This window comes from Salmo salar, chromosome ssa06 (assembly GCF_905237065.1).
Source record: "Salmo salar chromosome ssa06, Ssal_v3.1, whole genome shotgun sequence".
Classification (NCBI taxonomy): domain Eukaryota; kingdom Metazoa; phylum Chordata; class Actinopteri; order Salmoniformes; family Salmonidae; genus Salmo; species Salmo salar.
Window position 1 is genome coordinate 37532391 of NC_059447.1, and position 117392 is coordinate 37649782.

General features: G+C 42.4%; 19 protein-coding genes, 1 long non-coding RNA gene and 1 pseudogene across 20 annotated transcripts in view; 11 read left to right on the top strand and 10 right to left on the bottom strand.

The window, feature by feature from the left end:
* Positions 1-13213, top strand: part of LOC106607385 (KN motif and ankyrin repeat domain-containing protein 2) — a 27067-nt gene extending 13854 nt beyond the window's left edge. Inside the window, exons 3-13 of the mRNA XM_014204301.2 lie at positions 5012-5081; positions 5533-6978; positions 7283-7495; positions 7590-7704; positions 7815-8573; positions 8701-8788; positions 9062-9281; positions 9541-9683; positions 10066-10266; positions 10579-10677; positions 10795-13213. Of these exons, the coding sequence (XP_014059776.2) occupies positions 5042-5081; positions 5533-6978; positions 7283-7495; positions 7590-7704; positions 7815-8573; positions 8701-8788; positions 9062-9281; positions 9541-9683; positions 10066-10266; positions 10579-10677; positions 10795-10851 (3381 nt within the window). The 5' untranslated portion in view covers positions 5012-5041 and the 3' untranslated portion in view covers positions 10852-13213. The remainder of the gene's footprint in view (positions 1-5011; positions 5082-5532; positions 6979-7282; positions 7496-7589; positions 7705-7814; positions 8574-8700; positions 8789-9061; positions 9282-9540; positions 9684-10065; positions 10267-10578; positions 10678-10794) is intronic.
* A 7469-nt stretch (positions 13214-20682) lies between these two features.
* LOC106607382 (hemoglobin embryonic subunit alpha-like) lies at positions 20683-21717 on the top strand (annotated as a pseudogene).
* Positions 21718-22941: 1224 nt separating this feature from the next.
* On the top strand, positions 22942-23775 carry LOC106607377 (hemoglobin subunit beta). Its single transcript, XM_014204294.2, has 3 exons — positions 22942-23101; positions 23211-23433; positions 23536-23775. The coding sequence occupies exons 1-3, from the start codon at positions 23010-23012 to the stop codon at positions 23662-23664; spliced, it is 444 nt and encodes a 147-aa protein (XP_014059769.1). The 5' UTR covers positions 22942-23009; the 3' UTR covers positions 23665-23775.
* Positions 23776-25739: 1964 nt separating this feature from the next.
* On the bottom strand, positions 25740-26572 carry hbae (Hemoglobin embryonic subunit alpha). Its single transcript, NM_001140924.1, is given in 3 exon segments — positions 25740-25934; positions 26132-26339; positions 26444-26572. Coding segments are annotated over 3 exon segments (432 nt in total). The 5' UTR covers positions 26539-26572; the 3' UTR covers positions 25740-25805.
* A 3285-nt stretch (positions 26573-29857) lies between these two features.
* LOC123743439 (uncharacterized) lies at positions 29858-32259 on the bottom strand. The gene is made up of 3 exons (XR_006770228.1): positions 31091-32259; positions 30225-30447; positions 29858-30069 (listed from the first exon to the last, which is right to left on the bottom strand). It is a non-coding gene; the product is annotated as an uncharacterized lncRNA (long non-coding RNA).
* A 93-nt stretch (positions 32260-32352) lies between these two features.
* LOC106607384 (hemoglobin embryonic subunit alpha-like) lies at positions 32353-33099 on the top strand (the record flags this gene model as incomplete). Its single annotated transcript, XM_045719505.1, is given in 4 exon segments — positions 32353-32447; positions 32545-32752; positions 32880-32922; positions 32925-33099. Coding segments are annotated over 4 exon segments (429 nt in total), but the record flags the coding sequence as incomplete, so codon positions are not given.
* A 1961-nt stretch (positions 33100-35060) lies between these two features.
* Positions 35061-36043, bottom strand: LOC106607378 (hemoglobin subunit beta). Its single transcript, XM_014204295.2, has 3 exons — positions 35883-36043; positions 35471-35693; positions 35061-35367 (listed from the first exon to the last, which is right to left on the bottom strand). Exons 1-3 carry the CDS (start codon positions 35972-35974, stop codon positions 35239-35241), a joined length of 444 nt encoding a protein of 147 aa, XP_014059770.1. The 5' UTR covers positions 35975-36043; the 3' UTR covers positions 35061-35238.
* Positions 36044-37212: 1169 nt separating this feature from the next.
* LOC106607381 (hemoglobin subunit alpha-2) lies at positions 37213-38106 on the top strand. The gene is made up of 3 exons (XM_014204299.2): positions 37213-37371; positions 37480-37687; positions 37874-38106. The coding sequence occupies exons 1-3, from the start codon at positions 37277-37279 to the stop codon at positions 38000-38002; spliced, it is 432 nt and encodes a 143-aa protein (XP_014059774.1). The 5' UTR covers positions 37213-37276; the 3' UTR covers positions 38003-38106.
* A 1379-nt stretch (positions 38107-39485) lies between these two features.
* LOC106607238 (hemoglobin subunit beta-like) lies at positions 39486-40343 on the bottom strand. The gene is made up of 3 exons (XM_014203989.2): positions 40221-40343; positions 39853-40079; positions 39486-39748 (listed from the first exon to the last, which is right to left on the bottom strand). The coding sequence occupies exons 1-3, from the start codon at positions 40309-40311 to the stop codon at positions 39620-39622; spliced, it is 447 nt and encodes a 148-aa protein (XP_014059464.1). The 5' UTR covers positions 40312-40343; the 3' UTR covers positions 39486-39619.
* Positions 40344-50157: 9814 nt separating this feature from the next.
* On the bottom strand, positions 50158-51358 carry LOC123743438 (hemoglobin subunit alpha-4). The gene is made up of 3 exons (XM_045720506.1): positions 51139-51358; positions 50461-50668; positions 50158-50371 (listed from the first exon to the last, which is right to left on the bottom strand). Exons 1-3 carry the CDS (start codon positions 51231-51233, stop codon positions 50243-50245), a joined length of 432 nt encoding a protein of 143 aa, XP_045576462.1. The 5' UTR covers positions 51234-51358; the 3' UTR covers positions 50158-50242.
* A 977-nt stretch (positions 51359-52335) lies between these two features.
* On the top strand, positions 52336-53445 carry LOC106600318 (hemoglobin subunit beta-like). Its single transcript, XM_045720507.1, has 3 exons — positions 52336-52614; positions 52791-53013; positions 53198-53445. Exons 1-3 carry the CDS (start codon positions 52523-52525, stop codon positions 53327-53329), a joined length of 447 nt encoding a protein of 148 aa, XP_045576463.1. The 5' UTR covers positions 52336-52522; the 3' UTR covers positions 53330-53445.
* Positions 53446-55440: 1995 nt separating this feature from the next.
* LOC106607383 (hemoglobin subunit alpha-like) lies at positions 55441-56340 on the bottom strand. The gene is made up of 3 exons (XM_014204300.2): positions 56166-56340; positions 55734-55941; positions 55441-55624 (listed from the first exon to the last, which is right to left on the bottom strand). The coding sequence occupies exons 1-3, from the start codon at positions 56258-56260 to the stop codon at positions 55496-55498; spliced, it is 432 nt and encodes a 143-aa protein (XP_014059775.1). The 5' UTR covers positions 56261-56340; the 3' UTR covers positions 55441-55495.
* Positions 56341-58091: 1751 nt separating this feature from the next.
* Positions 58092-59147, top strand: LOC106607380 (hemoglobin subunit beta-1). Its single transcript, XM_014204298.2, has 3 exons — positions 58092-58354; positions 58581-58803; positions 58957-59147. The coding sequence occupies exons 1-3, from the start codon at positions 58263-58265 to the stop codon at positions 59083-59085; spliced, it is 444 nt and encodes a 147-aa protein (XP_014059773.2). The 5' UTR covers positions 58092-58262; the 3' UTR covers positions 59086-59147.
* Positions 59148-76182: 17035 nt separating this feature from the next.
* LOC123743441 (hemoglobin subunit alpha-4-like) lies at positions 76183-77390 on the bottom strand. Its single transcript, XM_045720511.1, has 3 exons — positions 77162-77390; positions 76484-76691; positions 76183-76396 (listed from the first exon to the last, which is right to left on the bottom strand). Exons 1-3 carry the CDS (start codon positions 77254-77256, stop codon positions 76268-76270), a joined length of 432 nt encoding a protein of 143 aa, XP_045576467.1. The 5' UTR covers positions 77257-77390; the 3' UTR covers positions 76183-76267.
* Positions 77391-78367: 977 nt separating this feature from the next.
* LOC106595268 (hemoglobin subunit beta-like) lies at positions 78368-79472 on the top strand. Its single transcript, XM_045720508.1, has 3 exons — positions 78368-78641; positions 78818-79040; positions 79225-79472. Exons 1-3 carry the CDS (start codon positions 78550-78552, stop codon positions 79354-79356), a joined length of 447 nt encoding a protein of 148 aa, XP_045576464.1. The 5' UTR covers positions 78368-78549; the 3' UTR covers positions 79357-79472.
* A 1994-nt stretch (positions 79473-81466) lies between these two features.
* LOC123743440 (hemoglobin subunit alpha-like) lies at positions 81467-82366 on the bottom strand. Its single transcript, XM_045720510.1, has 3 exons — positions 82192-82366; positions 81760-81967; positions 81467-81650 (listed from the first exon to the last, which is right to left on the bottom strand). Exons 1-3 carry the CDS (start codon positions 82284-82286, stop codon positions 81522-81524), a joined length of 432 nt encoding a protein of 143 aa, XP_045576466.1. The 5' UTR covers positions 82287-82366; the 3' UTR covers positions 81467-81521.
* Positions 82367-84101: 1735 nt separating this feature from the next.
* On the top strand, positions 84102-85171 carry LOC106607112 (hemoglobin subunit beta-1). Its single transcript, XM_045720509.1, has 3 exons — positions 84102-84378; positions 84605-84827; positions 84981-85171. The coding sequence occupies exons 1-3, from the start codon at positions 84287-84289 to the stop codon at positions 85107-85109; spliced, it is 444 nt and encodes a 147-aa protein (XP_045576465.1). The 5' UTR covers positions 84102-84286; the 3' UTR covers positions 85110-85171.
* A 15469-nt stretch (positions 85172-100640) lies between these two features.
* LOC106594777 (hemoglobin subunit alpha-4) lies at positions 100641-101813 on the bottom strand. Its single transcript, XM_014186163.2, has 3 exons — positions 101621-101813; positions 100943-101150; positions 100641-100854 (listed from the first exon to the last, which is right to left on the bottom strand). Exons 1-3 carry the CDS (start codon positions 101713-101715, stop codon positions 100726-100728), a joined length of 432 nt encoding a protein of 143 aa, XP_014041638.1. The 5' UTR covers positions 101716-101813; the 3' UTR covers positions 100641-100725.
* Positions 101814-102807: 994 nt separating this feature from the next.
* On the top strand, positions 102808-103923 carry LOC123724067 (hemoglobin subunit beta-like). Its single transcript, XM_045720512.1, has 3 exons — positions 102808-103096; positions 103273-103495; positions 103676-103923. Exons 1-3 carry the CDS (start codon positions 103005-103007, stop codon positions 103805-103807), a joined length of 447 nt encoding a protein of 148 aa, XP_045576468.1. The 5' UTR covers positions 102808-103004; the 3' UTR covers positions 103808-103923.
* A 2159-nt stretch (positions 103924-106082) lies between these two features.
* hba (hemoglobin subunit alpha) lies at positions 106083-106971 on the bottom strand. The gene is given in 3 exon segments (NM_001123662.1): positions 106083-106284; positions 106394-106601; positions 106826-106971. Coding segments are annotated over 3 exon segments (432 nt in total). The 5' UTR covers positions 106921-106971; the 3' UTR covers positions 106083-106155.
* A 1759-nt stretch (positions 106972-108730) lies between these two features.
* LOC106607236 (hemoglobin subunit beta-1) lies at positions 108731-109807 on the top strand. The gene is made up of 3 exons (XM_045720513.1): positions 108731-109007; positions 109234-109456; positions 109610-109807. Exons 1-3 carry the CDS (start codon positions 108916-108918, stop codon positions 109736-109738), a joined length of 444 nt encoding a protein of 147 aa, XP_045576469.1. The 5' UTR covers positions 108731-108915; the 3' UTR covers positions 109739-109807.
* Positions 109808-117392: the final 7585 nt, after the last annotated feature.

The window sequence follows — 117392 nt, forward strand, 5'->3', positions numbered from 1 at the left end:
CATGAAATAACCCCAGGAATCGATAGAACATCGCTCAGAGATACACAAAAACGATTTAACATTCAAAATGGGTGAATATTTCCTTTAAACGTGATTAATACATCTACTCTGAAAGTGACTGGTAAGTGCTTGTTAAAATCCAAGCTGTAGCATTTTGAACTAACTGTAGACGATGGAGTGATTTCTGACTGAGACATTTATACAAAGAGTTACTGTAATCTAGGCATGTGGAAATTAAATCATGTATAACTTTCTCCAGATCAGTGACTGAAATAAAAGAGTTGACTTTAGCTATATTTCTTAGATGATAAAGGCAGGACTGGACAACTTTCTTTACATGCAGCTCGAGGTTTAGGTCAGGGTCAAAGAAGACACCAAGGTTTCTGGCCGTAGGCTTTACTTTGGTCGACAAATTACCAAGGTTATTTACAATCTGGGATCTAGCAAGGTGGGCACCAAATAAAACAACCTCTGATATCGTATCATTGAGCTGGAGAAAATTGTCACACATCAAACATTTGATGTCAGCAAGACACTTGTGAAGGGTAGCTACGCAAGCTTGGTCACTGGGTCTGATTGGTAAATAAAGCTTTGGGTCACCTACATAGCAGTGAAACTGAATGTTATTATTTCGGATGACGTCACCAAGGGGAAGCATGTACAGGGAAAAAAGGATGGCGCCCAGAATTGACCCTTGAGGGACACCATAGTGAATAGGTGCTAGGGATGATACTGAAGCACCCATGCTCACTGAGAAGCATCTACCACATAGATATGACCTGAACCAGTCGAGGGCAACGCCAGAGATTCCCCCAACCTATCCAGCTGGTCAACAAGGATGTTATGATCAATGGTATCAAACTCAGCACTGAGATCCAAAATAACTTTACCCAGTACCAGGACATTTTGGCCCAAAAACTGGTTGCCTCTGCCAGGAAGCTGAAACTTGGTCACAAGTTGATCTTCCAGCAAAACAGTAATCCCAAGCACACACCAGAAGCCACAAAGAAATAGTTAATTGACCACAAAATCAACATTTTGCAATGGCCATCTCTGTCTCCAGACTTGGACCCCATTGAAAACTTGTGGTTTGAATTGTAGAGGGCAGTCCATAAGAGCAGATGAAGGATCTGTAAAAATGTGTTATGGAAGAATGGTCTAAGATCCCTCCCAATGTGTTCTCTGAACTCATAAAACGTTTTAGAAAAAGACTCAGTGACATTATCCTCACAAGGTGAGGTATTGAAAGCAATTGAAAACAGGGGTGTCAATAATTTTGCCCCCTCTCTTTCTCTGAGCAATTGTATTAGTATAAAATAAAAAAATTCCCCAAAAACAGCTGCATACAATATAGCTCAGTATTTGTATTATTTATTTGATAGTCTTTTTTGCTCATCATTATCAAGGATGCCAATAATTCTGGACCTGACTGAAGTACTAGCCCTGAGAGTTTTCTTCCAGAACTAAACCTACTGTATCTTACCTACTAACCATGGTGGTCACCCTCCTCTGATCACAAAGATATGTGCATTGTGTTTGTGTGGTAAGAAATGTGGTATGTCATTTTGATACAGGTGAGGGACATCTGTACCTTTTATTGAGGGACTGTGTAATAACAATGTAGCGGTATATTAGCACATTCTGAAACAGCTTCGGTGTATCAATGTTGCAACAAGTCACAATGATTAAAAGTAGCACACTCTGGCATCCAACAGGACATCAGCAGTCTCAGAGACAGATCCTATTTTGTGCTTGAAGGATCTGAGTTTTTCTCCCCTTGATTTCTAATCTTAATAGTCAGAGTGGGGGACCCTGGAGGCGGGCAATGTTAACTTCCTCTGGTCTGGAACGAGGGGAGGGGGGCATCAGTCTGTGGCAACTCATTCCTCCTGGAGGAAGGTAGAGAATGGCTGGAGGAGGAGAGGAGGAGGTTAAGGTCTGGGTCTGGGAGTGTATCACTGAAGAATGGTTGGCTGGCTGTGCTGGTGCTGCTGAGGAGGAGCGGGGGGTACACTGGACTCTGTTCACTGTCATCTCAATGGAACACTGTTTACAGCCCAGAGAGAGAGGGAGTAAGGTCACCCACATACATGGTGGAGCACACAGACACAGCAGACACACACTTACGGGTGGACACGCACGTACAAACACATCACGGACACACACTCACTCACACACTCACACTCACACTCACACACACACACACACACACACACACACACACTGTCGTAGAGGCAGATGCAGAAGGTTTGGGGGAGGGGAGGAATTGGAGCACCAGGCAAAGCGTTAAATAGAGAGAGGGGAGAGAGAAGAAAGCGGCCCATAACAGAGTACGTGTTCACTTGACGTGAGTAGGAAAGGAAAGGAATATTCAACTAAAGTGAGAGTTAGTATGAGAAGGAGAAAGCGAGAGAGAAGGAGCGTGTAGAGAGGAGAGTTTTGGCCGTGGTCATTGCTGAGGGCCGGGATGTTTGTCACGCTGTGTAGCTGAACTGAACACTCTAATTATATCTCATCAACTGTGCCCCTGTCAACCAGACCTCCACCTTCCTGTACTCTCTCAATGACACACACACGCCACCTTCCTGTTCTTTCTCATAGACACACACACACACACACACACACACACATCTGACACACTCACATTCCACATTCCAGATACGCTCACATAAGCATTTATACTGTACTCATACCAGGAAATACACATTAAACAATAAATCTCATTTGATTTGTTGCGACTACTTTGATACTAACACTACATGTCCTGTCATCATTTTGCAGAGGTCACATTTGATCTCACCAACGTTTTTTTTATCATATCAAATTGTTTGCCTTCTTTGTTTGTGTGTGTGTGTGGGGGGGGGGCACGTGCGTGTGTGTGCGTATCTGTGTGTGTGTGTGTGTTTGCATGGGCGTGCATGTCTGTGTGTGTTGCCGTATCAGTGTGAGAAAGACAGAGATAGGGAGAGCTACAGTATACAGAGAAATTCAGGCTTCAAAAATACCAAGTCAATTTAGTCAATGTTTCCAAGTGCCCTACTTTCCCTGAAACGGGCAAGAGCATAAACAGGCGCTGACGAGAGTCATGAGATTAGAGGGAGGGAGAGGACGAGCGAGGGGAGAGACAGAAATTGAAATGAGCAGAGAGAGACTCCTTTCTTGCTGATGGAACAGAACAGAAAACTGGGCATGAACTAAGTATGCCCTGAGAACAAAATCAATTCAGGTCAAACTTTTGATGTTTGTTTTTACAGATTCAGCTGGTGAGGCTCCAGTGGCTAATGCAAGAGATTTAATGCTGAAAAAGTTCATCCCCAGTTCCCACAAATGAATGACCTAGAAAGTAAAGATTTAGCAGACGGGGAGACACACGGAATCAGAGACCCCTCATTGTGGGCAGTATGTCATCGCTGGCAGCATGTCACTTTCCTCTTACCACAAGCAAACAGAAACTGCAAAGGGTGTCAGAAAAATAGCTCGGCCATCACTATTAACTTCCAAACAGAAATGTTAGTACACCAATAGCAAGACGTCTTGTAGGCGAATAGAAAGAAAGTTCACAACAACATGAAATATGCATTGGTTTTCTCAGTGTCGATCCCAGTGTGCATTTGGTCATTGCTTTGATTGTGTTTAATGTGGTGAATGTACTATCCTGGGTTGAGTGTATGGGAGCAAGAGGAGGGGGAAGGGGGATGAGGGGAGACAGTGGTCAGCTGAAATCTCTTTATCGTCAGCTGACGAGTAGAGGGGGAGAGAAAGAATGAAAGAGGAGGGAGGGAGAGACAGAGAGAGGGAACAGAGAGGGGAAAATAAATGGAAAAAGAGTGGGAGAGAAAGAAAGGGCGAGAGTGTCTGTAAACCCTAAATCGAGAACCTCTGTGAGTGTTCACAAACGATTCCTAATAAGGCTGTAACTGGCAGCCTCCAAACTTTCTCTCCTGGAATAAGCTGCCTGGAAACTTTCCCCTTCTAACTCTTCTCCTCCTCAGAATATTAGAACCAGAAACAAACAAAAGATGTACTATCGAGCAGGAAGATGTACTATCGAGCAGGAAGATGTACTATCGAGCAGGAAGATGTACTATCGAGCAGGAAGATGTACTATCGAGCAGGAAGATGTACTATCGAGCAGGAAGATGTACTATCGAGCAGGAAGATGTACTATCGAGCAGGAAGATGTACTATCGAGCAGAAAGATGTACTATCGAGCAGAAAGATGTACTATCGAGCAGGAAGATGTACTATCGAGCAGGAAGATGTACTATCGAGCAGGAAGATGTACTATCGAGCAGGAAGATGTACTATCGAGCAGAAAGATGTACTATCGAGCAGAAAGATGTACTATCGAGCAGAAAGATGTACTATCGAGCAGGAAGAACATAAGCAGGCAGAAAAGCAGAGAAATGGCTAATTGAGGCTAAATATATTACACAGAGAGATTCTTAGGGACATACACAAGATGTTAGATATAGCCAACCCACCATATGACCATCCTACAATATGACCAATTAAACTCTCAGGCCATCCCAACAAAGAAGCAGTATATTGACCAATACAAACCCAGCTTATGCTACTCTGCCCTCGTCAGAAAGAGAGACTCTTCAACTACAAGGGTTGTCATTGTGACCCTACACTCTTAGAAACAAGGGTTCCAAAGGGGTTCTTCGGCTGTCCACATAGGAGAACCCTTTTGGGTTCCAGGTATAACCCTTTTGGGTTCCATGTAGAACCCTCTGTGGAAAGGGTTCTGCCTGGAATGACCTTCTGTAGCCAAAAATGGTTCTTCAACGGGTTTCCCTATGGGGACAACCGAAGAACCCTTTAAGGTTCTAGATTTCACCTTTGTTTCACTGGCCTTTCCCCTGCTGGTGTATCTATGGTATCCCCCTTTGTGTACAATGTATTGTCAAATATCTTACAGTGGGTTGCTCCATTAGGAGTAGTTCTTCTGACTGTGTAGTGGAAGTGTTTGATAGGTTTGTATGACTGTGTCTTTCTCTCTCCCCAGGTGAGGTTTTGTGGGTAAACGTGTGACATCATGGCTCAGGTGCTGCACATGGACCCCAGCTTCCCAGGAGGTATGGTCCTAACTCCACTCTTTCTATTTCTTAACATCATAATACTGAATCATCTCCCACAAACTATCATGTGAGTGAAAAATCTATTTCTCATGTAGGGACTGTTTCCCAGACAAAGATTAAGACTAAAAAGTCATTTCACTGGAGTTTCTCCATTGGGCATGCTTGTCAGTCCAGGATTTAACCTAATCTGCCTTGGCCTAAAGTGTTTAACATCCAAAATAACTTAGATCAACCTAAGGTCTTTAGATATCTTAAACCAATCAAGGTCTGGCTATAACCTACTACTTTATTTATCAAACTTTGTTTCTACCTAATTTGTGTAGCTACTATTAGAGTGCATACCCAAGCATTCAGTATCCCCGAGAGATAATGCTATTTTCTGAAGTCTGAGTCCGAGATTAGATGGTAGATTTCCGCTTGTTTTAACTCTATTTCCTGTTCCCTGCAGGGAAGCTTACCCCGGCCGCTCCCCCTTCCCTGCACGGGAAGGAGCAGGAGGCGCCCTACTCTGTGGAGACCCCCTACGGCTACCGTCTGGACCTAGACTTCCTCAAGTATGTCAACGACATTGAGAAGGGCAACACCATCAAGAAGGTGCCCGGTCAGCGCCGGCCCCGCTACGGGTCTCTCCCCCGGGGGTACGGCTACACAGGCTCCTGGTGGACCTCCACAGAGTCCCTGTGCTCCAACACCAGCCAGGACAGCCGCCAATCATCCTTCTCCTACTGCGCCCCGGGCTACCACCCACACAGCTCCCACTCCCAGAGGCCCAGCTTCAGTATGGCCCGGGTGGAGAAGACCCTGCTGGACGCCCGCAGGAAGTTGGAGGAAGAGAAAGAAGGGGCCCCCAGGAGGTTCTCTAGCACACTGGGTAGCATGCACAACAGCATGGCCGGATCCACCACCTCCCTGAGCAGCGCCCATAGCTACAACCGCACCCATGGAGGAGGAACGGGCTCCTTCACCCCCATGAGTTCCGGCCTGTCCACGCCCGTGTCGCCCACCCCGGCCCACCTGCAGCATGTGAGAGAGCAGATGGCGGTGGCTCTCAGGAAGATCCGGGAGCTGGAGGAGCAGGTGAAGACCATCCCCGTGCTCCAGGTGAAGATCTCTGTGCTACAGGAGGAGAAGAGGCAGCTAAGCGTACAGCTGAAGAGCCAGAAGTTTCTGGGACACACCCTTGGCTTCGGCAGAGTGGGCCGGCCCCGAGGGGAGCTCTACATCGACATCCCAGAAGAGGAGGTGAGCTCTGGAGCTGGAGCCACCACCAGGGTTGCAGCAGGGCCTCTGTCTCCCACCACCCCCACCAGTCCTGAGGACTCCAGGCCGCAGGCAGACTCAGGCTGTGAGATTGAGGACACGGTGATTGTGGGTGGAGCGCGGCCGGCTGGGCAGAGGGAAGTGCGTACCATTGGGGTGGGACCAGAGGAGGCGAGGGGCAGCCAGCAGGTGGATGTGGGCATTGGGGTGAAGGAGCAGGACCTGGGGCTGGTGCCGGAGACAGAGGCCCTGAAGAGCCAGGTGGGCCAGCTGGAGGGCCAGCTGAAGAGGATGATGCAGGAGCTGCAGGCTGCCCAGCAGCAGGGGCAGGCAGCTCAGAGGGAGAGGCAGGCTCTGGCCCCCCAGGCAAACCCCTCGGTCAGGGCCACCAGTCTGAGCTGGCAGGAGCAGCAGGGACGCAGCCTGCAAACGGTAGTCAGCTTTACCCAGCAGCCCCATCTCCGGGCGCAGAGAACTGTGGGAATCCAGGTGTACACGCTGGAGCAACCAGCCACTGTGGTGGGGGTGGGCACGTTGCTCCGAGCAGAGGGGTGCAGCTCCCCCTCCCTCCCTCCAGGTGGTACAGTCCTGGAGGGAACCCAAAGAGGACATGCACAGGCCCTGGGCCCAGAGGGTAGGTCTGACTTCAGTGATAAGTTACAAGTGATATTAAATTAAGTAGGTTTAAATGGGGCGGCAGGTAATCTAGTGGTCAAGAGCGTTGGGTCAGTAACCTAAAGGTCACTGGTTCAAATCCCCAAGCCCACTAGGTGAAAGATGATGTCGATGTGCCCCTGAGCAAGGCACTTACCCTTATATGCTCCTGTAAAATGTACCAATGTTTTCTATAACAATTAGTTGTTAGGTTGAAAAACCATGTGTTTTCTTTGATTGTTGATCCCTTCCATTTTTTGTCCTCTTCCTTTCCATTCCTGCAGATGCAGCTGTTGAGCTGCCCATCGCCATCTCCTCCAAACAGGTCCGAGACGTGCTAAGAAGTGAGCTGTCCACCTCTGTGCCTGTCACTAATCCTGCCATCGCCATTGATACCATTGGAAATCAGATGGCTTTGCTGTATTTGAAGGAAGGAGAGACACCCCAGCACACTGCCATAAACACCATCCATTATCAAGAACACCCATCAAAGCCAGGTAGCTATGGATCGTACGACTCCTTACCTTAACCCTCCCACTAACTGTCCCTGACGTAACATAACATTGTGGCAACATTGGGTGTTCTCTCCAGCTGCAGCAGCCTCTCCCCAGACTGCCCTGAGGTCCATTATGAAACATAAGGCAGAAGGAGAACCTGGCTCTCCATCCACCAAGAAGAACCTGCAGTTCACTGGAGTCAATGGAGGGTACGTGTGTTATTGATAGTGTATGACATTGCTTATGTGTAACAGTGTATTCATGTTACACTACAGAGATGGTGAGTTGACGTGTGTGATAGATCAGTCCTGTCCTGCAGGTATGAGTCCACCTCCTCAGACGACAGTAGCAGTGAGAGTTCAGAGGAGAGTGATGCCAGTGAATATCATGAGACCACAGAGAAACTCCCAGAAGCACCAGAGTCTGCAGCGGGACAGCACCAGCGAGCAGCAGCAGTCCCAGTCTCTTCCACAAGGCTAGAGCATGCCACCCCGCTCCCAGCCACTACCGTCCAACCACCAGCCTGCGAACCTGCCTCTGAGCGGAGCACCAGCCAGTCAGCAACCATCAGCATAGGACTGCAGCATGCAGCCACCTCATCACCAGCCGTGAACACTGCCGTGCAGCAATGTGCCTCTGACTCTGCCCCCACTGAGACTACCTACCCGTCTCCAGCCAATGACTGTGTCCGTCAGGGGAGTATTGTCCAATCATCGGTCCCAGACCCCATCCCTCAGGAGTGTACCTCCATAAATACTAGCACTGAACCCACTACACCTGAGCAGTGCCCCATCCAATCAGCAGCTACCTGTTCTGCACCCCCCAAGCCACCCAGATGCCAACCAGAAGCCACTAACCCGGAAGTAAAGCAGGGTGTCACCCAATCAAATACCACTGGTGTCACCGTTCAGCTAGATGCCATCAAATCACAAACTTCTGACCTCGCCCCTCAGCATTGGGCCACCCAATCGTCAGCTACTGAACAAAGCTCCCAGCAGAGGATAGTCCAATCATCAGCCTCGACACCAGCACCTGGAAACGCCCCAAGTGCTACTGGAGCAGCCAATCAAGAAACCAGGTAAACCAGCACAACCATTTAAAAACTCAAATCAGTAGATCTGTCATTCCATGAATGATCTCAAGTGCAGTATGATATTGTGTATGTATGTGTTTGAATTTGCTGTGTTTTCTATCATCTCTGTCAGACTGGAGTTCAGTGAGAGCCTGATGTCATCTCTCCATGCCCTGCAGAAAGCCCTGGGTGAACCCAATGCTTTCAGCCAGCAAGCAGCGGTATGCTATTCTCTTTTACTCTGCCCACCATGCCAGTTTACATGACTTCATCTGTGACTTGTCATTTCATATAGTCACTTTCTACATGATTGTGTTCATGTAACCGACGGGGATTTGAACTCGGGTCTCCTGCACTTTACAATACTGGGTTATCCCATTAAGCTAAGGCTGTTAGGCCTACATTCATCTGTATATCATAAACAGTGTGAGTTACTTTGACCAGTCCTGTCTGGTTGTTAGTCTGAGACCGGTGTCTGTGTTTTCCCTCCCCAGAGGACAGCCTACACCACGGTGCTCCAGGAGTGGCTTCGGGTGTCCTGTCACAAGGCAGCTGACACTGCCATGGTCAGGGCCTATATGGATACCTTCTCCTCCGTCTCCCCACAGCTGCTGAAGTTTGTGGTCAATATGGCCGACGGCAACGGCAACACGGCCCTGCACTACACCGTCTCCCACTCCAACTTCCCTGTGGTCAAGCTGCTGCTGGACACTGGTGAGTGACTGGGGGATGTGTGTGTTTACAGACAAGAGAATAGTGGTTTACTTTTATGGTGGACAAGTAAGTGTTTGGTTTGTTTGTACAGTACATGGATTAGCACTGTATGAATGTGTATATCTAACACAGACTTGTGGTCTGACATGGATACAATTGACTGTCTGTATAACCTTTATGTACTGCATGACTGTTAGTGGAATGGCTTAGGAATATAATTCCCATAATAAACGTGTCCTGGTCTCTCTCTCCCTGTCAGGCCTGTGCAACGCTGACAAGCAGAACAAGGCCGGGTACACAGCCATCATGCTGACAGCTCTGGCTGCCTTCCACTCTGACAGTGACCTTCACACCGTCCTGCAGCTGCTGCGCACAGGGGACGTGAACGCCAAAGCCAGCCAGGTACACTATGCCCCCTACTGGACAGCAGGCCTCCCTGCACAGAGCCAAGCTCAGGCAGACCAATGACGTCCCTCCCAAACCCCTGACATAATGGCTATTTCAGCTACTTCAGTTAGATGGCTCCTTTGCGTGTATGTTGCTGATAGCTCCACATTGTATCTATGTTCTGATGGAATTAAAATTCTCAAGTGGTTATGTTGGGCCAGGACATGTCTTTCTTGCCTCCAATGGTTTTGTAATTTTGAGAAAGAAAAGCTGACTGTTGGTGTTAGGCCAGCTCTTATAACTACTGCCTGGAGTTTTTCCAGGTCAGAAGGTCACACGGTCAGGAGACTGGTAAAACTCGTGGCCTTCCTAACGGGTAATTGTTGTATGTTGTTAGGCGGGTCAGACGGCGTTGATGCTGGCAGTGAGTCACGGGCGAGGGGACATGGTCCGGGCGCTGCTCTCCTGCGGGGCACAGGTCAACATCCGCGACGACGACGGCTCCACGGCGCTCATGTGTGCCTGCGAGCACGGCCACGTCGACATCGTGCGTCAGCTGCTGTCTGTGCCAGGCTGTGATGTCACCCTCACTGATAACGTGAGTCAACAAACCTACTCCCAAACTTCTAGGATTTTACATAGCATTTTACTTAGTCGTTTTCCCACCCCGTTTTCTCTACTCTCTGTCTAACAGCATCTGTGAGTTTGTCTCCCACGTCAATGCAGTGTCTTTGACTGTTTGTTTTTGACTTTCTCTTCTGTCTCTCTAATTTGCTCTCGGCGGTGCAGCTCTGTGAACCAGCTCCCAACCCTGTCTCTCATCCTTCCCTCAGCCTGACCTACTTTGTCTTGTCTTTCTCACCCTGTCTCTCTTTGGCAACCAACCTATGGTTATCTCTCTCTCCACTAGGATGGCAGTTCAGCCCTGTCCATAGCCCTGGAGGCCAGTCAGAATGACATCGCTGTGCTTCTCTACGCTCACCTCAACTTCGCCAAGCCTCCTTCCCCTGTAAGTGTTGTCAAACAGAGAATTTCCGTTAACATTTGAACAAAAACAAACACACAACACACACACTCACTTGTGGGTGCATCAGGTGGTGATTTACAATATTGTTTTACCCTCAAGGTATCACCAAAGTCTCCTCTTTTGGGATCCTCTCCACCCTCTGGTGAAACAAAGTGACCACACAGTTAGATACCTTTTGGCGAATTTAGCAGCACCGCTTCAACCAGCTCCTCAACCATTCCACCACAAGTGTTGATATCTGTGTATATATGTGTGTGTGTGTTCGTGTATGTGTGTGTCAGTCTGTCTGTGTGTATTTGTGTGTGAGAGAGTGATTGTAATGGTATTTTCCTCTTCTCTCTGTCTGTTCTCTCTGTATGTACTGTATGTGCACGTCGGCATGAAACCCAGCACTTGACACAATCCTAACGCGTCTTTTCTTTAAACAAAAAGGAATTCATTGTGATGCTATACTCACATATAGTTCTTCACGCACAAGCGTCTGTTTTTTTGTTACAGTGTTGGTTGAAATCAATCTCAGAAAATATTCACATGACAGAATAAGCAGTTCCCATTGTAACAGCTCGACACACAATCTCAAATCAGCAATAATCCCACTTGCATTCATTTTGTGTTTTTTATTGCCACTAGATAAGCAATATTGTATTACTTTACTGTAGTTCATTATTGTAGCTTATTTTTTGTTCATATGCATTTGTTACTTATTACTGTACAAGCAATATATGTCATTCTATATGTCATTCTATATGTCATTGATAATCGATTAGTTGCAATGACACAGTAGGAATATGTTGTCTCATCCCAATCATTTATGAAACGTATAAAGTCACCCATATCACTGTAGAATTATGAATTCACCCATATCATTCGAAAACTACCAAATCACCCATTTCATTCTGAAATACACATATCTCTCTGAAGTGTCCTTTATCGATTGTATCAGTCAGCTGATTGGTGCTAAAACAATTCTGATACAGGACTCCAGTTTAATTCTGCACAATAGGTCGAGATTTCTACACAACCTTTATTTACCCTAGAGTATTTTTGATAGTGTCTTTTTATTCAATCCACATTTCGCAGAGGTAACGGTATGGATCTCCAACACTGTTAACAGATGACAGACTTTACACACAGCATTGCTACTTTAGATGTCAGACAGCTAGCTGTGACGAGGCCTACAGCACCCTTACCAGGATGCTGTTGTTTGAAATGATGGTCTTAGTGGCTAACTTCCAACCACATTTTAGTCATGGTAACAGTTAACCATTTTTTCTGAATTTTTATCCAAAGATCTTCCCCTCATAACAACTATTTTGTTACACTGTATGTTGTGGTGACTCAGTTTGAGTGTAAAGATAATATGTATTGACCAGACAGATCATTCTCAACAAAAGATTTGGTAACAGCAACAATTATCGTTGAGGTCAATAACAGTTGTAATGTTCATGAGAAGGCAACTAGAAACGATAGCTTCTCTAACTCTCCGATAAAGGTACTACATTTCTGAAATGAAAGATTGTTTATTTTCTTGAATAAAGGTTTTATGAGTGGTTTTACTGAGGGAAGGAGAGACGTGGGGTGTTTGGGTACTGTCTAGGGTGTGTAAGGTGGTAGGCAAGGTTAAACTTCCTGTTCAGTGGTCACCCTTTTTGGATTGGTTGGTAACTAGAAAGTGACAGAATGGACTATGGATCTAATGAAGAATTTGCATTGTAATATAGGTATACCAAAATTATAATAATATATGACATGATTCTACAGTAGTAGTGATGCATAAAATTATAATTTAAAAAAGATTGAAGTCCAGAATACAAAAATACACTGAGCATACCAAACATTAAGGACACCTTCCTAATGTGGAGTTGCCTCACCCTCTGAACGGCACACATACACAATCCACGTCTCTATTGTCTCAAGGCCTAAAAATCCTTCCTTAACCTGTCTCCTCCCCTTCATCTACATTGATTGAAGTGGTTTTACAAGTGATGTCAATAAGGGATCATAGCTTTCAGCAGGATTCACCTGGTCAGTCTATCATGGAAAGAGCAGGTGTTCTTAATCTTTTGTATGCTCATTGGTGTCTCAATCTGGAATACCTGGGATAGAATAAAGTAATCCTTCTAACCCCCCCCTTAAAAGATTTAGATGCACTATTGTAAAGTGATTGTTCCACTGGATATTATAAGGTGAATGCACCAATTTGTAAGTCGCTCTGGATAAGAGCGTCTGCTAAATGACTTAAATGTAAATGTAAATTTGGATTTCTCTTTTTACATCAATTTTTTCCCCCCACCTTTAAAATAGGATTTCCTGAGCAATTGGATTTTATAACGTTTTATATTTGTTTTACTTTCTTTTTTATACATTTATATTTGTATTACTTGTTCACAACTATAGGTTTACCTACTCGCACATTTGTTTTTGTTTTTTGACTTCTGTAAAATGCTCCGTTTGTATTTTTCCCCATTTAGTTTTATGGGTTTTTGGAAGAAAATAATAAATCAGCCTTCATCGTAAATCGTCTCTGTGTGTGTTTCTAGTAACAGTAGAAACTGGACCAATCTCTCTGATTATGCTAAGGCCTTCTTGAATCTTCAATACATCGTGGATGATAATGTAAGTATAATAAATTCCAAGACAATGTTCCTCTGCCCTTACGTAGGCTATTAGACTAATCCGTGAAACTAATAATTATAATAATAAGAGCAGACTATTAGACTACTCTGCAGTGGGTATTGAACAGGACCTTGCACGCAATTAACGTTTGGCAAGGTGTTTGAATAGAGCGTTTCTCGAGCCAGCTGTAGCCTAATTGTGGATGATTTGACCAACAGAGCGCGCTGTTGCATTTAGTGTAGTCGTAGATTTCTTGGGCCCGCTGCGCACGCTGTCATGTCTGCAGCAGACCAGCAGAGGACACTTGTAGACTGAATTTGTGTTGGAGACCAAAATATTGTTGTCCCAATTTCCGTCAAAAACAACAAAAACAAAACCATCAAAAAAGCAGACTTCCACTTTGGCAAACAACCCAAATCCACTGCGCAATGCAATGCTTAGGCTGCCTATAAACCCCTTCTCAAAATCAAACTGCCTGCTGCCAATGCCATCAACATTCTAAACACTTGAATCTGGTCTATTAATCATTACCTCGTGCATTAAAAATGTTCCATTACGATTTCCAATTGTATGTGACACATAGACCAATTCTAAACTAAAGTTGTAAGTTGTTAACTTGTTCTTCTTACTTCAGCTATGTCACCGAAGAATATAGATTTTGCCTCAGAAGAATCAATCATATTTTACATTTTGACACAGTTGACCCCATTGAATGATTCGTTTTGATTGATTTTCTGGTCTATTGATATGTCGATTTTTAAAGAGTCATGTGAAATTACGAAATGTACCTTCATTGTGATACAAAAATGTTAAATAAATAAGTGAAACAGTAAAGCATTGATGAAATTCTAATTGTATGGCCCATGGTACGAACAGGATAATCACAATCAGCATGACTTTCTTACAAAAAGGTAAAATGTTCAAAATGTGCATATATATGCTATTAATAGCCAATTGACGTCAAACAAGGAAAGTGACTCTGATGTCTTAGGGCATACTATCACGGAAATATTATCTGAATCGAAGTACATACGTACAATGCCAGTGCCACGATAACTGAGCGACTAGGGTGGAACCAAAACACAGATAAAACCGACGCATGTTTCCTTTGAGATAAGCAGAGACAGAGATAGATGCCCTTATCAATGTGCACCCCACCTCTTGTTAGAGCACCAACTCGTCCAAATATGAGATCATTGCTAGACACGTTGAAATTCACATTCAATTCCTTTGTAATTGTGTGTTCGTTTTATAGGCCTATACACGTTACCAGTCAAACGTTTGGACACACCGACTCATTCAAGGGTTTTTCTTTATTTTTAATATTTTCAACATTGTAGAATACTAGTGAAGACATCAAAACTATGAAATAACTCACATGGAATCATCTAATAACCAAAAAAGTGTTAAACAAATCTACATATATTTTATATTTGAGATTCTTCATAGTAGCCACCCTTGGCCTTGATGACAGCTTTGCACACTCTTGGCATTCTCTCAACCAGCTTCATGTGGTAGTCACCCGGAATGCATGTCAATTAACAGGTGTGCCTTGTTAAAAGTGAATTTGTGGAATTCCTTTCCTTATTAATGTGTTTGAGCCAATCACTTGTGTTGTGGCAAGGTTGGGGTGATATACAGAAGATAGCCCTATTTGGTAAAAGATCAAGCCCATATTAAGGCAAGAACAACTCAAACTTTAAGACATGAAGCTCAGTCAATGTGGAAAATGTCAAGAACTTTGAAAGTTTCTTCAAGTGCAGTCGCAAAAACCATCAAGCGCTATGATGAAACTGGCTCTCATGAGGACCGCCACAGGAAAGGAACACCCAGAGTTACCTTTGCTGCAGAAAATAAGTTCATTAGAATTACTAGCCTCAGAAATTGCAGCCCAAATAAATGCTTCACAGAGTTCAAGTAACAGACACATCTCAACATTAACTGTTCAGAGGAGACTGCGTGAATCAGGCCTTCATGGTCGAATTGCTGCAAAGAAACCACTACTAAAGGACACCAAGAAGAAGAAGAGACTTGCTTGGGCCAAGAAGCATGAGCAATGGACATTAGACTGGTGGAAATCTGTCCGTTGGTCTTTGTGAGACGCAGACTAGGTGAACGGATGATCTCTGCATGTGTGGTTCCCACCATGAAGCATGGAGGAGGAGGTGCTTTGCTGGTGACACTGTTTGTGATTTATTTTGAAATTCAAGGCACACTTAACCAGCATGGCTACCACAGCATTCTGCAGCAATACGCCATCCCATATGGTTTGGGCTTAGTGGGACTATCATTTGTTTTTCAACAGGACGATGACCCAACACACCACCAGGCTGTGTAAAGGCTATTTTTCCAAGAAGGAGAGTGATGGAGTGCTGCATCAGATGACCTGGCCTCCAACAAATTGAGATGGATTGAGATGAGTTGGACCGCAGAGTGAAGGAAAAGCAGCCAACAAGTGCTCAGCATGTATGAGAACTCCTTCCTACGGTCGTGTATTAGAAAACAAGGACTGTTTTGATATAATTACTATAATAGCATAATACTGATGAATATAATGATTATTCCTTTGTTTAGAATTTGTTGCTGCATGTGACGTTTTACCAAATATCTCTCTTGTGACCCCAGCGTCAAAGAGAGGTTTCTCAATCTCACTTAGGCCAACGGCATAAGGGCAAGTTAAAGTAGGCTTGGCTACATTTTGTAATGGCTCCTGTTTTACTGCCCATCAAACAGAATAAAGTGAAGAGCATGGACGTGTGCTTAACATTATATTTTATTATTCATACAAAATGTCTTCTATAATAATATTATATATATATATATATATATATATATATATATATATATATATATATATATATATATATGTTTATATATGTATGTGTATATATATATATATATGTGTGTATATATATATGTATATATATATATACACACACACACACATATATATATATATATATATATATATATATATATATATATATATATACATATACATACATTTATATATATATATATATATATATATATATATATATGTGTGTGTGTGTGTGTGTGTGTGTGTGTATATATATATGTGTGTGTGTGTTATATATATATATGTGTGTGTGTATATATATATATATATACTGCTCAAAAAAATAAAGGGAACACTTAAACAACACAATGTAACTCCAAGTCAATCACACTTCTGTGAAATCAAACTGTCCACTTAGGAAGCAACACTGATTGACAATAAATTTCACATGCTGTTGTGCAAATGGAATAGACAACAGGTGGAAATTATAGGCAATTAGAAAGACTCCCCAAATAAAGGAGTGGTTCTGCAGGTGGGGACCACAGACCACTTCTCAGTTCCTATGCTTCCTGGCTGATGTTTTGGTCACTTTTGAATGCTGGCGGTGCTTTCACTCTAGTGGTAGCATGAGACGGAGTCTACAACCCACACAAGTGGCTCAGGTAGTGCAGCTCATCCAGGATGGCACATCAATGCGAGCTGTGGCAAGAAGGTTTGCTGTGTCTGTCAGCGTAGTGTCCAGAGCATGGAGGCGCTACCAGGAGACAGGCCAGTACATCAGGAGACGTGGAGGAGGCCGTAGGAGGGCAACAACCCAGCAGCAGGACCGCTACCTCCGCCTTTGTGCAAGGAGGAGCAGGAGAAGCACTGCCAGAGCCCTGCAAAATGACCTCCAGCAGGCCACAAATGTGCATGTGTCTGCTCAAACGGTCAGAAACAGACTCCATGAGGGTGGTATGAGGGCCCGACGTCCACAGGTGGGGGTTGTGCTTACAGCCCAACACCGTGCAGGACGTTTGGCATTTGCCAGAGAACACCAAGATTGGCAAATTCGCCACTGGCGCCCTGTGCTCTTCACAGATGAAAGCAGGTTCACACTGAGCACATGTGACAGACGTGACAGAGTCTGGAGACGCCGTGGAGAATGTTCTGCTGCCTGCAACATCCTCCAGCATGACCGGTTTGGCGGTGGGTCAGTCATGGTGTGGGGTGGCATTTCTTTGGGGGGCCGCACAGCCCTCCATGTGCTTGCCAGAGGTAGCCTGACTGCCATTAGGTACCGAGATGAGATCCTCAGACCCCTTGTGAGACCATATGCTGGTGCGGTTGGCCCTGGGTTCCTCCTAATGCACGACAATGCTAGACCTCATGTGGCTGGAGTGTGCCAGCAGTTCCTGCAAGAGGAAGGCATTGATGCTATGGACTGGCCCGCCCGTTTCCCAGGCCTGAATCCAATTGAGCACATCTGGGACATCATGTCTCGCTCCATCCACCAACGCCATGTTGCACCACAGACTGTCCAGGAGTTGGCGGATGCTTTAGTCCAGGTCTGGGAGGAGATCCCTCAGGAGACCATCCGCCACCTCATCAGGAGCATGCCCAGGCGTTGTAGGGAGGTCATACAGGCACGTGGAGGCCACACACACTACTGAGCCTCATTTTGACTTGTTTTAAGGACGTTACATCAAAGTTGGATCAGCCTGTAGTGTGGTTTTCCACTTTAATTTTGAGTGTGACTCCAAATCCAGACCTCCATGGGTTGATAAATTGGATTTCCATTGATTATTTTTTTGTGATTTTGTTGTCAGCACATTCAACTATGTAAAGAAAAAAGTATTTAATAAGATCATTTATTTCATTCAGATCTAGGATGTGTTGTTTAAGTGTTCCCTTTATATATGTGTGTGTGTGTGTGTGTGTGTGTGTGTGTGTGTGTGTGTGTGTGTGTGTGTGTGTGTGTGTGTGTGTGTATTTCACTATAGAACATGTCTTTAGCAGTACTGTCTGTCTAGCACAGAGACGACCACGGTCAGGAACCCAGCACTTAGGAAACGATTGAAACGTTAGTCATTTATTTGCAAGAACAGTATTCTCTTGGATGTAAATCAATGAGTAAAAATGTATTGTTCATTTGTTTTAGGCATGTCCATTAGTACTCATATTTACACGTCTTTTCAACTCCAAAATCTTACCCTGAAGTTGTCGGGATCCACATTAAGTTTCTCGGAGTGCAGAACGCTCAGCTCGACGTAGGTGTTCTTGATGTCATCCATATTCTGCACAGCTCAATCCAGGCCGTTCAGCACAGTGATGCCATGTTTGGCAACTTTGTATTGCCCATGATAGCCGTTGCGCTGTTTAAGTCTCCAAAGGTTCCAAAGTACCTCTGAGTCCATGGATATACAATAAGACACCTGGAAAATACAAATTACATTATAAGATACATAATATAAACTAATCAATTTAATTCAATGAATCCATATAAATATAGCTATTAGGATGACAGTACAAAAAATATTACAGTAGCTAATGTTTAGTAGCTGCTGAGACAAAGTGTGCCCTCATCGTCAGTGAGATTTCTCTAACTGACGGAGCTGTTCTTCAGCACCACCAAGGTCACCCTGAGCATCGCTGTCTCTATGCTTCTACCTGACCGATTAGCGGAGCTGTCCTTTCAGCACCACATTTTCACAGTCTAAAGAGAATCCTTGTGTTGTCGTGGTATGGCCAAATGTTGACAAAGTACAAGCTTTAAATTGTGACACAGGCTTTGACCCTACTGACTATGCGTCCAGCTCTGAAGTTTTGTGGACTGCTGCTTTTCAATGGGAGTTCACCCATTTTCATTCAATATCCATATCTCCAGGAGCCAGGGGTCTTCAAAATGTTCTTGCCCAGGGACCCTGTCCCAGGTAAACCGGCGGCCGAAGGACCCCCACAGTAAGTTAGCGGGGGAAAAATCCACATCTTGTCTTATTATCAAGTGAATGATACACTATACTGTATATACAAAAGTACACTACATGGCCAAAAGTATGTGGACACTCCTTCAAATGAGTGGGTTCGGCTATTTCAGCCACACCCGTTGCTGACAGGTGTTTGAAATCGAGCACACAGCCATGCAACCTCCATAGACAAACATTTGCAGTAGAATGGTCTTACTGAAGAGCTCAGTGACTTTCAAAGTGGCACAGTCATAGGATGCCACCTTTTCAACAGGTCAGTTCGTCAAATTTCTGCTCTGGTAAAGCTGCCCTGGTCAACTGTAAGTGCTGTTTATTGTAAAGTGGAAAAGTCTAGGAGCAACAACGGCTCAGCCGCGAAGTGGTAGGCCACACAAGCTCACAGAACGGGACCACCTAGTGCTGAAGCGCATAACGCGTAAAAATCGTCTGTCCTTGGTTGCAACACTCACTCTGGAATTCCAAACTGCCTCTGGAAGCAACGTTAGCACAATAACTATTCGTCAGGAGTTTCATGAAATGGGTTTCCATGGCCGAGCAGCCGCACACAAGCCTAAGATCACCATGCGCAATGCCAAGCTTAGGCTGGAGTGGTGTAAAGCTTGCCGACTCTGGAGCAGTGGAAACGCGTTCTCTGGAGTGATGAATCACGCTTCACCATCTGGCAGTCCATCAGACTAATTTGGGTTTGGCAGATGCCAGGAAAACGCTACCTGTCCCAATGCATAAACTGTACAGTTTGGTGGAGGAGGAATAATGGTCTGGGGTTGTTTTTCATGGTTTGGGCTAGGCCCCTTAGTGACCTAGACAATTCTGTGCTTCCAACATTCGGGCAACAGTTTGGGGAAGGCCCTTTCCTGTTTCAGCATGATATTGCCCCCATGCACAAAGTGAGGTCCATACAGAAATGGTTTATTGAGATCGGTGTGGAAGAACTTGACTGGCCTGCACAGAGCCCTGACCTCAACCCCATTGAACACCTATGGGATGAATTGAAATGCCGAATGCGAGCCAGGCCTTATAGCCCAAATCAGTGCCCGACCTCACTAATGCTCTTGTGGCTGAATTGAAGCAAGTCCCCACAGCAATGTTCTAACATCTAGTGGAAAGCCTTCCCAGAAGAGTGGAGGCTGTTATTGCAGCAAAGGGGGAACAAACTCCATACTAATGCCCATGATCTGGGAATGAGGTGGAAGAGGAAGTGTAAACTCCAAACACATTTTCACTAAAAGCAGCTGTTTAGCTGGATAAACAAAGGTTGGCTATTAGCAGGTCCTTTTTCAAAGCATAGGTCAGATACTCCAGTAAGTGTTATTGGCTCAATATTAGGAGTTGAGAAATAAAGTTGACATCGTTAAAAAGAAGATATGCTCCTCTTTTCTACTGTCGTTATGTCATTCAACATTAGTTTATTCTGTTTTTGCCAGCGATATTCATAACATTCAAAATAAAATAATAACAAATATACCAAAAGAAAGAAGAAAATAATGGCTGAATAACTCTGCCATGCGCCCATGACTTATTTTATCTATACTTGGCTGTGTGCCATGAGTTGTAAACAACTAAGATGACACGCTATGACAAGAGATAACCAACGGGGTCTCTTTTGGAGGTGGTTTCTGGGCAGCAGCATTGTGCTTGGGCAGATCAGACAATACATTAAAAGGGACTCGAAACAGTGAGCTCTATTGAGTTGGTTGGCAGCAAGTCAAGAAGTTGAAGCAACAATGAATGAGTCTCTCCGCTAAGGACAAGGAAATTGTCCAGGCCTTTTTTGGCAAGGTTGCCGGCAGGGCAGAGGATGTTGGCAACGAGGCACTTTCCAGGTAATTACAATTATTGAATTATTTACTACAAGGAATTGATAAATACAAGTATTTAAGACCTTTGAATTACTTGTGAATGGTTGAGAATTCCTTAGCATACACGTGCGTAAAAATGGTACTCTCTTTTTCCAATTCATATCAAGTTAAAATAGTGGGGTCATATAGTACAACGATAAACATGCCCGCATAACCGACGTATGTTTTCAACCTCCCAGGACGCTGGTGGTGTACCCCCAGACCAAGACATATTTCTCCCACTGGAAGGACCTGAGCCTCGGCTCTGCCCCGGTCAGGAAGCACGGTGGGACCGTCATGGGAGGCGTCCTGGATGCCATTGAGAAGATTGACTACCTTAGTGCTGGTCTTCATACCCTCAGCGAGGTGCACCCCTTCGTGTTGTGAGTGGATCCTGCCAACTCCAAGGTTAGTAAATAGTAAAAATGCACTTGTTTTCTTTATCACTAGTAGCTTTTTTCCATTAGCATCCGTTGAAATTTGAATACTGTAATAGCTTAATGTATGGATTTCAATCTTCAGAAACATACTCGTGAAATATGCTTCTAATAATGTTTCTGCTCTCTCTTCACATCCCCAGATCTTCAACCACAACATGCTGGTGACGCTGGCCATGATGTTCCCTGATGACTTCACCCCTGAGGTGCACGTGGCCCACGGACAAGTTTGTGGCCCAGCTGGCCCTGGCTCTGTCTGAGAAGTACCGTTAAGCAATGAGCCAGACTTCCACTTGACAATCTTTGTAGAGTGCAAATTTAAATGAAAATATGCAATAAATGAATCCTGCCGATCGAATGTGAAACGTTGTTGTCCTGTTGTCCTGATTAATCGTAGGCTATATGTGTTTTAATGTTTAGTTACAATTGATAGACCTAGATTATTGATAATTACACAAATATATCCACTGTCCACAAAGTTGAAAACTTCCACTACTCCACTCTGGGTCCACATTGCTATTAATAGTAATAGCAATTATTATAGTAATAGGTAACCACCACCTTCATTATCATTATTATCATCATCATGATCATCATTATAATTATTAGGCTACCATTATTATATCACAATCATTATGACTGTACGTTTGTTTATGTGTAACTCTGTGTTGTTGTTTTTGTCGGCCTACCTGGTTAAATTAAGGTGAAATGAAAATAAAATAAAATAAATGATATGACCTTACATCCTGATATGATATAAGTCATTACTGGTTGTCTTCTGGATGCCTACATTACCAGTATTTAGACCAGGTTATTATTTCATGAAATAATCAATAAGCCAGAAGCACTGGTCTTGGATCAGATTTCTCACCCAAACTTTACATGAGAATGGCCCAGCTCTTATAGAGATGACTGCAGTAGGTCATGTATAAGTTAGTTTGCACCATTTAATATTATACGACTTCATACAGCAATCATTATTTAAATAATTGCTCAAACTTGCACTTGCTTGAAAAAACATAGGCACACACATCATGATATCGTAATTGTCATATTATTCAATAAAAGACTATAATAAAACAAATGTATTGTGAATGAAAACATTATTTATCATCATAAAATGTAGATTAATAAAAGGAAAATAAATTATTATAAAAAAATCATAATAATCAATGTTTTATTAGGCCTAAATAAAATAAAACAAAAGGCAGGCAACATATTTCCTTTTTCGGCTTTTGGCAGAACTTTTTTCTTAATTTGACTTATTGAAAACAAAAGTATGAATTATTTGTCTATACATCAGCAGTGACAGGGACATTAAACTGTCCACATTTCCACCAACGCCACTTAAATAATTTCAAATATGAATTGGTAATAAATAATGATGGTCATTAATGAATGAGCATAAAAGGCACATGAGAACTATCGTCACTGTCTTGGTGATTTGTTCCTTTCGGTCGTTGTAATTTACAGGAGACTATGAATGGGCTGGCGTGGTACTGCAATGAATTTCTACAAAACATTGTTAACCCAGCCCTCTCAAAACAGCTAAACCAATAGTTGGCTTTTGGTGTGGAGACAAAACGCGTATATAAGCTGTCCCTTCAGTAGCATGAACAGTACATGTCATATTGAGTGATACCTCACAAACGTCAATATGGTTCAGTGGACAGACTTCGAGCGCCAAACAATCCAGAGCATCTTCGGGAAGATGGACTACGATGACGTGGGCCCCGCGGCTCTTTCCAGGTCTTTTCTCTTTTTCATACCTCCTTAAAAATAGGGCTACATTTACATTGAACCTCGTGCATATTATATGATTAATGCAGTCACTCATAATCCCATTATTCACTTACAGGTGTCTGATCGTGTACCCCTGGACCCAGAGGTATTTTGGTAACTTCGGAAACCTGTCCAACGCCGCTGCCATCCAGGGAAACCCCAAGGTCGCCGCTCACGGAAAGACTGTCCTGCAAGGACTGGTCCGGGCTGTCAAGAACATGGATGACATCAAGGCCACCTTCACAGAGCTTAGCGTGCTGCACTCCGAGAAATTGCGCGTGGATCCCGACAATTTCCGGGTAAATTAGTTATCATTTTATACTTCACAAGGTCATATTCTACTCTCAATACTCTGCCAGAATGCATTTTTTTACATGTCCGTTTTCTTTTTTCTTTTGCAGCTGCTGGCTGACTGCTTGACTATTGTCGTTGCTGCAAGAATGGGTGCTGACTTCACCGCCGACGTCCAGGGGGCTTTCCAGAAGTTCCTTGCCATCGTGGTGTGCTCCCTGTGCAGACAGTACCACTAGAGCGTTCGTTGCCTGCGTCAAAATAAACAGAGCAACATCCGGCGCCCTTCATTGCATGTATCAAAACAGATGTATCAATTCTGAAGGAAAAATAAAGTGCTAAATCGAAAATATATTTTTCATCGCTTTCATTATGTGTATACGTCTGTCAACATGTATACCCTACATTAACATCTATTTTCAACAAACGAAAGGTCCACGTCAATAGGCCTACATATTTTTTGTGGTTTAATATAAGTCTAGAAGTTGTGCAACTTATTTCTACTGGTAGGCCTCCAAAGCACCCAATTCTCTGTCCAACCAAAAGCACACATATTGTCCTAAAATACATTTCACACATATGAACTGTGACAACATACATGAGGGGTAAATTCCATAAATAGCGTTAGAATGACAAACCAAATAAATATGTAGGTTACAGCAGCCAAGAGGGAGGTAAATGGATGTTTCTTCCCTGTCTTCTCTCTGGCTAATGATGAAGAACTGTAGGCTACATGTGTGCACTGGGGAGGCCGCTTGGAGGCTTGAGAAGTTAAGAGCATCAGAACGTATATAAAATAACATCTAAATTAACTGATGTTAATTAATGTTCATAAAACTCCACCGAACTGCTATTGCGCATTGGAACCCAGAACGATATGTGAACACTTGGTCACAGCAACGCCGAGGACACCCAAACCAGAGTGGCCACCGCAAAGCCCAGGAGCCTGACCCTCCCTGGAAGTTGCCGTAGCCCTGCTTAAGATATTTAGCCTGTATTGGCTATTGGTTTGGACGCAGGGCATAGGGTGGCGCACAATTGGCCCAGCGTCGTCCGGGTTAGGGGAGGGTTTGGCCGGGGTAGGCCGTCATTGTAAAATAATAATTTGTTATTAACTGACTTGCCTAGTTAAATAAAGGTTAAATGTTCTAGCTTGGTAGGTTATGTCGTGGTGGGGAAATTGAAATGTATATTGGGCCAAGTTGGAAGTAATAATGCATTTAGATTATAGTTTATTGAGATGCATAAATACACCACACCAAAAGCATGATTTTATGGCTGTTTTAAAACGAACTTCCTGCAATTCTACATAGTAATGATTTATGATCACTATTTGATCAATTGATTTATTGATTAAATCTTTGCAAATAAATTATATGAATTGATTATTTATCCCCTCTGTTTTATTTTATTCTGTAATAGGGTATATTGTAACCATGTGTTCTAGCTAATCAAATACAAAGTTTATTTAGCGCTGTCCTTTTGGAACCATGAAGGGCACTCCGATCGTTTACAATAACACTCATCAAGATCTATTGTCTAAGCCTAATAGTACTAATAATCACTTATTATTATTATTACAAATAGAACATCATCACCTCTCACAATGGTGCTCGTTTAGTAAAGTTAGATCGAAACTGAATCAATGTCTCGTAAGATCACATAACGATTCATTATTAGTTTACATAACAGAAGCGAATATAATAGCATAGCATAATAGGCCTATAGGCTAATGTTACTGTTCCACCAAAAACACCTCATCATTTCTAATGAGATGTTAGAATGGTTAATTTAAAAAAAAAGCATCGTGCGCCAAAAACTCAACAGCATATATGCTTTGATTGAAACAAAATACAAGGAAGGCTAATAATCTGTTAACACCATCTGCTCTAAACAGTCATTCAACAAGATCGAAATGCATAGACCATTCCCATGAAACTGCTTGAGATCTATCACATTATTGGAATACACACGCAGTTTCGCCGTTAAAACATGAATAACTATCATTCACGATTGACAGTGATGACGGCCTATTTTGAAATTAGGTATGCCTAACTTTGTGTTTGAGGGTATTACAAATATAAAATGTTCTTGAGACAATATGTGTGGGCATAAGCAGACGTTGCAATTGGAAGATGCGTGTTATAACAGGGCTCTCCAACCCTGTTCCTTTGCGTCATGTTTAATTAATGCACAGTGCTAAGGCTGGCTGTTTTCGTCACACGGTTGCTCACATTGCAAAACCCGCTGTCCCTTTAAATAAAAACGATCAAGATAAACAGTAGATGATGTCGGTATTTTTATTCCATGATTCATATCATACAACACGTGCACATTTATGATCAACACAGAAAACCGAGAGCATTTATCTTCTCGCCATTTAACGATACTTCTCGGAAAGCGCCAGGGCCAACTTGGCGAGGAACTTGTCCACAGACACGTGCACCTCAGGGGTAAAGTCGTCAGGGAACATCATGGCCAGCACCACCAGGATGTTGTGGTTGATGATCTGCAGATGTAGAGGGAATGGAGTTATTATTATCAAGCGTTTTAGGCCTAGTCCATATGCGAAAGATAGTGTTTCTGAAGATTCAATTGGAACCTTCACAAAATACATACATAGGACTCACATTTGGACACGGTTGCCGCTGTGATATTTTGAGAAAGGGTGAATCGTTTTATTGACTCGGTAAGTTATTTAGTCACCTTGAAGTTGGCGGGATCCACACGCAGCGTGAAGGCGTGCAGCTCGCTGAGGGCCAGAAGACCACCGGTCAGGTCGTCGATCTTGGTCACGGCATCAAGGACGCCTCCCATGACGGTCAGACCGTGCTTCTTGACGGGAGCAGAGCCGGGTCTCAGGTCCGTCCAGTGGGAGAAGTAGGTCTTGGTCTGGGGGTACACCACCAGGGTCCTAGAAATAAAAACATGTGATTATGTATTATGATTTAACGTGGGTAAATGCACCGCATAACTCTGTTACAAAACAATCCGTTCAATATATAAAGATGTCGTTACCTAGAGAGAGCCTCATTTCCGATGTCCTCTGCTTTGCCAGCCACCTTTCCAAAAAAGGCTTTCACGATCTTTTTGTCCTTGGCTGTGAGACTCATTCTAGCGGTTTCTATGACATAAGATACTGCTGGTGCCATAAGAGTGGACACTGGAAGTATTTATGTGGTCTCTAAAGATCTCTTTGGCTTAGCTCCGCCTTCAACTGGAAGTCATTGGATGTACACAAGATAGAGTTTGGTGATAACCATTAGTTATGTACCATCAATATATTGCTATTTGATTATGATCAATCACAAATGTTACCCTTTACGCACGGATATACTTGTTATGACGATAGTGCTGAAAAACGGAACAATCATGTTTCAAACTGTCATGAATCTAAAGGCTACATTATGCATGATGCAAGAATGTATTTTATTCTTCTTCTAATATAATGAATACTGTAAGCTGGACGTTTCATGCACAAGGAATGGTCTTTGGAATATGTCTGATTGCTATTCTTTTGGCTATTTAGGCGATCATTTGTTTTATTGACTCGTTCATTGATTCATTCGTTGATGTAATCATTAATGAATTAATTGGATAATACATTCATTCAGTAAATATGCCTACTACAATGACCGAAGTCATCCTAGAAGGTATTTCTCATTAATCTGACCATGTTTTGTCGAGGGTGGTACCAAACAAATGATGATGGACATCTCGTTGGCAAAGGTTGAGTGCCAAGATTGCTGTCTTATCTCTGCAACAGCAAGGCAAGAATGACACCGCACTCCCCTTCCGGTAAGGTGTGTTGAAGGTTGATTGATATACATTTTCTCCGTAGGTCAATAGTTATGGTTAGGGCCAGGTCTATTGTTTAAGTCACATTGACATTTACATTTTAGTCATTTAGCAGACGCTCTTATCCAGAGCGACTTACAGTAGTGAATGCATACATTTCATACATTTTTCACATGCTGCTGTCATGCTGCTGAACCTCTATAGTCCTTACCACGTCGTGCGATGTCACTCAGATTTCCCTAAAAAGAGGTAAATGCATATGTGTGTGCTTTGCATGAGGGTATATCCGGCATACGCTTTGTTCACCAATATCTAGTCTGATGTCGCAGTAGCAGCTTATAGAGAGCATGTCACCGTTTGTCAGGTGCGTGGACAAAATCGGAGTAATACGTTTTGTCAAGAAGAATGTTGATTGTTTGGGTAAGCTAATACACCCTGCATGATACATGTATAATTGAAGTATATCTCACTTGCTTTTCAAAGGGTGGCGCTGGTCAAGCTACTGTGTAGGCTACTCTGACCTCGGCACCTCCACTTCTCTCGACCAGAGAGATAGAGGAAAGCTGAGCCAATGATTATTATGTTCACAATATTTGTTTTAGCCTTTTTATTTCCTATCCCATAGCATAACGCGATTAGCCTATTTCGTCACCAAATGCAACCAGTAAAATAGCCTATATCTGCATTTTTATTGAAAACATAGGCCTACTTACAGGATTTGCATGAATCCAGCACCATGCCTAATGATAACGCTACACACTTCCTAATGTGTTGTAATGATATGTTATAATAATGTTAAAGTCCTCTTGGGTCGTTTTGTTTAAATAGTGCCATTGCGTAATTCAGGTGCTTTTTTCCGAACATTAAGCACGTTGCTCTTCAAAACCCATTTGGAATGCCAACGTTCAGCTACAGTACCAGTAAAAGGTTTGGACACACCTACTCATTCCAGGGTTTTTCTTTATTTTTTTTATGTTGTTATAAAGGGCACAAGGCGAGACCCAGATGCAGACACAGGAGGCAGATAGTTAGAGTCTTTGTAGTTTATTTATATCCAAAAGGAGTAGGCAACAGAATGGTCGTGGACAGGCCAAAGGTCAAAACCAGATTCTGAGTCCAAGAGGTAAAGAGTGGCAGACAGGCTCGATGTCAGGGCAAGCAGAAGGGTCAGGTAGGTGGGTATGGAGTCCAGAAAAAACAGGCAAGAATCAAAACCGGGAAGACTAGAAGAAGAGAATAGAAAACAGGAGCACGGGGAAAAACACGCTGGTTGACTTGAAAACATACAAGACGAACTGGCACAGAGAGACAGGAAACACAGGGATAAATACACTGGGGAAAATAAGCGACACCTGGAGGAGGTGGGGACAATCACAAGAACAGGTGAAACAAATCAGGGCGTGACAGTTGTAGAATAATAGTGGAGACATCAAAACTATGAAATAACACAAATGGAATCATGTAGTAACCAAAAACCTGTTAAACAAATCAACAGACATCTCAACATTAACTGTTCAGAAGACACTGCGTGAATCAGGCCTTCATGGTTGAATTGCTGCAAAGAAACCACTACTAAAGGACACCAATAAGAAGAAGAGACATGATTGGGCCAAGAAACACGAGCAATGGACATTAGACCGTGGAAATCTGTCCTTTGGTCTGATGAGTCAAAATGTGAGATTTTTGGTTCCAACCGCCATGTCTTTGTGAGACGCAGAGTAGGTGAACACATGATCTCTACATCTGTGGTTCCCACCGTGAAGCATGGAGGAGGAGGTGTGATGGTGTGGGGGTGCTTTGCTGGTGACACTGTCAGTGATTTATTTAGACTTCAAGGCACGCTTAACCAGCATGGCTACTACAGCATTCTGCAGCGATACTCCATCCCATCTGTTTTGCGCTTAGTGGGAGTACCATTTGTTTTTCAACAGTACAATGACCCAACACACCTCCAGGCTGTGTAAGGGCTATTTGACCAAGAAGGAGAGTGATGGAGTGCTGCGTCAGATGACCTGGCCTCCACAATCACCCGACCTCAACACAATTGAGATGGTTTGGGATGAGTTGGATCGCAGAGTGAATGAAAAGCAGCCAACAAGTGCTCAGCACATGTGGGAACTCCTTCAAGACTGTTGGAAAAGCATTCCAGGTGAAGCTGGTTGAGAGAATGCCAAGAGTGTTGAAACCTGTCATCAAGGCAAACGTGGCTCTTTGAAGAATCTAAAATCTAAAATATATTTTGATTTGATTAACACTTTTTTGTTACTACATGATTCCATGTGTGTTAATTCATAGTTTTGATGTAGAAAATAATTTCAAAAAAGTAAAACCCTTGAATGAGTAGGTGTGTCCAAACTTTTGACTGATACTGTATATGCAAATTCCGCCTACCTGAGGCAAGTAAAATTTAACCTGGGCAACAAATTTTATGATAGACTACCTTATAATTACAATAATAACATAATACTGAGGAATATATTGATTATTCCGTTGATAAGATCTCGTTGCTGCATGTGATGTTTTACCAAATCTCTCTCTCGTGACCTCAGGGCAAGTTAAAGTAGGCTTGCCTACATTTTGTAATGGCTCCTGTTTTACTGCCCATCAAACAGAATAAAGTGAAGAGCATGGACGTGTGCTTAACAATATATTTTATTATTCATACAAAATGTCTTCTATAATAAAATATATATGTGTATTCCACAATAGAACAGGTCTCTCATGGTACAGTCTGCCCAGCGCAGAGACGACCACGGTCAGGAACTTCTGCTGGGCGGCTTGGACGTCTGGCGTGAAGGCGCGCCCCATCTGGGAGGCCAGAACAATGGTGAGGCAGTCGCCCAGCACTTAGGAAAAGGAAACGATTGAAACGTTAGTCATTTATTTGCAGCAGCAATATTCTCTTGGATATAAATCAATGAGGAAAAACGTATTGTTCATTTGTTTTAGGCACGCCCATTAGTACTCATATTTACACGTCTTTTCAACTCAAAAATCTTACCCTGAAGTTGACGGGATCCACATGACGTTTCTCAGAGTGCAGAACGCTCAGCTCGACGTAGGTGTTCTTGATGTCATCCATATTCTGCACAGCTCAATCCAGGCCGTTCAGCACAGTGATGCCATGTTTGGCAACTTTTTTATTGCCCATGATAGCCGCTGCGCTGTTTAAGTCTCCAAAGGTTCCAAAGTACCTCTGAGTCCATGGATATACAATAAGACACCTGGAAAATACAAATTACATTATAAGATACATAATATAAATCAATCAATTTAATCCAATGAATCCATAGAATTGCGCACACATATAAAACAAGACTAGAAAAGTAAAATGATATATTATCAATATATTTTATTTCCTTTCATTATTATTAGCCGTCCTTCTCAAAGCATGGGGTCCGACCACTTTTGACGTTGATTTTGCCCCAGGTCTCTATGATGAGCTTCCGCTTTTCAACTGTCCATTCATCCATGTTGAAGGTGTTGTGTGTCTGATCTGTGAGAAGATCTGTCAGTGTCGGTCACTGGAGCTTTTTCATTTATATTGAATCCCTCCGACCCAGTGGACGAATACAATTTAGAGGATTCATTCCAAAAACGACATCAAAGGTCCGCAAAACGTTCATGGTAATCTATCATTCCTTGCCAGCCAGCTGGTCTTATCGACCAACACCATATATTCATAGTTCTGCCAAATGCCCAAACGGCAACGGAGGTCGACTTATGGAAAAGTTTCACACCGGCAATATGTGGCTGTTTTATTAGTACCTTATAAAAGCACCATGAAGACGTAAAGTGTAGTTAACAGTAGTTTTATAGTATTCAGTGCTAGCTTCGTGAATTACTATAACAAAGATTGGAAATTACCACCAGTCACTGCAAAATGTGGTAGACAGCAAGAATGTGGTAGAAAGAAAGATGTTGACTTTCTTGAAAGGGACCGATCTAAAGGGCTGCTTATCAGTGAACTATAGGCTCACGTTTTATCTTGCCGTTCTGAATGAGTTCCACCCTCTGCGTAAAAGCTCCATTTGGTTGCCTTGTTCTGATAAGCCATTAGAAACACCCTTTTCTTGGCAACAATCATCTCCTTACGTTGAATGTATTTGTCAACATGGTATTAACTGATAAGTAAATCATTTTTTTTACATTAATCAATTGCGGGGTCAGGATTAGAAATCAATTTATTGACTTCAGTCAATCTAAATCAGTCTCGCTCATATGGAGCTCAGTTGGTAGAGCATGGTGTTTGCAACGCCAGGGTTGTGCGTTCGATTCCCACGGGGGGCCAGCACAGAAAAAGAAATGTATGAAATGTATGCATTCACTACTGTAAGTCGCTCTGGATAAGAGCGTCTGCTAAATGACTAAAATGTAAATGTAAATGTCATATAAAATCATACAAAATTATTATTCCAATTATAACCCATTGTTCACGATAATTACGCATCAAATAAATAAGACATATACCAAACGAAACTGTCATATGTTGGCCCCATAAGCCTGTCCCCCAATATGGCCAAATAAATAACTACACCATCAGTAAAAAAAAAAGACAAAAAAATGAACACTAATTATACTTAATACGTCGCAAAGTATATTTTAAATTCAATTACGTTCTCTCCATTCGTGTAATTTTAAGCAAAAGCCATTCTATAGATAGTAGCTAAATGTAAGTTATTCAAGATCTGCAAAGTCATGAGCCTCCTATCCTCATCTCCACAACCTATGTATTACTTTATTTACGGCCTAACGACGAGGTTAGAAAAGTCATTTCATCATTTTGAAAACACATTCATAGATACTGTACAGTATATTTCCAGATATCGTTTTTAGATACTTCCTTTTATATTGGTTCACTTAGACTATTACTTTTGAGCAAAAAACCTGATGAACTCATATTCGATAACTATTATGTTATCCAAGTAAATGGGTAAAATTATAGTATTTTCTTTTTTTTTTCACCCAATCTGCCAATACCAAAATAAGATATTTTACTAAGCAGGGTCTTGTTTCATCTGTCTGACTGTGACTGCCGATAACTTCAGAACGAAGTCGACAAAAAATACGAAGTTGCCACAGTATTTGCAATTGTTACAAACAAGTGAAGGATAAAACCGAGATGACTGCATGGGCCTGTAGGCAAGGACAAGGCGGTGGTCAGGGCCTTCTGGGCCAAGGTGTCCGGCAAGGCTGAGGACGTCGGATGCGATGCTCTGTCTAGGTAATGGAATTATTCAACTGCTATATTGTTGTTTTAGAATATACCATTTGGTGTTAGCTAGCCTTAAATCTCGAGATGTATTTTTCCTCCCGTGCAGAATCCTTGTGGTGTACCCCCAGACCAAGACATACTTCTCTCACTGGCCGGACCTGAGCCCCGGTTCTTCCCTGGTCAGGAAGCATGGTAAGACCATCATGGGAGGCGTCGGTGAAGCCGTGGCCAAGATCGACGACCTCACCGCAGGTCTCCTCACCCTCAGCGAGCTGCACGCCTTCCAGCTGCGGATAGATCCAGCCAACTTCAAGGTGAGGACAGTATAATATTTTTTAACATTTCAATCGGCTACGTTTTACAGTAAAATAGACAACATAGGCTAAAATAGCCTACATTAAAGATGCATACGAACTCATTTCCATGTATTTCCTCTTGTAGATCCTGTCCCACAACATATTGGTGGTGCTGGCCATTTTGTTCGCCGCGACTTCACCCCAGAGGTTCATGTGTCCGTGGACAAGTTCCTGGCCGCCCTGGCCCTGGCTCTGGCCGAAAAGTACAGATAAACCATGGGGCATCATCAGACCAGACATATGGCAGCATGTGCTCGATGATCTGTCTTGTTCTAAATTATGAATAAATGTTCAAACGCACATAACCACGTTATCTGTTCTTTACTTTGCTTTTTAATGAGTCGTGTTGTAGCGTCTGAACTTGATATGATGAAATGCGTTGCTATTTTTAAGGCTGAAATAACTATTTCTCAAAATCGTGACGAAATGCTAAAACGCATTCTTAAAGAAAACTTAGGCAATGCAAAACAGTTTCGTAGGTAGTCTAAAAATATAAAAGGGGTAACGAGAAATTCAAAGTACAAATACCGGCAGTAGCCTATAGAATAATTAAATAGCCCTCTTCGAACTTGCTATTGAAAAACAAGATTGAACAAACAATTTGACATACAAACAAATCAAATGATATTTGTCACATACACATGTTTAGCAGATGTTATTTCGGGTGTAGCGAAATTCTTGTAAACACCATCGAAAAAGGATTTGATAGACTACCAACATATTATTTGTAAATATTATGAATAGATTATAAGCAGATATGATCTATAATACTAAAACGTAAAACATAGCCTAATGATTTTGATTGGCTGATCATGCTATATTTGTAACATATTATTCATTTATTTTTATGAACCAATGTGGTTCAGTTTCCATAAAATGTCAACAGTTAAATGTCGAATTTTACACTATTTTAAATGAAACACAAAGTATATCTTGTTTAAGTTCTTAGCAATATTGGTTGATTAATTAATTGATTCATCAGTCTATTATTCATGAGAAGTGAGCAGTAAAAGTTTAAAAAGTTAAAGTAAAAAATTCGAGAAGGGGAACGAAGTTTAAATAGTAGCCTATAGATTAATCAAACGGCTCGCTTAGAACTTGTTACTGATAAACAAGATTGAACAAACTATTTGACATAGGACCACATAAACAAAAACGATTTGATATACAAAAATAATATATATTAGATGATTAGGCTAATTAAGGACTCATAAATATATATATATATATTATGAATGGCTTGATATTATTTCTTAATTACATTTCCTATACACTTAATATTTCCTAAGAACATTTCCTATGCACATAAAAACGTATATAACGTGTAAAACATAACCTAGTGGTTTTGCTGATCATGCTAGAATTGTAACATATTGTTAATGCATTTTTATAAACAAATGTGGTTAAGTTTTCATAAAATGTGAAAAGTTACATGTTGCATTTATACATGATGTAAAATGAAATACACAGACAGTATTTCTTGTTGTATTTCTTAAGATTATTGGTTAATTAATCTATTGATTTAATAATCTATTATTAATGACTTTAATAGATTCCTATCTGAACACTTTTTGTACGGTTATCATGGTTCCAAAGCTGGCCATGACAGGAGGTGCCTCTCATAAATGTATTTAGTATTTTATAGGGTTCTATAGACCAATTGTCTTATTCTTATTCATACATGGGAGGCAGGGTAGCCTAGTGGTTAGAGCGTTGGACTAGTAACCAGAAGGTTGCAACTTCGAATCCCCGACCTGACAAAGTAAACCCACTGTTCCTAGGCCATCATTGAAAATAAGAATTTGTTCTTAACGGACTTGCGTAGTTAAATTAAAGTGAACGTTTATGTCATTTTGATCTGGTTAACCTCTCGACCATTCACACTAATACATCAACCAAACATTGAATAACATATATGTTCTGAAAAGTTATCTTGAACCTTTAGGAATGACGATTGTGTGTAATTGAAGAGGAATTTATCATTGCAGCTCTGCTCTTATTTGACTCAATGCATCATTGGACACACGTTTTTCTTCATTATATGGTTCGCTCATGCACAGCTAATGTAACATGTCAGTCTATTAATTGCAAAAAAAATGTTTTTATTTGCTAAATATTTGTATATATATTGCACATTATCCATATCTGGTTAACAAGGTTTTTGCGATATTCACACCCATAGCCTATCATATTACCATATTAGACCTATTAGTATGTGCCACCGTATTGATATTCATGTATGAAACAAAAGGCGCAGATAAAAATATTAATTTGCTGATTTTATTTGCTTTAGTAGAAGGAACAACATGTGCCTCTAAACAAATGATCAGCGCCTGTTGGTCCTCTGAGCTTGTTGGTCCTCTGAGCTTGTTGGTCCTCTGAGCTTGTTGGTCCTCTGAGCTTGTTGGTCCTCTGATGGTCGTCCGTCTCTGAGTGGAGGGGCTCTAGTGGTACTGTTTGCCCAGGGAGCTCACCACCACAGCCAGGAACTTCTGGAAAGCACCCTGGACATCAGCGGTGAAGTCAGCACCCATTCTCGCAGCAACAACAATAGTAAGGCAGTCAGCCAGCAGCTGCAAAAGAATGGAGCAAATGGACATGTAAGAAAACGCATTCTTCCACACTATTTTAATAGATAGGCAAGTACCTTGTGTGAAGTCGAACAATTAACTTTACCCGGAAGTTGTCGGGATCCACGTGTAGTTTCTCGGAGTGCAGCACGCTCAGCTCTGCGTAGGTGGCCTTGATGTCATCCATGTTCTTGACAGCCCGGTCCAGTCCGTGCAGGACAGTCTTTCCGTGAGCGGCGACCATTGGGTTTCCCTGGATGGCAGCGGCGTTGTACAGGTTTCCGAAGTTACCGAAATACCTCTGGGTCCAGGGGTACACGACCAGACACCTGTAGAAATAATAAACAGTCAAGAATGACAGAAACGTGATATCTGCATACACACATATCTTATGGAAATCAATGATGAAATACGAATTAATCTTGAAAATCATAATAACAAGCGCATACTAATATAATAACAATATAATAACATGAATAATTCCAATAATTTGTAGACCACAGTTTTAAACGCACTACCTGGAAAGAGCCGCGGGGCCTACGACATCGTAGTCCATCTTCTCGAAGACGCTCTGAATGGTGGCGCGCTCAAAGTCTGTCCACTGAACCATGTTGCGAGCTGTTGAACTATCTTTCACAGAGGCTAACGAATCGTATACACTTGGTCTTCGTTTGAGCAGCGTTTTTAAAAGGATCGGAACACTCCTCCCTAAAGACAGCGATGGGTGGGGTCATGGTAGTGGGCTGTATAAGCCAAGACTCACAGATTTTACTCAGATACTAACGTGAAGGTTGACTATTTACCATATATGTTTAAAAACAATTTGACAATAACATACTGCCCTAAAATCAATTATGAAATCATTCATTTAAGTATTAAGTTACATAGCAATTATTACATTAACATTATTAGAAATATTAACAAAAATAAGCCCAAAATAGTGGGGAAATATACAATTCTCAACACATGCAAATACATGTGTAATAGGCCTACTATCTGAAGTTATAGGTCTATTGCACATTAATTACACTTGGTGGGGATTCAATTACTTTGTCTGAGAAACATTTTTCAACTCTGTGTATGCCTATATTCAGATATTAGTAAGATATAACTACGATATTAATATATTACTAAGATATATTAGATAGTCTACCAAGATGTTTCTCAATTTTTATCCTTGTAATACATTTCTAATCAAATTAATTGATATTTTAGCTCTATGTTCATTCTGTGCTAGTAAGGTCGACCCACTTAATATTTATTTTTAGATTTGCACTATTCCAATCTATTTTGGAATAATGCATCTCTACGGTCAACTTTTCCATATTTCTGAATACAGGCTTCTATTTCTTACTTATGATACAGGCAATTTAGCTATTGACAATACAATTAGACTTTTCTATTTAATGGGTAAATACCATAAAGCCAGAGTGAGAAATAAATAAATAAACGAATATTGAATTATTTTGTATTGAAATAAAATATGGAAATGACTGAGTCCCTTGTGAAAACTACCAGCATTAAAAAAAACTCAACACATCTCTAATACTAAATAACTTTGTAGACTTCAATGGCTGTGATAATCATGTCTTTTTCATGTTTTTTTTTATCCATCTCTACCCTGTGTGTTTTATGTTTGATATTGTGGGTTGCTCAGAAGGGGCTAACAATGTCTTTGTAAGTCTTGTATGGAGGATTGTACCAACTTGTGTTTTTGTCCAGTACAATAAGCAAATAAATGAAATAACTTGTGAGGGATTGTGCCTATTGAACATTAACAAAAGGGATGTTGTGTCTTGTTTATCTTGGAGGTGGGTCTGCTTTGGGTGGGGCTCGCGGCTAATATAAAAAGCCTTGGTTTGTAAGAGCTCATCACTGAACTTCTACTCCAGCATCGTCTTTAACGACAACCATGAGTCTCACCACTAAGGACAAGAAAATGGTCAAGGCCTTCTGGGCCAAGGTGTCCGGCAAGGCTGAGGACATCGGCTGCGATGCTCTGTCTAGGTAATGGCTGTCGTGCTGCTAATCTTATAGCTGTTTTTGAAGTAAAAATGTAGACTGTTTGGTGTTAGCGTTTCATCTTTCTTGACGTGTCTTTTTCTTCCGGTGCAGGATGCTGGTTGTGTACCCCCAGACCAAGACCTACTTCTCCCACTGGAAGGACCTGAGCCCCGGCTCTGCCCCAGTCAGGAAGCACGGTGGGACCATCATGGGAGGCATCAGTTTAGCCGTGGCAAGCATCGACGACATCAGCGCAGGTCTCCTCGCCCTCAGCGAGCTGCACGCCTTCCAGCTGCGTGTCGATCCCGCCAACTTCAAGGTCAGGACAGTCACAGCATTATTTATAATCATTTGTTTATCGTTGACACCAAATCAAAATGTATAGTTAAAATGCATTTCAAATATGTCGGGTACGCTCTACAGTAAAATGGACAACGTAGATTATTAAATAAAATAGCCTATTAAAACATGTAGCGTACTAATTTCCATTCCTTTCGTCCTGTAGATCCTGTCCCACAACATCTTGGTGGTGCTGGCTGTCTTGTTCCCCAATGAATTCAACCCCGAAGCTCATGTGGCCATGGACAAGTTCCTGGCCGCGGTGGGCCGGGCTCTGTCTGAGAAGTACCGATAAGATGTGGACAGAAGGCATCAGACCAGACGGATTGCAGCATTGATCAGCACTGTGCTCAGCTCTGTATTGTTCTAAAATATTATTAAATATTCAAACGCGCATAATTACGTTTTTTGGTCTTTACTTGGGTTTTTAATGAGTTGTGTTGTAGAGCACATGACCTGATATGATTGAATATGTTGCTGTTTGCAAGTCTGAAAGACATCGAAACGCAAAAAGGTATAGAAAATGGAGACTACATGCAAAACATTTCCACTAAAAGCGGTCCTCAGAGAACTGAGCAGTAAAAGTTTAAAAAGTAAAAAAACTAAATCAGAGAAGGGGAACAAAGTTGAAATAGTAGCCTATAGATTAATCAAATGGCTCGCTTAGAACTTGCTATTCATAAACAAGATTGAACAAACTATTTGACATAGGACCACATAAACAAAATGGAAAAAACGATTTGATATAACTGAATAATATATATTATATAAGTAGGCTAATTATATATATATATATATATATATATATATATATATATATATATATATATATATATATATATATATATATATATATATATATATATATATATATATATATATATATATATATATATAGGGTATTATAGGGTTATTTTGACTAACTGATTTATTGTTATTAATAAATAAAAATGTATCTCATGTTGATCTGGTTAAAGCTAGAATCCTTAATTGAAACAATAACAAAGCATGGTATGTTTTTGTAAAAAGCTGAGAGATGGGCCTGGAGAAATGTGACCACTCTCAAAATCATAGACAGAGCTATGGATGCAAGGACTGACTATCCATGATATCAACAATTATAGTTTTAACCATGTTTTGAGGCTATACAGTGTCTGTTTACATTTAATTTGTTTGCAAACAGAGTAAAAGAGTAAAAGAAGCTTAGGCTTATATGTTGGGTTCTGATGGGGTACGACAGTTGAACTGAGCTCATGAGGCATTTACAAGTTATATTCTTTAAGAATCAATGGGTATATATTATTAATTCCCCAAATCGATGTAGCAACTAGGGAGTCTGTGTTTAAACTCTCGATCACTCAACAATTTCTTGCCACACTAATACATGAACCTAACATTGAATACCAGATCTGTTCTGAAAAGTTCTCTTCAACTTTTATGAATTAGATGATTGTGAGTTTAAACAGGAATTAATCATTGCAATTCTGATATCATTTAAACATATTGTATCAATTCTACACCATTAAACACAAGGTTGTATTTATTAGTTGCATTGGTTAGTTCATGCACGGCTAATGTAGCATGTCCGTGTGATTAATTGGACAATATTTGAGTTATTTGCTATATATTTGTATATATTGCACATTATCAATATCTGATTAACAAGGTGGAAATATTTACACACTGAGTTCATAATGGAGTAGTCTACCATATGTGCCACCATATTGATGTTCATGCAAGAAAAATAAGGCACAGAGAAAACATATTCATTTGCGGAAGATTTTATTTGCTTTAGTAGAAGGAACAACATGTGCCTCTAAACAAATGATCAGCGCGTGTTGGTCCTCTGAGCTTGTTGGTCCTCTGAGCTTGTTGGTCCTCTGATGGTCGTCCGTCTCTGAGTGGAGGGGCTCTAGTGGTACTGTTTGCCCAGGGAGCTCACCACCACAGCCAGGAACTTCTGGAAAGCACCCTGGACATCAGCGGTGAAGTCAGCACCCATTCTCGCAGCAACAACAATAGTAAGGCAGTCAGCCAGCAGCTGCAAAAGAAAGGAGCAAATGGACATGTAACACAACGCATTCTAGCACACTATTTTAATAGATAGGCAAGTACCTTGTGTGAAGTCGAACATTTTAACTTTACCCGGAAGTTGTCGGGATCCACGTGTCGTTTCTCGGAGTGCAGCACGCTCAGCTCTGCGTAGGTGGCCTTGATGTCATCCAAGTTCTTGACAGCCCGGTCCAGTCCGTGCAGGACGGTCTTTCCGTGAGCGGCGACCATTGGGTTTCCCTGAATGGCAGCGGCGTTGTGATATATGCATACACTCAACGCCCAGAAATAAATGATTTTGTCGTTTGGAGATGTGTATTACGCGTAAATTACGCGCTTATGTCAAATAATAACCCGTCTTGAAAACCGTTAACAACATGACTAATTCCAATAATTTGTAAGCAACCGTGTTTAAGGCACAATAACGCTGACATCAAATAGGGTATAAACGGTAGCCTAACTGGAAAGAGCCGCGGGGCCCACGTCATCGTAGTCCATCTTTGAGAAGATGCTTTGGATTGTGGCGCGTTCAAAGTCTGTCCACTCAACCATGTTGCTGGCTATGAGGTTCCTTTGACAGGGTTCTTAATGGAGGTTAAGGAATTCTGTGCACTTAGACTTTGTTTGAGCAGCGTTTTTAAAGTACACTCCTCCCTAAAGACAGCGATGGGTGGGGTCATGTTAGTAGGCTGTAAATCCAAGCGTCACAGATTTTACTGAGATAATATAATGTGAATGGAAAGGTTTACTTTTGACCAAATGATTGGCACCCATTTTTCTTACATTTTTCTTACATTTTCTTACATTTTTCTCTGCATTGTTGGGAAAGGGCTCGTAAGTAAGCATTTCTCGGTAAAGTTAACACCTGTTGTATTCTGCGCATGTGAGAAATACAATTTGATTTGATAAAGATGTGCACAAAATACTGTATAAAATAAATAATACAAATACTGAGCTACATTGTATGCTAAAAAATGGGACAATTATATTATTTTAATGGCCTACTAATATTCCAAGCTCTCGCACATCTGAGCGAGAGCACATTCCAGGCTCTCGCACATCTGAGCTATCTCTAGTTCACATCTGAGCTATCTCTAGTTCACATCTGAGCTATCTCTAGTTCACATCTGAGCTATCTCTAGTTCACATCTGAGCTATCTCTAGTTCACATCTGAGCTATCTCTAGTTCACATCTGAGCTATCTCTAGTTCACATCTGAGCTATCTCTAGTTCACATCTGAGCTATCTCTATTTCACATCTGAGCTATCTCTAGTTCACATCTGAGCTATCTCTAGTTCACATCTGAGCTATCTCTAGTTCACATCTGAGCTATCTCTAGTTCACATCTGAGCTATCTCTAGTTCACCAAGGCCTTGAGGCCGAGACGTAAGGCTTAATAAAGAGCAGTGATATTAGCAAGAGCAGTATGCGGGTTTCTTCTTTTTCCCCTCATCTTATAGAACTACTAATATAATTGCTCAGAGGAAGAGTATACAAGTAATAAAACATATACAAATCTAGGGGTCAAAATGATTGGCATCCCCGTTTTCAGTACCCCAGCACCCACCCCAGCACCCTCCCCTTCCGAGGATAGCGACAATTAGCCTTTTTCTCAAATGTTTCATGAGATTGGAAAACACACTGGGATGGATCTTAGACCGTTCCTCCATATAGAATATTTCCAGATCATTGATCTCCTTCATCTGCACATGCCCTCTTTAATTCAAACCACAGGTTTTCAATGGGGTTCAAGTCCCGAGACTGATATTGATCTGTTGATTTTGTGGTAAATTTACAATTTCTTTGTGGATTTTGATGTGTGCTTGGGGTTATTGTCTTGCTGTAAGATCCACTTGTGGCCAAATGCCAACCTCTTGGCAGAGGCAACCAGGGTTTTGGCTAAAATGTCTTGGTACTTGGTAAAGTCCATAGTGCCGATGACTTTAACAAGGGCCCCAAGTACCACACTCACTTGAATATGATTTAACTCATAGCAACATATCGTTATAGACCGGAAACGGGCAAGGAGGATTTGGAGTTAGGCATATTCTCTTCCTTTATTGATTGTGCCTATTGGGCCTGTAGGGTATAGGCCGATGGATATTTAAGAACACTCTAATTTCAATAAAGGACGAATTACAGGATACTAAAGTAAGTTCGTGGGCAAGTGCAAACTGACAATAATGATCCTCAATAGCCAATACGACACGTTTCATGTTTCTCATAGGCCTAATAAGTTCCATATTAGTAGAGTTGTTAATATGGTCAGAAATGTGTACAATACGGGAACTTTGTGGAGCTTTCTTTTTATTGGTAGCAGTTCCTGGATAATTTCCCCCTCAATCAAATCTCCAGCAGAGGGCACTCTCAACCTTTCATATAAGAGATACCTAAGCACACCATGGAGTAATCAAAGAGGCACACTCATAGATTTAGATAGAGGACTCTTTATATCTGTGCCATTTTAGCGTCTGTGACAGCAGCGCCATTGAGGCTACAGCCCATAGGAATCCCCACCCAGTTGCCTACTTTGACTAGGCCTACTTTAAAATGGCAGAAGCATGGTGGAAGCCCTCAACGGCGCTGCCCATACTTAAACGTCCTTTTGGCAACTAGAGGCCTCTATCATGGGCACACCAGAGAACTCAGAACGTACTGCATGAGAGCACACGTTCATGTCGCGGAGCTTCCGTAGGCCAGATATGGAACAGAGGATCAAGCCAAACCAGTGTGGTCCATGGAGGTACTGCGGGGGTCCGCAGACATATCTCCAAATCAGTATTTCTAACAACAGATTAAACAAATTTTGTCCAAGGGATCAGTGGAATAAGTTTAGAGTGTGTAATACAATACAATACAATGTAATACACTGCTCAAAAAAATAAAGGGAACACTTAAACAACACAATATAACTCCAAGTCAATCACACTTCTGTGAAATCAAACTGAAATTATAGGCAATTAGAAAGACTCCCCAAATAAAGGAGTGGTTCTGCAGGTGGGGACCACAGACCACTTCTCAGTTCCTATGCTTCCTGGCTGATGTTTTGGTCACTTTTGAATGCTGGCGGTGCTTTCACTCTAGTGGTAGCATGAGACGGAGTCTACAACCCACACAAGTGGCTCAGGTAGTGCAGCTCATCCAGGATGGCACATCAATGCGAGCTGTGGCAAGAAGGTTAGCTGTGTCTGTCAGCGTAGTGTCCAGAGCATGGAGGCGCTACCCGGAGACAGGCCAGTACATCAGGAGACGTGGAGTAGGCCGTAGGAGGGCAACAACCCAGCAGCAGGACCGCTACCTCCGCCTTTGTGCAAGGAGGAGCAGGAGGAGCACTGCCAGAGCCCTGCAAAATGACCTCAAGCAGGCCACAAATGTGCATGTGTCTGCTCAAATGGTCAGAAACAGACTCCATGAGGGTGGTATGAGGGCCCGACGTCCACAGGTGGGGGTTGTGCTTACAGCCCAACACCGTGCAGGACGTTTGGCATTTGCCAGAGAACACCAAGATTGGCAAATTCGCCACTGGCGCCCTGTGCTCTTCACAGATGAAAGCAGGTTCACACTGAGCACGTGACAGATGTGACAGAGTCTGGAGACGCCGTGGAGAACGTTCTGCTGCCTGCAACATCCTCCAGCCTGACCGGTTTGGCGGTGGGTCAGTCATGGTGTGGGGTGGCATTTCTTTGGGGGGCCGCACAACCCTCCGTGTGCTCGCCAGAGGTAGCCTGACTGCCATTAGGTACCGAGATGAGATCCTCAGACCCCTTGTGAGACCATATGCTGGTGCGGTTGGCCCTGGGTTCCTCCTAATGCAAGACAATGCTAGACCTCATGTGGCTGGAGTGTGTCAGCAGTTCCTGCAAGAGGAAGGCATTGATGCTATGGACTGGCCCGCCCGTTCCCCAGACCTGAATCCAATTGAGCACATCTGGGACATCATGTCTCGCTCCATCCACCAATGCCACGTTGCACCACAGACTGTCCAGGAGTTGGCGGATGCTTTAGTCCAGGTCTGGGAGGAGATCCCTCAGGAGACCATCTGCCACCTCATCAGGAGCATGCCCAGGCGTTCTAGGGAGGTCATACAGGCACGTGGAGGCCACACACACTACTGAGCCTCATTTTGACTTGTTTTAAGGACATTACATCAAAGTTGGATCAGCCTGTAGTGTGGTTTTTCACTTTAATTTTGAGTGTGACTCCAAATCCAGACCTCCATGGGTTGATAAATTGGATTTCCATTGATTATTTTTGTGTGATTTTGTTGTCAGCACATTCAACTATGTAAAGAAAAAAGTATTTCATTAGATTATTTCATTCATTCAGATCTAGGATGTGTTATTTTAGTGTTCCCTTTATTTTTTTGAGCAGTATATTATTAATCTATTGTGTTTGTTCTTAACCTGTTTGGGATAGGGGGCAGTATTTTCATGGCCGGATAAAAAAACGTATCCGATTTAATCTGGTTACTACTCCTGCCCAGAAACTAGAATATGCCTCTAATTAGTAGATGTGGATAGAAAACACTATAGTTTCTAAAACTGGCAGGCAAGTACCCTGTCTGACAATTTATTGTCCTTCTGTAGCCTCTGTATCAAAAATACAGCATCTGTGCTGTGATGTGACATTTTCTAAGGCTTCCATTGGCTCTCAGAAGGCGCCAGAAAGTGGAATGAGAGGTCTGCAGTCTCTGGGCTAAGTACAGCAGCTCTGTTTGTTACTGGCCTGCCTGGGGACAGTGACACTGGAGATGCGCGTCCACGAGACTACTCCATTTTTTCTTTCAGTCTTTGAATGAATACAACGTCCCCCGGTTTGAATATTATCGCTATTTTATGAGAGAAATAGCATAAAAATTTATTTTAAACAGCGTTTGACATGCTTCGAAGTACGGTAATGGAATATTTGGATTTCTTTTGTCACGAAATGCGCTCGCGCGTCACCCTTCGGATAGTGACCTCAACGCACAAACAAAACGGAGCTATTTCAATATAACTATGGATTATTTCGAACCAAAACAACATTTGTTGTTGAAGTAGAAGTCCTGGGAGTGCATTCTGACGAAGAACAGCAAAAGTTATCAAATTGTTCTTATAGTAATTCTGAGTTTAGTGACCACCAAACTTGATGGGTGTCAAATTAGCTAGCCTGTGATGGCCGAGCTATCTACTCAGAATATTGCCAAATGTGCTTTCGCTGAAAAGCTATTTTAAAATCTGACACCGCGATTGCATTAAGGAGTTCTGTATCTATAATTCTTAAAATAATTGTTATGTTTTTTGTGAACGTTTATCGTGAGTAATTTAGTAAATTCACCGGAAGTTTGCTGGTTCTGAATATCACATGCTAATGTAAAAAGCAGTTTTTTGATATAAATATGAACTTGATTGAACAAAACATGCATGTATTGTATATCATAATGTCCTAGGAGTGTCATCTGATGAAGATCATCAAAGGTTAGTGCTGCATTTAGCTGTGGTTTTGGTTTTTGTGACATATATGCTTGCTTTGAAAATGGCTGTGTGATTATTTTTGGCAGGGTACTCTCCTGACATAATCTAATGTTTTGCTTTCGCTGTAAAGCCTTTTTGAAATCGGACAATGTGGTTAGATTAACAAAAGTCTTATCTTTAAAATGGTGTAAAATAGTTGATTGTTTGAGAAAATTGAATTGTGGTATTTTAGTTGGTTTTGTATTTCGCGCCATGCAATGCCATTGGCTGTTGGCTAGGGATTCCGCAGGCGGAACAACAACTACATAATTAAGTATTTATTCCATTTTTGCACCTGGGAGAGTTCAACCAATGATGTCATTGGTTGTTTGAGCCTGCTGTCTGATCTAAAAATGAATGGAGCAATGTTTTGTAGCAATTATTGTGGCCTTTGTATTTAGCCGATTGCAGATCACACAATCACTCTAGTAGATATGGTTGTCCTTGTTCAATAGAGCCTTCGGACTTGTCTCAAAGATGTTCATATGCACAAGTTGCAATCAAGTGAAGGATCAATTCATCACACAAGCTACCGGCAACATGGTTACCTAGACTATTGAACAAAAACCGGCACCTCAACATTTAAAAAAAGGACATGAAAAGTGTTTTGTAAATACAATAAATTAACTAACCTCAAATTATCATATTGAAATCTAAGGGACGTAATTTTCCATTAGGTTGTTATTAGTTATGTGGACTTGGAATGATTAGCTCTAATATTAATCAAAAGTTTGGACACACGTACTCATTCAAGGATTTTTGTTATTTTTACTATTTTCTACATTGTAGGATAATAGTGAAGACATCAAAACTACCAAATAACACATATGGTATCATGTAGTAACCAAAAAAGTGTTAAACAAATCAAAATATATATTCATATTCTTCAAAGTAGCCACCCTTTGCCTTGATGATTGTTTGTTGGTGATGTGGACACCAAGGAACTTGAAGCTCTCAACCTGCTCCCCTACAGGCAATGGGGGCATGCACAGTCCACCTTTTCCTGTAGTCCACAATAATCTCCTTTGTCTTGATCACGTTGAGGGAGAGGTTGTTGTCCTTGCACCACACGGCTAAGTCTCTGATCTCCTCCCTATAGGCTGTCTCGTCGTTGTCGGTGATCAGGCCTACCACTGTTGTGTCATCAGCAAACTTAAGGATGGTGTTGGAGACGTGCCTGGCCGTGCAGTCATTAGTGAACAGGGAGTACAGGAGGGGACTGAGCACGCACCCCTGAGGGGCCCTTGTTTTGAGGATCAGCATGGCGGATGTGTTGTTACCTACCCTTACCACCTGGGGGCGGCCCATCAGGAAGTCCGGGATTCAGTTGCAGAGGGAGGTGTTTAGTCCCAGGGACCTTAGCTTAGTCATGAGCTTTGAGGGCACTATGGTGTTGAAGGCTGAGCTGTAGTCAATGAATAGCATTCTCACATAGGTGTTCCTTTTGTCCAGGTGTGAAAGGGCAGTGTGGAGAGCAATAGAGATTGCATCATCTGTGGATCTGTTGGTGCGGTATGCAAATTGGAGTGGGTCTAGGGTTTCTGGGATAATGGTGTTAATGTGAGCCATGACCAGCTTTTCAAAGCACTTCATGGCTACAGATGTGAGGACTATGGGTCGGTAGTCATTTAGGCAGGTTACCTTAGTGTTCTTGGGCACAGGGACTATGGTGGACTGCTTGAAATATGTTGGTAATACAGACTCAGACATAGAGGTTGAAAATGTCAGTGAAGACAGTTGCTAGTTGGTCAGCGCATGCTCGGAGTACACATCCTAGTAATACGTCTGGCCCTGCGGCCTTGTGAATGTTGTCTTGTTTATAGGTCTTACTCACATCGGCTGCGGAGAGCGTGATCACACAGACACCGGGACAGCTGATGCTCTCATGCATGTTTCAGTGTTACTTGCCTCGAAGCAAGCATAGAAGTTATTTAGCTCTTCTGGTAGGCTCGTGTCACTGGGCAGCTCTTGGCTGTGCTTCCCTTTGTTGTCTGTAATAGTTTGCAAGCCCTGCCACATCTGACGTGCGTCGGAGCCGGTGTATTACGATGTGATCTTAGTCCTGTATTGACTCTTTGCCTGTTTGATGGTTCGTCGCAGGTCAGAGCGGGATTTCTTATAAGCTTCTGGGTTAGAGTCCCGCTCCTTGAAAGCGGCATCTCTACCCTTTAGCTCAATGCGGATGTTGCCTGTAATCCATGACTTCTGGTTGGGGTATGTACGTACAGTCACTGTGGGGATGACATCATCAATACACTTACTGATGAAGCCAGTGACTGATGTGGTGTACTCCTCAATGCCATTGGAGGAATCCCGGAACATATTCCAGTCTGTGCTAGCAAAACAGTCCTGTAGTTTAGCATCTGCTTCATCTGACCACTTTATATTGACCGAGTCACTGGTATTCCTGCTTAATTGTTGCTTGTAAGCAGGAATCAGGAGGATAGAATTATGGTCAGATTTGCCAAATGGAGGGCAAGGGAGAGCTTTGTATGCATCTCTGTGTATGGTTTTGTTTCTATCATAACCTTTTTAGAATATTGACATTTGGAGTGTTGCAGTATTCTAATCGCCTATATATATACTGTCAAACTGGGACACACTATTACTGTAAAACTGGGAACCTCCTCTAGGCCATTTTATGCAGATTTTTTTTCTGGGGATTATGAAATACATAATTTCTTAACAGAAATCATTTTTTTAAAATAGGATCAAATGTACAACATAAATTTCCTCAAATCTGCTATCAGCTAGCTTGCTAGAAAAATATTGCATAGCTGCATTTTACTTAGAAAGATATTACCTCACCAACATAAAAAAATCCTAGCTATATTCGTATCCATAATAAAATATCCCCAAAAATGAATAAATAAATAAATAATCTTTTAATTTGTATGAATAATTGAAGTGTATCATTAAAATATTGAAATTACTCATACTCTTTAATTTATCCTTCTTTACAATAACGAATTAAGTGTCCCACTTTGCCAATCAAGGTGTCCCAATTTGCCAGTATCGACTTAAAAAATCTGGTCCCTTCACTTTTTATGTTGTATAGTGTAGAAGAGTTTGTAAGCTATTTAAAATGGTATCGTGTCAGGGGTTAAGACAATGAGAGGATTCTGTAAGGTGTTCTGCAAAAAACATTTTCAGAAAGTTTCACATTTTACAAATACTCAACCTAATTATATAATTTGGCAAATGTATTCAAATGTCTCTGCATCACTTCCAGTTTCCCTTTCTGTAGCGCTATGTTTTCCTCCATGCGCTGTGCTCTCCCCAAGGCCAAATCAATTCATCAACACTTCTTAATAATTCAATCGATTGTGGTCAGTAACGCCATATGAGGTTATTGTGTAGGTTGGCCTACTGTTACAATAATATTTTAAATAATCTATCAGAAAGTTGCCTCAGTAAATCAATGAAGCCAATAGGGGTTTCAGCTATATTGTTGTTGAAATGATGTAGGCCTTATGACATTTCCAAACAGTAAAAAATACGTCAAATGACTAACCTATGAGAAAAGTGTAAAAATGTGTAATCGCATCAGTAGGCTAAATGACTGAAATGCATCAGAAAGGTATTGAAAAGTTCAGGAAAACATCAGGGAAGCTCATCAGGTAGACTATACAGTAGGCCTAATGTATGTGCGTATAGAAGATCTGCGTTGCTTTCAATTACTAGACTAATGATCATGAGAACTTTTCCCAGACCAATTGTAACCAAATATCCAAACGGAGATCCAGTGAAAACAAAAATCGGACATTGATTGATTTCTTGATTTATCAAGCTGAGTTCCTTCTCTCAAAGCAGCGCAGTGATGCTGTCCAATCAAAACGCTGCTGGAATTATCAGTTGACCACACATACCATCAATGGATAAAATAATTCTAGAATGTATAGGCTACATACAACGCATCATCCAAACTGCATGATTAACTATGCCTACACATACTGTAAGTGGCTAAAGGAAAATGTTCTATTTTTAAAATACTAAAACACCAAATTAGGCCTACCTTATTATAAATTAGGCCATCATCACTGTCAATGATAATGATCATTCTTCACGTTGCACAGGTGAAATGTCCATGCTGCATGCATGCCAACCATTTGATCCAATCAGTATCATGGGAAAGTGCATTTCGATTTTCTTGAATGATGTAAGGGTGGCTAACCGGCCTAACTAATCACATTTTAGGACAGACGGAGTAAATCAACACAGCCACCACATGAGAATTAAAAAACAACAACATTTCAGCACAATCATCCTAAATTATCATAAGAAATGACATGGTGTTTTTGGTATAACAGTAGCCTGACATTATCATGCTATTATTGTCGGTTTGTTATGTAGAATACTAATTAATCATGAAGTGATCTTGCGAGACATATCACCATTTTAAGGAGTGGCAGAGCGTCGCTCCGCTGTACACCCGCAGCACTACACTCCTGATTATAACTGTTGGATGACTTCCAGGGTTTCGAGTAACCACAGCTCCATGAACTAAGTGGCGCATTCTGCTGACTACACTTTTTTTAAACCATTGCAGCAGCGCAAAAGATTCAATGCTGACCCAAATTCATAGCGGGCTAAAGCCCTGAAAGCCAGGTCCTGGTAATGTCCATGATGGACCGTAATGTCTGGCCACCACATATTGGTCTCAGGCACATTCATTTGGGACTTTTTAAGTTCAAGGTGTATGCAAAGGTGGAGTAAGAATATACATGTATTGTGAAGTGCATCATTTTTATGAGATGCCTTTGAAATACTGTGAAATAGGCTATTAACTTTATTTTATACTTGACTTGACAAATACATTCTACAAGATAATCCAAATATAGCCTACAGTATAAATCACAAGACAATGTAAGACAATTAAAATGACAAACAACAAACACCTCGGTATGAGTTTCAGTTAGGTTTATTGTCAGTGTGCCAATATTGGATGGACATTATTCCTCGGATGACAGCATGACAGCTGAACTCCGGTTTAGCGGTACTTCTCCGCCAGGGCCAGAGCCACTTGCTGCAGGAACTTGTCCACGGACAGGTGGATCTCGGGGGTAAATTCCGCAGGGAAGTAGGCGGCAAAGACCACAATCAGGTTGTGAGCCAGGATCTGCAAAGAAAAAGGGAAATAGATTATTTCACATTTACACAGGTAAAAACTCAGATATTTTTAGTGTTATTTTTTTTAAATGATCTTACCTTGAAGTTGTTGGGGTCCACCCTCAGCGTGGTGGCGTGCAGTTCACTGAGCTTGGTCAAGAAACCAAAAAGGTCGTCCAAGTGTCCAACACAGTCATCGATCTGATTCATGATGGTGATGCCGTGCTTCTTCACTGGATCGGAACCGGGGGCCACGGAAGTCCAGTGGGAGAAGTAGGTCTTGGTCTGGGGGTAGACGACAAGCATCCTGTCGTGGACATTAGAAATCGGGTGAGCCAAAATTAATCTTAAATAATCATTCGTTCAGTGCTCCCGCAACTTATTTTCGCCTACATACACTCATAGAAAAAGTGGATCCAAATGGGTTCTTCGGCTGTCCTATTGGATAACCCTTTTTGTTTCCAGTTAGAGCCTTTTTTGTTCCAAGTAGAACCCTTTGTGTTTCAGGTAGAAGCCTCTGGGAAAAGGGTTCCACATGGAACTAAAAGGGGTTCTACCTGGAACCAAAAGGGTTCTCTACTTGGAACCAAGAAGGGTTCTTCAAAGGGTTATCTTATGGAGACAGCTGAACAACCCTTCTAGGTTCCAGATAGCACCTTTTGTTCTAAGAGTGTAGGCTACGCGTTTATAGCTTCCAAATTGACTGAGTAATTTTGCGCTAATAATTTCAACAGCCTACATGTACTTAGTCTAGAATTTACATCGTTATGTAATTACCTGGAAAGAGCCTGTTCTCCAATCTCATCGGTTTTAGGGAGGATCTTGCCCCAGATGGCCTTCACGTTGGCTTTGTCCTTGGCTGAGAGACTCATAGCTGCGTCTTGTCCGTTTATCCACTTAAATGAAGATGCTGAGAAAATAAGCTTGTGAGCGTGGAAAACTCAGAGGCTGTTTTTATTGAGGCACAAGAAAAGGCACACCCCGATCTAATCTTGGCTCCGCCTCTGATTGGGAATTTGTCCAAGACATGATTCATGTTTTTTATACTTTATAATTATGCAACCGAGCCAATTCAGGTAATGTCCAACATATGACCTTAGCACATAATACTTTCGTTTGTAAAAATGTTGCCATAACAATGCATGCATTTATTTCATATAGATTGAATAACAATGGGTTTTTGAAACACTTAATTCCTCAATATTTTCTTTACAATTAAAGTTTAGTCTAATATTAAGGTCTAATATTAAGGTCTATTAAGGTCTAATATTGCAGCACTCATTGGTGAGTGAGTATAGGCTATGTGATTCTGTAACCTACAAAAGGTTCGATGGAAAAATCGATGGAAAGGTTTTGTTCTGGTAGCAAAACGTTGCCGATGCCTATCCAACACAGTCTCACAATCAATTGTAACAATATATAGGCTACATGCATTGTATTTCAGTGGAGTTAAACAAAAAGCTGTAGTTTCATTGAATGAAATAGGCTAATATCCACATTGAATAGTGTCCAGTTAGAACTTATTCCCCTGATGAAGGCCTAGAAAACGACTTGTCACCAACTGACATTTCCATTAATCATTCAAAAAGAAATATGGAACTTTCAAATGGGTGGGGCCGTCTGAATATGAAGATAAAACACATTTTGAGTCATGCTCTTTCTTCAATAGTTTACTCCAAATCTACGCTTTTCCCTAAATAAACACTTACATCATGAATTAGCATTCTATAAAGATAATATTACAATTCAATGTCAATATTACAACGATCAATTAAAAGAGCATTTATGGCTAAAGGAACCAAAATCCTTTAAAGGTCTGTACATTTTACTTTTTGAAATTATGTTCGATTGTATCATTAAGTATGCATATGTTATTGAAGGCTCATCATGACTTGTTTATTTCATCCGTACTAATTAGAATTTGGTAACGCCTAAATGACCAAGCATTATCTTTAAAGGTGGGATGAAGTTGGCGCAATGCCGATATGTGCCACACTCGAGGACCTTGCCCCCTCAAGACATTCATCCAATCATTTTCTGTGTCCTGTTCAGGGCGGAGATACTGAACATCAATAAATTGGACGTCCCGGGAGACAAAAAGCTCAGGGATCCCTTGTAACATTTTGCAAGTACCAACGGAAATCAACAAACAAACGTCAACATGGTCGACTGGACAGATGCTGAGCGCAGTGCCATCTTAGGGCTGTGGGGAAATATCAGCGTGGATGAGATCGGACCCCAGGCCCTGGCCAGGTACATTCTTATAATATTTACGTAGACATCATTAAATAATAACTTGATAATAGGCTACCTAGAATATTTAGCACTAATTGCGTTGTAGGAATTCGCGGTTTTCACCTTTGGTGCGATACAGACCATGTTGATTGTTAAGTATAATTGTAATGGAAGCCTGTTTTATTTCTTTTTAGACTTCTGATCGTGTTTCCATGGACTCAGAGACACTTCAGCACCTTCGGCAACCTGTCCACACCCGCTGCCATCATGGGTAACCCCGCCGTGGCCAAGCACGGAAAGGTCGTGATGCACGGACTGGACAGAGCTGTGCAGAACCTGGATGACATCAAGAACGCCTATTCAGCACTGAGCGTGAAGCACTCCGAGAAACTGCACGTGGATCCCGATAACTTCAGGGTGAGTACTAAACGTTATCAGAAAATACATATAGCCTAATATTATGTTCTTCATACAATTATTATATATATTTTTTAAAGATATGACCAATTAGCCTAGGAGACACATAGTCTTATGCATTAAATAGCGGTGTGAGCCGACGTAAAGTTTATGCCAATATTCTTTTACTGTCCCCTCTCCACAGCTCCTCGCTGAATGCATCACCGTGTGCGTGGCCGCCAAGCTCGGTCCCGCCGTTTTCAGTGCTGATATTCAGGAAGCCTTCCAGAAGTTCCTGGCTGTCGTTGTGTCCGCTCTTGGCAGACAGTACCACTAGAGCATCACTCGACAGCATCAATATGGAAGAGAGACGACACTGCAACTCCAGTCTGTTAGGCTGGAAGCTGTGCCATAGCTACACATATTGAAAATAATAAAATACATGTAAAAGCATTTATCTTTTTGAAGTATTGTTTTTTATGGAAAACGTTCTCCTGCAATTGTACTGATGGCACATGGTTTCTACACTCCAAAATGTGGGGAATGTGAATGAAAAAAACTGTTTTGATGATGGTTTTCATACACGTACTCTGTCCATAATGTAGCGGCCTATGGGATATTCATTGAGGTAAGGAAAGAGGATGGCACAAAATGTAATTGAGTTAATAAAGCCGCATACAAACATGTTTTTTAGCCCTTGGGTTCTGCCATGGAGTTATATTAGAAGTGCCCATCCAAGAAGGCTCAAGGTCATTGGCCACAGATAGAACGTCATCAAATCACGTTATATCTACAATAGCTTTGATTGGACTGATCATCAGTCATCATCAATTGTCATCAAGTTGACAATCTACTGACAAATCCTTTTTAATCCTTGTCATATGAAGATAAATAATGAAGAGAAATTATAGATAAAACGTATCGGTGCTTATCGGCCGTTGGACATAAACATTCCACAACAAGTTGGAAATCGCAAATTCAACAATGAGTCGTTTGGAAGGAATCAGTGGATAACTGCAAGCGTTGCAAAGAAACCACAAACGTTAGCCTGCTATTCAATGGAGTGGCTGTGTTTCCCGAGTTCCCACCATAAATCCAGAAAATGCCAGACTTTGATAACAAAGTTTGATGACAACATCTGCCAACCAAGGACCGCTGCGCCACCTTCACAAGGTGAGTCATAACATGTCTTCTATGCTGCTGCATAAATGATGTAACATGCAAGGGAGAAATGTATACTGTATCTAAGAAAGTAATACTTAGTGTATGCTGTGTAGAAAGCTGTTAGTAGCCCATGTGCCTCACCCTAATAATGTGGTCTATTTTCTCCAGAGCTGGATTGTAAACACATCGTTCGTGACGGGGTGTGTGGTGTTTGGCTACCTTGTTTGAACAGCTTTGACAGTGCTACTGATAGTGGTTGTGGTGCTTGGCTTGCGCGTTCAAATTCAGCACACACAACATTCTATAATATAATTGTGTTATTTGACGTGTCAATTTAAAAGCGTATTTAGTGCTTCAAATAGTGTTATATGACGTATCTTTTTTTGTCAGGTAAAGACCCAAACGGCATTCAATGTGCATCAATTCACGTAGTCCCATCAAACAAAGTTTGCGGTGCAAAACTGTAGATGAATTTAAATACTCATGTGTCATCTTTTTCCCCATATGTTAGGCTATGTCTGCGCCTAACCTGCGGGCAAAACCAAGCCCGCGGGTAAAAACAATCAGGAACAAGGGTGTGCAACAAAAACCCGAGAGATTATACTACTAGTAAGCCTACTAGACTAAATATCAACAAATGTATTAAACAATACACGTTTGTACGAAATAGTAAAACCATTTAACTTACAGACATTTAGGATCAGAGATGCGCAAGGATACTTTATTACAACATTTAAAAAATACTCATGTATCAAAATAAACTACAAAATGCCACGGTGCCGAAAGGTGTTTTGGTTGAAAGAAAGTCGAGGCATGGAACTTCTAGAATGAGTGTTTGTGTTCGTTTTTCAAAGTCGATTTCAGTTCCCCCACCAAATTCTCTGCGTTGAAAATACAAAATAGCCTATTCTAGTAAGTATCTTGCTGCAAATTAAGTATCTTGCTGCAAATTACATGGTCATTTTCCAAAGTTATTAAAATATTTAATTCATATAGGTCTAAAATACATTTGTTTATCTCTGAATAGGTTTTCATTGTGCCTCTACCGTCTTCATACAGTCCATTCAGTTTACCAAGCACTATCTGGAACTACTCCATATTCATCACATATTAAATGAGGTCAGCAAAATTCATGTTACACGTATTAGATAGGCTAACCAAAGTTATGGAGAACATAGAGAGCTAGTGGATGGTGCGCCTAAAGCAATATTTAGTACTATTTAGAAAGGGATCCTTTCTCAATGATGGTGAACTGTGGTGGAATAAGGACACAGAGGACATAACTTCATTCATTGCCTGTTTATTTTGTGATAACAACAGAGCAGGAACCATGATGGTCTTATCTGTATTTGTCAGCCAGGGCAGCGGACAAGGCTGCAAGGAATTTATCCACAGCAATGTGCACTTCGGGAGTGAAATCCGCAGGGAAGTGAATAGCCAGGGTCACAAGGATGTTGTGGGACAGAATCTGAAAAGTATATTTTAAAAGTTAATATTGAAGGATTAAGCGATAGCAACAAACAGAGTTGATGTCGAGAGTGATCAATAAACAGACAATAGGTTATCTGGGGGCAAACCTTGAAGTTTCCAGGGTCAACGCGCAGCTTGAAGGCGTGCAGATCGCTGAGAGCACTCAGTCCACCCACGAGGTTGTCCATCAGTCCGACAGCATTACCAATTGCACCCATGATGACGGCTCCATGCTTCTTGACTGGGGCAGAGCCGGGGCTCAGGTCAGCCCAGTGGGAGAAGTAGGTCTTAGTCTGGGGGTAAGCAGTCAGCATCCTGCAAAGGAAGGTACAGAATAGTTCGTACTATAGGCGTTTGTATTAGATGCTGAACTTATAAGCATTACGCGTATCAGATTTCTCCCATCGTCTGTCTACAATATAATGAAAGTAGTTGACTTATTGTATGTTAAAAGGCTTATTTGGGGTCGGCACATAGGCCGCTGTCAGTAGGTTAAACACAACCATTCTCATCAGTCTTTCATTAATAAGAAGACTTACCTTCCCAAAGCCTCAGCGCCGACGACATCTGCCTTTCCTTTAATCTTGCCCCAGAAGGCATTGACCACAGATTTGTCCCTTGCTGTCAGACTCATTTTGCTCCTTTGATTGACCTGTATTAAATCTACGAGAAATGAACTGAAGAAGATGACTGCCTATATATACAACTAGGACCCTTTATATTACAGTAGAGCGGCAGACACGCCCAGCTACTAGGGTACACCCCCCTTACACTGCAACCATCTTGGTCAAAATCCAATAGTAAGATCTGTTTTTTTAATCAAATATTCATATTTGATAAAAAAACCCCAAAAAGCTTAAGTTAGCGTTTTTATATTAAACTTCAATAACATGTCAGTGGTCAGTTTCTAATATCCATCATTCATTTTGTTATTTTGCGCAATGTAAATACATGAATTGTAGGCCTACCAGATGCAACAAATGTACAGTTTGATTGATAAAGATTATTTTGTTGCATAAAACGAATTATTTCAGTGTGATCAAGCATATTTCCAATAGGTTCATTCTAAAGTTGCAGCTGCTTTTGCCAAAATAGCCAAATATTTCATTTATAGTTATTTAGGATATAAAATGAAATTTAGCCAATTAACGTTAAATAATGAAAGAGTAAGAACCGTTATTTTGGCTTTTATGAAATATTAAGTTTGAATTTCCATATTAAACCCTTCAATAAGATGTCATATGGCTATGTTAATAATAATAATATCCATCATTAGGCCTAATTAACTTTGTTTCTTTTTGTAGTCTACAATTTAATGACTGTACTGTAACACAAAGCATTTAAATCAATTGCACCAGATGAAACAGATGTCAACAATTTTACAAATGTTTTTGATAAAGATAATTATTACCATTATTTTATTTTTTCGTTGCATAAAACGAAGTCTTTCAGAGTAGCCTAACCGAGCATATATTTCCAATAAGTTAATTCAAAAGATAAAGCTTCTTTTGCCAAAATAGACAAATATTTCATTAATAGTTCATTGGCTATTTGAAATTGTATAGGCCTAGATTATGACGCAAATGTCGTTCTATCCTACATAATGTTAAATAATTAAAGGTGGACTATATATATTTCATTGTAGAGTTCTATAATAGATCTTACATTGGTAAATGAAATTGCAAAATTCAAATCCACCTTCAAAGACCTGCATTCAATTGGAAAAATTGTATTCAAAGTGACGTGTTTCACATTTATTTCTTCTTTAACCTTTATTTAACTAGGCAAGTCAGTTAAGAACAAATTGTTATTTACAATGACGGCCTGTATGTATCTGTGATATGCCTACTCTGGGGTTGGAAGTTGGATATGATCCCCAATTATAAGGTTGATTGGACTTCGAATGATGATCGGAAGAAGAAAATGTCAGAGACAGACAGGTCAGGCGAGGACATGGGTACCCACCTATCTGCAAATAATACAGGACATTCCTGCGTATCATTTTTAATGTCTTGAAATTAATCACTTAAAATGGGCGGAACGGTCTGAATACCCCGATAAAAAAGGAAGCCATCATTTTGTCGTAGATAAGAAACTGTGCCAAATTGTAGGCCGGAATTGGCTGAAATTATCACATTTTCCAAATTCATACAAATGTTTAGTGATTGCATCACTTTCTATTTTTTCATTTGTGTAGCCTTATACACTGCAATGAAGGAAATGTAATCTACGGAAGATTTTTGCCATAACCTTGCTTTTAGTCTTGCATCAGTTGGATAAATTAAAACTGTTTTAGATAATGATCATGCGAATTTTGAAACGTTGGTAACCGAGATAAAACTATATAGGCCTATTTACATATGCTTCCAGGTTTTAGGATCTAACCTACAGACTTGATTCTGTAACAACTAATAAATTAACATTTACTGTTTAACAGATAAATGATTATAATTTGTCAAGTTCGAGAGCTGTAGCGCTCACTTGGCCAATACTAATCTTTACCAGAGCCAATCATATGCGCCGCCTGCAGTGGGCGGAGTGCACTCATAAATATAAGTTGCAGACAAAGTGTCTCCCTACACAATACATTGATTTGTTTTATCTTGTTGCAAAACCGGAGATCAAACACTGACAACATGGTTGACTGGACAGACGCTGAGAAGAGCACCATCAGTGCTGTCTGGGGCAAAGTAGATATCAATGAGGTCGGACCACTGGCTCTGGCAAGGTAGGTCATGGCTTCAGCCTCATTCAAATATATTATCTAAAATAGTTTATAGTGGAGATGTTCATGAGTAATTATAACACTATTATACTTGTCCTGTTATCTTATTACTATTAATATTGAGTTGATATTGTTAAGTTTGAATGGAGCATGTTAGAGTATTAACTAGGCATATCATTGAAATACATTTGAAAATAATCCACATATTTCGGTGTTCTTGCAATAACAGAGTCCTGATCGTCTACCCCTGGACTCAGCGTTATTTCGGCTCTTTCGGAGATGTGTCCACTCCCGCAGCAATCATGGGCAACCCCAAAGTTGCTGCTCACGGCAAGGTCGTGTGTGGAGCTCTGGACAAAGCTGTGAAGAACATGGGCAACATCTTGGCCACATACAAGTCACTGAGCGAGACGCACGCCAACAAACTCTTCGTCGACCCTGACAATTTCAGGGTATGCCTTCTGTCTTGAGAAATAGGCTTATATTTTAGGCTTTCCTGATGTAAGCCTACACATATAACAATCAGAGCAACACGTCTAATTACAAAGGTAAAACAAAAACGGCAGTCTTACTTAACATCGTCCTTCTTTGTCTTTTGTCCACAGGTGTTGGCTGACGTCCTCACAATTGTCATTGCCGCCAAGTTCGGAGCCTCTTTCACTCCTGAAATCCAAGCAACCTGGCAGAAGTTCATGAAAGTGGTTGTCGCAGCTATGGGCAGTCGGTACTTCTAAATGCCCTCCAGACAAGTGATTATGTTCTGACATCCCTGCCTGAGTGAAAATAAAGACATCGACACAAACCATTGTATTTGTATTTATACAAATTGTTTTTTTTTAAATAGATACTGTCCCTGGACAGTTCCACCACAAAATTGTTAACATCAATATTTTAGGCTATACCCTATTTGGAAGTGGAGTTTCCCAGAGTCTTCGTAGCCTTAAGATCATTACTAGAATCTACTTGTCTTTAGTAGCCGAGTCGTTTCCCAGAGGCCTCATTGGTAACGTGGCTCTTAAAAACGCTCTTAAAAACCTTTGCACATCTACGAGTGATCCAGACCCCTAATAGAGCAGCCAAGGTGCATGGTTAGATGCTTTTTTTGCCCATCCGCGTCCTTTCATTTACAGAAGATCTCTGCTAAACCTAGAATCAAGATGTTAAGTCTGTCTGTGACTGCAGATAACATCAGCACGAAGCCGACAACAAAAACAAAGTTGCCGAAGTATCTGCAATTGTTATAAACATGTGAAGGATAAAATTATTCTTCAAATGAAAACCGAGATGACTGTATTAAAACAGGCTTTATATGCCCATGTATGTAGGCTATTTCAATCATATTGAACTCAATTTAATGTTCAATCAATTGAGTTATATTTTGCCACTAGTACTTTTTGCCTCAATGTTTTCATGATGTGTGACATGTGCGCAATGATGTGCTCAATTTGTGATTTAGTCCATTATTATTGCCTAAAGCATAATAAGTCGCCTCAATAGGCTATTTGCAGACATAGTCAAAGTTATTGCCTACACAACCTAGGTTTACCTGTAGTCAAGTCTGACTTGGTCAAATAAGCAGTCAAATTGTATTCATTGAAAATCATGAACGAGCTCTTGATCATTGTCGATTGATAATTAATAAACCAGATGTTTGCTAAAGCAACAATGGTAATAACATCGTTGTTGGTTTTATAGGCCTATTGGAATACCAACAAGCTCCTGAGATCTGCATAGCAAACGTAGCCTTCTCTCACTGATAATGAATTTATTCAAATCTGAAATGTAAAATGTTACATTGTGTTGTTATCTTACATCTTGAAGACATCTTACATCCTATTCTCATGTTAAACATGGTTGTTTGAGTCCTGATTCTTTCAAATATTTAATACAATTATACGAAGATATGTGTGCAAACTATAGGCTATGATCTGAGTCTATCCCAAGATAGCAAATAAGGTTGGTATGCTGCAGTCAACTGGGGGGAAAGTTCCCAAGATGGCCCCATTTCACAATAGTTCCATAAATGGCCTTGTGTGGTTATCTGGCCAGTTACAGCAGGGACATCAATCACGTGATCCTGCGTGTAGGCCATATGACAATACAGAGTCATGTCTCCCCACAGCATACAATTCATTCGGAAAGTATTCAGACCCCTTGACTTTTTCCACATTGTGACATTAGAATTATTCTATTCTAAAATTGATTAAATTGTTTTTCCTCCAATCTACACACATTACCCCATAATGACAAAGTGAAAACGTTTTTTGGAAATGTTTGCAAATGTATAAAAACTAAAAACTGAAATACCTTATTTACATAAGAATTCAGACCCTTTGCTATGATACTCGAAATTGAGCTCAGGTGCGTCCTGTTTCCATTGATCATCCATTACCTGTGGTACATTCAATTGATAGGACATGATTTATGATCTATATAAGGTCCCACAGTTGACAGTGCATGTCAGAGCAAAAACCAAGCCACAAGGTCGAATTGTCCGTCGAGCTTCGAGACAGGATTGTGTCGAGGCACAGATCTTGGGAAGGTTACCAAAACATTTCTGCAGCATTGAAGGTCCCCAAGAACAAAGCGGCCTCCATCATTCTTAAATGGAAGAAGTTTGGAACCACCAAGACTCTTCCTAGAGCTGGCCACCCGGCCAAACTGAGCAATCGGGGGAGAAGGGCCTTGGTCGGAGAGTTGACCAAGAACCCGATGGTCACTTTGACAGAGCTCCAGAGTTCCTCTGGGGAGATGGGAGAACCTTCCAGAAGGACAACCACCTCTGCAGCACTCCACCAATCAGGCCTTTATGGTAGAGTGGCCAGACGAAAGCCACTCCTCAGTAAAAGGAACATTACAGCCCACTTGGAGTTGCAAAAGTCACCTAAAGGACTCTCAGACCATGAGAAACAATATTATGTGATCTGATGAAACCAAGATTGAATTCTTTGGCCTGAATGCCAAGCGTCACGTCGGAAGGAAACCTGGCACCATCCCTATGGTGAAGCATGGTGGTGGCAGCATCATGCTGTGGGGATGTTTTTCAGCAGCCGGATCTGGGAGACTAGTCAGGATTGAGGGAAAGATGAAAGGAGCAAAGTACAGAGAGATTATTGATGAAAACCTGCTCCAGAGAGCTCAGGACCTCAGACTGGGGCTAAGGTTCACCTTCCAACAGGAAAACGACCCTAAGCACACAGCCAAGACACAGCCAAAGTGGCGCAGCGGTCTTCAAGAGGCGTCACTACAGACACCCTTGTTCGAATCCAGGCTGTATCACAACCGGCCGTGATTGGGAGTCCCATAGGCCGGCACACAATTGGCCCAGCGTCGTCCGGGTTTGGCCGGTGTAAGCCGTCATTGTAAATAAGAATTTGTTCTTAACTGACTTGCATAGTTAAACAAAGGTTAAATAAAAATAATAAAAATGCAGGAGTGGCTTCGGGACAAGTCTCTGAATGTCCTTGAGCGGCCCAGACAGAGCCCGGACTTGAACCCGGTCGAACATCTCTGGAGAGACCTGAAAATAGCTGTGCAGCAATGCTCCCCATCGAACCTGAAAAGAGCTTGAGAGGATCTGCAGAGAAGAATTGGAGAAACTCCCCAAATACAGGTGTGCCAAGCTTGTAGCGACATTCCCAAGATGACTCAAGGCTGTAATCGCTGCCAAAGGTGCTTCAACAAAGTACTGAGTAAAGGGTCTGAACACTTATGTAAATGTGATATTTCCGGGGGGGGTTGTTGTTCTGTTTTCATTAAAGTTGTATTTATTGTTTCCTTTTTTCCACAAATAAACAAATAAAACAAAAATAAAACATTGTACAGCATAAAAACATTGAGCTTGACATCATAACATATCTTCCAATATAGCACATATACACAGTCAAATAGTATTTCACAGGTTACAATATAGAACTAAATGGGTTCACAAGCACAAGTAATCACCTCCCAGTCTTAGAAACATGACAAAAAAAACACGTCCAGGTTCTAGAATTTTCGTTTCTACCAGTGATCCTAGCAAGCATTTGTTCATAAGATGCTACCTCCAACATTGATTCTATCCACTGTTTTATAGTAGAAGTCAGCTGTTCTTTCGCCCAAGAGACATTATCTAAAATGGCACCGGAAGAAATGGCAGCACTTTTACGGGCACCTAACCAATTGTGCTATTACGTGTTTTTTATCACGTTATTTGTAACTTATTTTGTACATAATGTTTCTGCCACCGTATCTTACGGCAAAAAAGAGCTTCTGGATATCAGGACAGCGATCACTCACCTCGGATTAGACAAAGATTTTTTCTTCAACAAGCAGGACTCACAGGATGTACTTCAGACACCCAACAAGGCCACAATCCTCATCATTGGCAAGAGAAAGAGACACAGGTACAAAGGACAAAGAGCGGGGTGCCTTGTAAGGATCTGCCGACGGTCGAGTGGAAAACCTGCCTTTACCGTCCGTAGTACTTGCCAACGTACAATCATTGGACAATAAATTAGATGAGGTACGATCACGAATATCTTACCAACGGGACATCAAAAACTGTAACATCTTATGTTTCACTGAATCATGGCTGAATGACAACATGGATATTCAGCTTGCGGGATATACGCTGCACCGGCAAGATAGAACAGCACAAGGGGGGGGGGGGGGGGGGTCTGTGCATATTTGTAAACAACAGCTGGTGCACGAAATCTATGGAAGTGTCTAGGTTTTGCCCGCATGAAGTAGAGTATATCATGTATCTACGGCGGAGATACAATCTTCGGCAAAATCATTCGCAAGGAGATTCCTGCAAAAATATTATTTGAAGATGATCAAAAGAAGGATTACTTTATCCTATCCTAGGTATTCCTTAAAGAGGATATATATAATATATATATACACACATACGCAACCAGCAACCTTTCACTTAACCGCTAGGCTACCTGCCGCCTAGTAGTACTGTCATTTGTAATCACCTAGCCTGCCATTTTTAAGGAAAATCTAGACCCATGTCTAACACTGTATTTTTTTTTATTTGTTTGAGACGCTGGAATCATAGTTATCATTTCCATCTGAGATATATGATCGACAGTCTAGACTAAAAAGTAACAACGCGGTTCTCTTCGTAGAGCTTGAACGTCGTCAGCGACACTAGCTAGTAGCGTATTAATAACTTTATTTGCCAAGAGAGTTTTCATCAATACTTTTTTGTGGCTGTTTATTTACCACCACAGACAAATGCTGGCACTAAGACCGCACTCAGTCAGCTGTATAAGGAAATAAGCAAACAGGAAACTGCACACCCAGAGACGGCGCTCCTAGCGGCCGGGGACTTTATTGCAGGGAAACTTAAATCAGTTTTACCTAATTTCTATCAGTATGTTAAATGCGCAACCAGAGGGAAAATAAATTCTAGATCACCTGTACTCCACACACAGAGATGCATACAAAGCTCTCCCTCACCCTCCATTCGGCAAATCTGACCACAATTCTATCCTCCTGATTCCTGCTTACAAGCAAAAATTAAAGCCGGAAGCACCAGTGACTCGGTCTATAAAAAAGTGGTCAGATGAAGCAGATGCTAAACTACAGGACTGTTTTGCTAGCACAGACTGGAAAATGTTCCGGGATTCTTCCGATGGCATTGAGGAGTACACCACATCAGTCACTGGCTTCATCAATAAGTGTATCGATGACGTTGTCCCCACAGTGACTGTACCTACATACCCCAAACATAAGCCATGGATTACAGGCAACACTTGCACTGAGCTAAAGGGTCGAGCCGCCACTTTCAAGGTGCGGGACTCTAACCCAGAAGCTTATAAGAAATCCTGCTATGCCCTATGACGAACCATCAAACATGCAAAGCGTCAATACAGGACTAAGGCTGAATCGGACAACACCGGCTCCGACGCTCGTCTTATGTGGCAGGGCCTGCAAACTATTACAGATTACAAAGGGAAGCACAGCCGCGAGCTGCCCAGTGACACAAGCCTACCAGACGGGCTAAATCACTTTTTTGATTGCTTCGAGGCCAGCAACACTGAGACATGCATGAGAGCATCAGCTGTTCTGGACGACTGTAGCCTACTTGAGTAAGACCTTTAAACAGGTCAACATTCACAAGGCCGTGGGGCCAGACGGATTACCAGGATGTGTACTCCGAGCATGTGCTGACCAACTGGCAGGTGTCTTCACCAAGTCCCTGATTGAGTTTAAAATCCCAACATGTTAAAGCAGACCACCATAGTCCCTGTGCCCAAGAACACTAAAATAATCTGCCTAAATGACTACAGACCCGTAGCACTCACGTCCGTAGCCATGAAGTGCTTTGAAAGGCTGGTAACGGCTCACATTAATTTGCATACCGCCCAAACAGATCCACAGATGATGCAATCTCTATTGCACTCCACACTACCCTTTCCCACCTGGACGAAAGGAAAACCTACGTGAGAATGCTATTAATTGACTACAGCTCGGTGTTCAACACCATAGTGCCCTCAAAGCTCATCAATAAGCTAAGGATCCTGGGACTAAACACCTCCCTTTGCAACTGGATCCTGGACTTCCTGATGGGCCGCCCCCAGGTGGTGAGGGTAGGTAGGAACACATCCGCCACTCTGATCCTCAACACTGTAGCCCCACAGCGGTGCGTGGTCAGTCCCCTCCTGTACTCCCTGTTCACCCAAAACTGCGTGGCCAGGAACAACTCCAACACCATCATTAAGTTTGCCGATGACACAACAGTGGTAGGCCTGATCACTAACAAGACAGCCTATAAGGAGGAGGTCAGAGACCTGGCCGGGTGGTGCCAGAATAACAAACTATCCCTCAATATAAACATGACAAGGAAATGATAGTGGACTACAGGAAAAGGAGGACTGAGCACGGCCCCATTCTCATTGATGGGGCTGTAGTGGAGCAGGTTGAGAGCTTCAAGTTCCTTGGTGTCCACATCACCAACAAACTAGAATGGTCAAAACACACCACGACAGTCGTGAAGAGGGCATGACAAAGCCTATTCCCCCTCAGGAAACTAAACATATTTGCCATGGGTCCTCAGATCCTCAAAAGGTTCTACAACTGCAACATCAAGAGCATCCTGACTGGTTGCATCGCTGCCTGGTATGGCAACTGCTCGGCCTCCGAACGCAAGGCACTACAAAGGGTAGTGCGTACGGCCCAGTACATCACTGGGGCTAAGCTGCCTGCCATCCAGGACCTCTACACCAGGCGGTGTCAGAGGAAGGCCCTACAAATTGTCATAGACCCCAGCCACTCCAGTCATAGACTGTTCTCTACTACCGCATGGCATGGCAAGCGGTACTGGAGCGCCAAGTCTAAGACCAAAAGGCTTATCAACAGCTTTAACCCCCAAGCCATAAGACTCCTGAACAGGTAATCAAATGGCTACCCAGACTATTTCCATTGTGTGCCCCCCCCCCCTCCTCCCCGCTGCTACACTCTGTTTATTATCTATGCATAGTAACTTTAACTATACATTCATGTACAAAATTTCTCAAAAAGCCTGACTAACCAGGGCCCTCGTACTATCTGGATTGTGTCCCGCCACGCCCCACCCGCCAACCCCTCTTTTACGCTGCTGCTACTCTCTGTTTATCATACAGTTGTAGTCGGAACTTTACATACACTTAGGTTGGAGTCATTAAAACTCGTTTTTCAACCACTCCACAAATTTCTTGTTAACAAACTATAGTTTTGGAAAGTCGGTTAGGACATCTACTTTGTGCATGACACAAGTAATGTTTTCAACAATTGTTTACAGACAGATTATTTCACTTGTATCACAATTCCAGTGGGTCAGAAGTTTACATACACTAAGTTGACTGTGCCTTTAAACAACTTGGAAAATTCCAGAATTCCAGTACAAATCAATCCCAGAACAATCCCATCAATCCCAGAACGGTTTGCAAATGCACATGGGGACAAAGATCGTACTTTTTGGAGAAATGTCCTCTGATCTGATGAAACAAAAATAGAACTGTTTGGCCATAATGACCATCGTTATGTTTGGAGGAAAAGGGGGAGGTTTGCAAGCCGGAGAACACCATCCCAACCGTGAAGGACGGGGGTGGCATTATCATTTACATTTACATTACATTTAAGTCATTTAGCAGACGCTCTTATCCAGAGCGACTTACAAATTGGTGCATTCACCTTATGATATCCAGTGGAACAACCACTTTACAATAGTACATCTAAATCTTTTAAGGGGGGGGGGTTAGAAGGATTACTTTATCCTATCCTAGGTATTCCTTAAAGAGGTGGGGTTTCAGATGTCTCCGGAAGGTGGTGATTGACTCCGCTGTCCTGGCGTCGTGAGGGAGCTTGTTCCACCATTGGGGTGCCAGAGCAGCGAACAGTTTTGACTGGGCTGAGCGGGAACTGTGCTTCCTCAGAGGTAGGGGGGCCAGCAGGCCAGAGGTGGATGAACGCAGTGCCCTTGTTTGGGTGTAGGGCCTGATCAGAGCCTGAAGGTATGGAGGTGCCGTTCCCTTCACAGCTCCGTAGGCAATCACCATGGTCTTGTAGCGGATGCGAGCTTCAACTGGAAGCCAGTGGAGAGAGCGGAGGAGCGGGGTGACGTGAGAGAACTTGGGAAGGTTGAACACCAGACGGGCTGCGGCGTTCTGGATGAGTTGTAGGGGTTTAATGGCACAGGCAGGGAGCCCAGCCAACAGCGAGTTGCAGTAATCCAGACGGGAGATGACAAGTGCCTGGATTAGGACCTGCGCCGCTTCCTGTGTGAGGCAGGGTCGTACTCTGCGAATGTTGTAGAGCATGAACCTACAGGATCGGGTCACCGCCTTGATGTTAGTGGAGAACGACAGGGTGTTGTCCAGGATCACGCCGAGGTTCTTAGCACTCTGGGAGGAGGACACAAGGGAGTTGTCAACCGTGATGGCGAGATCATGGAACGGGCAGTCCTTCCCTGGGAGGAAGAGCAGCTCCGTCTTGCCGAGGTTCAGCTTGAGGTGGTGATCCGTCATCCACACTGATATGTCTGACAGACATGCAGAGATGCGATTCGCCGCCTGGTTATCAGAAGGGGGAAAGGAGAAGATTAATTGTGTGTCGTCTGCATAGCAATGATAGGAGAGACCATGTGAGGATATGACAGAGCCAAGTGACTTGGTGTATAGCGAGAATAGGACAGGGCCTAGAACAGAGCCCTGGGGGACACCAGTGGTGAGAGCATGGGGGTGCTTTGCTGCAGGAGGGACTGGTGCACTTCACAAAATAGATGGCATCATGAGGGAGGAAATTTATGTGGATATATTGAAGCAACATCTCAAGACGTCAGGAAGTTAAAGCTTGGTCGCAAATGTGTCATCCAAATGGATCATGAGAACATTTCCCAGACTAATTGTAACTAAATACAATTAAAAAATACTCTTCCAAGATGGCGTAGCAGTTCAGACATCCTTTACCCTCCTCTTGTCGTGTCCCGTGTATATATATATATATATTTACATATTTTTCTTCGCATTATCTTTTTTTTTTTTTCCTTCTAAAACTCAACCTCAAAGCACTCTCCTGCAACCCGCCTCACCAATTTAAAAAAGAAAGTATTATTTACCTCAAATCCGAAATCCACAACAGAAGCTAGCCAGAGGTTAGCCATTTTCACTGGCTAACGTTGGAGTTCAGCTAGCCACGGTTAGCTGTCCTCAGCTATCCGTTAGCTCGAAAAGCTATCGCCAGTTTTTTGTACAGCGCGACTCAGACCAGAGCATACCGGACCTATTCTCTCTCCTTTTCCCGATTTCTACTGCAGGCTCAGGACATTTACACCTGGATCTTGCAGCTAACTAGCTGCTACCTGAGTGACTATTGGCAACGTCGGTCCCGGAATTAACACACATTATCCCGGAGCTAGCCAGCTGAAGAGTTCCGTCAGCCACTCGTGGGCTTTTCCTGAGCTAGCCAGCTGAAGTGTCCCCTGGGCTACAATCACCTATCCTGACCCGCTTTACTGCCGATGCGGAGCCCCATTGGGCCCTCACGACTGGACCTCCGACGTTATCTGCCCGAGGGAGTTATCGCGACGTAACCTGATCGCCCATCTGCGGCCCACTAATCGTTAATCGTTAGTTGTCTTATCGGCTGCGATCTGAATAGGTCTATCGGACACTTTTCCTGGGCCACTATAACTAACTATTTTGCCAACTTGGACTGGTCCCCCCTTCCACACGGAACCCCACTAACCCACAGACGGAAACGCACGAGGTGGCTAAAAACAGACCTCCCTCGATCTTCCACCAGCTTGCTACCTATGGCCCGGCTAGCTGTCTGAATCTCACTGGACTCTTTGATCACTCGGCTAAGCATGCCTCTCCTCAATGTCAATATGCAATGTCCATTGCTGTTCTGGTTAGTGTTTATTGGCTTATTTCACTGTAGAGGCTCTAGCCCTGCTCATTATACCATATCCAACCTCTCAGTTCCTCCACCCACACATGCTATGACATCTTCTGGTTTCAATGATGTTTCTAGAGACAATATCTCTCTCATCATCACTAAATGCCTAGGTTTACCTCCTCTGTATTCACATCACACCATACCTTTGTCTGTACATTATACCTTGAAGCTATTTTATCGCCCCCAGAAACCTGCTCCTTTTTCTCTCTATTCTGGACGTCACAGACGACCAATTCTTATAGCTTTTAGCCGTACCCTTATACTCATTCTTCTCTGCTCCTCTGGGGATGTAGAGGTGAATCCAGGCCCTGCAGTGCCTGGCTCCACTCCTACTCCCCAGGCGCTCTCTTTTGATGACTTCTGTAACCGTAATAGCCTTGGTTTCATGCATGTTAACATTAGAAGCCTCCTCCCTAAGTTTGTTTTATTCACTGCTTTAGCACACTCTGCCAACCCGGATGTCCTAGCTGTGTCTGAATCTTGGCTTAGGAAGTCCACCAAAAACTCTGAAATCTTCATCCCTAACTACAACGTTTTCAGACAAGATAGAATGACCAAAGGGGGCGGTGTTGCAATCTACTGCAGAGATAGCCTGCAGAGCTCTGTCCTGCTATCCAGGTCTGTACCCAAACAATTTGAACTTCTACTTTTAAAAATCCACCTCTCCAAAAACAAGTCTCTCACCGTCGCCGCCTGCTATAGACCCCCCTCGGCCCCTAGCTGTGCTCTGGACACCATATGTGAACTGATTGCCCCCATCTATCTTCAGAGCTCGTGCTACTAGGTGACCTAAACTGGGACATGCTTAACACCCCAGCCATCCTACAATCCAAGCTTGATGCCCTCAATCTCACACAAATTATTAATGAATCCACCAGGTACAACCCCAAAGCCGCAAACACTGGCACCCTCATAGATATCATCCTAACCAACGTGCCCTCTAAATACACCTCTGCTGTTTTCAACCAAGATCTCAGCGATCACTGCCTCATTGCCTGCACCCGTAATGGTTCAGAGGTCAAACGACCTCCACTCATCACTGTCAAACGCTCCCTGAAACATTTCAACGAGCAAGCCTTTCTAATCGACCTGGCCCTGGTATCCTGGAAAGATATTGACCTCATCCCGTCAGTAGAGGATGCCTGGTTATTTTTTTAAATGCCTTCCTCACCATCTTAAATAAGCATGCCCCTTTCAAGAAATTTAGAACCAGGAACAGATATAGCCCTTGGTTCTCCCCAGACCTGACTGCCCTTAACCAACACAAAAATATCCTGTGGCGTTCTGCATTAGCATCGAACTGCCCCCGCGATATGCAACTTTTCAGAGAAGTTAGAAACCAATACACACAGGCAATTAGAAACGCCAAGGCTAGCTTTGTCAAACAGAATTTTGCTTCCTGCAACTCAAACTCTAAAAAGTTCTGGGACACTGTAAAGTCCATGGAGAATAAGAACACCTCCTCCCAACTGCCCACTGCAATGAGGATAGGAAACTCTGTCACCACCGATAAGCCCACTATAATTGAGAATTTCAATAAGCATTTTTCTACGGCTGGCCATGCTTTCCACCTAACTACCCCTACTGCATTCAACAGCACTGCACCCCCCACAGCTACTCGCCCAAGCCTCCCCCATTTTTCCTTCTCCCAAATCCATTCAGCTTATGTTCTGAAAGAGCTGCAAAATCTGGACCCCTACAAATCAGCTGGGCTTGACAATCTGGACCCTTTCTTTCTAAAATTATCTGCCGAAATTATTGCAACCCCTATTACTAGCCTGTTCAACCTCTCTTTCGTGTCGTCTGAGATTCACATAGATTGGAAAGCAGCTGCTGTCATCCCCCTCTTCAAAGGAGGTGACACTCTTGACCCAAATTGCTACAGACCTATATCCATCCTACCCTGCATTTCTAAGGTCTTCGAAAGCCAAGTCAACAAACAGATTACCGACCATTTCGAATCCCACCGCACCCTCTCCGCTATGCAATTGTCACGTCCTGACCAGCAGATGGAGCTGTTGTTGTAGTTTTGGGGTCAGGACGTGGCAGTCTTGTGTTCTGTGTTGGTCTTGTGACTCCTGATCAGGAACAGCTGGGGATCGTTGTTCCTGATTGGGAGTCATATATGTAGGAGTATGTTTGTCACTTGGTTTTGTGGGTAGTTGTTTTTACACTGCGTGTATAGCCTGTAAAACTGCTACTGTTGTCACCGTCATTGTTTTTTTCAAGTGGATGCTTTACTCTTTTTTTGGTAATAAAATAACCATGAGTATTCACATACCTGCTGCGCCTTGGTCCATTCATGAAGACAACCGTTACAGAACTACCCACCACCAAAGGACCAAGCAGCAGAAGAGGAGGAAGCCACAGGAGAAGGAAATGGAAGAATGGACCTGGCAGGACGAGAGAAAATTCTGGGCGGACAAGTTAAGGGAGCTAAGGGAACCCGAGAGGCAGCCCCAAGATTTTTTTGGGGGGGGCACACGGGTAGTTTGGCCAGGCCAGGGAAGAGCCGTAAGCCAGCTACCCGTGACTACAGGGAGGTGCGTACGAGGTGGAGGGCGTCATGTTACGCTGAGGTGCGCACCATCTCGCCTATACGGACGCACAGCCCAGTGCGCCCAGTACCAGCGCCCCGCAGGTGCCAGGGCAAGGGGAGCATCGAGCCGGAAGGGGTGATGCCAACCCTGCACTCAAGACCGCCAGTGCGCCCTTTCGGTCCGGTGTTTCCCGCTAGACACACTAGCATGGAGGTGCGTGTCTCCAGGCTGGTACGTCCAATACCTGCCCCACGCATCAGGAGTAAACAGTCGTCGGAGCTGCCCGCCAGTCAACAGTCGTCGGAGCTGCCCGCCAGTCAACAGTCATCGGAGCTGCCCGCCAGTCAACAGTCGTCGGAGCTGCCCGCCAGTCAACAGTCGCCGGAGTGGCCGGACTGCGCTGAACTGCCGGAGTGGCCGGACTGCGCTGAACTGCCGGAGTGGCCGGACTGCGCTGAACTGCCGGAGTGGCCGGACTGCGCTGAACTGCCGGAGTGGCCGGACTGCGCTGAACTGCCGGAGTGGCCGGACTGCCCTGAACTGCCGGAGTGGCCGGACTGCCCTGAACTGCCGGAGTGGCCGGACTGCCCTGAACTGCCGGAGTGGCCGGACTGCCCTGTTCTGCCGGAGTGGCCGGACTGCCCTGTTCTGCCGGAGTGGCCGGACTGCCCTGTTCTGCCGGAGTGGCCGGACTGTCCTGTTCTGCCAGAGTGGCCGGACTGCCCTGTTCTGCCAGAGTGGCCGGACTGCCCTGTTCTGCCGGAGTGGCCGGACTGCCCTGTTCTGCCAGAGTGGCCGGACTGCCCTGTTCTGCCAGAGTGGCCGGACTGCCCTGTTCTGCCAGAGTGGCCGGACTGCCCTGTTCTGCCAGAGTGGCCGGACTGCCCTGTTCTGCCAGAGTGGCCGGACTGCCCTGTTCTGCCAGACTGCCCGGTTCTGCCAGAGGTGCCCGCCTGCCCTGATCTGCCAGGGTGCCCGGCCTGTCAGGATCAGCCCGAGTGGTCCTCCTGCCCTCCGGTCCAGCCCGAGTGGTCCGCATGCCTTCCGGCCCAGCCCGAGTGGCCCGCATGCCTTCCGGCCCAGCCCGAGTGGCCCGCATGCCTTCCGGCCCAGCCCGAGTGGCCCGCATGCCTTCCGGCCCAGCCCGAGTGGCCCGCATGCCTTCCGGCCCAGCCCGAGTGGCCCGCATGCCTTCCGGCCCAGCCCGAGTGGCCCGCATGCCTTCCGGCCCAGCCCGAGGGGCCCGCATGCCTTCCGGCCCAGCCCGAGGGGCCCGCATGCCTTCCGGCCCAGCCCGAGGGGCCCTCCTGCTCCCGGCCCAGCCCGAGGGGCCCTCCTGCCCCCCGGCCCAGCCCGAGGGGCCCTCCTGCCCCCCGGCCCAGCCCGAGGGGCCCTCCTGCCCCCCGGCCCAGCCCGAGGGGCCCTCCTGTCCTCCGGCCCGGCTCGAGGGGTCCGTCTGCCTGGCGCAGCTATCGGCTCCACCGAAGTGGGCGACGCCGAGGGTGGAGCAGGGTCCACGTCCTGCACCGGAGCCACCTCCAGGATAGGTGGGTTGGGGAGGGAGGGTGTAGCACAGTGCCGTCGTTGACGGCAGCCACCCTCCCTTCCCTCCCTTATTGTTTAGGGGTTATTGTTTATGGGTTTTGTTGGGGATTTTGTTTGTTGGTGGTTTTTCGTTGTTAGGTGCATTCCGGGCTCTGCACCTTGAGGGGGGGGGGACTGTCACGTCCTGACCAGCAGATGGAGCTGTTGTTGTAGTTTTGGGGTCAGGACGTGGCAGTCTTGTGTTCTGTGTTGGTCTTGTGACTCCTGATCAGGAACAGCTGGGGATCGTTGTTCCTGATTGGGAGTCATATATGTAGGAGTATGTTTGTCACTTGGTTTTGTGGGTAGTTGTTTTTACACTGCGTGTATAGCCTGTAAAACTGCTACTGTTGTCACCGTCATTGTTTTTTTCAAGTGGATGCTTTACTCTTTTTTTGGTAATAAAATAACCATGAGGATTCACATACCTGCTGCGCCTTGGTCCATTCATGAAGACAACCGTTACAGCAATCTGGTTTCAGAGCTGGTCATGGGTGCACCTCAGCCACGCTCAAGGTCCTAAACGACATCGTAACCACCATCGATAAGAAACAATACTGTGCTGCCGTATTCATTGACCTGGCCAAAGCTTTTGACTCTGTTAATCACCACATCCTCATCGGCAGACTCAGTAGCCTTGGTTTCTCAAACGATTGCGTCGCCTGGTTCACCAACTACTTCTCTGATAGAGTTCAGTGTGTCAAATCGGAGGGCCTGCTGTCCGGACCTCTGGCAGTCTCTATGGGGGTACCACAGGGTTCAATTCTTGGGCCAACTCTTTTCTCTGTATACATCAATGATGTCGCTCTTGCTGCTGGTGAATCTCTGATCCACCTCTACGCAGACGACACCATTCTGTATACTTCTGGCCCTTCTTTGGACACTGTGTTAACAACCCTCCAGACGAGCTTCAATACATACAACTCTCCTTCCGTGGTCTCCAACTGCTCCTAAATACAAGTAAAACTAAATGCATGCTCTTCAACCGATCGCTGCCTGCACCTGCCCGCCTGTCCAGCATCACTTCTCTGGACGGTTCTGACTTAGAATTTGTGGATAACTACAAATACCTAGGTGTCTGGTTAGACTGTAAACTCTCCTTCCAGACTCACATCAATCATCTCCAATCCAAAGTTAAATCTAGAATTGGCTTCCTATTTCGCAACAAAGCATCCTTCACTCATGCTGCCAAACATACCCTCGTAAAACTGACCATCCTACCAATCCTCGACTTCGGCGATGTCATTTACAAAATAGCCTCCAATACCCTACTCAACAAGCTGGATGCAGTCTATCACAGTGCCATCCGTTTTGTCACCAAAGCCCCATATACTACCCACCACTGCGACCTGTACGCTCTCGTTGGCTGGCCTTCGCTTCATAATTGTCGCCAAACACATTGGCTCCAGGTCATCTACAAGACCCTGCTAGGTAAAGTCCCCCCTTATCTCCGCTCACTGGTCACCATAGCAGCACCGACCTGTAGCATGTGCTCCAGCAGGTATATCTCTCTGGTCACCCCTAAAGCCAACTCCTCCTTTGGTCGTCTCTCCTTCCAGTTCTCTGCTGCCAATGACTGGAACGAACTACAAAAATCTCTGAAACTGGAAACACTTATTTCCCTCACTAGCTTTAAGCACCAGCTATCAGAGCAGCTCCCAGATCACTGCACCTGTACATAGCCCATCTATAATTTAGCCCAAACTACTACCTCTTCCCCTACTGTATTTATTTATTTTATTTATTATTTTGCTCCTTTGCACCATATTATTAAGATTTTAAATTTGAACTTTCTTCAAATTATAATTCTACCATTCCAGTGTTTTACTTGCTATACTTTATTTACTTTGCCACCATGGCCTTTTGTTGCCTTTACCTCCCTTATCTCACATCATTTGCTCACATTGTATATAGTCTTATTTTTGTCTACTGTATCATTGATTGTATGTTGTTTTACTCCATGTGTAACTCTGTGTTTTTGTATGTTGTCGAACTGCTTTGCTTTATCTTGGCCAGGTCGCAATTGTAAATGATAACTTGTTCTCAACTTGCCTACCTGGTTAAATAAAGGTGAAATAAATAAAAATAAATAAATAAAATATTCACATGGAGATCCAGTGAAAACAAAAATCGGACATTGATTGATTTCTTGATTTATCAAGCTGAGTTCCTTCTCTCAAAGCAGCGCAGTGATGCTGTCCAATCAAAACGCTGCTGGAATTATCAGTTGACCACACATACCATCAATGGATAAAATAATTCTAGAATGTATAGGCTACATACAACGCATCATCCAAACTGCATGATTAACTATGCCTACACATACTGTAAGTGGCTAAAGGAAAATGTTCTATTTTTAAAATACTAAAACACCAAATTAGGCCTACCTTATTATAAATTAGGCCATCATCACTGTCAATGATAATGATCATTCTTCACGTTGCACAGGTGAAATGTCCATGCTGCATGCATGCCAACCATTTGATCCAATCAGTATCATGGGAAAGTGCATTTCGATTTTCTTGAATGATGTAAGGGTGGCTAACCGGCCTAACTAATCACATTTTAGGACAGACGGAGTAAATCAACACAGCCACCACATGAGAATTAAAAAACAACAACATTTCAGCACAATCATCCTAAATTATCATAAGAAATGACATGGTGTTTTTGGTATAACAGTAGCCTGACATTATCATGCTATTATTGTCGGTTTGTTATGTAGAATACGAATTAATCATGAAGTGATCTTGCGAGACATATCACCATTTTAAGGAGTGGCAGAGCGTCGCTCCGCTGTACACCCGCAGCACTACACTCCTGATTATAACTGTTGGATGACTTCCAGGGTTTCGAGTAACCACAGCTCCATGAACTAAGTGGCGCATTCTGCTGACTACACTTTTTTTTTAAACCATTGCAGCAGCGCAAAAGATTCAATGCTGACCCAAATTCATAGCGGGCTAAAGCCCTGAAAGCCAGGTCCTGGTAATGTCCATGATGGACCGTAATGTCTGGCCACAACATATTGGTCTCAGGCACATTCATTTGGGACTTTTTAAGTTCAAGGTGTATGCAAAGGTGGAGTAAGAATATACATGTATTGTGAAGTGCATCATTTTTATGAGATGCCTTTGAAATACTGTGAAATAGGCTATTAACTTTATTTTATACTTGACTTGACAAATACATTCTACAAGATAATCCAAATATAGCCTACAGTATAAATCACAAGACAATGTAAGACAATTAAAATGACAAACAACAAACACCTCGGTATGAGTTTCAGTTAGGTTTATTGTCAGTGTGCCAATATTGGATGGACATTATTCCTCGGATGACAGCATGACAGCTGAACTCCGGTTTAGCGGTACTTCTCCGCCAGGGCCAGAGCCACTTGCTGCAGGAACTTGTCCACGGACAGGTGGATCTCGGGGGTAAATTCCGCAGGGAAGTAGGCGGCAAAGACCACAATCAGGTTGTGAGCCAGGATCTGCAAAGAAAAAGGGAAATAGATTATTTCACATTTACACAGGTAAAAACTCAGATATTTTTAGTGTTATTTTTTAAATGATCTTACCTTGAAGTTGTTGGGGTCCACCCTCAGCGTGGTGGCGTGCAGTTCACTGAGCTTGGTCAAGAAACCAAAAAGGTCGTCCAAGTGTCCAACACAGTCATCGATCTGATTCATGATGGTGATGCCGTGTTTCTTCACTGGATCGGAACCGGGGGCCACGGAAGTCCAGTGGGAGAAGTAGGTCTTGGTCTGGGGGTAGACGACAAGCATCCTGTCGTGGACATTAGAAATCGGGTGAGCCAAAATTAATCTTAAATAATCATTCGTTCAGTGCTCCCGCAACTTATTTTCGCCTACATACACTCATAGAAAAAGTGGATCCAAATGGGTTCTTCGGCTGTCCTATTGGATAACCCTTTTTGTTTCCAGTTAGAGCCTTTTTTGTTCCAAGTAGAACCCTTTGTGTTTCAGGTAGAAGCCTCTGGGAAAAGGGTTCCACATGGAACTAAAAGGGGTTCTACCTGGAACCAAAAGGGTTCTCTACTTGGAACCAAGAAGGGTTCTTCAAAGGGTTATCTTATGGAGACAGCTGAACAACCCTTCTAGGTTCCAGATAGCACCTTTTGTTCTAAGAGTGTAGGCTACGCGTTTATAGCTTCCAAATTGACTGAGTAATTTTGCGCTAATAATTTCAACAGCCTACATGTACTTAGTCTAGAATTTACATCGTTATGTAATTACCTGGAAAGAGCCTGTTCTCCAATCTCATCGGTTTTAGGGAGGATCTTGCCCCAGATGGCCTTCACGTTGGCTTTGTCCTTGGCTGAGAGACTCATAGCTGCGTCTTGTCCGTTTATCCACTTAAATGAAGATGCTGAGAAAATAAGCTTGTGAGCGTGGAAAACTCAGAGGCTGTTTTTATTGAGGCACAAGAAAAGGCACACCCCGATCTAATCTTGGCTCCGCCTCTGATTGGGAATTTGTCCAAGACATGATTCATGTTTTTTATACTTTATAATTATGCAACCGAGCCAATTCATGTAATGTCCAACATATGACCTTAGCACATAATACTTTCGTTTGTAAAAATGTTGCCATAACAATGCATGCATTTATTTCATATAGATTGAATAACAATGGGTTTTTGAAACACTTAATTCCTCAATATTTTCTTTACAATTAAAGTTTAGTCTAATATTAAGGTCTAATATTAAGGTCTATTAAGGTCTAATATTGCAGCACTCATTGGTGAGTGAGTATAGGCTATGTGATTCTGTAACCTACAAAAGGTTCGATGGAAAAATCGATGGAAAGGTTTTGTTCTGGTAGCAAAACGTTGCCGATGCCTATCCAACACAGTCTCACAATCAATTGTAACAATATATAGGCTACATGCATTGTATTTCAGTGGAGTTAAACAAAAAGCTGTAGTTTCATTGAATGAAATAGGCTAATATCCACATTGAATAGTGTCCAGTTAGAACTTATCAATTCCCCTGATGAAGGCCTAGAAAACGACTTGTCACCAACTGACATTTCCATCAATCATTCAAAAAGAAATATGGAACTTTCAAATGGGTGGGGCCGTCTGAATATGAAGATAAAACACATTTTGAGTCATGCTCTTTCTTCAATAGTTTACTCCAAATCTACGCTTTTCCCTAAATAAACACTTACATCATGAATTAGCATTCTATAAAGATAATATTACAATTCAATGTCAATATTACAACGATCAATTAAAAGAGCATTTATGGCTAAAGGAACCAAAATCCTTTAAAGGTCTGTACATTTTACTTTTTGAAATTATGTTCGATTGTATCATTAAGTATGCATATGTTATTGAAGGCTCATCATGACTTGTTTATTTCATCCGTACTAATTAGAATTTGGTAACGCCTAAATGACCAAGCATTATCTTTAAAGGTGGGATGAAGTTGGCACAATGCCGATATGTGCCACACTCGAGGACCTTGCCCCCTCAAGACATTCATCCAATCATTTTCTGTGTCCTGTTCAGGGCGGAGATACTGAACATCAATAAATTGGACGTCCCGGGAGACAAAAAGCTCAGGGATCCCTTGTAACATTTTGCAAGTACCAACGGAAATCAACAAACAAACGTCAACATGGTCGACTGGACAGATGCTGAGCGCAGTGCCATCTTAGGCCTGTGGGGAAATATCAGCGTGGATGAGATCGGACCCCAGGCCCTGGCCAGGTACATTCTTATAATATTTACGTAGACATCATTAAATAATAACTTGATAATAGGCTACCTAGAATATTTAGCACTAATTGCGTTGTAGGAATTCGCGGTTTTCACCTTTGGTGCGATACAGACCATGTTGATTGTTAAGTATAATTGTAATGGAAGCCTGTTTTATTTCTTTTTAGACTTCTGATCGTGTTTCCATGGACTCAGAGACACTTCAGCACCTTCGGCAACCTGTCCACACCCGCTGCCATCATGGGTAACCCCGCCGTGGCCAAGCACGGAAAGGTCGTGATGCACGGACTGGACAGAGCTGTGCAGAACCTGGATGACATCAAGAACTCCTATTCAGCACTGAGCGTGAAGCACTCCGAGAAACTGCACGTGGATCCCGATAACTTCAGGGTGAGTACTAAACGTTATCAGAAAATACATATAGCCTAATATTATGTTCTTCATACAATTATTATATATATTTTTTAAAGATATGACCAATTAGCCTAGGAGACACATAGTCTTATGCATTAAATAGCGGTGTGAGCCGACGTAAAGTTTATGCCAATATTCTTTTACTGTCCCGTCTCCACAGCTCCTCGCTGAATGCATCACCGTGTGCGTGGCCGCCAAGCTCGGTCCCGCCGTTTTCAGTGCTGATATTCAGGAAGCCTTCCAGAAGTTCCTGGCTGTCGTTGTGTCCGCTCTTGGCAGACAGTACCACTAGAGCATCACTCGACAGCATCAATATGGAAGAGAGACGACACTGCAACTCCAGTCTGTTAGGCTGGAAGCTGTGCCATAGCTACACATATTGAAAATAATAAAATACATGTAAAAGCATTTATCTTTTTGAAGTATTGTTTTTATGGAAAACGTTCTCCTGCAATTGTACTGATGGCACATGGTTTCTACACTCCAAAATGTGGGGAATGTGAATGAAAAAAACTGTTTTGATGATGGTTTTCATACACGTACTCTGTCCATAATGTAGCGGCCTATGGGATATTCATTGAGGTAAGGAAAGAGGATGGCACAAAATGTAATTGAGTTAATAAAGCCGCATACAAACATGTTTTTTAGCCCTTGGGTTCTGCCATGGAGTTATATTAGAAGTGCCCATCCAAGAAGGCTCAAGGTCATTGGCCACAGATAGAACGTCATCAAATCACGTTATATCTACAATAGCTTTGATTGGACTGATCATCAGTCATCATCAATTGTCATCAAGTTGACAATCTACTGGCAAATCCTTTTTAATCCTTGTCATATGAAGATAAATAATGAAGAGAAATTATAGATAAAACGTATCGGTGCTTATCGGCCGTTGGACATAAACATTCCACAACAAGTTGGAAATCGCAAATTCAACAATGAGTCGTTTGTAAGGAATCAGTGGATAACTGCAAGCGTTGCAAAGAAACCACAAACGTTAGCCTGCTATTCAATGGAGTGGCTGTGTTTCCCGAGTTCCCACCATAAATCCAGAAAATGCCAGACTTTGATAACAAAGTTTGATGACAACATCTGCCAACCAAGGACCGCTGCGCCACCTTCACAAGGTGAGTCATAACATGTCTTCTATGCTGCTGCATAAATGATGTAACATGCAAGGGAGAAATGTATACTGTATCTAAGAAAGTAATACTTAGTGTATGCTGTGTAGAAAGCTGTTAGTAGCCCATGTGCCTCACCCTAATAATGTGGTCTATTTTCTCCAGAGCTGGATTGTAAACACATCGTTCGTGACGGGGTGTGTGGTGTTTGGCTACCTTGTTTGAACAGCTTTGACAGTGCTACTGATAGTGGTTGTGGTGCTTGGCTTGCGCGTTCAAATTCAGCACACACAACATTCTATAATATAATTGTGTTATTTGACGTGTCAATTTAAAAGCGTATTTAGTGCTTCAAATAGTGTTATATGACGTATCTTTTTTTGTCAGGTAAAGACCCAAACGGCATTCAATGTGCATCAATTCACGTAGTCCCATCAAACAAAGTTTGCGGTGCAAAACTGTAGATGAATTTAAATACTCATGTGTCATCTTTTCCCCCATATGTTAGGCTATGTCTGCGCCTAACCTGCGGGCAAAACCAAGCCCGCGGGTAAAAACAATCAGGAACAAGGGTGGGCAACAAAAACCCGAGAGATTATACTACTAGTAAGCCTACTAGACTAAATATCAACAAATGTATTAAACAATACACGTTTGTACGAAATAGTAAAACCATTTAACTTACAGACATTTAGGATCAGAGATGCGCAAGGATACTTTATTACAACATTTAAAAAATACTCATGTATCAAAATAAACTACAAAATGCCACGGTGCCGAAAGGTGTTTTGGTTGAAAGAAAGTCGAGGCATGGAACTTCTAGAATGAGTGTTTGTGTTCGTTTTTCAAAGTCGATTTCAGTTCCCCCACCAAATTCTCTGCGTTGAAAATACAAAATAGCCTATTCTAGTAAGTATCTTGCTGCAAATTAAGTATCTTGCTGCAAATTACATGGTCATTTTCCAAAGTTATTAAAATATTTAATTCATATAGGTCTAAAATACATTTGTTTATCTCTGAATAGGTTTTCATTGTGCCTCTACCGTCTTCATACAGTCCATTCAGTTTACCAAGCACTATCTGGAACTACTCCATATTCATCACATATTAAATGAGGTCAGCAAAATTCATGTTACACGTATTAGATAGGCTAACCAAAGTTATGGAGAACATAGTGAGCTAGTGGATGGTGCGCCTAAAGCAATATTTAGTACTATTTAGAAAGGGATCCTTTCTCAATGATGGTGAACTGTGGTGGAATAAGGACACAGAGGACATAACTTCATTCATTGCCTGTTTATTTTGTGATAACAACAGAGCAGGAACCATGATGGTCTTATCTGTATTTGTCAGCCAGGGCAGCGGACAAGGCTGCAAGGAATTTATCCACAGCAATGTGCACTTCGGGAGTGAAATCCGCAGGGAAGTGAATAGCCAGGGTCACAAGGATGTTGTGGGACAGAATCTGAAAAGTATATTTTAAAAGTTAATATTGAAGGATTAAGCGATAGCAACAAACAGAGTTGATGTCGAGAGTGATCAATAAACAGACAATAGGTTATCTGGGGGCAAACCTTGAAGTTTCCAGGGTCAACGCGCAGCTTGAAGGCGTGCAGATCGCTGAGAGCACTCAGTCCACCCACGAGGTTGTCCATCAGTCCGACAGCATTACCAATTGCACCCATGATGACGGCTCCATGCTTCTTGACTGGGGCAGAGCCGGGGCTCAGGTCAGCCCAGTGGGAGAAGTAGGTCTTAGTCTGGGGGTAAGCAGTCAGCATCCTGCAAAGGAAGGTACAGAATAGTTCGTACTATAGGCGTTTGTATTAGATGCTGAACTTATAAGCATTACGCGTATCAGATTTCTCCCATCGTCTGTCTACAATATAATGAAAGTAGTTGACTTATTGTATGTTAAAAGGCTTATTTGGGGTCGGCACATAGGCCGCTGTCAGTAGGTTAAACACAACCATTCTCATCAGTCTTTCATTAATAAGAAGACTTACCTTCCCAAAGCCTCAGCGCCGACGACATCTGCCTTTCCTTTAATCTTGCCCCAGAAGGCATTGACCACAGATTTGTCCCTTGCTGTCAGACTCATTTTGCTCCTTTGATTGACCTGTATTAAATCTACGAGAAATGAACTGAAGAAGATGACTGCCTATATATACAACTAGGACCCTTTATATTACAGTAGAGCGGCAGACACGCCCAGCTACTAGGGTACACCCCCCTTACACTGCAACCATCTTGGTCAAAATCCAATAGTAAGATCTGTTTTTTTAATCAAATATTCATATTTGATAAAAAAAACCCAAAAAGCTTAAGTTAGCGTTTTTATATTAAACTTCAATAACATGTCAGTGGTCAGTTTCTAATATCCATCATTCATTTTGTTATTTTGCGCAATGTAAATACATGAATTGTAGGCCTACCAGATGCAACAAATGTACAGTTTGATTGATAAAGATTATTTTGTTGCATAAAACGAATTATTTCAGTGTGATCAAGCATATTTCCAATAGGTTCATTCTAAAGTTGCAGCTGCTTTTGCCAAAATAGCCAAATATTTCATTTATAGTTATTTAGGATATAAAATGAAATTTAGCCAATTAACGTTAAATAATGAAAGAGTAAGAACCGTTATTTTGGCTTTTATGAAATATTAAGTTTGAATTTCCATATTAAACCCTTCAATAAGATGTCATATGGCTATGTTAATAATAATATCCATCATTAGGCCTAATTAACTTTGTTTCTTTTTGTAGTCTACAATTTAATGACTGTACTGTAACACAATGCATTTAAATCAATTGCACCAGATGAAACAGATGTCAACAATTTTACAAATGTTTTTGATAAAGATAATTATTACCATTATTTTATTTTTTTCGTTGCATAAAACGAAGTCTTTCAGAGTAGCCTAACCGAGCATATATTTCCAATAACTTAATTCAAAAGATAAAGCTTCTTTTGCCAAAATAGACAAATATTTCATTAATAGTTCATTGGCTATTTGAAATTGTATAGGCCTAGATTATGACGCAAATGTCGTTCTATCCTACATAATGTTAAATAATTAAAGGTGGACTATATATATTTCATTGTAGAGTTCTATAATAGATCTTACATTGGTAAATGAAATTGCAAAATTCAAATCCACCTTCAAAGACCTGCATTCAATTGGAAAAATTGTATTCAAAGTGACGTGTTTCACATTTATTTCTTCTTTAACCTTTATTTAACTAGGCAAGTCAGTTAAGAACAAATTGTTATTTACAATGACGGCCTGTATGTATCTGTGATATGCCTACTCTGGGGTTGGAAGTTGGATATGATCCCCAATTATAAGGTTGATTGGACTTCGAATGATGATCGGAAGAAGAAAATGTCAGAGACAGACAGGTCAGGCGAGGACATGGGTACCCACCTATCTGCAAATAATACAGGACATTCCTGCGTATCATTTTTAATGTCTTGAAATTAATCACTTAAAATGGGCGGAACGGTCTGAATACCCCGATAAAAAAGGAAGCCATCATTTTGTCGTAGATAAGAAACTGTGCCAAATAGTAGGCCGGAATTGGCTGAAATTATCACATTTTCCAAATTCATACAAATGTTTAGTGATTGCATCACTTTCTATTTTTTCATTTGTGTAGCCTTATACACTGCAATGAAGGAAATGTAATCTACGGAAGATTTTTGCCATAACCTTGCTTTTAGTCTTGCATCAGTTGGATAAATTAAAACTGTTTTAGATAATGATCATGCGAATTTTGAAACGTTGGTAACCGAGATAAAACTATATAGGCCTATTTACATATGCTTCCAGGTTTTAGGATCTAACCTACAGACTTGATTCTGTAACAACTAATAAATTAACATTTACTGTTTAACAGATAAATGATTATAATTTGTCAAGTTCGAGAGCTGTAGCGCTCACTTGGCCAATACTAATCTTTACCAGAGCCAATCATATGCGCCGCCTCCAGTGGGCGGAGTGCACTCATAAATATAAGTTGCAGACAAAGTGTCTCCCTACACAATACATTGATTTGTTTTATCTTGTTGCAAAACCGGAGATCAAACACTGACAACATGGTTGACTGGACAGACGCTGAGAAGAGCACCATCAGTGCTGTCTGGGGCAAAGTAGATATCAATGAGGTCGGACCACTGGCTCTGGCAAGGTAGGTCATGGCTTCAGCCTCATTCAAATATATTATCTAAAATAGTTTATAGTGGAGATGATCATGAGTAATTATAACACTATTATACTTGTCCTGTTATCTTATTACTATTAATATTGAGTTGATATTGTTAAGTTTGAATGGAGCATGTTAGAGTATTAACTAGGCATATAATTGAAATACATTTGAAAATAATCCACATATTTCGGTGTTCTTGCAATAACAGAGTCCTGATCGTCTACCCCTGGACTCAGCGTTATTTCGGCTCTTTCGGAGATGTGTCCACTCCCGCAGCAATCATGGGCAACCCCAAAGTTGCTGCTCACGGCAAGGTCGTGTGTGGAGCTCTGGACAAAGCTGTGAAGAACATGGGCAACATCTTGGCCACATACAAGTCACTGAGCGAGACCCACGCCAACAAACTCTTCGTCGACCCTGACAATTTCAGGGTATGCCTTCTGTCTTGAGAAATAGGCTTATATTTTAGGCTTTCCTGATGTAAGCCTACACATATAACAATCAGAGCAACACGTCTAATTACAAAGGTTAAACAAAACCGTCAGTCTAATTTAACATCTTCCTTCTTTGTCTTTTGTCCACAGGTGTTGGCTGACGTCCTCACAATTGTCATTGCCGCCAAGTTCGGAGCCTCTTTCACTCCTGAAATCCAAGCAACCTGGCAGAAGTTCATGAAAGTGGTTGTCGCAGCTATGGGCAGTCGGTACTTCTAAATGCCCTCCAGACAAGTGATTATGTTCTGACATCCCTGCCTGAGTGAAAATAAAGACATCGACACAAACCATTGTATTTGTATTTATACAATTTTTTTTTTTTTAAATAGATACTGTCCCTGGACAGTTCCACCACAAAATTGTTAACATCAATATTTTAGGCTATACCCTATTTGGAAGTGGAGTTTCCCAGAGTCTTCGTAGCCTTAAGATCATTACTAGAATCTACTTGTCTTTAGTAGCCGAGTCGTTTCCCAGAGGCCTCATTGGTAACGTGGCTCTTAAAAACGCTCTTAAAAACCTTTGCACATCTACGAGTGATCCAGACCCCTAATAGAGCAGCCAACGTGCATGGTTAGATGCTTTTTTTGCCCATCCGCGTCCTTTCATTTACAGAAGATCTCTGCTAAACCTAGAATCAAGATGTTAAGTCTGTCTGTGACTGCAGATAACATCAGCACGAAGCCGACAACAAAAACAAAGTTGCCGATGTATCTGCAATTGTTATAAACATGTAAAGGATAAAATTATTCTTCAAATGAAAACCGAGATGACTGTATTAAAACAGGCTTTATATGCCCATGTATGTAGGCTATTTCAATCATATTGAACTCAATTTAATGTTCAATCAATTGAGTTATATTTTGCCACTAGAACTTTTTGCCTCAATGTTTTCATGATGTGTGACATGTGCGCAATGATGTGCTCAATTTGTGATTTAGTCCATTATTATTGCGTAAAGCATAATAAGTCGCCTCAATAGGCTATTTGCAGACATAGTCAAAGTGATTGCCTACACAACCTAGGTTTACCTGTAGTCAAGTCTGACTTGGTCAAATAAGCAGTCAAATTGTATTCATTGAAAATCATGAACGAGCTCTTGATCATTGTCGATTGATAATTAATAAACCAGATGTTTGCTAAAGCAACAATGGTAATAACATCGTTGTTGGTTTTATAGGCCGCTACAACACAGGCCTATTGGAATACCAACAAGCTCCTGAGATCTGCATAGCAAACGTAGCCTTCTCTCACTGATAATGAATTTATTCAAATCTGAAATGTAAAATGTTACATTGTGTTGTTATCTTACATCTTGAAGACATCTTACATCCTATTCTCATGTTAAACATGGTTGTTTGAGTCCTGATTCTTTCAAATATTTAATACAATTATACGAAGATATGTGTGCAAACTATAGGCTATGATCTGAGTCTATCCCAAGATAGCAAATAAGGTTGGTATGCTGCAGTCAACTGGGGGGAAAGTTCCCAAGATGGCCCCATTTCACAATAGTTCCATAAATGGCCTTGTGTGGTTATCTGGCCAGTTACAGCAGGGACATCAATCACGTGATCCTGCGTGTAGGCCATATGACAATACAGAGTCATGTCTCCCCACAGCATACAATTCATTCGGAAAGTATTCAGACCCCTTGACTTTTTCCACATTGTGACATTAGAATTATTCTATTCTAAAATGGATTAAATTGTTTTTCCTCCAATCTACACACATTACCCCATAATGACAAAGTGAAAACGTTTTTTGGAAATGTTTGCAAATGTATAAAAACTAAAAACTGAAATACCTTATTTACATAAGAATTCAGACCCTTTGCTATGATACTCGAAATTGAGCTCAGGTGCGTCCTGTTTGCATTGATCATCCATTACCTGTGGTACATTCAATTGATAGGACATGATTTATGATCTATATAAGGTCCCACAGTTGACAGTGCATGTCAGAGCAAAAACCAAGCCACAAGGTCGAATTGTCCGTCGAGCTTCGAGACAGGATTGTGTCGAGGCACAGATCTTGGGAAGGTTACCAAAACATTTCTGCAGCATTGAAGGTCCCCAAGAACAAAGCGGCCTCCATCATTCTTAAATGGAAGAAGTTTGGAACCACCAAGACTCTTCCTAGAGCTGGCCACCCGGCCAAACTGAGCAATCGGGGGAGAAGGGCCTTGGTCGGAGAGTTGACCAAGAACCCGATGGTCACTTTGACAGAGCTCCAGAGTTCCTCTGGGGAGATGGGAGAACCTTCCAGAAGGACAACCACCTCTGCAGCACTCCACCAATCAGGCCTTTATGGTAGAGTGGCCAGACGAAAGCCACTCCTCAGTAAAAGGAACATTACAGCCCACTTGGAGTTGCAAAAGTCACATAAAGGACTCTCAGACCATGAGAAACAATATTATGTGATCTGATGAAACCAAGATTGAATTCTTTGGCCTGAATGCCAAGCGTCACGTCGGAAGGAAACCTGGCACCATCCCTATGGTGAAGCATGGTGGTGGCAGCATCATGCTGTGGGGATGTTTTTCAGCAGCCGGATCTGGGAGACTAGTCAGGATTGAGGGAAAGATGAAAGGAGCAAAGTACAGAGAGATTATTGATGAAAACCTGCTCCAGAGAGCTCAGGACCTCAGACTGGGGCTAAGGTTCACCTTCCAACAGGAAAACGACCCTAAGCACACAGCCAAGACACAGCCCAAGTGGCGCAGCGGTCTTCAAGAGGCGTCACTACAGACACCCTTGTTCGAATCCAGGCTGTATCACAACCGGCCGTGATTGGGAGTCCCATAGGCCGGCACACAATTGGCCCAGCGTCGTCCGGGTTTGGCCGGTGTAAGCCGTCATTGTAAATAAGAATTTGTTCTTAACTGACTTGCATAGTTAAACAAAGGTTAAATAAAAATAATAAAAATGCAGGAGTGGCTTCGGGACAAGTCTCTGAATGTCCTTGAGCGGCCCAGACAGAGCCCGGACTTGAACCCGGTCGAACATCTCTGGAGAGACCTGAAAATAGCTGTGCAGCAATGCTCCCCATCGAACCTGAAAAGAGCTTGAGAGGATCTGCAGAGAAGAATTGGAGAAACTCCCCAAATACAGGTGTGCCAAGCTTGTAGCGACATTCCCAAGATGACTCAAGGCTGTAATCGCTGCCAAAGGTGCTTCAACAAAGTACTGAGTAAAGGGTCTGAACACTTATGTAAATGTGATATTTCCGGGGGGGGGGGGGGGTTGTTGTTCTGTTTTCATTAAAGTTGTATTTATTGTTTCCTTTTTTCCACAAATAAACAAATAAAACAAAAATAAAACATTGTACAGCATAAAAACATTGAGCTTGACATCATAACATATCTTCCAATATAGCACATATACACAGTCAAATAGTATTTCACAGGTTACAATATAGAACTAAATGGGTTCACAAGCACAAGTAATCACCTCCCAGTCTTAGAAACATGACAAAAAAAACACGTCCAGGTTCTAGAATTTTCGTTTCTACCAGTGATCGTAGCAAGCATTTGTTCATAAGATGCTACCTCCAACATTGATTCTATCCACTGTTTTATAGTAGAAGTCAGCTGTTCTTTCGCCCAAGAGACATTATCTAAAATGGCACCGGAAGAAATGGCAGCACTTTTACGGGCACCTAACCAATTGTGCTATTACGTGTTTTTTATCACGTTATTTGTAACTTATTTTGTACATAATGTTTCTGCCACCGTATCTTACGGCAAAAAAGAGCTTCTGGATATCAGGACAGCAATCACTCACCTCGGATTAGACAAAGATTTTTTCTTCAACAAGCAGGACTCACAGGATGTACTTCAGACACCCAACAAGGCCACAATCCTCATCATTGGCAAGAGAAAGAGACACAGGTACAAAGGACAAAGAGCGGGGTGCCTTGTAAGGATCTGCCGACGGTCGAGTGGAAAACCTGCCTTTACCGTCCGTAGTACTTGCCAACGTACAATCATTGGACAATAAATTAGATGAGGTACGATCACGAATATCTTACCAACGGGACATCAAAAACTGTAACATCTTATGTTTCACTGAATCATGGCTGAATGACAACATGGATATTCAGCTTGCGGGATATACGCTGCACCGGCAAGATAGAACAGCACAAGGGGGGGGGGTCTGTGCATATTTGTAAACAACAGCTGGTGCACGAAATCTATGGAAGTGTCTAGGTTTTGCCCGCATGAAGTAGAGTATATCATGATAAGCTGTAGACCACACTATTTGCCAAGAGAGTTTTCATCAATACTTTTTTGTGGCTGTTTATTTACCACCACAGACAAATGCTGGCACTAAGACCGCACTCAGTCAGCTGTATAAGGAAATAAGCAAACAGGAAACTGCACACCCAGAGACGGCGCTCCTAGCGGCCGGGGACTTTATTGCAGGGAAACTTAAATCAGTTTTACCTAATTTCTATCAGTATGTTAAATGCGCAACCAGAGGGAAAATAAATTCTAGATCACCTGTACTCCACACACAGAGATGCATACAAAGCTCTCCCTCACCCTCCATTCGGCAAATCTGACCACAATTCTATCCTCCTGATTCCTGCTTACAAGCAAACATTAAAGCCGGAAGCACCAGTGACTCGGTCTATAAAAAAGTGGTCAGATGAAGCAGATGCTAAACTACAGGACTGTTTTGCTAGCACAGACTGGAAAATGTTCCGGGATTCTTCCGATGGCATTGAGGAGTACACCACATCAGTCACTGGCTTCATCAATAAGTGTATCGATGACGTTGTCCCCACAGTGACTGTACCTACATACCCCAAACATAAGCCATGGATTACAGGCAACACTTGCACTGAGCTAAAGGGTCGAGCCGCCACTTTCAAGGTGCGGGACTCTAACCCAGAAGCTTATAAGAAATCCTGCTATGCCCTATGACGAACCATCAAACATGCAAAGCGTCAATACAGGACTAAGGCTGAATCGGACAACACCGGCTCCGACGCTCGTCTTATGTGGCAGGGCCTGCAAACTATTACAGATTACAAAGGGAAGCACAGCCGCGAGCTGCCCAGTGACACAAGCCTACCAGACGGGCTAAATCACTTTTTTGATTGCTTCGAGGCCAGCAACACTGAGACATGCATGAGAGCATCAGCTGTTCTGGACGACTGTAGCCTACTTGAGTAAGACCTTTAAACAGGTCAACATTCACAAGGCCGCGGGGCCAGACGGATTACCAGTATGTGTACTCCGAGCATGTGCTGACCAACTGGCAGGTGTCTTCACCAAGTCCCTGATTGAGTTTAAAATCCCAACATGTTAAAGCAGACCACCATAGTCCCTGTGCCCAAGAACACTAAAATAATCTGCCTAAATGACTACAGACCCGTAGCACTCACGTCCGTAGCCATGAAGTGCTTTGAAAGGCTGGTAACGGCTCACATTAATTTGCATACCGCCCAAACAGATCCACAGATGATGCAATCTCTATTGCACTCCACACTACCCTTTCCCACCTGGACGAAAGGAAAACCTACGTGAGAATGCTATTAATTGACTACAGCTCGGTGTTCAACACCATAGTGCCCTCAAAGCTCATCAATAAGCTAAGGATCCTGGGACTAAACACCTCCCTTTGCAACTGGATCCTGGACTTCCTGACGGGCCGCCCCCAGGTGGTGAGGGTAGGTAGGAACACATCCGCCACTCTGATCCTCAACACTGTAGCCCCACAGCGGTGCGTGGTCAGTCCCCTCCTGTACTCCCTGTTCACCCAAAACTGCGTGGCCAGGAACAACTCCAACACCATCATTAAGTTTGCCGATGACACAACAGTGGTAGGCCTGATCACTAACAAGACAGCCTATAGGGAGGAGGTCAGAGACCTGGCCGGGTGGTGCCAGAATAACAAACTATCCCTCAATATAAACATGACAAGGAAATGATAGTGGACTACAGGAAAAGGAGGACTGAGCACGGCCCCATTCTCATTGATGGGGCTGTAGTGGAGCAGGTTGAGAGCTTCAAGTTCCTTGGTGTCCACATCACCAACAAACTAGAATGGTCAAAACACACCACGACAGTCGTGAAGAGGGCATGACAAAGCCTATTCCCCCTCAGAAAACTAAACATATTTGCCATGGGTCCTCAGATCCTCAAAAGGTTCTACAACTGCAACATCAAGAGCATCCTGACTGGTTGCATCGCTGCCTGGTATGGCAACTGCTCGGCCTCCGAACGCAAGGCACTACAAAGGGTAGTGCGTACGGCCCAGTACATCACTGGGGCTAAGCTGCCTGCCATCCAGGACCTCTACACCAGGCGGTGTCAGAGGAAGGCCCTACAAATTGTCATAGACCCCAGCCACTCCAGTCATAGACTGTTCTCTACTACCGCATGGCATGGCAAGCGGTACTGGAGCGCCAAGTCTAAGACCAAAAGGCTTATCAACAGCTTTAACCCCCAAGCCATAAGACTCCTGAACAGGTAATCAAATGGCTACCCAGACTATTTCCATTGTGTGCCCCCCCCCCTCCTCCCCGCTGCTACACTCTGTTTATTATCTATGCATAGTAACTTTAACTATACATTCATGTACAAAATTTCTCAAAAAGCCTGACTAACCAGGGCCCTCGTACTATCTGGATTGTGTCCCGCCACGCCCCACCCGCCAACCCCTCTTTTACGCTGCTGCTACTCTCTGTTTATCATACAGTTGTAGTCGGAACTTTACATACACTTAGGTTGGAGTCATTAAAACTCGTTTTTCAACCACTCCACAAATTTCTTGTTAACCTGTTAGGGCTAGGGGGCAGCATTTGCACGTCTGGATAAAAAAAATGTACCCGATTTAATCTGGTTACTAATCCTACCCAGTAACTAGAATATGCATATACGTATTATATATGGATAGAAAACACTCTAAAGTTTCTAAAACTGTTTGAATGGTGTCTGTGAGTATAACAGAACTCATTTGGCAGGCAAAACCCTGAGACATTTTCTGACAGGAAGTGGATACCTGATGTGTTGTATTACCTTTAAACCTATCCCATTGAAAAACACAGGGGCTGAGGAATATTTTGGCACTTCCTATTGCTTCCACTAGATGTCACCAGCCTTTACAAAGTGTTTTGAGTCTTCTGGAGGGAGATCTGACCGAACAAGAGCCATGGAACGATGATGTCCCATTAGACACCTGGCGCGAGTTCATGTTGGGTACCCTCGTTCCAATACGTTATAAAAGAGTATGCATTCGTCCACCTTGAATATTATTCATGTTCTGGTTAAAAAAGGCCCTAATGATTTATGCTATACAACGTTTGACATGTTTGAACGAACGTAAATATATTTTTTCCCCTCGTTCATGACGAGAAGTCCGGCTGGCTTAGATCATGTGCTAACAAGACGGAGATTTTTGGACATAAATGATGAGCTTTTTTGAACAAAACTACATTCGTTATGGACCTGTGATACCTGGAAGTGACATCTGATGAAGAGAATCAAAGGTAATGGATTATTTACATAGTATTTTCGATTTTAGATCTCCCCAACATGACGTCTAGTCTGTATCGCAACGCGTATTTTTCTGGGCGCAGTGCTCAGATTATTGCAAAGTGTGATTTCCCAGTAAGGTTATTTTTAAATCTGGCAAGTTGATTGCGTTCAAGAGATGTAAATCTATAATTCTTTAAATGACAATATAATATTTTACCAATGTTTTCTAATTTTAATTATTTAATTTGTGACGCTGACTTGACTGCCGGTTATTGGAGGGAAACGATTTCCTCAACATCAATACCATAGTAAAACGCTGTTTTTGGATATAAATATGAACTTGATAGAACTAAAAATGCATGCATTGTCTAACATAATGTCCTAGGAGTGTCATCTGATGGAGATTGTAAAAGGTTAGTGCATCATTTTAGCTGGTTTTATGGTTTTGGTGACCCTGTCTTTGAATTGACAAAACATTACACACAACTCTTGTAAATGTACTGTCCTAACATACTCTAAATTTATGCTTTCGCCGTAAAACCTTTTTGAAATCGTAAAACGTGGTTAGATTAAGGAGATGTTTATCTTTCAAAGGGTGTAAAATAGTTGTATGTTTGAAAAATTTGAATTTTGACATTTATTTGGATTCAAATTTGCCGCTCTTGAAATGCACCTGCTGTTGATGGAGTGCACCACGGGTGGCACGCTAGCGTCCCACCTAGCCCATAGAGGTTAACAAACTATAGTTTTGGAAAGTCGGTTAGGACATCTACTTTGTGCATGACACAAGTAATGTTTTCAACAATTGTTTACAGACAGATTATTTCACTTGTATCACAATTCCAGTGGGTCAGAAGTTTACATACACTAAGTTGACTGTGCCTTTAAACAACTTGGAAAATTCCAGAATTCCAGTACAAATCAATCCCAGAACAATCCCATCAATCCCAGAACGGTTTGCAAATGCACATGGGGACAAAGATCGTACTTTTTGGAGAAATGTCCTCTGATCTGATGAAACAAAAATAGAACTGTTTGGCCATAATGACCATCGTTATGTTTGGAGGAAAAGGGGGAGGTTTGCAAGCCGGAGAACACCATCCCAACCGTGAAGGACGGGGGTGGCATTATCATTTACATTTACATTACATTTAAGTCATTTAGCAGACGCTCTTATCCAGAGCGACTTACAAATTGGTGCATTCACCTTATGATATCCAGTGGAACAACCACTTTACAATAGTACATCTAAATCTTTTAAGGGGGGGGTTAGAAGGATTACTTTATCCTATCCTAGGTATTCCTTAAAGAGGTGGGGTTTCAGGTGTCTCCGGAAGGTGGTGATTGACTCCGCTGTCCTGGCGTCGTGAGGGAGCTTGTTCCACCATTGGGGTGCCAGAGCAGCGAACAGTTTTGACTGGGCTGAGCGGGAACTGTGCTTCCTCAGAGGTAGGGGGGCCAGCAGGCCAGAGGTGGATGAACGCAGTGCCCTTGTTTGGGTGTAGGGCCTGATCAGAGCCTGAAGGTATGGAGGTGCCGTTCCCTTCACAGCTCCGTAGGCAATCACCATGGTCTTGTAGCGGATGCGAGCTTCAACTGGAAGCCAGTGGAGAGAGCGGAGGAGCGGGGTGACGTGAGAGAACTTGGGAAGGTTGAACACCAGACGGGCTGCGGCGTTCTGGATGAGTTGTAGGGGTTTAATGGCACAGGCAGGGAGCCCAGCCAACAGCGAGTTGCAGTAATCCAGACGGGAGATGACAAGTGCCTGGATTAGGACCTGCGCCGCTTCCTGTGTGAGGCAGGGTCGTACTCTGCGAATGTTGTAGAGCATGAACCTACAGGATCGGGTCACCGCCTTGATGTTAGTGGAGAACGACAGGGTGTTGTCCAGGATCACGCCGAGGTTCTTAGCACTCTGGGAGGAGGACACAAGGGAGTTGTCAACCGTGATGGCGAGATCATGGAACGGGCAGTCCTTCCCTGGGAGGAAGAGCAGCTCCGTCTTGCCGAGGTTCAGCTTGAGGTGGTGATCCGTCATCCACACTGATATGTCTGACAGACATGCAGAGATGCGATTCGCCGCCTGGTTATCAGAAGGGGGAAAGGAGAAGATTAATTGTGTGTCGTCTGCATAGCAATGATAGGAGAGACCATGTGAGGATATGACAGAGCCAAGTGACTTGGTGTATAGCGAGAATAGGAGAGGGCCTAGAACAGAGCCCTGGGGGACACCAGTGGTGAGAGCATGGGGGTGCTTTGCTGCAGGAGGGACTGGTGCACTTCACAAAATAGATGGCATCATGAGGGAGGAAATTTATGTGGATATATTGAAGCAACATCTCAAGACGTCAGGAAGTTAAAGCTTGGTCGCAAATGTGTCATCCAAATGGATCATGAGAACATTTCCCAGACTAATTGTAACTAAATACAATAAAAAAATACTCTTCCAAGATGGCGTAGCAGTTCAGACATCCTTTACCCTCCTCTTGTCGTGTCCAGTGTATATATATATATATTTACATATTTTTCTTCGCATTATCTTTTTTTTTTTTCCTTCTAAAACTCAACCTCAAAGCACTCTCCTGCAACCCGCCTCACCAATTTAAAAAAGAAAGTATTATTTACCTCAAATCCGAAATCCACAACAGAAGCTAGCCAGAGGTTAGCCATTTTCACTGGCTAACGTTGGAGTTCAGCTAGCCACGGTTAGCTGTCCTCAGCTATCCGTTAGCTCGAAAAGCTATCGCCAGTTTTTTGTACAGCGCGACTCAGACCAGAGCATACCGGACCTATTCTCTCTCCTTTTCCCGATTTCTACTGCAGGCTCAGGACATTTACACCTGGATCTTGCAGCTAACTAGCTGCTACCTGAGTGACTATTGGCAACGTCGGTCCCGGAATTAACACACATTATCCCGGAGCTAGCCAGCGAAGAGTTCCGTCAGCCACTCGTGGGCTTTTCCTGAGCTAGCCAGCTGAAGTGTCCCCTGGGCTACAATCACCTATCCTGACCCGCTTTACTGCCGATGCGGAGCCCCATTGGGCCCTCACGACTGGACCTCCGACGTTATCTGCCCGAGGGAGTTATCGCGACGTAACCTGATCGCCCATCTGCGGCCCACTAATCGTTAATCGTTAGTTGTCTTATCGGCTGCGATCTGAATAGGTCTATCGGACACTTTTCCTGGGCCACTATAACTAACTATTTTGCCAACTTGGACTGGTCCCCCCTTCCACACGGAACCCCACTAACCCACAGACGGAAACGCACGAGGTGGCTAAAAACAGACCTCCCTCGATCTTCCACCAGCTTGCTACCTATGGCCCGGCTAGCTGTCTGAATCTCACTGGACTCTTTGATCACTCGGCTAAGCATGCCTCTCCTCAATGTCAATATGCAATGTCCATTGCTGTTCTGGTTAGTGTTTATTGGCTTATTTCACTGTAGAGGCTCTAGCCCTGCTCATTATACCTTATCCAACCTCTCAGTTCCTCCACCCACACATGCTATGACATCTTCTGGTTTCAATGATGTTTCTAGAGACAATATCTCTCTCATCATCACTAAATGCCTAGGTTTACCTCCTCTGTATTCACATCACACCATACCTTTGTCTGTACATTATACCTTGAAGCTATTTTATCGCCCCCAGAAACCTGCTCCTTTTTCTCTCTATTCTGGACGTCACAGACGACCAATTCTTATAGCTTTTAGCCGTACCCTTATACTCATTCTTCTCTGCTCCTCTGGGGATGTAGAGGTGAATCCAGGCCCTGCAGTGCCTGGCTCCACTCCTACTCCCCAGGCGCTCTCTTTGATGACTTCTGTAACCGTAATAGCCTTGGTTTCATGCATGTTAACATTAGAAGCCTCCTCCCTAAGTTTGTTTTATTCACTGCTTTAGCACACTCTGCCAACCCGGATGTCCTAGCTGTGTCTGAATCTTGGCTTAGGAAGTCCACCAAAAACTCTGAAATCTTCATCCCTAACTACAACGTTTTCAGACAAGATAGAATGACCAAAGGGGGCGGTGTTGCAATCTACTGCAGAGATAGCCTGCAGAGCTCTGTCCTGCTATCCAGGTCTGTACCCAAACAATTTGAACTTCTACTTTTAAAAATCCACCTCTCCAAAAACAAGTCTCTCACCGTCGCCGCCTGCTATAGACCCCCTCGGCCCCTAGCTGTGCTCTGGACACCATATGTGAACTGATTGCCCCCCATCTATCTTCAGAGCTCGTGCTACTAGGTGACCTAAACTGGGACATGCTTAACACCCCAGCCATCCTACAATCCAAGCTTGATGCCCTCAATCTCACACAAATTATTAATGAACCCACCAGGTACAACCCCAAAGCCGCAAACACTGGCACCCTCATAGATATCATCCTAACCAACGTGCCCTCTAAATACACCTCTGCTGTTTTCAACCAAGATCTCAGCGATCACTGCCTCATTGCCTGCGCCCGTAATGGTTCAGAGGTCAAACAACCTCCACTCATCACTGTCAAACGCTCCCTGAAACATTTCAACGAGCAAGCCTTTCTAATCGACCTGGCCCTGGTATCCTGGAAAGATATTGACCTCATCCCGTCAGTAGAGGATGCCTGGTTATTTTTTTTAAATGCCTTCCTCACCATCTTAAATAAGCATGCCCCTTTCAAGAAATTTAGAACCAGGAACAGATATAGCCCTTGGTTCTCCCCAGACCTGACTGCCCTTAACCAACACAAAAATATCCTGTGGCGTTCTGCATTAGCATCGAACTGCCCCCGCGATATGCAACTTTTCAGAGAAGTTAGAAACCAATACACACAGGCAATTAGAAACGCCAAGGCTAGCTTTTTCAAACAGAATTTTGCTTCCTGCAACTCAAACTCTAAAAAGTTCTGGGACACTGTAAAGTCCATGGAGAATAAGAACACCTCCTCCCAACTGCCCACTGCAATGAGGATAGGAAACTCTGTCACCACCGATAAGCCCACTATAATTGAGAATTTCAATAAGCATTTTTCTACGGCTGGCCATGCTTTCCACCTAACTACCCCTACTGCATTCAACAGCACTGCACCCCCCACAGCTACTCGCCCAAGCCTCCCCCATTTCTCCTTCTCCCAAATCCATTCAGCTTATGTTCTGAAAGAGCTGCAAAATCTGGACCCCTACAAATCAGCTGGGCTTGACAATCTGGAACCTTTCTTTCTAAAATTATCTGCCGAAATTATTGCAACCCCTATTACTAGCCTGTTCAACCTCTCTTTCGTGTCGTCTGAGATTCACATAGATTGGAAAGCAGCTGCTGTCATCCCCCTCTTCAAAGGAGGTGACACTCTTGACCCAAATTGCTACAGACCTATATCCATCCTACCCTGCCTTTCTAAGGTCTTCGAAAGCCAAGTCAACAAACAGATTACCGACCATTTCGAATCCCACCGCACCCTCTCCGCTATGCAATCTGGTTTCAGAGCTGGTCATGGGTGCACCTCAGCCACGCTCAAGGTCCTAAACGACATCGTAACCACCATCGATAAGAAACAATACTGTGCTGCCGTATTCATTGACCTGGCCAAAGCTTTTGACTCTGTTAATCACCACATCCTCATCGGCAGACTCAGTAGCCTTGGTTTCTCAAACGATTGCGTCGCCTGGTTCACCAACTACTTCTCTGATAGAGTTCAGTGTGTCAAATCGGAGGGCCTGCTGTCCGGACCTCTGGCAGTCTCTATGGGGGTACCACAGGGTTCAATTCTTGGGCCAACTCTTTTCTCTGTATACATCAATGATGTCGCTCTTGCTGCTGGTGAATCTCTGATCCACCTCTACGCAGACGACACCATTCTGTATACTTCTGGCCCTTCTTTGGACACTGTGTCAACAACCCTCCAGACGAGCTTCAATACATACAACTCTCCTTCCGTGGTCTCCAACTGCTCCTAAATACAAGTAAAACTAAATGCATGCTCTTCAACCGATCGCTGCCTGCACCTGCCCGCCTGTCCAGCATCACTTCTCTGGACGGTTCTGACTTAGAATTTGTGGATAACTACAAATACCTAGGTGTCTGGTTAGACTGTAAACTCTCCTTCCAGACTCACATCAATCATCTCCAATCCAAAGTTAAATCTAGAATTGGCTTCCTATTTCGCAACAAAGCATCCTTCACTCATGCTGCCAAACATACCCTCGTAAAACTGACCATCCTACCAATCCTCGACTTCGGCGATGTCATTTACAAAATAGCCTCCAATACCCTACTCAACAAGCTGGATGCAGTCTATCACAGTGCCATCCGTTTTGTCACCAAAGCCCCATATACTACCCACCACTGCGACCTGTACGCTCTCGTTGGCTGGCCTTCGCTTCATAATTGTCGCCAAACACATTGGCTCCAGGTCATCTACAAGACCCTGCTAGGTAAAGTCCCCCCTTATCTCCGCTCACTGGTCACCATAGCAGCACCGACCTGTAGCATGTGCTCCAGCAGGTATATCTCTCTGGTCACCCCTAAAGCCAACTCCTCCTTTGGTCGTCTCTCCTTCCAGTTCTCTGCTGCCAATGACTGGAACGAACTACAAAAATCTCTGAAACTGGAAACACTTATTTCCCTCACTAGCTTTAAGCACCAGCTATCAGAGCAGCTCCCAGATCACTGCACCTGTACAAAGCCCATCTATAATTTAGCCCAAACTACTACCTCTTCCCCTACTGTATTTATTTATTTTATTTATTATTTTGCTCCTTTGCACCATATTATTAAGATTTTAACTTTGAACTTTCTTCAAATTATAATTCTACCATTCCAGTGTTTTACTTGCTATACTTTATTTACTTTGCCACCATGGCCTTTTGTTGCCTTTACCTCCCTTATCTCACATCATTTGCTCACATTGTATATAGTCTTATTTTTGTCTACTGTATCATTGATTGTATGTTGTTTTACTCCATGTGTAACTCTGTGTTTTTGTATGTTGTCGAACTGCTTTGCTTTATCTTGGCCAGGTCGCAATTGTAAATGATAACTTGTTCTCAACTTGCCTACCTGGTTAAATAAAGGTGAAATAAATAAAAATAAATAAATAAAATATTCACATGGAGATCCAGTGAAAACAAAAATCGGACATTGATTGATTTCTTGATTTATCAAGCTGAGTTCCTTCTCTCAAAGCAGCGCAGTGATGCTGTCCAATCAAAACGCTGCTGGAATTATCAGTTGACCACACATACCATCAATGGATAAAATAATTCTAGAATGTATAGGCTACATACAACGCATCATCCAAACTGCATGATTAACTATGCCTACACATACTGTAAGTGGCTAAAGGAAAATGTTCTATTTTTAAAATACTAAAACACCAAATTAGGCCTACCTTATTATAAATTAGGCCATCATCACTGTCAATGATAATGATCATTCTTCACGTTGCACAGGTGAAATGTCCATGCTGCATGCATGCCAACCATTTGATCCAATCAGTATCATGGGAAAGTGCATTTCGATTTTCTTGAATGATGTAAGGGTGGCTAACCGGCCTAACTAATCACATTTTAGGACAGACGGAGTAAATCAACACAGCCACCACATGAGAATTAAAAAACAACAACATTTCAGCACAATCATCCTAAATTATCATAAGAAATGACATGGTGTTTTTGGTATAACAGTAGCCTGACATTATCATGCTATTATTGTCGGTTTGTTATGTAGAATACTAATTAATCATGAAGTGATCTTGCGAGACATATCACCATTTTAAGGAGTGGCAGAGCGTCGCTCCGCTGTACACCCGCAGCACTACACTCCTGATTATAACTGTTGGATGACTTCCAGGGTTTCGAGTAACCACAGCTCCATGAACTAAGTGGCGCATTCTGCTGACTACACTTTTTTTTAAACCATTGCAGCAGCGCAAAAGATTCAATGCTGACCCAAATTCATAGCGGGCTAAAGCCCTGAAAGCCAGGTCCTGGTAATGTCCATGATGGACCGTAATGTCTGGCCACAACATATTGGTCTCAGGCACATTCATTTGGGACTTTTTAAGTTCAAGGTGTATGCAAAGGTGGAGTAAGAATATACATGTATTGTGAAGTGCATCATTTTTATGAGATGCCTTTGAAATACTGTGAAATAGGCTATTAACTTTATTTTATACTTGACTTGACAAATACATTCTACAAGATAATCCAAATATAGCCTACAGTATAAATCACAAGACAATGTAAGACAATTAAAATGACAAACAACAAACACCTCGGTATGAGTTTCAGTTAGGTTTATTGTCAGTGTGCCAATATTGGATGGACATTATTCCTCGGATGACAGCATGACAGCTGAACTCCGGTTTAGCGGTACTTCTCCGCCAGGGCCAGAGCCACTTGCTGCAGGAACTTGTCCACGGACAGGTGGATCTCGGGGGTAAATTCCGCAGGGAAGTAGGCGGCAAAGACCACAATCAGGTTGTGAGCCAGGATCTGCAAAGAAAAAGGGAAATAGATTATTTCACATTTACACAGGTAAAAACTCAGATATTTTTAGTGTTATTTTTTTAAATGATCTTACCTTGAAGTTGTTGGGGTCCACCCTCAGCGTGGTGGCGTGCAGTTCACTGAGCTTGGTCAAGAAACCAAAAAGGTCGTCCAAGTGTCCAACACAGTCATCGATCTGATTCATGATGGTGATGCCGTGTTTCTTCACTGGATCGGAACCGGGGGCCACGGAAGTCCAGTGGGAGAAGTAGGTCTTGGTCTGGGGGTAGACGACAAGCATCCTGTCGTGGACATTAGAAATCGGGTGAGCCAAAATTAATCTTAAATAATCATTCGTTCAGTGCTCCCGCAACTTATTTTCGCCTACATACACTCATAGAAAAAGTGGATCCAAATGGGTTCTTCGGCTGTCCTATTGGATAACCCTTTTTGTTTCCAGTTAGAGCCTTTTTTGTTCCAAGTAGAACCCTTTGTGTTTCAGGTAGAAGCCTCTGGGAAAAGGGTTCCACATGGAACTAAAAGGGGTTCTACCTGGAACCAAAAGGGTTCTCTACTTGGAACCAAGAAGGGTTCTTCAAAGGGTTATCTTATGGAGACAGCTGAACAACCCTTCTAGGTTCCAGATAGCACCTTTTGTTCTAAGAGTGTAGGCTACGCGTTTATAGCTTCCAAATTGACTGAGTAATTTTGCGCTAATAATTTCAACAGCCTACATGTACTTAGTCTAGAATTTACATCGTTATGTAATTACCTGGAAAGAGCCTGTTCTCCAATCTCATCGGTTTTAGGGAGGATCTTGCCCCAGATGGCCTTCACGTTGGCTTTGTCCTTGGCTGAGAGACTCATAGCTGCGTCTTGTCCGTTTATCCACTTAAATGAAGATGCTGAGAAAATAAGCTTGTGAGCGTGGAAAACTCAGAGGCTGTTTTTATTGAGGCACAAGAAAAGGCACACCCCGATCTAATCTTGGCTCCGCCTCTGATTGGGAATTTGTCCAAGACATGATTCATGTTTTTTATACTTTATAATTATGCAACCGAGCCAATTCAGGTAATGTCCAACATATGACCTTAGCACATAATACTTTCGTTTGTAAAAATGTTGCCATAACAATGCATGCATTTATTTCATATAGATTGAATAACAATGGGTTTTTGAAACACTTAATTCCTCAATATTTTCTTTACAATTAAAGTTTAGTCTAATATTAAGGTCTAATATTAAGGTCTATTAAGGTCTAATATTGCAGCACTCATTGGTGAGTGAGTATAGGCTATGTGATTCTGTAACCTACAAAAGGTTCGATGGAAAAATCGATGGAAAGGTTTTGTTCTGGTAGCAAAACGTTGCCGATGCCTATCCAACACAGTCTCACAATCAATTGTAACAATATATAGGCTACATGCATTGTATTTCAGTGGAGTTAAACAAAAAGCTGTAGTTTCATTGAATGAAATAGGCTAATATCCACATTGAATAGTGTCCAGTTAGAACTTATTCCCCTGATGAAGGCCTAGAAAACGACTTGTCACCAACTGACATTTCCATCAATCATTCAAAAAGAAATATGGAACTTTCAAATGGGTGGGGCCGTCTGAATATGAAGATAAAACACATTTTGAGTCATGCTCTTTCTTCAATAGTTTACTCCAAATCTACGCTTTTCCCTAAATAAACACTTACATCATGAATTAGCATTCTATAAAGATAATATTACAATTCAATGTCAATATTACAACGATCAATTAAAAGAGCATTTATGGCTAAAGGAACCAAAATCCTTTAAAGCTCTGTACATTTTACTTTTTGAAATTATGTTCGATTGTATCATTAAGTATGCATATGTTATTGAAGGCTCATCATGACTTGTTTATTTCATCCGTACTAATTAGAATTTGGTAACGCCTAAATGACCAAGCATTATCTTTAAAGGTGGGATGAAGTTGGCGCAATGCCGATATGTGCCACACTCGAGGACCTTGCCCCCTCAAGACATTCATCCAATCATTTTCTGTGTCCTGTTCAGGGCGGAGATACTGAACATCAATAAATTGGACGTCCCGGGAGACAAAAAGCTCAGGGATCCCTTGTAACATTTTGCAAGTACCAACGGAAATCAACAAACAAACGTCAACATGGTCGACTGGACAGATGCTGAGCGCAGTGCCATCTTAGGCCTGTGGGGAAAGATCAGCGTGGATGAGATCGGACCCCAGGCCCTGGCCAGGTACATTCTTATAATATTTATGTAGACATCATTAAATAATAACTTGATAATAGGCTACCTAGAATATTTAGCACTAATTGCGTTGTAGGAATTCGCGGTTTTCACCTTTGGTGCGATACAGACCATGTTGATTGTTAAGTATAATTGTAATGGAAGCCTGTTTTATTTCTTTTTAGACTTCTGATCGTGTTTCCATGGACTCAGAGACACTTCAGCACCTTCGGCAACCTGTCCACACCCGCTGCCATCATGGGTAACCCCGCCGTGGCCAAGCACGGAAAGGTCGTGATGCACGGACTGGACAGAGCTGTGCAGAACCTGGATGACATCAAGAACTCCTATTCAGCACTGAGCGTGAAGCACTCCGAGAAACTGCACGTGGATCCCGATAACTTCAGGGTGAGTACTAAACGTTATCAGAAAATATAGCCTAATATTATGTTCTTCATACAATTATTATATATATTTTTTAAAGATATGACCAATTAGCCTAGGAGACACATAGTCTTATGCATTAAATAGCGGTGTGAGCCGACGTAAAGTTTATGCCAATATTCTTTTACTGTCCCCTCTCCACAGCTCCTCGCTGAATGCATCACCGTGTGCGTGGCCGCCAAGCTCGGTCCCGCCGTTTTCAGTGCTGATATTCAGGAAGCCTTCCAGAAGTTCCTGGCTGTCGTTGTGTCCGCTCTTGGCAGACAGTACCACTAGAGCATCACTCGACAGCATCAATATGGAAGAGAGACGACACTGCAACTCCAGTCTGTTAGGCTGGAAGCTGTGCCATAGCTACACATATTGAAAATAATAAAATACATGTAAAAGCATTTATCTTTTTGAAGTATTGTTTTTATGGAAAACGTTCTCCTGCAATTGTACTGATGGCACATGGTTTCTACACTCCAAAATGTGGGGAATGTGAATGAAAAAAACTGTTTTGATGATGGTTTTCATACACGTACTCTGTCCATAATGTAGCGGCCTATGGGATATTAATTGAGGTAAGGAAAGAGGATGGCACAAAATGTAATTGAGTTAATAAAGCCGCATACAAACATGTTTTTTAGCCCTTGGGTTCTGCCATGGAGTTATATTAGAAGTGCCCATCCAAGAAGGCTCAAGGTCATTGGCCACAGATAGAACGTCATCAAATCACGTTATATCTACAATAGCTTTGATTGGACTGATCATCAGTCATCATCAATTGTCATCAAGTTGACAATCTACTGACAAATCCTTTTTAATCCTTGTCATATGAAGATAAATAATGAAGAGAAATTATAGATAAAACGTATCGGTGCTTATCGGCCGTTGGACATAAACATTCCACAACAAGTTGGAAATCGCAAATTCAACAATGAGTCGTTTGGAAGGAATCAGTGGATAACTGCAAGCGTTGCAAAGAAACCACAAACGTTAGCCTGCTATTCAATGGAGTGGCTGTGTTTCCCGAGTTCCCACCATAAATCCAGAAAATGCCAGACTTTGATAACAAAGTTTGATGACAACATCTGCCAACCAAGGACCGCTGCGCCACCTTCACAAGGTGAGTCATAACATGTCTTCTATGCTGCTGCATAAATGATGTAACATGCAAGGGAGAAATGTATACTGTATCTAAGAAAGTAATACTTAGTGTATGCTGTGTAGAAAGCTGTTAGTAGCCCATGTGCCTCACCCTAATAATGTGGTCTATTTTCTCCAGAGCTGGATTGTAAACACATCGTTCGTGACGGGGTGTGTGGTGTTTGGCTACCTTGTTTGAACAGCTTTGACAGTGCTACTGATAGTGGTTGTGGTGCTTGGCTTGCGCGTTCAAATTCAGCACACACAACATTCTATAATATAATTGTGTTATTTGACGTGTCAATTTAAAAGCGTATTTAGTGCTTCAAATAGTGTTATATGACGTATCTTTTTTTTGTCAGGTAAAGACCCAAACGGCATTCAATGTGCATCAATTCACGTAGTCCCATCAAACAAAGTTTGCGGTGCAAAACTGTAGATGAATTTAAATACTCATGTGTCATCTTTTTCCCCATATGTTAGGCTACGTCTGCGCCTAACCTGCGGGCAAAACCAAGCCCGCGGGTAAAAACAATCAGGAACAAGGGTGTGCAACAAAAACCCGAGAGATTATACTACTAGTAAGCCTACTAGACTAAATATCAACAAATGTATTAAACATTTTTTTACATTTACATTTTAGTCATTTAGCAGACGCTCTTATCCAGAGCGACTTACAGTAGTGAATGCATACATTTTTTTTTTTTTTGTGCTAGCCCCCCCGTGGGAATCGAACCCACAACCCTGGCGTTGCACACACCATGCTCTACCAACTGAGCTACAATACACGTTTGTACGAAATAGTAAAACCATTTAACTTACAGACATTTAGGATCAGAGATGCGCAAGGATACTTTATTACAACATTTAAAAAATACTCATGTATCAAAATAAACTACAAAATGCCACGGTGCCGAAAGGTGTTTTGGTTGAAAGAAAGTCGAGGCATGGAACTTCTAGAATGAGTGTTTGTGTTCGTTTTTCAAAGTCGATTTCAGTTCCCCCACCAAATTCTCTGCGTTGAAAATACAAAATAGCCTGTTCTAGTAAGTATCTTGCTGCAAATTAAGTATCTTGCTGCAAATTACATGGTCATTTTCCAAAGTTATTAAAATATTTAATTCATATAGGTCTAAAATACATTTGTTTATCTCTGAATAGGTTTTCATTGTGCCTCTACCGTCTTCATACAGTCCATTCAGTTTACCAAGCACTATCTGGAACTACTCCATATTCATCACATATTAAATGAGGTCAGCAAAATTCATGTTACACGTATTAGATAGGCTAACCAAAGTTATGGAGAACATAGTGAGCTAGTGGATGGTGCGCCTAAAGCAATATTTAGTACTATTTAGAAAGGGATCCTTTCTCAATGATGGTGAACTGTGGTGGAATAAGGACACAGAGGACATAACTTCATTCATTGCCTGTTTATTTTGTGATAACAACAGAGCAGGAACTGGAGTCCAATTTTGGACTTCATGATGGTCTTATCTGTATTTGTCAGCCAGGGCAGCGGACAAGGCTGCAAGGAATTTATCCACAGCAATGTGCACTTCGGGAGTGAAATCCGCAGGGAAGTGAATAGCCAGGGTCACAAGGATGTTGTGGGACAGAATCTGAAAAGTATATTTTAAAAGTTAATATTGAAGGATTAAGCGATAGCAACAAACAGAGTTGATGTCGAGAGTGATCAATAAACAGACAATAGGTTATCTGGGGGCAAACCTTGAAGTTTCCAGGGTCAACGCGCAGCTTGAAGGCGTGCAGATCGCTGAGAGCACTCAGTCCACCCACGAGGTTGTCCATCAGTCCGACAGCATTACCAATTGCACCCATGATGACGGCTCCATGCTTCTTGACTGGGGCAGAGCCGGGGCTCAGGTCAGCCCAGTGGGAGAAGTAGGTCTTAGTCTGGGGGTAAGCAGTCAGCATCCTGCAAAGGAAGGTACAGAATAGTTCGTACTATAGGCGTTTGTATTAGATGCTGAACTTATAAGCATTACGCGTATCAGATTTCTCCCATCGTCTCTCTACAATATAATGAAAGTAGTTGACTTATTGTATGTTAAAAGGCTTATTTGGGGTCGGCACATAGGCCGCTGTCAGTAGGTTAAACACAACCATTCTCATCAGTCTTTCATTAATAAGAAGACTTACCTTCCCAAAGCCTCAGCGCCGACGACATCTGCCTTTCCTTTAATCTTGCCCCAGAAGGCATTGACCACAGATTTGTCCCTTGCTGTCAGACTCATTTTGCTCCTTTGATTGACCTGTATTAAATCTACGAGAAATGAACTGAAGAAGATGACTGCCTATACAACTAGGACCCTTTATATTACAGTAGAGCGGCAGACACGCCCAGCTACTAGGGTACACCCCCCCTACACTGCAACCATCTTGGTCAAAATCCAATAGTAAGATCTGTTTTTTTAATCAAATATTCATATTTGATAAAAGCCCCCCAAAAAGCTTAAGTTAGCGTTTTTATATTAAACTTCAATAACATGTCAGTGGTCAGTTTCTAATATCCATCATTCATTTTGTTATTTTGCGCAATGTAAATACATGAATTGTAGGCCTACCAGATGCAACAAATGTACAGTTTGATTGATAAAGATTATTTTGTTGCATAAAACGAATTATTTCAGTGTGATCAAGCATATTTCCAATAGGTTCATTCTAAAGTTGCAGCTGCTTTTGCCAAAATAGCCAAATATTTCATTTATAGTTATTTAGGATATAAAATGAAATTTAGCCAATTAACGTTAAATAATGAAAGAGTAAGAACCGTTATTTTGGCTTTTATGAAATATTAAGTTTGAATTTCCATATTAAACCCTTCAATAAGATGTCATATGGCTATGTTAATAATAATATCCATCATTAGGCCTAATTAACTTTGTTTCTTTTTGTAGTCTACAATTTAATGACTGTACTGTAACACAATGCATTTAAATCAATTGCACCAGATGAAACAGATGTCAACAATTTTACAAATGTTTTTGATAAAGATAATTATTACCATTATTTTATTTTTTCGTTGCATAAAACGAAGTCTTTCAGAGTAGCCTAACCGAGCATATATTTCCAATAAGTTAATTCAAAAGATAAAGCTTCTTTTGCCAAAATAGACAAATATTTCATTAATAGTTCATTGGCTATTTGAAATTGTATAGGCCTAGATTATGACGCAAATGTCGTTCTATCCTACATAATGTTAAATAATTAAAGGTGGACTATATATATTTCATTGTAGAGTTCTATAATAGATCTTACATTGGTAAATGAAATTGCAAAATTCAAATCCACCTTCAAAGACCTGCATTCAATTGGAAAAATTGTATTCAAAGTGACGTGTTTCACATTTATTTCTTCTTTAACCTTTATTTAACTAGGCAAGTCAGTTAAGAACAAATTGTTATTTACAATGACGGCCTGTATGTATCTGTGATATGCCTACTCTGGGGTTGGAAGTTGGATATGATCCCCAATTATAAGGTTGATTGGACTTCGAATGATGATCGGAAGAAGAAAATGTCAGAGACAGACAGGTCAGGCGAGGACATGGGTACCCACCTATCTGCAAATAATACAGGACATTCCTGCGTATCATTTTTAATGTCTTGAAATTAATCACTTAAAATGGGCGGAACGGTCTGAATACCCCGATAAAAAAGGAAGCCATCATTTTGTCGTAGATAAGAAACTGTGCCAAATAGTAGGCCGGAATTGGCTGAAATTATCACATTTTCCAAATTCATACAAATGTTTAGTGATTGCATCACTTTCTATTTTTTCATTTGTGTAGCCTTATACACTGCAATGAAGGAAATGTAATCTACGGAAGATTTTTGCCATAACCTTGCTTTTAGTCTTGCATCAGTTGGATAAATTAAAACTGTTTTAGATAATGATCATGCGAATTTTGAAACGTTGGTAACCGAGATAAAACTATATAGGCCTATTTACATATGCTTCCAGGTTTTAGGATCTAACCTACAGACTTGATTCTGTAACAACTAATAAATTAACATTTACTGTTTAACAGATAAATGATTATAATTTGTCAAGTTCGAGAGCTGTAGCGCTCACTTGGCCAATACTAATCTTTACCAGAGCCAATCATATGCGCCGCCTCCAGTGGGCGGAGTGCACTCATAAATATAAGTTGCAGACAAAGTGTCTCCCTACACAATACATTGATTTGTTTTATCTTGTTGCAAAACCGGAGATCAAACACTGACAACATGGTTGACTGGACAGACGCTGAGAAGAGCACCATCAGTGCTGTCTGGGGCAAAGTAGATATCAATGAGGTCGGACCACTGGCTCTGGCAAGGTAGGTCATGGCTTCAGCCTCATTCAAATATATTATCTAAAATAGTTTATAGTGGAGATGATCATGAGTAATTATAACACTATTATACTTGTCCTGTTATCTTATTACTATTAATATTGAGTTGATATTGTTAAGTTTGAATGGAGCATGTTAGAGTATTAACTAGGCATATAATTGAAATACATTTGAAAATAATCCACATATTTCGGTGTTCTTGCAATAACAGAGTCCTGATCGTCTACCCCTGGACTCAGCGTTATTTCGGCTCTTTCGGAGATGTGTCCACTCCCGCAGCAATCATGGGCAACCCCAAAGTTGCTGCTCACGGCAAGGTCGTGTGTGGAGCTCTGGACAAAGCTGTGAAGAACATGGGCAACATCTTGGCCACATACAAGTCACTGAGCGAGACCCACGCCAACAAACTCTTCGTCGACCCTGACAATTTCAGGGTATGCCTTCTGTCTTGAGAAATAGGCTTATATTTTAGGCTTTCCTGATGTAAGCCTACACATATAACAATCAGAGCAACACGTCTAATTACAAAGGTTAAACAAAACCGTCAGTCTAATTTAACATCTTCCTTCTTTGTCTTTTGTCCACAGGTGTTGGCTGACGTCCTCACAATTGTCATTGCCGCCAAGTTCGGAGCCTCTTTCACTCCTGAAATCCAAGCAACCTGGCAGAAGTTCATGAAAGTGGTTGTCGCAGCTATGGGCAGTCGGTACTTCTAAATGCCCTCCAGACAAGTGATTATGTTCTGACATCCCTGCCTGAGTGAAAATAAAGACATCGAAACAAACTATTGTATTCATAAAAAGTGCTTCTTTTTTTGGGGGGGGGTCAGTTCCACGACAATTCTTAACATCAACAGACCAGTAATAGAGCAGCCAACGTGCATGGTTAGATGCTTTTTTTGCCCTTCCGCGTCACTTCATTTACAGAAGATCTCTGCTACACATGGAATCAAGATGTTTAGTCTGTTTGTGATATCAGGACGAAGTGCGGATAACATCAGAATGAAGCTGACTACAAAAAATGTTGCCTAAATATCTGCAATTGTTATAAACAAGTGAAGGATAAAATGATACTTCAAATGAAAACCGAGATGACTGTATTAAAACAGCCTACATAATAATATTAAAACAGCCTCAATTTCATGTTCAATCGAGTTATTTTGCCAATAGGCTGTGTACTTTTTGCCTCAATGTTTTCATGATGTGTGACATGTGCGCATTGATGTGCTCAATTTGTGATTTAGTCCATTATTATTGCCTAAAGCATAATAAGCCGCCTCAATAGGCTATTTGCAGACATAGTCAAAGTGATTGCCTACACAACCTAGGTTTACCTGTAGTCAAGTCTGACTTGGTCAAATAAGAAGTCAAATCTTATTCATTAAGTCATTTATGAGCTCTTGACCATTGTCGATTACAAATCTGGTTAATTATCACTAAATCAACATTATTGTAATAACATTGTTGGTATAGGCCGCTACAACACAGGCCTATTGGAATACCAACAAGCTCCTGAGATCTGCATAGCAAACGTAGCCTTCTCTCACTGATAATGAATTGCCTTCAAATCTGAAATGTAAAATGTTACACCGTGTTGTCATCGTACATCTTGAAGACATCTTACATCATATTTTCATGTTAAACAAGGTTGTTTGAGTCCTGATTCTTAAAAATATTACAAATTATACAAAGATGTGCGCTGTAGGCTATGATCCGAGTCTGACCCAAGATAGCAAATAAGGTTGGTATGCTGCAGTCAACTGGGGGGAAAGTTCCCGAGATCGCCCCATTTCACAATAGTTCCATAAATGGCCTTGTCATGCTCTTCTGCGTGTAGGCCATATGACAATACAGAACAATGTCTGGCCACAACATACAGTTCATTCGGAAAGTATTCAGACCCTTTGACTTTTTCCACATTTTGTGATATTACAGACTTATTCTAAAAATGATTAAATAGTTTTTCCTCAATCTACACACAGTTTTTCCTCATAATGACAAAGCAAAAACAGTTTTTTTTTATGTTTGCAAATGTATAAAAACTGAAATACCTTATTTACATAAGTATTCAGACCCTTTGCTATGAAACTTCAAATTGAGCTCAGCTGCACCCAGTTTCCATTGATCATCCTTTACCTGTGGTAAATTCCATAGACTGGACATTTGGAAAGGCACACATCTGTCTTATTTCAGCAGCATTGAAGGTCCCCAAGGACAAAGCGGCCTCCATCATTCTTAAATGGAAGAAGTTTGGAACCACCAAGACTCTTCCTAGAGCTGGCCACCCGGCCCAAACTGAGCAATCGGCGGAAAGGGGCCTCGGGTCAGGGAGGTGACCAAGAACCCAATGGGCACTTGACAGAGCTCCAGAGTTCCTCTGGGGAGATGGGAGAACCTTCCAGAAGGACAACCATTTCTGCAGCACTCCACCAATCAGGCGTTTATGGTAGAGCGGCCAGACGGAAGCCACTCCTCAGTAAAAGGAACATTACAGCCCACTTGGAGTTGCCAAGATCAAACAAGATTATCTGGTCTGATGAAACGAAGATTGAACTCTTTGGCCTGAATGCCAAGCATCACATCGGAAGGAAAGCTGGCACCATCCCTACAGCGAAGCATGGTGGTGGCAGCATCATGCTGGATGGATGTTTTTCAGCGGGAGGGACTGGGAGACTAGTCAGGATCGAGGGAAAGATGAAAGGAGGAAAGTACAGAGAGATTTTTGATGAAAACCTGCTCCAGAGCGCTCTCGACCTCAGACTGGGGCGAAGGTTCACCTTCCAACAGGAAAACGACCTTAAGCACACAGCCAAGACAAGCCAAGACACAGCCCGAGTGGCACAGCGGTCTTGAAGATGCATTACTACAGACACCCTGGTTCGAATCTAGGCTGTATCACAACCGGCCGTGAATGGGAGTCCCATAGGGTGGCACAGAATTGTCCCAGTGTCGTCCGGTGTTGACCGTCAATGTAAATAATATTTTGTTCTTAACTGACTTGCCTAGTTAAATAAATGTTAAATTAAAAAAATTCAAATGCAGGAGTGGCTTCGGGACAAGTCTCTGATTGTCCTTGAGTGGCCCAGCCAGAGACTTGAACCCGGTCGAACATTTCTGGAGAGACCTGAAAATAGCTGTGCCGCAGCAACGCTCCCCATCCAACCTGACAAGCGCTTGAAAGGATCTGCAGAGAAGAATTGGAGAAACTCCCCAAATACAGGTCTGCCAAGCCTGTAGCGACATACCCAAGAAGACTCGAGGCTGTAATCACTGCTAAAGGTGCTTCAACAAAGTACTGAGTAAAGGTTCTGAATACTTATGTAAATGTGATATTTCCAGTTTTTTTGTTAAAGTTCTATTTATTAAACATACAAATAAAACATTGCACGGCATAAAAACATTGACCATGACATCAAGACATATCCTCCAACATAGCACATATACACAGTCAAATAGTATCTCACAGGTTACAATACAGAACTAAATGGGTTCGCAAGCACAAGTAATCACCTCCCAGTCTTAGAAACATGACAAATAAAATGTGTCCAGCTTCTAGAATTTTCGTTTCTACCAGTGATTCTAGCAAGCATTTGTTCATAGATGCTACCTCCAACATTGATTCTATCCACTGTTTCAGAGTAGGAGTGGAATGACCCTTACAAACTCTAAGGATTACTCTAGCTGCTGTAACCACACCAACAGTGATCAGTGCAAATTCCTAATTTGTTACATTAGGTAACTGTTCTATCGCACAAGATACATATTCTCGGTAAAACTGGAGTTGTTAAGCCCCACCATTCCTCCAGGTATTTCAAAACATCCTTCCAGAAAAGTAGCACTAATATACATTTCCATATTGCGTGTAAAAATGTCCCAGTGTCTTTTTGGCATTTCCGACACAGAGAATTGTTGGTCAGCCCCATTTTATGAAGCCTTGCTGGGGTCCAATAAAACCTATGTATATCTAATTTTGAGTAAGTTTCCCCCTGGCTTCCCTTATGTTCCTCCCTGAGCTGGACAAGATCTTTAACCAGGTATCATCCTCAATTTCACACTTTAGGTCAATATGCCATATTGTTCTGAGGTTTTTACAGTCTTTACTCTGCAAATGACTAAATATTGAGTAGAAAATGGCTGCTTACGTTTGGGTAATTCCAAATACTCAGCTATTGGGTTCTTTCCCGAATATTTTTGATAGCCTAAATATTTACAGAAATGTCCCTTGTCTCCCGCATCATATTTTTGTACCAAATCTGAGTATGACATTAAAACATCTTCATTGTACAAATCACCTATAGTAGGAATTCCTTTCATTGGCCACTGTTCCAGTACACAGACTTCTTTCCTATCTGTAGCCTAGGATTGTGCCACAATGATGAGTATCCTTGTTTTAGATGTGAAATTCCACATATGTTGTGTACTGTTCTCCACACCTCTTTTGAGTGAAACAACATTGGGTTGGGAGTTTCAACAGACCTCTGCCCTGTAAGACTACGTGACAGATTATCAACAGGGGTGAAAGGATAAAGTAGTTCCCGTTCTATTGTTATCCAAGCCAGCATCCCTTTTGCCCCTGTCATGACTGTCCTGATCAGGTCAGGGTACAGGAGACCACCACCCTACAGATTATCTCCCAAAACCCCAACAGAGGAGGAGAGATCTAGGGGTCTGAAGATGTGGGGGTTTTATGACCCCTCACGCCCATAATAAACCTTAGGCCACAGAGAAATTCCTTTGTCCTCACAATGGAGAACTGGCCTCAGAACATTAAACATGCAATAAAGGGACTTTGGAACAATGGTTTCCGTCAGCCACAATGGTGGTCATGACGAGAGGTGGAATATGAAAATGTATGTAACTTTTGTATTATTATTAAAGGTTAAGAGATGACGTTATTATGAAAACATTGTACCTTTAAGAGTTTTCCCAGTATATGCCTGATGTTTATACATTGTACATTGTGTGGAAAATATCCAAATCAAAGATAATGTTTTGGTAAAGATGAGATATGAAGGTAGTGTCTAAAATAGGATTTTAGTCAAATCTAGGCCTTGCCCCTTAACTTGGTCCGCCCAGAGAATTGCCCTAAAGGCGGTTACGCCCACTTCTGACCCGAGGGTATAAGACAGGAGAGTGAAGAATTAACATAGGAGACTAATTGACCCCAAGCTGCAGCGAAGGTCGAACAAAGTCAACAAACCCCAAAACGAAACACAAGGTTGAAGACAAAGTAACCTTTTTCTACACGAGCTACGGACGAGTAGCTGTGTCTAAGCGGGTGAATTCAAGCCGAACCACCCAGCCTCCACTCTCCATTGAATCGTGGTATCTACACCGTTCGAGTCCGAAGCTGTGAGCTCTGAGCTACAGAGCTGTCTGTCCTCAGAAGACCCCTTTCAGATCAAGGGCGAGGGATCAGACCCCTAAGCCAAGAAGGACACTGACATCGTGAGGACAACCAGAGAGTTGCGCCGGAGAAGTGCGTCATTGAGAAGCCTAAACGACACACGTGGAGCTTCCCACCTGAGACCTCCAACACGTAATTACATCATTATATTCTGACCCATAAGAGCGGCAGTTCGGGGCAAGGCTAGGTTTAAATAAGCATGGCTGACAAATGAACCAAATGTATATTTCTCTCGTGTACTTTCTTGGTTTCTCTCTCTTTTAAATCCCCATTTTGGGTAACACGTGCCATAGTGTGTTGGCCCGTTATACTAAGTCCTAATCAATAGCTATACTGTGTTTTGTGTATGTGTATTTTTATCATCATTTTAGCTTGCTAGTAAATAAATAATCAACTAAGATTGGTGTGGTAAACTCATTGGTGGGACCCGGGTCCGTGCAGATTCCCGGATTATGCGACGTTCAGACATGAGACAAGAGGTTGATTAATTTAGCGACTGTTGTAAAATCGATATTCTGATATCCTTTGAGTTAATTTGGGAAATAGAAACTCAATCAAAATAATGTTCCCATGGTGCCCCAGGTTAATGAGTTAATAATTGCTTGATTCATTGCTTAATTCATTTAATCATGCAATTATAAACCGTTAATCATTCGATGAGCAACAGTCGTCACATTAACTAATACAACGTCACGACACCCCAATGCTTCACTAATTTAACCATTTCAAATGATAAATTGTACAATTTAACATCTGGTAAAGCCAAGCCTCCTACATCCCTTGGTGAGCACATCTTCTTCATATTAATCTTGGTTTTTTTCCTATCCGACAAAAATTATTTAGTTAATTTGTCATATTGTTTAACATACTGGTCTGGATTATTCATAAGTAACATTGCAGAGATATAATTAAATGGTGGGACTACAACCATTTTAATCACGTTGATCTTTCCCCATAAAGAAAGTTTTATCTTTTCCAATTTTTCTACATTGGTCTTAATCTTGACTAGTAGTGGATCAAATCAAAATCACTTTCTCCAAATTTGAGCTCAATTTAATACCCAAATATTTCATCCCATTAGGAACCCATTTGAAATGAAATGGGGGTGTCAGGGATTTCTTCGTCGTCAGACGATATAGCGAAATCATCGTCGGAAAAAGAGGACCAATATGAAGCAGAATTGAGATAGTTCATTTTGAACATTTAATAAACTCAAAAATGAACATACAAAAACAACAAAACGAACTCACGATTACTAGACAGTCCTGATAGGCTCACACACGCTAAACAAGAAACAATCTCCCACAAATACACAGACAAACACACCCAACTAATATAGGACTTCCAATCAAAGGCAACACCACACAGCTGCCTTCAATTGGAAGTCCACCCCAATTAACTCAACATAGAAACAGATTACCTAGACTAAACATAGAATTACATAAACAAGGAACAGTGCCCAAAAACCCCGGAATACATAAATCAAATGCCCTTTTAGAAAAAACACCACCCCGAACCACATAAACCAAATACCCTCTGCCACGTCCTGACCAAACTACAATAACAATTAACCCTTATACTGGCCAGGACGTGACAGGGGGTAACGGTTCCAGAGTAACATACGGTATTAATTGGCATTGCTTCCGACTTATTCCAATTAATTTTGTAGCCTGACATACTAAAATATGATTCAATACAAGTAAGTAATCATGGTACAGACTGAAGAGGATCAGAGACCAGCAGTAGAATATCATCTGCATACATAAGCAGCTTGTGTTCTTTTCCTCCATGTACAGTGAGGGAAATAAGTATTTGACCCCTCTGCAAAACATGACTTAGTACTTGGTGGCAAAACCCTTGTTGGCAATCACAGAGGTCAGACGTTTCTTGTAGTTGGCCACCAGGTTTGCACACCTCTCAGGAGGGATTTTGTCTCACTCCTCTTTGCAGATCTTCTCCAAGTCATTAAGGTTTCGAGGCTGATGTTTGGCAACTCGAACCTTCAGCTCCTTCCACAGATTTTCTATGGGATGAAGGTCTGGAGACCGGCTAGGCCACTCCAGGACCTTAATGTGCTTCTTCTTGAGCCACTCCTTTGTTGCCTTGGCCGTTGTCATGCTGGAATACCCATCCACGACCCATTTTCAATGCCCTGGCTGAGGGAAGGAGGTTCTCACCCAAGATTTGACAGTACATGGCCCCGTCCATCGTCCCTTTGATGCGGTGAAGTTGTACTGTTCCCTTAGCAGAAAACCACCCCCAAAGCATAATGTTTCCACCTCCATGTTTGATGGTGGGGATGGTGATCTTGGGGTCATAGGCAGCATTCCTCCTCCTCCAAACACGGCGAGTTGAGTTGATGCCAAAGAGCTCCATTTTGATCTCATCTGATTAGGAACACTTTCACCCAGCTGTCCTCTGAATCATTCAGATGTTCATTAGCAAACTTCAGACGGGCATGTATAGGTGCTTTCTTGAGCAGGGGGACCTTGCGGGCGCTGCAGGATTTCAGTCCTTCACGGCGTAGTGTGTTACCAATTGTTTTCTTGGTGACTACGGTCCCAGCTGCCTTGAGATCATTGACAAGATCCTGCGCTTGATCCTGGGCTGATCCAGTTCTGGGCTGATTCCTCACCATTCTCATGATCATTGCAACTCCACGAGGTGAGATCTTGCATGGAGCCCCAGGCCGAGGGAGATTGACAGTTCTTTTGTGTTTCTTCCATTTGCGAATAATCGCACCAATTGTTGTCACCTTCTCACCAAGCTGCTTGGCGATGGTCTTGTAGCCCATTCCAGCCTTGTGTAGGTCTACAATCTTGTCTCTGACATCCTTGGAGAGCTCTTTGGTCTTGGCCATGGTGGAGAGTTTGGAATCTGATTGATTGCTTCGGTGGACAGGTGTCTTTTATACAGGTAACAAGCTGAGATTAGGAGCCCTCCCTTTAAGAGTGTGCTCCTAAT

Excerpts from the sequence above, each read along its gene's own strand:
- LOC106594777 (XM_014186163.2), bottom strand. The coding sequence starts at position 101,715 with ATGAGTCTCTCAGCCAAGGACAAAGCCAACGTGAAGGCCATCTGGGGC. Across the intron at positions 101,151-101,620 it reads GGAGAACAGGCTCTTTCCAG|GATGCTTGTCGTCTACCCCC; the intron begins GTAATTACATAA and ends TGTCCACGACAG. Across the intron at positions 100,855-100,942 it reads TGGACCCCAACAACTTCAAG|ATCCTGGCTCACAACCTGAT; the intron begins GTAAGATCATTT and ends TTTTCTTTGCAG.
- LOC106607236 (XM_045720513.1), top strand. The coding sequence starts at position 108,916 with ATGGTTGACTGGACAGACGCTGAGAAGAGCACCATCAGTGCTGTCTGG. Across the intron at positions 109,008-109,233 it reads GGACCACTGGCTCTGGCAAG|AGTCCTGATCGTCTACCCCT; the intron begins GTAGGTCATGGC and ends TTGCAATAACAG. Across the intron at positions 109,457-109,609 it reads TCGACCCTGACAATTTCAGG|GTGTTGGCTGACGTCCTCAC; the intron begins GTATGCCTTCTG and ends TTTTGTCCACAG.
- LOC106607381 (XM_014204299.2), top strand. The coding sequence starts at position 37,277 with ATGAGTCTCACCACTAAGGACAAGAAAATGGTCAAGGCCTTCTGGGCC. Across the intron at positions 37,372-37,479 it reads GGCTGCGATGCTCTGTCTAG|GATGCTGGTTGTGTACCCCC; the intron begins GTAATGGCTGTC and ends CTTCCGGTGCAG. Across the intron at positions 37,688-37,873 it reads TCGATCCCGCCAACTTCAAG|ATCCTGTCCCACAACATCTT; the intron begins GTCAGGACAGTC and ends TTCGTCCTGTAG.
- LOC123743440 (XM_045720510.1), bottom strand. The coding sequence starts at position 82,286 with ATGAGTCTGACAGCAAGGGACAAATCTGTGGTCAATGCCTTCTGGGGC. Across the intron at positions 81,968-82,191 it reads GGCGCTGAGGCTTTGGGAAG|GATGCTGACTGCTTACCCCC; the intron begins GTAAGTCTTCTT and ends CTTCCTTTGCAG. Across the intron at positions 81,651-81,759 it reads TTGACCCTGGAAACTTCAAG|ATTCTGTCCCACAACATCCT; the intron begins GTTTGCCCCCAG and ends TATACTTTTCAG.
- LOC106607112 (XM_045720509.1), top strand. The coding sequence starts at position 84,287 with ATGGTTGACTGGACAGACGCTGAGAAGAGCACCATCAGTGCTGTCTGG. Across the intron at positions 84,379-84,604 it reads GGACCACTGGCTCTGGCAAG|AGTCCTGATCGTCTACCCCT; the intron begins GTAGGTCATGGC and ends TTGCAATAACAG. Across the intron at positions 84,828-84,980 it reads TCGACCCTGACAATTTCAGG|GTGTTGGCTGACGTCCTCAC; the intron begins GTATGCCTTCTG and ends TTTTGTCCACAG.
- LOC106607238 (XM_014203989.2), bottom strand. The coding sequence starts at position 40,311 with ATGGTTGAGTGGACAGACTTTGAACGCGCCACAATCCAAAGCATCTTC. Across the intron at positions 40,080-40,220 it reads GGGCCCCGCGGCTCTTTCCA|AATACACATCTCCAAACGAC; the intron begins GTTAGGCTACCG and ends TAATTTACGCGT. Across the intron at positions 39,749-39,852 it reads TGGATCCCGACAACTTCCGG|CTGCTGGCTGACTGCCTTAC; the intron begins GTAAAGTTAAAA and ends TTTCTTTTGCAG.
- LOC106595268 (XM_045720508.1), top strand. The coding sequence starts at position 78,550 with ATGGTCGACTGGACAGATGCTGAGCGCAGTGCCATCTTAGGCCTGTGG. Across the intron at positions 78,642-78,817 it reads GGACCCCAGGCCCTGGCCAG|ACTTCTGATCGTGTTTCCAT; the intron begins GTACATTCTTAT and ends ATTTCTTTTTAG. Across the intron at positions 79,041-79,224 it reads TGGATCCCGATAACTTCAGG|CTCCTCGCTGAATGCATCAC; the intron begins GTGAGTACTAAA and ends CCGTCTCCACAG.
- LOC106607378 (XM_014204295.2), bottom strand. The coding sequence starts at position 35,974 with ATGGTTCAGTGGACAGACTTTGAGCGCGCCACCATTCAGAGCGTCTTC. Across the intron at positions 35,694-35,882 it reads GGCCCCGCGGCTCTTTCCAG|GTGTCTGGTCGTGTACCCCT; the intron begins GTAGTGCGTTTA and ends TTATTTCTACAG. Across the intron at positions 35,368-35,470 it reads TGGATCCCGACAACTTCCGG|CTGCTGGCTGACTGCCTTAC; the intron begins GTAAAGTTAATT and ends ATTCTTTTGCAG.
- LOC123724067 (XM_045720512.1), top strand. The coding sequence starts at position 103,005 with ATGGTCGACTGGACAGATGCTGAGCGCAGTGCCATCTTAGGCCTGTGG. Across the intron at positions 103,097-103,272 it reads GGACCCCAGGCCCTGGCCAG|ACTTCTGATCGTGTTTCCAT; the intron begins GTACATTCTTAT and ends ATTTCTTTTTAG. Across the intron at positions 103,496-103,675 it reads TGGATCCCGATAACTTCAGG|CTCCTCGCTGAATGCATCAC; the intron begins GTGAGTACTAAA and ends CCCTCTCCACAG.
- LOC106607377 (XM_014204294.2), top strand. The coding sequence starts at position 23,010 with ATGGTTCAGTGGACAGACTTCGAGCGCCAAACAATCCAGAGCATCTTC. Across the intron at positions 23,102-23,210 it reads GGCCCCGCGGCTCTTTCCAG|GTGTCTGATCGTGTACCCCT; the intron begins GTCTTTTCTCTT and ends ATTCACTTACAG. Across the intron at positions 23,434-23,535 it reads TGGATCCCGACAATTTCCGG|CTGCTGGCTGACTGCTTGAC; the intron begins GTAAATTAGTTA and ends TTTCTTTTGCAG.
- LOC123743441 (XM_045720511.1), bottom strand. The coding sequence starts at position 77,256 with ATGAGTCTCTCAGCCAAGGACAAAGCCAACGTGAAGGCCATCTGGGGC. Across the intron at positions 76,692-77,161 it reads GGAGAACAGGCTCTTTCCAG|GATGCTTGTCGTCTACCCCC; the intron begins GTAATTACATAA and ends TGTCCACGACAG. Across the intron at positions 76,397-76,483 it reads TGGACCCCAACAACTTCAAG|ATCCTGGCTCACAACCTGAT; the intron begins GTAAGATCATTT and ends TTTTCTTTGCAG.
- LOC123743438 (XM_045720506.1), bottom strand. The coding sequence starts at position 51,233 with ATGAGTCTCTCAGCCAAGGACAAAGCCAACGTGAAGGCCATCTGGGGC. Across the intron at positions 50,669-51,138 it reads GGAGAACAGGCTCTTTCCAG|GATGCTTGTCGTCTACCCCC; the intron begins GTAATTACATAA and ends TGTCCACGACAG. Across the intron at positions 50,372-50,460 it reads TGGACCCCAACAACTTCAAG|ATCCTGGCTCACAACCTGAT; the intron begins GTAAGATCATTT and ends TTTTCTTTGCAG.
- LOC106607383 (XM_014204300.2), bottom strand. The coding sequence starts at position 56,260 with ATGAGTCTGACAGCAAGGGACAAATCTGTGGTCAATGCCTTCTGGGGC. Across the intron at positions 55,942-56,165 it reads GGCGCTGAGGCTTTGGGAAG|GATGCTGACTGCTTACCCCC; the intron begins GTAAGTCTTCTT and ends CTTCCTTTGCAG. Across the intron at positions 55,625-55,733 it reads TTGACCCTGGAAACTTCAAG|ATTCTGTCCCACAACATCCT; the intron begins GTTTGCCCCCAG and ends TATACTTTTCAG.
- LOC106600318 (XM_045720507.1), top strand. The coding sequence starts at position 52,523 with ATGGTCGACTGGACAGATGCTGAGCGCAGTGCCATCTTAGGGCTGTGG. Across the intron at positions 52,615-52,790 it reads GGACCCCAGGCCCTGGCCAG|ACTTCTGATCGTGTTTCCAT; the intron begins GTACATTCTTAT and ends ATTTCTTTTTAG. Across the intron at positions 53,014-53,197 it reads TGGATCCCGATAACTTCAGG|CTCCTCGCTGAATGCATCAC; the intron begins GTGAGTACTAAA and ends CCCTCTCCACAG.
- LOC106607380 (XM_014204298.2), top strand. The coding sequence starts at position 58,263 with ATGGTTGACTGGACAGACGCTGAGAAGAGCACCATCAGTGCTGTCTGG. Across the intron at positions 58,355-58,580 it reads GGACCACTGGCTCTGGCAAG|AGTCCTGATCGTCTACCCCT; the intron begins GTAGGTCATGGC and ends TTGCAATAACAG. Across the intron at positions 58,804-58,956 it reads TCGACCCTGACAATTTCAGG|GTGTTGGCTGACGTCCTCAC; the intron begins GTATGCCTTCTG and ends TTTTGTCCACAG.